Raw genomic sequence first — 144,163 nt, forward strand, 5'->3', positions numbered from 1 at the left:
TAATGAGCTGTTTTACGCGATTCTGGCTAACTTACACTCCACTCCTAATTTTCTCTCAAGGTATCATTAAAAATCAAATGATTCTCTTATTTTGAGTATCCATTTACACTGTAATTATGTTGGTCTTTTGTAGTGACTTTTGTGGTTAAATTGGGCAATTCTCCTCCTGCCTGTGTAGATAATGTAATGACTTTTTAATCATTTGTTTTCTACCGGCCAAATTGTTTCCATGATCCCATTAGAAATTCTTCTGTAGTGATTCCAGTGGATTTATTGAACTACTGGTGACAGCCACACTGATGAACTGCAGGCTGCCTGCTGCTAAACTCAGCCAATGAATATCAAATACCTTCCATTTTCCCCAGAACCCAGAAAGAAGCTAATGATTCTGATGGATGGACACGTTTCCTGACGCTTGCCATAGAAGTTATAAAGAATACCATGTGGTCACGGTAGAAGCAATACATTATGGTTATTATGGAAAATTCATACATACACCACATATTAACACAAATCACCTATAGTTTAACAATTTACTACTTAAAAATCCTTGTTTTAGTCAACTTTTTCGATGCTGTGACCAAAAGACCTGACAAGAACAATTTACAGGAGGAAATTTTTATTTTGGCTCATGGTTTCAGAGGTCTCAGTCCATATTCAGTTGAGTCCATAATTCTTGACCCAAGATGAGGCAGAACATCATGGCGGAGGGATGTGGCTGAGGAAAGAGGCTCAGGCCTTGGCATCAGGAGGAGGAGAGAGCTCTGCTCAACAGGCCCAAAATATAAACCCTAAAGTCTTGTCCCCAATAACCTACTCCCTCCTGCCACACCACACCTGCCAACAGTTACTGCCCAGTTAATCCATATCAGTGATTAGATTAAGACTCTCCTAATCCAACCATTTTGCCTCTGAACATTCTTGCACTGTCTCACATATGAGCTTTTGGGGATACATCACTATCTAAACCATAAAACCATTTTGTACTCGATGGTATTTCCTTATAGTTTCTATCTATTTCTCTTTCTATTGTCTATCTTTTTTCTACCTCAACCTAGGTAGCTATCCAATATTGAGGCTACTAATTACACTTAATTTTTTAGCCAGAATTTTTTTCCACTTAATTTGTATGATGAACACTAAATATTTTTTGAAGGTATAACTTTTAATGATTATATACTAATCCATTATATTTATTTGTTCTCTAAATATTTCTGGAGCTCCTACTGTTGAGCCATTTCCTTGCTATTTGAACATTTAGATTCCTTAAAAATATGTCACGTTGTGTCTTGCTCCTGCAAATGCTTTCCATTTTGCTAGGAGTAAACCCCAAGTCCTGACAATGGCCTTGGAGGCTGGTTCTCAGCCTTCTCAGGCATCATCTCCCATTCCTTACCTTCTCAGGCATCATGTCCCACCCCTGCACCTCCTCTTTGATCGTCTCAGGCCATTCAGGCCACAATGATCTCTCTACTCTTTCTCTAATCGTCAGTTGGACTTGTTCTCCAGGCCTTTGTACCGGCTGTTCTGCCTGCCTGGATTTCCCAAGCATCCACTTTCCAGATATTCTATCTCCTTCAAACCTTGGTTCCAGCGGAACCTCCATAGTGAGGCAGGCTGCTCCTCCCCATCTAGCCTCCTGCCACTCCTGATGTCTTTCATCTCCCATAAGTATCATTTGTTTGTGGTGGAAACACTTAAAATTTATTCTTTTAGCAATTTTCAAGTATAAAATATATTATTATTAGCTGCAGTCACCATGTTGTACAATAGACACCTTGAACTTATTTTTCCTAACAAAAGTTATCTTGCTCTGCTTTTACTTTTTTCTCACATCATCTATTACTTTCTCCTTTTTCATGTCCTATTTACTTTATTGTTGTTTGTTGTTTTGGTACCAGGGATTGAACCCAGGGGCACTTAACCTCTGAGCCACATCCCCAGCCCTTTCTATATTTAATTTAGGGATAGGATCTCCCTCAGTTGCTTAGGGCCTTGCTAAGTTGTTGAGATCAGGGTCGAATTTGCAATCCTCCTGCCTCAGCCTCCTGAGTCGCTGGGATTACAGGTGCACATGACTGCACCTGTAAATGGCCTCCTATTTACTTTTAACCAAGTTTACGGTATATTTTCTGTCCTTCTTCCCCCACAATAATGTGAATTTCATGAAGGAATAGACTTTGGCCAGTTTTGTTCATCAATGTATTATAGTGCCCAAAACACTACCTGGAAAGATAATAGGTACTATACTTGATGAATGAATGGATAAATGTTTTGCATTTTTGATTTTTACAAATAATGCTGCATTGAATCTTTGACTAAAGTGCTTATGATTTTTTTTAGTATACATTCTTCTTTTTTTATTTGTTCTTTTTAGATATACATGACAGTAGAGTGTTTCTTGACATACATATATGGAGTATGACTTATTCTAATAAGATTGAATGCTCTTTTAAATGATTGCTGACTATCTTTCCTCTTCTTTTTCTCATATTTAAATCTAATAATCACATTACCACAATCATTTGTTGGGTACCACTTTCTGTGTGCCAGCACAGAATCAATACACTATTTAGAGACACATTAAACCACTCCATTCTTGTGGTAGTACATGATGTGGATTCACTGTTAGGATACACTCTTTTTTTTTTTTTTTTTAACGTCCTGAATTTTTTTTCATATATTTTATTTTATTATTTTTTTTAATTTTTATTGTTGGTTGTTCAAAACATTACATAGTTCTTGATATATCATATTTCACACTTTGATTCAAGTGGGTTATGAACTCCCATTTTTACCCCGTATACAGATTGCAGAATCACATTGGTTACACATCCATTTATTTACCTATTGCCATACTAGTGTCTACTATCCTCCCTCCCCTCCCCTCGCCTCCCCTCTTCTCTCTCTACCCCATCTACTGTAATTCATTTCACCCCCTTGTTTTTTTTCCTTTCCCCTCACTTCCTCTTGTATGTAATTTTGTAAAACCCTGAGGGTCTCCTTCCATTTCCATGCAATTTCCCTTCTCTCTCCCTTTCCCTCCCACCTCTCATCCCTGTTTAATGTTAATCTTCTTCTCATGCTCTTCGTCCCTACTCTGTTCTTAGTTACTCTCCTTATATCAAAGAAGACATTTGGCATTTGTTTTTTAGGGATTGGCTAGCTTCACTTAGCATAATATGCTCTAATGCCATCCATTTCCCTGCAAATTCTATAATTTTGTCATTTTTTAATGAGGAGTAATACTCCATTGTGTATAAATGCCACATTTTTTTTTATCCATTTGTCTATTGAAGGGCATCTAGGTTGGTTCCACAGTCTTGCTATTGTGAATTGTGCTGCTATGAACATGGATGTAGCAGTGTCCCTGTAGTATGCTCTTTTTAGATCTTTAGGGAATAGACCGAGAAGGGGAATAGCTGGGTCAAATGGTGGTTCCATTCCCAGCTTTCCAAGAAATCTCCATACTGCTTTGCAAATTGGCCGCACCAATTTGCATTCCCACCAGCAATGTACAAGTGAACCCTTTTCCCCACATCCTCGCCAGCACTTGTTGTTGTTTGACTTCCTAATGGCTGCCAATCTTACTGGAGTGAGATGGTATCTTAGGGTGGTTTTGATTTGCATTTCTCTGACTGCTAGAGATGGTGAGCATTTTTTCATGTACTTGTTGATTGATTGTATGTCCTCTGAGAAGTGTCTGTTCAGGTCCTTGGCCCATTTGTTGATTGGGTTATTTGTTATCCTATTGTCTAATTTTTTGAGTTCTTTGTATATTCTGGATATTAGGGCTCTGTCTGAAGTGTGAGGAATAAAGATTTGTTCCCAGGATGTAGGCTCCCTATTTACCTCTCTTATTGTTTCTTTTGCTGAGAAAAAACTTTTTAGTTTGAGTAAGTCCCATTTGTTAATTCTAGTTATTAACTCTTGTGCTATGGGTGTCCTATTGAGGAATTTGGAGCCCGACCCCACAGTATGTAGATCGTAGCCAACTTTTTCTTCTATCAGACGCCGTGTCTCTGATTTGATATCAAGTTCCTTGATCCACTTTGAGTTACCTTTTGTGCATGGCAAGAGAAAGGGATTCAGTTTCATTTTGTTCATATGGATTTCCAGTTTTCCCAGCACCATTTGTTGAAGATGCTATCCTTCCTCCATTGCATGCTTTTATCCCCTTTATCAAATATAAGATAGTTGTAATATTGTGGATTGGTTTCTGTGTCCTCTATTCTGTACCATTGGTCCACCCGCCTGTTTTGGTACCAGTACCATGCTGTTTTTGTTACTCTTGCTCTGTAGTATAGTTTGAAGTCTGGTATCGCTATACCGCCTGATTCACACTTCCTGCTTAGCATTGTTTTTGCTATTCTGGGTCTTTTATTTTATCATATGAATTTCATGATTGCTTTCTCTATTTCTACAAGAAATGCCATTGGGATTTTGATTGGCATTGCATTAAACCTATAGAGAACTTTTGGTAATATCGCCATTTTGATGATGTTAGTTCTGCCTATCCATGAACAGGGTATATTTTTCCATCTTCTAAGATCTTCTTCTATTTCTCTCTTTAGGGTTCTGTAGTTTTCATTGTATAAATCTTTCACCTCTTTTGTTAGGTTGATTCCCAAGTATTTTATTTTTGGGGGGGATATTGTGAATGGAGTGGTTGTCCTCATTTCCATTTCAGAGGATTTGTTGCTGATGTACAGGAATGCCTTTGATTTATGCGTGTTGATTTTATATCCTGCCACTTTGCTGAATTCGTTTATTAGCTCTAATAGTTTCTTTGTAGACCCTTTTGGGTCTGCTAGGTATAGAATCATGTCATCTGCAAATAGTGATAATTTAAGTTCTTCTTTTCCTATTTTTATGCCTTTAATTTCTTTCATCTGTCTAATTGCTCTGGCCAGTGATTCGAGAACTATGTTGAACAGAAGCGGTGAGAGAGGGCATCCCTGTCTTGTTCCAGATTTTAGAGGGAATGCCTTCAGTTTTTCTCCATTCAGAATGATGCTAGCCTGAGGCTTAGCATAGATTGCTTTTACAATATTGAGTTATGTTCCTGTTATCCCTAGTTTTTCTAGAGTTTTGAACATAAAGGGATGCTGTACTTTGTCGAATGCTTTTTCTGCATCTATCGAGATGATCATATGGTTCTTATTTTAAGCCTATTGATGTGGTGAATAACATTTATTGATTTCCGTATATTGAACCAGCCTTGCATCCCAGAGATAAATCCTACCTGATCATGGTGCACAATTTTTTTGATATGTTTTTGTATCCGATTCGCCAGAATTTTATTGAGGATTTTTGCATCTAGGTTTATTAGAGATATTGGTCTGTAGTTTTCTTTCTTTGAAGTGTCTTTGGTTTAGGAATCATGGTGATGTTGGCCTCGTAGAATGAATTTGGAAGTTCTCCCTCTTTTTCTATTTCCTGAAATAGCTTGAAAAGTATTGGTATTAGTTCCTCTTTAAAGGTTTTGTAAAATTCTGCTGTATACCCATCCGGTCCTGGGCTTTTCTTAGTTGGTAGTCTTTTGATGGTTTCTTCTATTTCCTCAATTGATATTGGTCTGTTTAGATTGTCAATATCCTCCTGACTCAATCTGGGCAGATCATATGACTTAAGAAATTTATTGATGCCTTCACTATCTTCTATTTTATTGGAGTATAAGGATTCAATATAATTTCTGATAATCTTCTGTATTTCTGAAGTGTCTGTTGTGATATTGCCTTTTTCATCCCGTATGCTAGTAATTTGAGTTCTCTCTCTTCTCCTCTTCATTAGCATGGCTACGGGTCTGTTGATTTTATTTATTTTTTCAAAGAACCAACTTTTAGTTTTGTCAATTTTTTCAATTGTTTCTTTTGTTTCAATTTTATTAATTTCAGCTCTGATTTTAATTATTTCTTGCCTTCTACTTCTTTTGCTGTTGTTTTGCTCTTCTTTTTCTAGGATTTTGAGATGAAGTATTAGATCATTTATTTGTTGGTTTTTTATTTTTTAAGGAATGAACTCCAAGCAATGAATTTTCCTCTTAGCACTGCTTTCAATGTGTCCCATAGATTCCGATATGTTGTGTCTGTGTTTTCATTTATCTCTAAGAATTTTTAAATTTCCTCCTTGATGTCTTCTATAACCGATTGATCATTCAGTAACCTATTTTTCATTCTCTAAGTGATGCATAATTTTTCCTTCCTTCTTTTATTGTTGATTTTCAGTTTCATTCCATTATGATCAGATAAGATGCATGGTATTATCTCTACTCCTTTATATTGTGTAAGAGTTGCCCTGTGACATAATGTATGATCTATTTTTGAGAAGGATCCATGTGCTGCTGAGAAAAAAGTGTAACTGCTTGATGTTGGGTGGTATATTTTATATATGTCAATTAAGTCTAGGTTATTAATTATGTTATTGAGTTCTATAGTTTCCTTATTCAACTTTTGTTTGGAAGATCTGTCCAGTGGTGAGAGAGGTGTGTTGAAGTCTCCCATGATTATTGTATGGTGGTCTATTAGACTCTTGAACTTGAGAAGAGTTTGTTTGATGAACATAGCTGCACCATTGTTTGGGGCATATATATTTATGATTGTTATGTCTTGTTGGTGTATGGTTCCCTTGAGCAGTATGTAGTGTCCCTCTTTATCCCTTTTGATTAACTTTGGCTTGAAGTCTATTTTATTTGATATGAGTATGGACACTCCTGCTTGTTTCTGAAGTCCATATGAGTGATATGATTTTTCCCAACCTTTCACCTTCAGTCTATGTATGTCTTTTCCTATCAAATGCGTCTCCTGAAGGCAGCATATTGTTGGGTCTTGTTTTGTGATCCATTCTACTAGCCTGTGTCTCTTAATTGGTGAGTTTAAGCCATTAACATTTAGGGTTATTATTGAGATATGGGTTGTTCTTCCAGTCATATTTGTTTATTTATGTTACTAAACATGGTTTGTTTTCCTCTTTGATTATTGCCCCCCCCTTACTGTACTACCTCCCACTGTTGGTTTTCATTGATATTTTCCATTTCCTCTTCCTGTAATATTTTGCCGAGGATGTTTTGAAGAGATGGTTTTCTAGCTGCAAATTCTTTTAACTTTTGTTTATCGTGGAAGGTTTTAATTTCATCTTCCATCCTGAAGCTTAATTTTGCTGGATACACAATTCTTGGTTGGAACCCATTTTCTTTCAGTGTTTGAAATATGTTATTCCAGGATCTTCTAGCTTTCAGAGTCTGTGTTAAAAGATCAGCTGTTATCCTGATTGGTTAATCCCTAAATGTAATCTGCTTCCTTTCTCTTGTAGCTTTTAAAATTCTCTCCTTATTCTGTATGTTGGGCATCTTCATTATAATGTGTCTAGGTGTGGATCTCTTATGATTTTGCACATTCAGAGTCCTGTAGGCTTCTAGGATTTGGGATTCTGTATCATTCTTCAAGTCTGGGAAGTTTTCTTGTATTATTTCATTGAATAGATTGTTCATTCCTTTGGTTTGGACCTCTATACCTTCCTGTATCCCAATGACTCTTAAGTTTGGTCTCTTTATGTTATCCCATATTTCTTGGATGTTCTGCTCATGGTTTCTTAACAGTCTTGCTGAGCTGTCTATGTTCTTTTCAAGTTGAAATACTTTGTCTTCATTGTCTGATGTTCTATCTTCTAAGTGTTCTACTCTGCTGATAGTATTCTCAATTGAGTTTTTAAGTTGGTTTATTGCTTCCTGCATTTCTAGGATTTCTGTTTGTTTGTTTTTTATAACCTCTATCTCCCTGTATAATTGATCTTTTGCTTCTTGGATTTGTTTGTGTAATTCATTGTCAAAGTGGTCGAAGTGGTCTTTCATTGTCTGATTTTGCTGTCTAATGTCTTCCTTGAGACTCCAGATCATCTGAAGCATGTAAATCCTGAATTCTTTATCTGACATTCCATCTGCTGCAGCTATTACCTCTTCTAACGTTGAGTTGACCTGCATTGCTTGTGGTTCTTTCTTTCCTTGTCTTTTCATACTGCTCGCGTTTCTTTCTGCTTGGTGAAACTGTTGTGTTATTGAATTTTCCCCCTATATATTTATATTGCTCTTGTATAGTTGCAAAGTCTCCCTTGCGAGGGGGGGGGTGGGCGGCGGCTGTGCTCCTCCTCCAATTGGGGTGATCTGTCTATCACGTCAGCGGGCCGCTGGGCCCCTTCTCCAGGTTGTGTGATCTGCCTACCTTGCGGGCAACGGCTGAGCCCCTCCTCCGATAGGGGTGATCTGTCTACCACGCTGGCGGGCCGCTGGGCCTGTTCTCCAGGTTGCAGGTTTGCCTACCTTGCAGGCGCAGGCGACAGCTGTGCCCCTCCTCCAATTGGGGTGATCTTTCAACTAGGCCGTCGGGCCGCTGGTCCCCTTCTCTGGGACTTGCAGTCTGCCTACCTTGCGGGTGGCAGCTGGGCCCTTCCTCCAATTGGGGTGATGTGTCTACCACACTGGTGGGCCACTGGGTCTGTTCTCCCTTTCGGTTGCAAGTCTGCCTACCTTGCAGGCGCGGGCGGCGGCTCTGCTCTGCTCCTACTCCAATTGGGGTGACGTGTCTACCCTGCTGGCTGGCCGCTGGGTCTTAGGATACATTCTTAAAAGTGGAGTTACTGAGTCAAAGGAACACATTTTAAGGCTTCATTTTGTATACATTCTTAAACCGTTTTTTAAAATAACTATTTCAATTTATGCTTTTAGTAGCAGAGTATAGCTGTTCAGAGTATAGCTGAATAGTGTATTAATACATACATTTAAAAGTATCTCTGCCAATTTGATTAATGAAAATTTTATTTAAAGATTTACACTACAGGGCAACACCACATACAAATAAAGATGTTGTGTCTGCCAAAAACTAAAGAAAAATAAATATATTAAAAAAAAGATTTACACTACAAATTTTTATAATTATTTGATTACTAGTAAATTTGAAGATTTTTAAATTGACTTGTTAGTCATTGGTATCTTTCTTTTTGGGTATTACATTTTGTAAATGTTAGGATTTATATAATATATATATAAAATATGAAGCACCAACTGGAGAAGGTATGAGTCTCCTCTCATCTACAACATATATATATGTTGTAGATGGACACAATATCTTTATTTTGTTTATTTAGTTCTACATGGTTCTGAGGATTAACCAGGGCCCCTCACGTGCTAGGCAAGCGCTCTACTACTAAGCTACAACCCCAGTCCCTATTTTTATTTTTTATTAGGAATAATTTATACATACAAGAGAATATATTTACAGAAGTAAACTCTCATGAACCCACCACCCAGTTTAAGAAATGAGACATCACTGATTGTTTTAAAACCCTGATATATACCTTCCAATTTCATTCTTCAGCATCTTTGCACTACTTTTTCAAATGTGCCCCTAATAGTGTACTGTTTAGTTTTGCTTGTTTTGAAAATGGAGTCAAACTGCTTGGAGTCTTCTGGAGTTGAACAATGAATTTCTAAAATTCGTCAGTGCTTGTTTCCTACAGCTGTAGTTCATTTGTTTCTACTGCTGTATAGTATTCTTTTATATGCATATGCCACCATTTTTTTAATCCAGTGTCCTATGGGCAGACAGTTGCTGTTATAAAAAACAGTGCTGCAGACATTTTGCTCATGATCCTGGGACATGCAAAATCTCTCTGGGGTGTATACTTAAGGGTGGAATTGCTGGGTCATAAAGGATGTTTGACTTTTTACGTTAATAGGAAGCTCCTCTCCACACTGGTCTTATCAATTGACATCCCACTGGCAGTAGAGGGGTGTTCGTATTGCTTCTCATTTTTCTGAAGTTTGTACTGTGTTGGAATGTCTGAAAAATGGTATCTCATTATGGTTCAAATTTGCATTTACTTATTACTGATTAACTAAAAAGATTGAAAGGTCTTTCAAATGATTGTTGACTATCTTTCCAGTTCTTTTTTTCATATTTAAAGATTAATAACTACCATTACCACAATCATCTGTTGGGTACCACTTTCTGTGTGCCAGTCCCTGTGCACTGCATGTGATTCCCGTTATCAACTTTATGAAGTAGTTGCCATCAGATCTGGGGGCCCTAGGGAGATGATTATTAGAGTACATGTCTCAACCTGTATTTCCCCAAATGATGGGCTACACGCCTTTCTAACACATGACTGGAGACCCAAGACTAACCAGTGAGATTGCAGTTGGACAGTAGGCACTAAGACTGTCCTAATGCCTTTCAGAGATATTTTAACAGACACTAATACTTATGTGAAAGAAAACTTTCTAGAGTTTGCTTCTGGGGCCACTTCTTTGTTCCCTTAGCAGAAAGGACAAGGACAGTGGCATTTTTGTTTGTGTCTAGAATGATATAAAAAATCACTTCCATGTGAAGCACCAACTGGAGAAGGTATCAGTCTCTTCTCAGAAGAGTTGTCTCCCGAAGGAGCCTCATCTTATATTTATTCAATGAAAGATATTTTCTTTTGAATTAAAAAAATATAGTTGATTGGTGATCATAATAGTCTGAGATTTCAGCAAGAGATAATGTAGTTATTGGTTCTTTTGAGTGGATCAATGCAACAAGGCTTTGGTTTGAGTCTGCTTTATGCAGGACCCTAAGAGAGAGATACAAGAGGACAGGAGGACATTGCATCCATCTTCACTGTTCCCTATTTAGATGGATGGTTTCAAACTCTCAAAGAAGGAAGATCTATTCTCTTTTACTTGTTAGAAGTAAATTTTTCGATCATTTGTGTGTATCGTTGGTATTCTGGTGGTTACAATAAGGTTAGGTTAGGGTATTTGGTTGGTTTCTAAATATGTGTAAAGTCATCATTCAAGAAATATTTTCCACAATGTTGATGGTATATGAGAGCCACACAAACATCCCAAGGTTTCCCGTCAACTTTATTGAGAGAATTCCCTAGGAAATATTGTGGGGAAGATCCAAAGGGAAATGGAAAGTTGTTATCATTCTGCTTTGGAAAGCTGTAGTAGGCCGCTGCAGAATAAGAGTCGCCATCTCCCAAACCCTCCTCACCTGATGAAGGGGGCTCACAGCAAGTCTGGCTGAGAACTGTGGGGGGGAGAGTGGTGATGCATTTTGTCAAGGATCCAAGTGAGGCTCAGGAAATCCACAGGGTCACAGCACCCTCAGGACTTGACTATTGGCCAAGGGAAGGCAAGCAGCTAGTCAGTGGAGGGGGTGGACTACAGCGGCTGGGAACTGAAGTTGACTTTTCTGGTATCTCTGGAAAGGTCTTCTCCCGATCTGCACTTGTCCACTAACTTAAGATCATGCTATGTGATAATTTTCTTTTTTAGTAGAAGTTGAAATACAACAAACTCTTAGATCTATCACACCCACGCAGTGTGTACCCCCTCCCCCTGACATCGCTTCACACTTGAATCCTTTCATCAACATTTGTTTGTTTCACTTGACCCTTAGTATATGTGGAGTTAGGCTCTTAGTCACTTAAAAATTTTTTATTGAGGTATAATTTTCACACCATGTAAGTCACCCATTTTAAGCATACATTTCAATGATTTTTTTTAAAAAAAGTTTACTGAATGATAAAATCATTACCAAAATCCAGTTTTGAAACAGTAGATCCCTCTTGCCAATTTTTAGTCCATTCCTGCTCTCCCTATAACATATCACCCTGCCCCAGACCTATGTAACCACCAATCTGCTTTCTATTTCTGTAGTTTTGCCTTTTTTTGTACATTTTATGTAAATGGAACCATACAAAGTATGACCTTTAGTGTCTTAGCATGAAGTTCCTCTATGTTGTAGCATGTATCAGAATTTCAGTCCTTTTTTTTTTTAAAAAAAAAAACAACTTTATTTTATTTATTTATTTTTAGTTGTTTCTGAAGATCTAACCCAGTGTCTCACATGTGCTAGGCAAGTGCTCTACCACTGAGCCCCAGCCCCAGCCCTTCATTCCTTTTTAACACTGAATAGCATTCCATTGTTTGGTTCTAGTATATTGTGCCTATCCATTCGCCAGTTGATGGATATCTACTTTTTGGCTATAATAATGTTGCCATGAACATTCCTGAGCAAGTCTTTATGTGAACATGTGCTTCAATTTATTTGGGGTACATACTGGAGAGTGGAATTGCTGGCTCACATCCTAAGTCTAACTTTTTAAGAAACTGCCATGATGTTGTCCAAAGTGGTTGCATCATTTTATCTTTTCTCTGGTGCGCTTCTTGATGTGATTTCTACTTTGGTATGAGTTCTCTCCCCTTCTGTGAGCTCTAGGCTTCTTGAGGACAGCAATGTTGCTTGAAGCTCTAACTCTCCTCATAGAATAGGTTTGTGGTTATTGATGACGATGGTTACAGTGGGCTGAGTGGTGGTTCCAAAGATTTGTCCACATCATAAATCCATTGTAAATATTACCTCATATGGAAAGGATGTGGATTAAGGAGATTGAGATAAGGGGTGCAGGCCCTAAATGCCATCACTAATATTATTTTATAAGAACAAATGCAGAGGGAGGTTGAACACAAAGGAGCAGGTCATATGAACTCCCTATAGAGAGAGAAGTGTCCATAAGCCATGGAGTGCCATAACTACCAGAAGCTGGGAAGGGCAAAGAGAGATTCTCCTCTAGATCCTCCAGAGGAAATTCAACTCTGACACCACCTTGATTTCAGCTCAGTGAAACCATTTTCAGACTTCTGGCCTTCAAAGCTGTAAAAATAAATGACTGCTGTTTTAACTCTCCAAGTTTGTGGTACTTTGTCATAGCAGCCACAGGAAACAAATACAATTGCTAAAAGTGGTAGCTGGATGGAGCAAGAGTGAAAGCTGAAATGCAGCATATCTGGAGGTGATAAACCCAGTCCTGGATCCAGGAGACAGAGAGGTTTTAAATTGCCCGTTTGATAGTTCATTTTCAACCATTAAAATCTAGTGGCTCTATTTGCCCTTTCTTTAGTGGGAATGTGTTCTTTTCATCTGTAAAGAAATGACATATCTCCTTTGCTTCACAAACCTTATTTTCTGTTGCATACAAACCTGTGTTTCTACCTGTAATTATCAGGATTCCAAGGCTCTGCAAACAGACTGCCTGTACTCAAAGACTGGCTTTACCACTAACAAGCTATGTGGCTCTGGGCATGTTACTGTACCTTATTGTGCATAAGTATAAACTTACGGCATTTGCAGGTAAATGGATGGACTTGGAGAATATCTACACAATAGGAATAATAATAATATGCACTTCATAAGGATTTTGAGGATTGAATTGTAAATATTTAAAAACTAGCCCACTTTGGGAAATTAGCGTGTTAATTTTAGCATTTGCCAATTTCGGTGGTGTGAATACTTTCTCTGTGGTGCCATTTTAAGCTATCAGTGAATGTAGAGTTGGGAAGCAACGCTGAGTAGCACACCATGTTATTTTCCTCTATATAGTTACAATAGATATACATAACCTCAAAAATGTGGATGATAGTAAAATGTCATAAAATAATTAGGAAGAGGTTAGTTTTAAATATTTTTTACTTCTTTCAAAACTAATGTATTAAATTATGTTCATGTAATTTTTAATATTTGCTGAGTTTAACAACTTATCCATTAGTTTCCCCCCCACCCCCAAAATTAACAATTAACTCCCTTTCCTGAGGGCTGGTATAAACGGAATCTGCTCATTTAACTTAATGTATATAAAAGAACTTTAAACAAATCCCTGTAATCAGCAAATGGTGGATATCAGTTTATTATCACTTCTACTATTATTTTGATGAATGAGTTCCATTAATGCAGAAAGTAGATAGATTTCCCTGTTCTAAGGGAAAGGTCTAGCTAAGGCCTAGCATCAATCTAGACCACCTCTCTTGTCCCAGAAGAAGATTAATAACTATTAGAAGATACTCAAATGTAAAGTCAAGAGCATCCAAGAACCATATTGAATTGGTAACAAAATTAAGGAAATGGTTGCTCCTCCATCTCTAGCAAAGTGCTTGATATATTCAGACTATTTGGAGTATAGGAATAAAGACAGGGCTTATAAAGGGCACCATTTGGGGGATCTTGGGTAAGAACCATCAGCCCATTGAGTAGAAGAATTGAAGGTTGGGTCTCTTCAAGCCCACTTTACTGTACCTCCAGTACAATATACCCCCTACTGTCTTTAGATGATGATCTTTTGTTCTCTGCCCACGATTTTTATCCTCAACTTAAAGTTGAGTAATATTTTTTAAATGCTTTTATTATATTATTATTATTATTTTATGTGGTGCTGAAGATCAAACCCAGGGCCTCACACATGGTAGGCAAGCACTCTGCCACTGAGCGACAGTCCCAGCCCGAAAGTTGAGTAATATTGGAAGAGCAATTGGGAGATCAGGAATTGATGAAATGACCATAAACACATTCCAAAGGCCGTTGACTGAAGTGCTCTAGCTGGGCAATTCACATGACTCCTTAAATGCTGGATGTTACATAAATGCCTTGAAAATGAATTCATTATAAGGATTTATTTATCCTTTTGTTGATGAAGCCAATTCATAAATTGTAAACTCATATCTAGGTTTAAAAGTCCTTAAAATAATTACAGAGTTTTCCATACATGTCCATCTCATTATGTCCATCTCATTTCACCATCTTTCCTACCCCATTGCTAGGAAAATACCCCAGAGCTATTTCAACAAATGGTGCTGGGAAAACTGGAAATCCATATGCAATAAAATGAAATTAAACCACTACCTCTCAGCCTGCACAAAACTCAACTCAAAATGTGTCAAGAACTTAGGAATACAACCAGAGACCCTGCATCTAATAGAAGAAAAAGTAGGCCCTAATCTCCATCATGTCAGAATAGGCCCTGACTTCCTTAACCAGACTCCTAAAGCACAAGAAATAAAGTCAAGAATCAATAAATGGGATAGATTCAAACTAAAAAGCTTCTCAGCAAAAGAAACAATCAATGAGGTGAAGAGAAAGCCTATATTTTGGGAGCAAATTTTTACCACACACACGTCAGATAGAGCACTAATTTCCAGGATATATAAAGAACTCAAAAAACTTAACACCAAAAAAATAAACAACCAATCAATAAATTGGCTAAAAAGCTAAACAGACACTTCTCAGAAGATGATATACAATCAATCAATCAACAAATATATGAAAAAATGTTCAACATCTCTAGTAATTAGAGAAATGCAAATCAAAACTACTCTAAGATTTCATCTGACTCCAGTCAGAATGGCAGTTATCAAGAATACAAGCAACGATAAGTGTTGACGAGGATGTGGGGGAAAAGGCACACTCATAAATTGCTAGTAGGACTGCAAAATGGTGCAGCCAATATGGAAAGCAGTATGGAGGTTCCTTAGAAAACTTGAAATGGAACCACCATTTGACCCAGCTATCCCACTTCGTCTATATCCTAAAGACTTAAAAACAGCCTACTAGGGTTGAGGCTGTAGCTCAGTGGTAAAGTGCTTGCCTAATACGTGTGAGCCCCTGGGTTGGATCCTCAACACCCCATAAAAATATATAAATAAAATAAAGACATTGTGTCCATGTACAACTAAAGAAAAATATTTTTTTTTAAAAAACCAGCATACTACAGTAACACAGCAACTTCAATGTTTATTGCAGCACAATTCACAATTGTCACACTTTGGAAGCATCTTAGATGCCCTTCAATAATTGAATGGATGAAGAAACTGTGGTACATATGCACAATGGAATATTACTTAGCATAAAAGAGAAAAACTTATGGCATTTGCAGGTAAATGGATGGAGCTGCAGAATATCATGCTAAGCGAAATAAGCCAGTCTCAAAAAAGCAGGGGCCTAATGTTTTCTCTGATAAGTGTATGCTAATCCATATGGGGGGCATGGGATAAGTGGAGGAACTTTGTATAGGGCAAAGAGGAGTGGGGGAGGGGCAATGGGGTAGGAAAGATGGTGGAATGAGACGGACATAATTACCCTAGGTACATGTATGATGCACAAATGGTGTGGCTCTATTTCATGCACAACTAGAGAAGTGAAAAATTCTGCTCCATTTGTGTACAATGAATCAAAGAGCTTTCTACTGTCATGTATAACTGATTAGAACTAACAAATAGAAATAATTAAAGGTTTTCTTTTGCTACTATACATAAGTAAAGTAGAATAAAACAGATCGATTTATTTTGGAATACATGAAGGGAGAATAAGCAAGTGACCTAAAACCAACTCATTTACAATTCAAACCAGAAGTTTTTGTGTTGTAAGTTAACAAGATTCAGTTATCCTCGAATTAGCTTCAAACATATAGTATAAAATTAAAAATTTTGGAGAAGAAAATATACTAATATACATATACTATGCCTTTGATCAAATAAGTTTGGGGAATGTTGCACACCAGTCCGCTATTGTAGGTAGATGCAGGGAGTAAAATTGTGTAATGAAATCTCTGGGAAGGGCTCTTTCTCAAAAACACCCTGATTTAAGTGTGGCTCCTCATCTTCTAGACCTTTCTGACCCCAGAACCCTGCTTTCACCTAACTGCTGTCCACTAACATTTGGAGCAATTGTTGTTCTCCAGTTCACAATCTCACTCTCCACACTAGGCTCTCCTTGCTTCTGCACTGTTTTGTGACTGCAGCCAACCTAGCTCTCCAATTCTCCTAAGAATTACTTAATCCCCTCACAGAGATGCTGTGAATCAAAATTTCCACAGAAAGTTTCTCTAAAAGAGTTTTGAATGCTGCTTTTGTGCTCGGATAACATTTGTTAGCTGAAAGTCACCTTATTAATTCTGCTCTTACTCCATTCTGCCAGAAATCTCAATCATGCACATCGGTGGAATGGCAGCCTCAGCTTGGCACCCACATAAAAGCATTGGTGGACACTGGGCCAAGCTGAAGAAGCACCAACTCACTGCAACTTCCACCTGATGGTCTGCTTCAAGGGTCACTTTTTTTCTTTGAAAGGCACAATGGCCACAGTCATTTCCTTTGTGTATTAGCTAATTGCTACTATTTTTAGCCACTTACATCCAGACTTATTGTCGTGGAATAACCTGTGCTCCCATCACGACTCCAAGGGTGGCTTACATGTGGAGCCAGGATGCCTGCAGCCTAAGGCTTGCCTCGGCTCGTTACTCCCAAGCTGCCTCCTCAGTCTGGTTTTGGTTTAGAAACAAGGCGGTATGTAATCCAAATAAACAAGCCGAGGCAGAATATCCAAACCACTGAAAGCAAAGCAGCTTTGAAACCCCAGTAGAACACTTGGGGTTCAGTTCATGTGATACAAGCCAGGGACTCACAACTCAGCAAGGTGCCTATGGACAAGGTGCCCAGGGCTAGCTTTGCTTCTGTAGAGGGAGCTCCTTCCCAAAGATGGTTGTATTTTAGCCTCAAATGCAAACTCTCAGCAAATAGGCATCTTTAGAAAGTAGGAAGAAAAAAAAAATCACAGACTTGCTTTTTAGTTTGGGGTGTTTCCTTAAAGTGAGGCAAGACTAATTTGGGCTTTGGGGACATTTGTTTTGGGGTTTCTGGAGAGTGTCATATGGCTTTTCATTGAATTAAGCTTCTATGGGTGGGGTTGAACTTCTTTTCTGTCACAATGCATAAGATCCCAACTCAGCCAGGTTTCTGTGTTTCTGTCTTCTAATAAAGAATAGCAGCCATAAGCTGGACTAACTCAAAATGATCTTTTTAGATTATAACAGATTGTTCACAGGATTTGGAAAAATATCTTTCCCTTGTGAGCTATAAACTTAAAGCTACAAATTCTTTCTTTCTTAAATAGGGACTGAGGTTCAAAGAATTCAACTGGAAAGAGACGTAAAGCAAACACATTTTTGTCCCCTTAATATGCCCTCTGTGTCCTTTCCTAATTTTGTGTTTGCAATATTAATTCACAAGAAATTTGGTAAATGACCACTGACTCTACTGGTTTGATGGCTAATGATTCTTCCCTTCTCAAGGACTGGGTTCCTACAGCCAGCCATGAAGTCATTTGGGCAGGGCTGAGGATTCCTTTTCCAAAATGCTTGGGACCAGTTTTCTGGATTTCAGATTTTGGAATATCCATAATGAGATACTTGGCTAAATGTTAAATTTAATGCTTCATATATACTTTATAAACATAGTCTTAAGATACTTTAGCACAATATTTTTAGTGTGTTTGTGTTTTGTCTGAGACGTGTCACATAAGGTCACTTGTGGCATTCTGTTGGTGCTCAAAAAGTTTCATATTTTGAAGGATTTCAGATTTTGGATTTTTGGATTAGGGATGCTTGACTTGTGCATGGTTCTGGACAGGGCCAGCTTCAAGGGTATGTGAACCATGCAGTCAAACAGGGGACTGTATTAAGAAGGATCCCTCCTCTGCTGCAATGCTCTGTTGTCGCCATCTTGAAATTCTTCATATTTTTTGAGCAAGGGATCCATATTTTCAATTTCCCCTAGGCCCCTAAAATTATTGCCAGTCCTCCTAGATTATAGTTGACTGGGGCTTTCTACTTTCTTCTTTCTTTTTCCTTCCCAGCCATAGCTCCAGGTCTAGCCTCTTGACCATGCTCAATGCTGGACTGCCTATTCTCATGTCCACTGCATCAGGAGCTGACTATTTACCCTACATGGAATCAATTTTCAATGATCCTTCTGTGGATTAAGGGGCTTATTTGTCATCCAAGTAGTTTTTTTTTTTTTTTTTTTTTTTTGATTGCCACCCATGGACTTCCAAGAAATGCCAGGTAATTATAACAGCTGAACATGCTTAGAGAGGCAAATATGTTGCCCAGGAAAAATCTTACAATGATAAGGCTTAATAAAAATTATTTTCATTTGTAACTTCTATATACTTATCAACAATAAACCAGGAACAGGTGCAAAATCAATTTAGATTTGGAGTTTACATTAGGATTTTTAACATCTTATCAAAAACCTGAATACTTTGTTTTATGATGTCATTTTCCTGCGTATGGTTTCTAATTTTTTTTTTATGTTGAGCCATATGGAGGACATTTATATTCAATATGCTTATTAAATTTTTATATTTGTGCCACTTGCATAAGTTTATGGAACTTAAGAATTATTGCAGCAAAACTCCTGTCTTCGGATAGTCATTTGTTTTCTTTTTCCTTTCCTTTTTATGGCCTTAAGAAATCCTTTTGAAATGGTAACATTTCTCCTGTACCCAATTTAGAAACAGTTCACCTTACTATATACTCTTCCCATCTGCTACCTTGGTAGAAATGCTTTTATTAAACTCTACTTTATTGAGATTGTGCCTTCTTAAAGAATATGAAAAGAAACAGGCCTGTTATTTCTGGGTATATTATTCAGAGGATTGTATGTTAGATGACACTCTGACCTCATCATGAGAATCCACAGTTCTCTCAACTACAGCTGGCTGAAGGACTAGCTCATCTGGGGCAATGCCTTGAATATCAAATTAAAATTGTGCCATAAAGATCACTGAATATGGATTGAGATGGGGAACATTTAGTTACTAACGCTTCTTTTAGGAAGATAACTGTATACAGTCGAAGGAAATACCCTGAGAAGCCACTTGGGATGGTGGTAAGAATTTCAAGGAATCTGATCAAATAACAAGATGCCCAATAAACTTCCCTCCCGGTAGCTTGACTGGAATCAACTGGAGAGCTTTTATTTGCTTTCAAGGGCACAGAATTTAAGGGCTAGAAACAAATGACCTGGGATGGTACATGAGAAACCGAAACTTGTCAGCAGCTGTTCTTTTTATTTTGAGGATGGTGGTGGTACTGGGGATTGAACTCAGATGTACTCGACCACTGAGCCACATCCCCAGCCTTATTTTGTATTTTATTTAGAGACAGAGTCTCACTGAGTTGCTTAGCGCCTTGCTTTTGCTGAGGCTGGCTTTGAACTGTAATCCTCCTGTCTCAGCCTCCCCCATCACCTCTTCTTTACTCATTGTTTCTATAAATAATGGAAAAGAGACATTTTAAAGATCATCATCTTGAAGAAATGCCAAAAAAGCAGCTCTTCCACAGATCTACACCTCTTGATCCACCCTTAATGGAAGCACCTTCTACGATTTAACTTCTGATCAGCTAGTTTGTGTTCATGGTCTTCAGTACTCATAACACGCCGAGGTTTCCTTGTTGAGGTGGGAGGCAGAGCCTAGAGCTAATGTGCGGTCCACTTCTCATGAATGTGTTAGAATTCATGTGCTAACCTCAGTGCTTAGCCCATGTTATTCTCTAAATTTTTCTTTTCCCTAGCTACTTCATCTTTCTAAATAGTATGCATCTTTTTAGACTGCCTTGACTCCTTACTATTGTAACTTTTAAATTCTTGTCTAGAGGTACTTTATGCAAATATCTTCTTCCTTCTCCTCTTTCTTCCCTCCCCCTCCAACTATCCTTGTATGGTAATTTCATAAGAGTAACAATAATGACTTCATAGCCCATAAAGTAACAATTATTGGCCTTTGTTTTAAGAGCTGGTTTCCACTGTTGTGGTCCTACATAAATTAACAAAGTAACCAAAGTGTGTATTTTGGATGAAGATTCCTAATACATCTGGTGGCCAGGGGTGCTCAACACTCAATCAATTTACCAAATAATAAAGGCCATACTGTTATATAAATAAACATAAGTATTAAGTAAGTAGTAAAGGATGTTAACTGTATATAGAATCTAAAAACACAAGTGAATTATATTACCCTCACCAAATAAAATTCTTATGTGTATTTTTATTAAAAGTAATTCAACATATAATTAGTATTACTCATTTATGATATGGCTAATGAACAAATTATTGGCCTTAGACTCCTAGATGTATTTCCAAGTGCCAACCGGGCATTTCCATAGGATGTCCCGATGGCGTTTTAAACTTGACATCTTCACCCTCACCTACTCCTGTCCTACATCTATTTTTCTTATTTTCCTATTTTGGTTATCAGTGTCACTGTCCAGACACGTCTCTTTTCTGAACCCTACAACAGCTGTTCATCTTGTCCCCTGCTTAGGTCTGACCTGTCTCTAGAGTCCTTCCCTGACCCTAAAGCCATTTCAGATCCTGTCATCTCTCCCCTTTACCTGAAGTGTCTTACGGGGTATAGATACACCTCAGGCTACCCATAAAACCATCTTTGGGGTAAGCCAAGAAAATATTAAACGTGTATATATTTTATCTTTTCCTTTTAACATTTCTGGCTTTCATAATGCACATATTAGTACAATTACCCATATGAACAAATAGTCATCATATATAGGACTGTATGCTCACAAATTTCTGATGTAGTATGTAATTAAATGGTTTGGATTAATGACCAAAATAGGAAACACAAGAACAAATGTGGAGCAGAGGGGAGGGTGAAAATGGTGAGTTTAAAGACCATTGGGACAACTCGTTGGAAATGCCTGGTAGGCACTTGGAAATACATTTAGGAGCCTAAAGCCAACAATTTGTTATTAGTCATATCATAAATGAGTAATAATATTTATTTATTTATGATACTGGGAATTGAACCCAGAGAGGTTTTACCACTGAACCATATCCAAGCCCTTTTTAAATTTTTTTATTTTGAGACTGAGTCTTGCTAAGTTGCTCAGAGCCTCACTAAGTTGCTGAGGCTGGCTTTGAACTCAGGATCCTCCTGCCTCAGCCTCCCAAGCTGCTGGGATTACAGATGTACACAACTACTCCTGGCTGAATTACTTTTAATAAAAACACACAAGAGCTCTATTTTGTGATTTATAATTTGCTTGTATTTTGTGATTTTAGGGTCTATATGCAATCAATCTAGATTATTGCAGTTGTCATTCTGTTCTCACTCTGACATCCCCATCATTCTATTATTTATCATTAGCTAATATAAGTAAAGTACATAGAATAAATTAAGCACTATGCAAGTATTAGATCTTATTATTTCTATTTAAACAGCTTGAATAAATGCATTGGTTCTCATATTGGGAATCTTCAGGCCAACTCTGCCCATAGGTTGGCACTGTGGGTTCCAACCAGAGGAGGAGGCTCACCGTGGTTCAGCACCACAACAAAAGACACATCCACTCTGCTCCCTGGAACACTTCTCATCATCATGTCATCTCACATCACACAACTGATGGCTACAACCTAGCAGAAGAAAACCTGTAGACCTTATTTCTAAAATAAGGTCCACATTCCCTTGGGAGAATAGAGAAGAGCATATGTTGGGAAGTTGCTGCCTAGAATGGGTGGCATTCTGTGTTCTATTCCATCTGCTGAGGAAAGGAATGAGGGAGAACAGCTTAGTGTTAGTGCTTTGGATACCATTCGATCTCTTTCCCTGTTGTTTGTGTTATCTTCAATAAACTACCTACTCTTTCCAAGCTTGTTTCCCAATGTGTAAAGGGTACAAGAACACTGGCCTCACAGAATTGTAAAATAACACATATAATGTATTTAAGATCAATAGGTTTTTAATAAATGGTGGCATTTTTCATTTGTGACATCCTGACACTTCTAGAAAGGTTTAGAACACTTTTCACTAATGGGATATTGCTGTGATTTGAATGTGTCCCCCAAGGTTCATGTGTTGGAAACTTAATCCCAATGCAACTGTGTTGGGAGGCAGGACCTTAAGAAGTAGTGATTTGTGCCAGGCACAGTGGCACATGCCTGAAATCCCAGCATTTCCAGAGGCTGAGACTGGAGGATAACAAGTTCAAAGTCAGCCTCAGCAAAAGCAAGGCACTAAGCAACTCAGTGAGACCCTTTCTCTAAATAAAATGCAAAATAGGGCTGGGGATGTGGCTTAATGATTAAGTACCCTGGAGTTCAATCCCTGGTAGCCTCCCCCCACCCCCCCAAAATAGTTATTTGTTCTGCTTTAATTAATTAATTAATTAATGTGATTGCAGGTGCAGCTTAGAGAGTGGGCTGTTACAAAGGCAAGTTCTGACTGTCTTGCTCTTAGGCTCTCTTGCCCTTCTGCCTTCTGCCATGGGATGATGCATCATGAAGGTCCTTGCCAGATCCTGGTGTTCTCTTGGTTTTCACAGATTCCTGAACTGTGACTCAAATATATTTGTCTTCTTTATAAATTACCCAGTCTAATGTATTCTTTATAGCACCAGAAAATGAACTAAGATAGTTATTTAACATGTTCTAGTTAGAGTCGACTTTTTGAAAGAAATGACTACTCAGCTGTGATATAAATAGGCAGTGAAAAGAGGGTACAATGCAGCAAGGCTGGAGCAGAGTCAGGGAGCTGGGAGGGAGGGATGAGGATAAGGGCTGTGGTAGGGGCAAAGAACAGAATCATAGGATATCTTTTATGGTACTGAAAAGTATTAACTACCACTAAATTGCGAACAACCAGATCACACATGCAAAGACCACTCCATACCACACTCAGAAAACTAAAGCAGCACCTTTATTTTATACATACAAACAGTATAAAATGTTTATTATGTAAGAGCAGTGTTTTGTTTACAATATATATTATATTGTTTCAAGCCAATGCAAAGACTTCATACATTATATTCCCTATCTCATTGTGTTTACAATATATTATATTGTTTAAATGCCACTACCACAGTGTCAATTTTTGGTTTTTCTTTTTTCAATACTGAACTCTCTGGAGTAATAGTAAGGTCGAAATATATTGTATAAGAGCATACAAATAAGGGCAATTAAAAATGTGACAAATGTCTAAATATATGACAATAAAATTTGAAATGCTGTAACTTCAACATGATTAACTGCTTCATCTAAATCCTTGTGATTTATGTATTTTTGCCCAATTTAACCTCTCTAATGTGACCCAGCCCCTCAACACCATGAATGCATTGTAATTTTGCAAATATCTGCCAACTATACACCGAGAAGACAAAATTTTAACCTGATCAACAGACATAATATAAAATCTGTCCCTAAGGACTGAAAGAAGAAAATCTATACCATCATGCTGCAGACATACTTAGGAAACTTAAAAGGAAGAGTAAATATCAGCTCAGTGATTTATAATGAAGCTAATAAAATTCAGGCCAGTATTCTTAAGTGTAATGAACATTATTTGAACATTCAACACATGAAAGGTTAACAAAGGCTATGAACTTGGTGTAACTTAAAACGTTTCAGATGTCGGAGTTCACCAGATGTAATTGGATTCAGGTGGTTCCTGCTGCTCCCCGGCCTTTTTAAGTGAAGGCGTGTGCTGCCGGAGACCGGCGCCTGCTGGCCTCAGGGCATGCATGAGGCTGGCTCTGTACCCTGCAAAATTATTCACAGCTTAAAAGCAAAGAAACTACAAAAACAGGCTCTTCAGATTCATCATTAACCATTCAAATGAAATCCATTTTCCCTTTTTAACCCAGAGTGGAAGACCACAGTGACCACAAAAAGCTACCTGAATGAAGAGATATTACAGGTTCAAGATCTCTGTTGAAAGAAACTCATTTTACTAACTCTGTCAAATTTGCCCTCCATTGGAGGCTTACTCACTATATATTTTGGCTGTTGTGTTTGAATGGAAGCAGTCTCCACCCAAGGGTTGGTGAGGATCTCACCCTGAAGTCTCAAATGCTGCTACAGAGGATCAATGATTTGGTCATTGATCCTTTCATTGCATTGCAGAACCATCAATCCAGCTGATGGATCCAGTTCAATATGTAACATCTACTCTTCCCGTAGATCCCACGGTGAGAGTATGGCTACAGCACTCATACATACAGGAATTTTGTAAGAATTGAGAGTTTCCATTATATGTATTAGAGAACGGGTTGTTATTTAAACTGACTTCTCATCAATGGGGACTTGTGGGTTTTGGTCAGGTGGCATCTATTCATTTTCCACTTGGTTGTCAGTGGAATGTGATACTGAGTTACACAACTTGAGACCTCCCTCCCCTCTACTTGTGAATTTCTGGAGGTGCTGGGGGCAGAGGGGGGTGGCGACTAACTCATTTTTGGTTTTCTAAAACTGATGTAAAACAGCAATTACATTTCAAAAATCTACCACCATCTTCGTGTGCATCAGAGTCAAATTCAGCACTTCATTTGTTCCTTGTGGTTTTTAAGTGCAAGCATGTTATTAAACAACTAGTGAGAACAGAATATTTGTTCCTGAATGTGTTTCTTTGAATTGTCACTATGTAGGCTGGTAGCTCATGGAATGGTCAAAACATGAGCCAACAATGCGCTGGAGTAAATCCCTACCATGCAGCTTGACTTGCCACCCATGAAGACCAAACCTCCCTGCTGGTGAGGGTGAGCCTGAGCAGGGACATCTGCCTCCAGGATCCTCCTTCCTGCTATGATGCCTGGGTGCCTGGGACCTCCCAACGTGTCACCCCACTGGGAATCTGTTTGTAGCAGAGCTCTGTGACTCAGAGCTTCCTTGTCACCTCCCTCTAGTTAAAATAAACCCTTTTAGCTCCATTCTCTTGAAGTACAGAACTGGCCGGGTGGCCTCTCCTGGAAAACACACTTGCATTTGAATCAAGTGTGTTTTCCAGGGCACCTTCCTGGCTTGCATTGCCTTACTCTGGAACTCTGATGGCAGAAGATTAAGCATGTGGTCTACAGTAGGGGTGCTGTTTGGAAGCTTGCAATTCTCCTTGATAGAATTGCTCATCTACTGCTCTATTCCAAAGGACCCCTAACTTGCCTTCTTTTTGTAAGAGTGACCAGGTATATCAGTGGAAACAGTGCCTTTGTGCTCACCCCACCTCCATCACTCTTGGAGATCACTGGTCCCCATTTATGAGACCAGAGATCTTTGCAATTGAGTCCTAGGGTGTATAGTCAGACGTCAGATCATCCTTAGGCTCAAGGACTTCTGGAAAATCACTTTCATTCTGGACAAGCCATGGTGTTTGTATCCAGTTGAGAGTGGCATAAAATATTTGACTTAGTCTTTGTGAAAATGACTCTAGAAATTGTTAGTTTCCTATAGGGGTGTTAGTCCAAAGGTTTCCCAAAAGCATGTCCTAGTGGGGATACATTCAACCATTACTACTGGGTGAAGAGCTATTTACCAGAGGAACTGCACTTCTTCCCATACTGGTGCCCAACTTCTTTCCATACTGGAACTGCAACTTCTTCCCATACTGGTGCCCACCAGACACCAGCCTACCTTACAATAAACATATATACCCACGTATAAGTTCATCATATATACATCAGAATAACATGTGAATATTGTAAGGTCGGCACAAAAACTGGAAATTAGAAAGTGCAATTAAATAAATATAAGTATTTACATATCAAATGTATATGTAAATATGTATAAAATAATATAAAATATAAAAAATATTTTAGAGGTAATACTTCCCCTCAGCACCTGAACTAATAATTTCCCCACTCACTGGACCGTGAGCAACACTCTTTGGAGACCACTGATCTAGAAAAATATCTGTGGTTTGTTTAACTTGTACTTTGGAGATGTAATATGGTAGCCACATCTGGATGTCTGCTATTGAAGGGTGTTGCGTGGTTGGAAACTTCCTTTCCCCCAAGTGGAGAGGACAGTGTCCCAGGCTTAGGAGACTGAGTTCTGGGTGCCAGATATATAGAGACTGTGTTATTTTGTTCACTTACTAATCAACTCTCCCTCCACTGGATCTGTACTTTCTGTTTCGTTGATGTGTCTCCCATTGTCTGGATTCCTGCTTAGCACAGGGGAGACACTAATCCATTACTAAATAATTGGTTTTATTAAGCTCCATTTCATAGATAAAATAGTTCAGTGTTTGTTCTACATTTCTAGTTCATTTTGAGTAGTTGGTACATTTGGAAAAAACACATCTCCTATAACATCTCTCTCTCATAGAGGGCTTCACAGACTTTTCCTTTCCCTCAAAAGGACTCATTAAAAATATACCCAATACAATTTAAAATTTTTAAAAAGTAAAACTCTTCACATATTAAATGTGAGTTGGTAAATCTTGAATTTTAAAATCAGAGGTAAGTAGATACTGATTCTACATTTGATTTAAAATCTTAATGGAGATGATCACATATTTCAGAGTTGACATACTATATTACCGTATGAACCTGCGTTAGCAATCTAAGCTAGAAAATATTTGTGGTGGTATTTTGCAGAGCTGATGACATTTCACAATGATGCCTTACTTTTTTAAACTCTAAAGCTTAGAATCTAAGGTTTCGAGAGAGGGAGGGGAGCATGGTGGGCAGAGAAGGAGAAGCTGCTGTTCATGAAATGGCAGGTGGGGCTGGGTTGTGGGTTGTTTATTAGCCCTTGGAGCCAAGAAGTGAAAGAGACTGACTTCCCAGATGGTCTCCAACTCACTTTTATTGCAGTGTCTTCCATGCCAACCTTCTTGACATTGGCATTTGTTAGGTTCCTGGCAGGTCCCGTGTGCACCGCAGCCAGGCTCGCAGACAGCTGGAAGCAAAGGAGATAAAATAAATGTTTCCTCGGCTTTCCTTTTTCACCAGAATTACACAGCTCCTTTTCCTGCAGTTCTTTAGAACGAGTTAGTTTTGGCTTCATAGCCTAATTTTTTTTTTTTCTCTTTCTAAACCATTCTCCAGGTAAAAGTCAGTTTGGGACTTTGTGAAAAAGTCATGAGAGTGACCCTTAAATAAGCATCATGTTCCTCATTTACAAAAGACTCTCAGTAGGATTTTGAAACTGTGAGCAATGGAAGTTTATTTTCCTTAAGAAAACCTCTAGTGAATTAAAAAAAATATATTAAAACATTCAGTTGTATCTGTGAGAGTATGTAAATTCTGTTATAGGCATGGATTCCATAGAGTGCCTTTGGTCTACATAAAAGAATCATGTATGTCAGCAAGGAAAGGTTAACTGTGACATTTTGTAGTAGGAGAGTACAGCTAGCTCACTCGTCCCGTAACCCATATTGATGGGGTGTGTGAGTACTTACGCTTAGAACAGAGGTCTCCTTGGTAACCTTTGGAGCACTTACATTTGCTTTTACCAATGCATTTACCTCCATTTCGACAGGGTTGTGGGCATTTGCCTAAAATAGAGAGCAATGCAAGTGAGCAAGGAACCCAGAGCTCCATTCGGGGAATATTACGTAAAGAATCACAAGGTTTCGAAGGGGTAAAAGCAGTATTTTCCACTCATTTCAGATCTAATCTGGCTTTTATATTGCTTGAGTTTTGTTTTTGAAATAGGTTAATACTTCTACTTTGAATACATATCTTCTTTCACCATAAATGTACTGCCCCAATGCCATAGTTCCATTTACATTTTGATAAAAAGAATAATCTTTTAATTGACTCACAAATTGTAATTTAAGACATAACTTACTAAAAGTTGATTTATGCATGACCCACTAAATGGTCTTTTCTCTGAGTTCTGCTTTGGATTGTTTCTTGTTCTGAAAGCAGGTCTACACCAGTACCTGACCTCATAAGTCTTAGTCTAGGATTCCCCAGAAAGCAGGGCTTGCCTGCAGATAGCTTATTTTGGGGAAGTGAGCCTAGGAAATAGGAATGGGGCATGGGAAGAATGAAACAAGGTAGGAGGGAAGGTCAACACCAAAGTGTGGTTCCGTCACCACTATGAGCAACTGGATCCCATTTTGCTGGGTCCTTCTAAGGAGCTGAATCAGCTGCACCTCAGAGTTGTCTGAAGAGAGAGGGGGAAGCATTTGTTCATCAGCATTCGACTCCCACTTGCCCCAAGGGGTAATTTCCTCACACTTCATGCTGCAAACACAGTATGTGATTTCTAAGGACTCAGAGATGTCTCTGGGTCGAGAGCAAAGGTGTGGAACAGATAAGATGAAGTGCAATCAGCTCACACTTGTGCAAAACAGGTTGCTTCAGCAATGACAGGAGTTAAAAGTTGGCTGAGAGAATATGAGGCAGGTCACAAAAGGTACCCAGTAGCACAACCATACATTTTTTGGGAATGTCTTAGATCTTCAAGATATATCATTTTTCTTTTATCTCATACCAAATGAATCTTGGTAATGTTTTCATAGATCTTTGAATCACAGATTTTTAGACCTGCCAGAAGACTTTAACGGTAAAAATTATGCAATCATTTGCTGCCTTCTTACTCTAAAGGCTATTTATTTTCTCTCTGCAATTTAGAATTTGCCATCCTAGGACTGAAGTTGTTGAAGAAAAAGAGTATTGTCCTTCCAGGTGTGAAACCACAGACTGTGACTGGCACAGTGATGTTCCAAGTGGGCAAGCAGCTTAGGTTTTGGTAGGGGACAAGTTTGGAATTTTGTCATTGTTTTTCTTTCTTTTCACTTTTAGCAGAACATTACAAAGGCCTCTGAGTACATAAGGACAGCTAATGAAATCTATCCCTAACCATCTCACCTTTCATTCTCTAAATACTTCTTCTTAAGGTCAAAGAAAATACTATTCTTAAAAAATAAGAAGTGAATTCCACATGAAAATCACTTGACTAAAAACACTTTCTTTTTCTTTTTACTTACCTAAAGGGCTTTATTTACATATAAATCGATGAAAGCAGTATTTAGTCATTGTGGAGATAATACAGACATAACAATACTCGGGTGTTAGGGTCTCTCACAAACCTGGAATACTGTTAGACTTTGAGATTTTTTTTTTTTCTAAAACAAGCATGTCCCAGAAACGGATATTAAAACAACTTTCATAATAAAATACCACCTTTTTGTTGACCACAGAAAGTGCAAAAAAGCCCTTTTTCTAGGTTGCACATAAGAACACATTGTTATGGTTTGGATATGAGGTGTCCTGCAAAAACATCTGTGTTAATACAGGAAGTGAGATGATTAGATTATGAGAGCTGTGACCTGATCAATGGATTGATCCATTTGATAGATTAGTAACTTGAAATGGTCAGACTGAATGGTAACTGTAGGCTGGTGGAGTGTGGAAGTGGGTCACTGGAGTCATGCCCTTGGGGATTATATCTTGTCTCCTGGCTCCTCCTTCTCTCTCTCTATCTCTCTGCTTCCCAGTGAGCCAGCCAGCCAGCCATTAACTGAGTATCTTTCCTTTACCATGTCTTTCCTCCATGACGTGCTATCTCACCTCAGGCCTAGAGCAATGGAGTCCACCGACCATGAACTGAACCCCTGAAACCATGGACCCTAAATAAACTTTTCCTCCTCTAAGTTGTTCTTGTCAGGTATTTTGAATGAAAATCTGACTAATAAAGCAATTTACTCTTTAGTTAATATCTCAACTCTTCCCCAAAAGGAAGGAATATCTAACTCCAAATTTCTACTTGCATCAAAGAAACATCTCACCCCAAGACACACACAAAACTGAATCGTTCATGGTACTCTACAACACACTGGGTTTTCCCCAAGCAAACACAATGTGGGATGATAATTATATGGCAAAGAAGATAGACTACTTATATGTGAAATACTTGGTGAGCCCTAATTTCCCATGGTGTAGGAGGAGTGAACTTGGTAAGCAGGAATACTGCAGAGATTGATCCTTGGCAAGAATCATTTCATTGGCCCAATGGGTCTTTTCTTGTCCATGGAATGATAGAAATGAGGAACCTTAGTTTCACCTCAGCCAGGAGGGAGGATATTCTCTCCTGGTTTTTACACAACAGAAAGGCAACTAACTGCAGGAGAGTTAGAAGCCCACTGCTAGTTCAAAGACTATAGGAACCAAACCTCATGATCTGATTGTTTTAAATTTCAGGATTTTACAATTGTCTTTAATATTTATGTTTCCTTTTCCTGAAAACAATTTGTGGCCAAATTCTCTCCAATAGACAATGGAAAACTTAGTAGGCCTGAGAGATTACACATCTTTATCTAAAGAGACTAAGCATTGCCTATGGACACCAGATTTAATTAATTTAAATAGCATTTTTAGTACAACCAGTGGTTGAGTCCTTGTGAGTACAATGTGATAAGATATTTATAAAACAAAGACATTAAACTTCCCACCAATGGGATGGTTGGATAAATTACCTTAAATTTGTGACACTCACAGACAAAAAAGATCAAAGGGGTTTACAACCTGTGCCAACACTCATCATCTCCTAGAACGTTGTCCTAGAATGGTGAGTTTTTTTTAATCGTTTTCTCCAATATTCTAAAATGTCTTTACAAAGAACATTTTACACTGAAAGCTTTACAATAAGAACCCATTAATTTATTTTTAAACTTTATTTATAATGCAATGGAAGTAAAGCTGTGTGGTCGTTTTAACTGAAGGTTCATTAAAGATTCTTGGGAAATCTAGGAGCACCACAAACATCCATCCAGATACCTCTGACTATTGGTAAGGATGTGGGAAAATTGGAACTCGTGTACATTGCTGCACCTTGATGGGGATGTAAAATCATACAGCTATTTTGGAAAATGGTCTGGCTATTCCTCAAAAAAATTTGAAACCACATGATTCAGCAATTCTACTCCTGGGTACATGTCCAAAAGAATTGAAAACTTATGTCTACACAAAGAACTTATTCACAAATGTTCATTACAGCAGTGTTCAAAAGAGTCTTCATGTGCAAACAACCCAAATGTTTATCAGCTGATAAATGCATAAACAAAATGCAGTTATACATTCCAGTGAGTATTATTCAGCCACAAGGACTGATGTCCTGATATATGCTACACCATGTGTGAGCCTTAAAAACACTAGAAGAAACCTACGTGAAAGAAGCCAGAAACAAAAGATCACATGTTGTATGATCCCATTTATGTGAAATGTTCAGAACAGGCAAGTCTGAAGAGACAGAGAGTAGATTAGAGGTTGCCAGAGCTGGGAGGAGAGGAGAACATGGAGGAACTGCTGATAGGTATGAGTTTTCTTTTTGAGGTGATGAAATGGTCTGGATTGGTCAGAGGTGGTGGCTGCACAACTTTGTGCATGTACTGGATGGTTTAACAACTGGTTAAATGTTGGGTTTTATGGTATGTAAATTATATCTTAATTAAAAAACAAGAATACATAGTTCAACTATGCTGTTTTATCTGTATACTTGTAGAGGCACTTTTCAGCTCAAGACCCATTTCCATTTTTTTCCTGGTAATAAGAGAAACAGGAAATTTCCTAAAAATTTTTGAATAAAATTTGTGATCAGATCTGTCAGGGTCTTTCAAAGACCCACATTTTTGATGCAGTTAGAGAGAAAAAAAATCACATGCACATGTATACACACAAGAATAAAAGCAGTGCTTCTGCCAACAGAAAGTGTGTAAATCCTGAGGGCATGAAGAGGCTTCCTTACACAAAATGAAACCATGAGCAAAGATTCACACACAAACCAACTAAGTGTGCAACCTCTGGGGGTGAGGATGGGGAGAAAATTGAGGGGTGTCCATTCTGATATATCTTTATCAGGGAAGGGTAATTAATAAGAATAGAAACCACATCCTGGCAATTAATTACATGTTTTATGGAAGCTTCAGAAGTATTTCATTTGAACTCTATAAAAAATGGTTACTTCACCTACTACTCATTAAAGTACAAAAACTCACAAATAAATTAGAGGTTGAAAGTTAAAGTCAGAACTTAGTATTATTCAGTTTTGAATACACTACAACTTCACAAACTACAGCTGAACCAATGCAGTGATGCTTTACAGGTAAAACACAGCTGGAAACAAGAAATGATGAACAAGTCTTCCTCAACACACATCAAAAAGGCAGAGACAGGGGCTCGGGTGTGGCTCAGTGGTAGAGCGCTTGCTAAGCATGTGTGAGGCACTGGGTTGGATCCTCAGCACCACATTAAAAAAAAAAAAGAATGAATAAATAAAATAAAGTAAAAAAAAAAAAAGGCAGAGACACAGCAAATAAGCAGACACCGATTCCTTTAGCTCCTTCCTGGGCATGCATCCCACTATCTGAGCAACGTAGGGTGGGTTGACTCATTTCTCAGTTTAACAGAGAGGTGAGTGACTCACTGAGGCCTACATGGCTAGTAGGTGGTAGAGCCAGGATAAGCAATTGGGTATATTAATTCCCCAAACAATGGGGAATTTTTACCCTTAAAGTGTAACAAATATGGAAAAGGCAGAATATTCACCAATCTTATTTACAGTTTGATTTTCTTTTTCATAAACACTCACATGACCCTTCACTAATCAAGATACAGAATATTTTTGGCACCCCAAGATATCCTTTTGTGCCTCCAACTATGATTCTTGTTTCCATCATCATCCATTAGCTTTGCCTGTTCTTGAACTTCAAAACTAAGGAATTATCAGGAAGCACTGGTGTGTGTCTGGCTCCTTTCACTGAACAGGTGGGAGGCTCTCATGTTGCTGCTTGTGCTATTAGCGTGTTTTTTTTTTAAAATTGCTATGCATGTTTGTGCCCCTTTTTAGGGTATTCCCTTTTCTCTTAGGTGGGTAACAAGACTCAGTCTATTCTAGGATATCTGGCAGCAATGGCAGCCAGTGGCAGGGGAAACCCTGCTATATCTGTAGGTGGGTGACAGATCACACCTGTTTCAGAGCTCTGGTCTATGTTTCACGGCTGAAGCTGTGGGTTCTGCATAATGCAAAGTGGAAATGACTAAAAAGAAATAATATGACATGCTGAATAATCCAAACCCAGAGAGAACCGACTCAGAAACCATTTGTTCTGAGTGCTCTGATGCTCATGAGCCATGTCTCTCCTCATGTTTAGCCAAAATAAGTGGCATATGAATCTAGCAAAAAGAAACCAATGACTTAAGACCTTACACAAACTATGTGTTCTTTCTGGGCTTTGGATTCCTCTGGTAAAGGAAGGGATTAGAAAAAAATGGCTAAGATTTCCAGAGAACAAAGAGAAAGTGGAAAGTCAGTACTCACTTCTTTCACACTGCTCCCCTTCTAGACCTGGGGGACAAATGCATTTTCCAGGGTAGAAACAAGTCCCTCCATTAAAGCAGGTGGTTGAGCAGTTTGCTGTCAGAATGAACAAACCAGGGGCTGCATTAGACAATGGGTTAAACCAAACAAAAACTCTATAAAGTGCATGATGTTTCTTAGGCATCTGTACTTGCTCATTTACTTCATAAAGTAAGCCGCTTAAGCCCACTTTACAAATACAAAAACTGCAACCAATTACTTCAGTTATTCACAGTAATTGATTCGAATTACAATTACCATCAAATTACAATTACTAGATTTCAGAACATAATAGGGTATAATAGGATATCACATACATTCTATCCCTCCCACTCTTAAAAGCTTATATCTTAATGAAAAAAGGCATGGAGTATATAAAATAAACCTGCCTTTTAATTTTTTAAATAAAATCAGTGCTCTGAAAAGGAGAAGAATGCTATGCTATAAATCCAAGATTTGTTTTTTAAACATCTGGTTGCAGGAAAAAAGAAGAATAAAAGGTGAAGCTTACTTTGGAATAGACAAAAAAAAGAGAGAGAGAGAGAAGTCATAAATATTTGGATCCAACAAAGAAGAAAGCATTTTTTTTAGGGAAAAAAATGAACAGGATTTATTTTATCTAACAGATATTTTTTAAAAAATGGGCTTTTATGAAATTTAGATAAAAACATAATTGTACTCAGAAAAAGACTGCAGACCCTTGTGAGATCATATAGGTAGTGATATGGTGGCAGCTGAGTTGGAGGGATAAAGCTGGATGTATTCTAGTGGGAGTCCAATTAGCTACATTATCCAGGTTAATAGTCATACTGTGATTCAGCCTAAACCCTCCCTCTTGGTTTAGTTTCTGGAATTTCACTGCTTGCTGGCACCTAAAATAGAGGGAGGACAGAGAAGTGGGAATGGAAGAGTGAGAATGGAATGTCTTAAAGTAGACAAGCTGGCTCATTCAGTAAAGGCTAAAATTAGAGTTTGGATTTTTAGCAATTTCAGTTATATATGCTATTTGTTTTTGTCCCATATAAAATGGGCCAAAATTGGCTCTAGCTGAACAAAAGCTAAAGTAAGCTTCCAATAGGAAAATCAGAAAGGAAATCCAAAAGTTATATGTGTGCTCTCTTTGTGGAAAAGAATTCCAACTAAAATATTTTACAAATATCCTGCTTCTTAAATGATAAATGCTGTGTTTAAAATCACAAGCATCTCCCAGCTCCAGATAGTGCTATACTTGTTTTGGCAAAACCAAGCATCTTGACTTAGAGAGGAACAGTAGCATTTCGTTAGAGAATTCAGGAGATCCATTCACGTGGCCTTCTTTTTTGCTACTTGGTGCTGGTATCTATCACTGGTTGTTTTTGTGAGTGTGTCCTGTTCCCTAACTCATTCCTATTTCTCCTAAGGATATGAGGAAACGAAACATTGGGATCAATATCCATGTGGTCCTTTCCCTGTGGGAACTGCTCCTTACTGTTATCTAAAATGCTCTGAGCCTGGTAGCTTAATTGAATAATAAAACTTGATAAAACTGATTATATAATTGAGCCACACTCTTAGTTTACTGCCCTGACCACACTTCTCCAGATTTCTGCAATGGTTTGGATATGGTTTGTGTTCCTAAAAGACTCATATGAAGGGATCTTTGTCCCCAATGTGACAATATTGTGAAGTGTTGGAATCTTTAAAAAATGGGATCTGATGGAGGATGGTTGAGTCACTGGGGCTACCATCCTCAGAAAGGATTAAGGTAGCTCTATGGGACCTTAGTTCCTGCAAGAGGAAGTTGTTATAAAAAGTGCAAGCCTGGCCTGTGAATCTTCCTCGTTTCCTATCTGGCCATGTGATGTTCTCTCTTCCAGATATTCCCATAATAATTCCATTTACCAAGATGTGATATAGTCAGAAAACCCTCACCAGAGAGCAGATGCTGATGCCATGATCTTAAATCTTCAGAACCATAAGCTTAGTTACTCCTTTCTTTATAAAGTACTCAGCTTTAGGTATATTATTATAAAAAAAGATTAATATAATTTCTATTGTACAATGAGCCAGGGACACTTTCAGTGGAGCTGAGAATATATTGGCTAATACTTAACAACTCATTTCCTAACATTTATGGCACATGTCCCAAGGGCCAATGAAAGTTGTTTTTTTAATGTCTGTTCTAGAATGTAGTGCTAAAGTCTAGCTCTATGCCAGTAACTAAGCTCCATACTGTCTTCTGAATAATGAAAGCCTTTTTGTTGTTGTTGTTGAGAAAGTAAAAAATATTTTAAAAATATTCTCAGATCTTTAGAAGACCAAGTGAAATTTCAATGAACTTTCCAAAAACAAAACAAAAATTACTGGTGTCTAATAAGTAGGAAAACTTTCATCTGAAATATAAAATATAAAGATACTGGAATACAGATAGATATATTCCCTCTTTAGTGACCATGAAGTGTTCGGGATGTGGTAGCTTTAGTAAAACATTGCAATGCATACACCACTGTGCAAACTACACCAATAATGGCCACATCTACATAAGCAGACCACACTAGTGGTTTTTTTAAATATGTGAATATAAGCCTTCTTCATTCAACTATCTGAAAGATTTGATTTATTTTCTAACAGTTTCAATATAACCTGAGCTTAATTCTGCTGTAAGAAATGCCCAGTTTTAGAGGGCATTGCCTAACATGCACAAAGTCCCAGGATCAATCCCCTATATGCATAAAGAAAAATAAAAGGTTAATAACACATACAGGAAGAAATGCTCAATTTAGAAATAGCAGAGATGCCAAATGCTAAATTTAGACGAAAAGAGGATTCACAATCAATAACTTTACTTACTGTCTGTCATTATTATTAGTGTTATTAGAGTTCAATCTTCATGAATACATGTTTTTAAAAATTGTTTTCAGTTTAATGCTATGATTTTTAAAAGACCATTTTTAAAAAAAAATATAGAAATGCTTTTGGATATTATCTCAGTTAATTCAGGGGCAGGACAGGAAGGTCAATGACTTCCTTCCAAATTCAGCAAAAGGAAAAAACATGTTCCAAAATAGAGCAAATTACCTGCTAAAGTCTAGAGTCCCTCACAGGGAACTGGGACCTGAATTAGGTAGCCTGGGTTGCACCATGGTACATAGAAAGGAGTGAATTTGTGTTAAGCTGCTCAAGCACTATAACCTCACTATGCTTATCTGGGAATGAAACGGATAACACTTTCCATATCTCAAAAGGCTGTTGAGAGTAAAATCAGACAATTAGATAATGAATGTCGTAAAATAGCAGACAACCATAAGCTATTATTCTGATTCATGCTGGGGGCTTTTTACATAGCTTTTCTTTCTTTAAAAAGAAAAAAAAAAGAAACTGTGCATTATAATCTTGGTACTAACTGATCACTAAAGTGTCGCTTCTTCAAATAATAGTCATCATTTTATTTCAAAACATTTTTCTTAGCCCCAAACAATGCTCTTTTCATAAAATTAGCATTCTAGATGCAAAGGTAACTCCATTAAAGACACACACTTCGCAGAAATTCTAAATGTTTTCCCACTTGCAAGATGTGAACTGGGCAAAATAGACTGGTATCTTGTACAGAATATGAATTGTTCAGCAATATTGTAAGGCCAAGTCTGAATCCAGTCTCTAAGAACAAAATTTGACCATTGCTGCAATGCTAAGAAGGAGGCATGTAACCTCTAAGGGACATGTAACCTTGTGAGCCAAGTATTGAGTTGGGAGTCAGTACACCTTTAGGTCAGTCAATTTGGAGCACGTTGTTTGATGTGACCTGATAAGCTCACCCACAGAACTTATTCAGGGCATATCAAATTTCCAGCTGTTCACAAAAATCCATGATCCCCTCCCATAACAAGAGTGCTCAGTGGAAGATAGTTGTCCCGCCAGGATGACATTCTGGCTACATTCAGAGAGGACCAGGAGGCTAATTCCTACCCATAATAGGTGTGGAAGTTTTGTGGGTCACTTCTGGGGGCTAGCATTTTTTTTGCGGGGGGGTCCTTAAAGAAATACCTATTGCAATCACCCTTCTCTGCTTTGTTGACTGGACCTAGAGAGCTCCAACACTCCAGGCGGGAGCACAAGATGGAAGGTGCCTGGTCCCCTGAATCACTGCATGGAGAAGGGCTGCACTATCCACTAACCCCCTAATCCTGCACTGGAGAGTCCTGTGAACGAAAATAACATTCTGCTGTGTTAAGCTACACTCAAATGGGGGTTTCAATTATTATACCAGTCATCTTTACCCTGAGGGATACATCCTGCTTATAGAGTGAGGACACATTTAGTGCACTTATTTGAATCAAACATTTAAAATGTAAAACTTGATTCTTAAAAAGAAACTATTACCTTTATCACAATTAACTCCATAGAATCCAGGTGGGCAGATGCAGAAACCAGGAGTAACACAAAGTCCACCATTCATGCATCGTGGTGTGCAAAGGGCTTATGGGGAGAGAGAATTCTGATTAAGGCCAAATGGGGATTTGGGGTAGAATCATTTTTAAATGTCAATAATACAACAACTTCAAGCTTTGTAGTTGATTCTAAAATGTGCACCCTTCTGAGATACAAGTTTGCTTTTTTAAAAAAGAAATGTTTTGTGGTTTTAATTAGGCTATTTTTCAACTTCTCAATTTCTTAGAAAATAATTTTGAATTTTTTTCACTTTGAATGCCTGATTAAATTTCTTTTTCCAGAGTCATCTTGACTAAGGTGTGGTTTTTTAAAACTGCAAATATTTCCTCTCTGCCCTATATCCTTGATCTTCCAATTTCAAAATAAGTGCAAATAAGAAATCTAAGAAAAATATTCTTATTTCTTAGAGATAAAAAAATTTTTTGCTTATTCTGGTCAAATAAGCTCTTGGCATTTATGCATCTTATAATTAATATTCATTCTCTTGCTTACCTCTATTTTCACATAATTATCTTAAAAGTAATTTCCCTGAAATGAACATACTTCCTACACAAGTTATTTTCATCCTTTTTTTTCTTTTAGTTGTAATAACTTCATAGCTATGGTATGGACTTAATTGTGAATCAAGCCACTTTTAATTGGAGTAAATAATTTCAAATCAATGGCAATTTTTAAAGCCAACTTAAGTAGAGAAAATCAACCTCAAGACTTTGATAAGATTATGCTAAAGTACAGTGTATACAATAGTGGGAAGGGGGCCTCCAGAGTGTTGACCCTTCCCAAAGTTCTCTCCCTGCGTCATCACATACAGGGTTTCACAAAAAACCACTCGCAGAAGAAATACTTTCAAATAACTCTTTTATGGTTTTTTAATTTTTATAATGTGACCAAAAAAATAATTTTAGTAGATGTGTTAAAAAGCCACGTGGGACTCCTGAGACATCATGTTCATTAGAAAGCAAACAAGAGATGCCAGCCTCTGTTCTTTACCCTTCTCACAGTGAGGCCCGTAGAATCCATCAGGACACTCGCAGACTCTTCTTTCATTACAAAAGCCTCCATTTCGGCACCCTCCTGGGCACTCAGCTGCACCAAAGAGAAACGAGGTAGTTGGGTATCCTTGGAATCATGCTGGGTGAGTCACAGCCAACGTGGTATATTAGTGATCATCTTTATTTCAGCTCACCAATTACGGCAGATTGAGTGCCCAGATACTTCTACTTTATTCTCCAAACAACACTTCCATTTCTCTACATTGTCAAATTTTGCCTCTTGCAATCTTACTTCCAACAGTAGGGGGCTCATGGACAAAGGTAAAGCAAATTTTTATGCTGCCTTCATCCCTACCTATCAACCTACCATACCTCCTTAAATTCACAATGTAGAAGAATGAAGGATATTGTCCTCATTCACTTTTAGAGAGTAGGATGACATTTTTTGATAAATCTTGAGAGCACTGACAGGCTCCAGAGCTTAAATTTTGTATAGCTCGTATAAAGATGGAAAAGAAGTCAAGCTTCCATGCTTACGGGACACCTGGAGCACTGCAGGGAGATGCTGATGAGCCTTTGCCCACAGGGACACTGAGTGACAGACATCCTCTCCTCTGTGGATGTGACTGGCACCAAGTTTTTGGCAGGGAAACGTCTAGTTCTGTCTTTGACAGGTAGAAAGTGCTGGTAATGACTGGCACTTATAGTAAAGAACTAGAGAAAGAAAAGATACCACTGGAGAGTCTCAATTAGTAAAGCAGGACCCTACGTTACCCATCCTCCCTTCCATTGGTATGGTTATAATTATCCAAAAAAAATCTATAACAAATTTTTTGTCATAATCACACCTGGAATCCTTATGGGCCTCTTGAGTCACTATTAATGCTTACCTTGCTGACATGTTTTAAAGAAGATAGCATTTTGAGGGGTCTGGAGGATGGTATTGCCTTCAGAATTCATTACAATCACATTCACTTCAAATGCTGCCACCCCATCTTGTTTTCCAAGACACGGGAAACCAACTTGAACGACTAAAAGAAAAAGAGAGAAGGTATGGGGAAACAGATGATTCCAGTTTTACAGAAATCGTGGAAAGAGACACAAAGAACAAAGCAACACTGTTCACATTTTCACGACTTTCTTGTATCCCTACTGGAGTAGGGACTGTATTTAGATCATCTGGGCATTCTTCACAGAACTTGTGCGCCATGCCAGGTGGAGAAAGAATGGGTGACACTCATTAATTTGTACTTTCCTAACACAGAATTGGAGGATATTTTGTTGAAAGTCTGAGATTGTATGAACTTTGAAAAAGCGAAAAGATTTTCTCTGGAAATTAAGGGTGCAAAAAGGAAGCATAAATTTATTAGGGAGAAGAAATTTTGTGGGCACCTTCATCATCTAAAAAGAGCTAGAAACTAATATTTCATAATCCATTAAATAAGGTCCATGAGCAACACCCCCCTAGTTTATTTTTATGCTGTGTGCTTGAAAGTGACAAACTATCTACTTTGAACATACTCTACAACTCAGACAAGACTCCAGTCATTGGCTTGAGTTAATGCGTTCATATTTTCTCAGGCTACTTGTTAACATGAAGAAGTATTTGGTGTGATGAAATCATCTTCTGGATGGGCTTATAACTAATGGTTCCTAATAAGGAGCCAATTCTTCCAGGTGGGTCTGTTGATCACTAGGCATGTGTAGGTGTTGACAGGGGCGCTACAAAGCAGGCAGTGGGAACCAACGACACTGCTGTACGGAGAAGGTGAGGAGGCCACCAGTTGTGGAATAATCACAAGTCATTGGGTGAAATGGGGGCAAATCAGGTGTGAGCATTGATAGACAGACTGACTAGGCAAATTTCTGGGGATGACTGCTCCAGCTGAGCCACTAGACTCTAGGTCTTTCGTAGGAATAAGAAGAAATATTGCCAGTAGGTACACATGTGAGATTTTGCTTCTTTTTTTTTTTTTAAGAGAGAGAGAGAGACAGAGAATTTTTTAATATTTATTTTTTAGTTTTCAGTGGGCACAACATCTTTATTTATATGGTGCTGAGGATCGAACCCAGGGCCCCGTGCATGCCAGGCAAGTGCGCTACCACTTGAGCCACATCCCCAGCCCGAGATTTTGCTTCTTTTTGTTTCTGTGTGGCAGGTATGGCTATGACCCTGCTTGGGCAAATCATATTAAACCAAGACAAATTTCTTTATTTTTAGAGGGTTCATAAATCTTCCTCCCAGGTTTTTAAAAGAACTGAGCTGAAAATTGGTCTGCTGGGAGAAGCACACAAGCTGGTCATGCAATCTTTGTAATGTATTCGACAATCAAAACCCCTCTAAAGGCTTTGGCATGGTGAGTGTCCTTTAAGGTCTCATTCCCAAAATAACACATTTCTAGTTCCTGAGTCTTGAGAATTGAACATTGCAAAGAATCGATTATATGATGAAAAGGAATTTTAGCTATTTTAACAGAAGTAAGAAGAGATAGAAAACCAAAGTTGCGTTCAAAGTTTCAAAGTAAAATTGTATCCATTGAGAATCTTAGTTAAATGAAATCCTACATATGACAATGGCCAGTTATCAAAAAAAAAAAAGTCACTAATAGAGATTTCTATTTCAGAAGGAAATAAAGGAGTCAATCAATAATTTTTAAAAACTTCTTTGCTTTTCCAACTCATTTACACTAACCATTTATGAAGCTTTACCCTCTTTTGAATCTTCTGCATAGATCAGTAACCAGTAATTGCCCTAAGCTATAAAAAGATGGAAGAACACAAAAGGATACTAAAGGACTAAGCTTGTAGAATCTTTCTTACCACAAACTTTACTGCCATCGCTCCAACTTTATTGGTTTCCAGGTATATCTTTTTCTTGGTCCTTATTCAGCCTCCAATTTGCAACCCACCTGACTCTTTTAAAAAGGCACTTGAATTTTATTTTGGGCTTCAGAATCTTGGTATGAGAAGATGCTTGTACATAAACTTATTTCATTTCTCCTCATCAGCATAGTCAAACTTCAAAACATGTCTTCGATGTCAAATATAAAAAAAAATTCCTTATTAAGTGTATGGGAAATTCATTTAAGATTAGTAGTTCTTCTAATCTTCAGATATGCTCAGGGCAGACCATTTATGCAAATATGGTTAAGTTATAACTTCATTCAGATGTTTTCAGGGAACATCTAGGGAGTTTGGAGTGCTTACATGAAAGTGTATGGTTTACTAACATGGCCTCTATGTCAATGAAAGTAAAGATTATACTCAGAGAATTCCCTGCCCTTGTAGGGATGCCAAAAAAATATGGCTGTGTGGGTTGTAGTTCAGTGGTAGAGAGCTTGCCTATCATGTGCGAGGCACTGGATTCGATCCTCAGCACCATGTAAACAATAAATAAATAAATAAAGTAAACTTATTTTTTTTAAAAAAAGATGACATCATGACTTAAAAAAAAATATATGGCTGTGCATAATCCCAGGGAAGAAAAACAAGGATGCAAAATAAAATAGGAAGTTCAATGAAGAAAATACATCATAAGTCATTTTCATTAGGGTTTTCAAAGTTAACCAGAGCTGGGCACAGTGGCAAATGCCTGTAATCCTAGCAGCTCAGGAGGCTGAGGGAGAAGGACCACGAGTTCAAAACCAGCCTCACTGACAGTGAGGCTGTTAAACAACTCAGTGAGACCCTGTCTCTAAATAAATTTAACAAAAGAGGATGTGGCTCAATGGTTTAGTGCCCCTGAGTTCAATCCTGGTACCTCCTCCTTCAAAAAAAGTGTTAACCATTCTCTTTTCTGACTAAATACAAATTATAGAGTTTACCCATTCAAGAAATATTTATTGGGGCTGGGATTGTGGCTCAGTGGTAAAGCGCTTACCTAGCACGTATGAGGCCCTGGGTTCAATCTTCAGCACCACATAAAAATAAATAAATCAATTAAAGGTATCATATCTGACCACAACTAAAAAAAGAAATATTTTTTTTAAAAAGGAAATATTTATTGAATGTCTGCTCTGTGCCAGTCATTATTCTATGCACTGAAAATGCTTCAGTGGACAAAACAAAATCGAAGAATTCTGTCCTTGTGAAGTTTAAGTTTCAGTGATTTAATTTGAAGATATATAGCAAGAGCAAAATATTTAAATCACTTAAAAATTTAGAAAAGTAAAGTAAAAATTGATGTGTTTAAAGACAGAGACTTAAATTAGAGTTACAAGTGGTGGCAATGTATGTTTTAGGTCTGCTACTACTGCATTCTTTGATTTTAACCTCTTTTATAATCTCTCTACCTCTAACTTCCTATATTTTAATATTACTAGATTTTCTATATTTTAATTTTACAATAGGTACATAGATGTCATCTGAGAATATTACCTAATGTTTAAAACAAAATCAATAGAAAATTGAATCTGCTATGACCCACTGATTTTGGGTAGTTTAGTTAAACTCTTTGTGACTGAGTTTCCTCATTTAACCATAAGATCAATAATAATGCTATTAAAATAATTTTTAGAAAATTTATGTGAAAAATTATTTGACTTGAATAAAGAAAAGTATAATGTTGGGCTGGGGTTGTGGCTCAGTGATAGAGTGCTTGCCTAGCACGTGTGAGGCACTGGGTTCCATTCTCAGCACTGCATATAACTAAATGAATAAAATACAGGTCCATCAACAACTAAAAATAAAAATTGGAAAAAAAGAGAAAAATGTAATGTTATGTCAACATCAAAAAATGTCTTTCATTTAAAAAGTCTTATCAAAGTACTTTATAGCTGGATGTGGTGGCTCATGCCTGTAATCCCAGTCATTGGAGAGACTGAGGCAGGAGGATCACAAGTTCAAAGATAGCCTTAACAATTTAGCAAGATACTGTCTCAAAATTAAAAAATAAAAAAGGGCTGGGGGTGTAGCTAAATGGTTAAGCATCCCTAGATTCAATCCCAGTATTTAAAAAAAAAACGCACTGTACACACACAACGTAGTTATACTAAATTGTGTCTAAGGCAAAAGAGAAAAATAGCCTTTTATGTTTTTAAATAGAAAAACTGTAAGAAATTTTGGAATTTTGGTAGATAACTAAATATAAGATGTAGTATTTTCCTCTTCTTAGTAAAGCAATTGAAATGATATAAGATGTAGTATTTTCCTCTTCTTAGTAAAGCAATAGAAATGATATAAGATGTAGTATTTTCCTCTTCTTAGTAAAGCAATAGAAATGATATCCCTCAGAATTTTCTTTCTAACCTAAAATTATGTCCAATTACTATTAATATTAACATAAAGTATATAAATTACTTTCCTTCATTATTTATTTATTTATTTATTTAGATACCAGGGATTGAACCCAAGGGCACTTAACCACTGAGCCACATTCCCAGCCCATTTTTTAAATATTTTTTATTTTGAAACAGGATCTTGCTAAGTTGTTCAGGCCCTTGCTAAGCTGCCAAGGCTGGCTTTGAACTTGTGATCATTCTGCCCCAGGTTCCAGAGCTGCTGAGATTATAGGCGTGTGCCAATGAGCCCAGCTCTTTCTCATTTTTCAAAGATTCAACAGTTGCCAAGCTTAAAATCTTTGTTTATCTTATTTATATAGAATAATTCCAAACCACCCAAGTAAAAAATTGAACACATTAAAAATCCAGCAGCCCTAGTGGAAAAGCTTTATTTACACATATCTATCTCTTCTGATATAGGAGGTATATAAACATAGTTGTGATCTGAACCCTCATATGGAATAATTTGAAAAGAACCAGAAAATAAACTTTAGGAGTTAGGAGGTACCTTGTTCATAAGTTTCAAAGAATTCATTTTCAATGAAAAAGCAAAAGTAAAAAAGGTATAAATTGTAGTAATTATAGTTGCCCATCTTTGAGCCGTAAAACATGAAATGAAAATTTTCTTTTCATTTCTAGAAATTCTGCTTGCCTTTCTTTTTGCTTACACAGGTTTTATGCATAAGAAAGTTTAAGTAATAAGAATTACAAGAATGTCTTAAAAGTTCTGAAATAATTTCATTTTAAAAGAAAACAAAACAAAATCCGACTTTAGTTAGCTTCATCTCCGTTAATTGCCTTTTGTGAACCCTGTATGCTGCCCAAACTGTATTTCTCTCAGTTTCTCAAATATGTGGTACATGTCCACAGTGTGCTGCCTGCACACCCAGCTGCCTGGAATGTTCTTTCTCTTCTTTTCTGCCTGGTGCCCGCCTACTCAACTTTCAAGGCCAAAATGAAATAGCATTTGCTCTCTGTAGCCTTTCCAAACACCTCCTGCCTGAATAATTTCACTTACATATTTCATGAATACCTCTATATAAAATTTCATTGTAGTACAATGATTTCATTATGGTCTGCGGCTTTACTAAAGATGAATTTTTCAAAGGCAAGAGCCATATCTAATTTTTATTTATTTTTTTTATAATCTTAGCCCCTAGCCTATTGTTTGTCCCAAACTAGACACTGACAGAACCAATATAGGTTATGGGAGACACACTCCTTACATACTCAGGCACACACTCTGCTCACATGCACAAAGACGGGAATTCACCATAGACAATGGGAGGTACAGAGAATAAAATATTAGCAGCATGTATCTGGAAAGAAACACACACAGAGAAGAAAGGCATCAAAGGCAGAAAAAGCATAGGCACTTTACTTCTAAGGAATAATAAAATGGAAAGTCATGTTGTGTTTTTGCAACAACAAGCAAATGAGTACCGAGCCACTTTTACTAAAAGCTAAATAAAATTAGGCCAGATATGAATTCCCAGGCAGTCTAGGTTGTATAATCTAAACTGAATGAATTAAGAGAATTTAGGAAAACTAAAGCAGATTAAATTTCACTCACATGACATTCAAGTACACAATGATGTACAACTGGTTGCACATAAACTAACTGTTATGTAGAAGTAAGTGCAATCTTTTTCTAATTGAAAACCTCTTCCATCATGAGATGGGGACAGTGCTCATACTGTCTCGACCTCTAGTCGTTTGAGGACTGCCTAGTAAAGGAAGAGGTAAGAAAGGCAGGCAAGCGCTCAGTCTTAACGCTGCAGGATTATAAACTGCTCCATGGTTAGAATTTATCCCACATAAATGTCCACCAGTTCTTCAAGTTGCCCTGACAGCCCTTCACTGTCTCAGCAAATCTGATCACTAACTCTTGGGCTTCACATTCTGCTAAGAAGTGGGGCCACCAAGGAGACAGTCCCTCCAACATCAGTGCACTGAATTCCTGAAAGTCATAGTTGAGAAACACCACTGCTCTGTGGGTTTCATGTTATGACAGAGACAGTGTTCAAAGAGGCAAAGCCCTGGCTTTATGGAAACTGTTTTTTGTTATACAACTCAGTAATTTTACTGAACCACCCTGCAGTTTGTATTTCCTGTTTTTGTTCTCTTCAGATGCCAGAAGGCAGGCACTTCATAATTGTTAAAGATCAAGAGTTTTCTTTCTTTCTTTCTTTCTTTTTTTTTTTCCAACGCAGTGTTCAGGCATATAGGAGTCTGTGGGATAAAAGAACAGCTTAGCAGCTTGGGGGTATAAAATAGCCCAGTGGAATAATGAATGCTACCTGGATGCTTAAGAGCAAAGACACACTGATTTGGTTACTTTTTAATAATTCAATGTACCTTCACCTCTCCTACTGTGGTGACTGAGCTAATGAGGCTAATGAATAACTGCCCTGCGATACTCTAAAATTCCCATAAACTTCTTGCACCCGCATTTTTCTGCAAACAAATAGTACATGTTCTTTTAAAAAAGTGCATGTGCGCGTGCACACACACACACACACACACACACACGTGAGCATACCACCTGGTCCCAGAAGAAAGCTTATTCTTTTAAACTTGCCTTGCTCCAAGTATCATCCACTTTTTCCTCTAAATTTTATTATTTTTAATGTGTACATTATCAGAATTAGTAGAAATTGATATGTTTTTTTGTTTGTTTTGTTTTTGGTACTGGGAACTGAACCCAGGGGTGCTTAACCACTGAGCCACATCCCCAGCCCTTTTTCATATTTTATTTAGGGACAGGGTCTCTCTGAGTTGCTTAGGGCCTAGCTAAGTTACTGAGGCTGGTTCATGATCCTCCTGCCTCAGCCTCCCGAGCTCCTGGAGGAAATTGATGTTTAATCTAAATATGATCTATTAAAACATTCTCACATCACGTTGTCAATGTTGAGAAGTAGAATCTTGGTAAAATTTTTAAATTAGGTTAAAACCACTTAATTAGAAATCCAAAGATGCAAGATTTATTGGTAGCTGATCAGATATAACTGTAATTAATGCACTGATCTTCCTTTTCTTTAATAATCAGAAAAAGACAAAGAAAATTTTCAAAAATACAAGTTGGAAATTGAGAGACATGCTACATATTTATTTTATTCTTGACTCCTTTAAAAAAAAGGTCAAAAAATATGATCAAGAAAAATTTCATATAAAATTATCTTTGACTTAAAAGGTACATTATGTGACATGGCAGGAGCCTAAGTAATGATCATATTCCAAGAACTTGGCGGTTGTAGCGTCTTTCTTGCCTCCATGATGTAATAAAGCCCCATCAATGCCATCTGAGTGGGACTGGGATATCCACATCTAGGGAATAGGAGGTCCATGTCCTTGGGGCTACAAATGTCAGGCGAATAAATCTCCAGAGCACAAGCACTCATTCCTTCACACAGAACTACAAATCCATCTTGATGCGTAGTGAATTCCCTGGGAGGGCTGCCAGTCACTACAGCACTGAGATGATCAGAGAGAACTAAATTCATACCTTTCCTGACTACACTCACGCCAGGAAACCAGAGGAAGTGTTTATTTAGCTCTCAGCTCTTACAACACTGTAATGCAGCAATGCAGACGCACTGGGAGAGGCACATCACTGCAACCTGAAAACATCCTTTGGGAAGATGCCTGATTTCTTGATCATTGTATAGACTTAGCTCCTAAAGGGACTTTTATATGGTATCTGAAAAAACTATTCTAATGTTCTTAGAGTAGAGTAAGATGAAAAATTTTTTTCTTAAAAAAGAGGGGTTTGTAGTCAATTATTTTAAATAAAGTTGTTACTATTACAATACTAAAATAAACAGTAAGCTATAACTAAGTTCTACATGTAGAAAAACTTAAAGTGAATGAAGGCACATATCATGAATCAGTGAAACCTCTCACACTAGTAAAGCTGATGACCCAGAAAACAAATTTGAAAGCCCTGCTTCAGGCTATTGCCAAAATAAATTTTTATAAAATAATAGAAGCAGTGTAAGGTATCACTTTACTGTTCCCTGGACTAGGAATTAATTTCCAAAAGCAAAAGGAAAGGAAAAAAACTTGCAAAAGAAAATATACTTTGAAAACATAGATTTTGATCCCCTTCTCCAAAAAAATAAAATTTAAAAATATATAAATGGTAAATTGAAAAAGTGCATTAAAGACAATCTATTTATGGCAAGATTTGCAAACAATAAGAATATCATTATCCCCATATAAAAATGAGCATGGAACAAAGGTATTTTGTGTTGTCTACTAGATTGAAATAAGTATGTCCTATCTTAAAAGAAATTTTTTAAATAATCAAATTAAAACTATGCTGTGAAAAAAAAAATCTCTTTTCACTTTTTAAGTCAGCAAGGTGGTTAACAGGATTAATGACCTATGTTGATGAGATTATAGCAAGCCAGGCGCTCTCTCACACTGCTAGCCATGGTACCAACAGGTACAACTTTTATGGAAAGTAATAATGGCATTGTGGCAATTTAAGAGCCTTTTAAAAAGTTCATGGTTCATGTCCTTTGACACAATAATTCCACTTCTAAGAATCCATTTGAACAAAATAATGAGATAAACACCAAGATTTTGGTGTTCACATTAATCCTACAATTACTTTCTGTGTGCCTGCTCTTTGCTGGGCCTTGTGCTAAGCATCATGGTGAATAATGCAAATTGGGCTCCTGCCCTTTGGGAAGTTAACATCTATTACTTTTAAAAGTATGTTTACTGTGATATTTCTAGCATGCAAACTCAAAAAAAGTCTCATTAATAAACAATAAAAGAATTGTCAAATTATGGTACATCCATAAAATAGAATATTATAATGGATACTTTAATTATTTATAAAGAGCATTTAAAAAGAATTTTTGAAAAAATTTATAAATGACATGGGGAAATGCTTATGATAAAGTGTTAAAAGGAAAATAATCATGATGTCAAACTATATACAATATTACTGTTACACAAAATATACATTCATTTAAAAAGACTAGAAGGAAATATATGAATGTGTTCACACACATGATCTCCATCTCTTTCTAAAAATCAGAAATCGTGGGCTCATTATTAATATTTATCTTTGGGAAAGTCAGTTAAACCTCATAACTCTTCATTTTCTAATTTACAAAATGAAGCTATAATTCTGGTCTTAAAGTACTCAAATTAGATAATGCAGGAATGGGTTTCACATAAGATGAAAAACTGAAAACAAATATTACAAACTATTATTTTCTTAGTAAAGAAGGATGATGGGATCTGAATCCCTTTTTCCCCACTTTTCCTTGTGTTTCTCTCATTCAAATTCCTACTTAATACCATGCAAACTTCTGGCAGTTGTCTGCAATCACTTACTTAGAATCTTTGCCACATTAGTGCAGCATATGAATCCATACTTATTGACTGAATGTATGTCAGCACATGTGTTTATTTTCTCTGTCCTTCCTTCCTTTTTGTTTTCAATCTGAAGTCTTTTATATACCTGCTATGGGCTGAGACTATTTTGGGTTTTTAGGAAATTATAAAACCATCATTTCTTCACTCTCATCCTAATCCTTTGCCTGAACAATCACAATTGGGTTGCCCTTAACTCAACACATCTCTTCAGGAAAACATCTCTTCCCTTTGATGGATGACATTTGGGTTCTAAATATTATTCTCATCACCATTACATTTTAAGTGTAAACCTTTCTCCAAGGCGAAGACCACCCACCTGATGCCTTGTGAGGCACTGTTCCCAGCAGAGGGACATTAACAGTCGGATCTGCCATGATGCCTTTATCCAGGGAACGCAAAGAGAGGAATTCATAGAAGTATTCTGCCTACAACAAAAGGTAATGACAGTGAGAACCACGGAGACCACAGAGAGTGAGAAGGCACTTCCAACACATCATCCATTTGATGGAAGAGTGATAATATTCCCCATGGAGCTATGGAGCCTCCGACATTTAAGATGCTATACAGGTATAACTCACCCTCTGTGTTTTGTGGGTACAGAATTAGACCCTCTGTTTGAAAAGAAATGATTTTTTAAAACATTGAGAACATTTATCTAAAACATCCATAAAAGATGGTCTTTTAACAGTATCATTTTGTTGCTGTCTGTTGAAAGAATTGAGGGAAAAATGCTTTTAAGGAAAGAAATGGTGTCAAAACAATTATTGATTCACCCTTATAAAATCCATCTCAACTTTTGGGGTCAGTTTTTAATTCTTTTCAAATCTTAAATGCGTCTTTTGATCAGAATCTGTAGGGCTATAATATAGGGCTAAGGAAAACAGCAACCTATTGACAAAAGAAGACATTAAGGGCCAAAATTAATGATCTTGCTGTTAACATTTATTTTCTTCTCTCATTCCCTTGAGAAGTTTATATTTAAGGTCTTAGTTTAATTATGGAGAGAAAAGCCTAAAAATTCCCCAAACAATAATACAATATGACAAGCCATAAAACTTTACTATGTAAACATTTTCATTTTCCCATTAAGTCACTAGTTAAGCCTCACAAGGCCATGAATGCTGAAGGTAGTGACACATAATCTCACTACAGAACTTTGATGCTTAACTGATTCTCAATTCTTTTGTTAAAAGAGTTTGTACTGGAGGCAACATGTTCTTGCTTAGGAACAAGAGAACAATTAATCAAGAAAACAAAAGCCAACACATCAGGCAAGTTGAATGGTTCTGCAGTCATCTGTACAGATATCCAGAATTTGGATGGGTTAATTAAAGTAATTAATTACATAAACACAGGCTAAAAGAAGGTTAAAAAAGAATGGGATCTTTCCTACATGCAGTATAGAATTTATTTTCCAACATGGAAGATATTAAAAGATGAATGGGGGCTGGGATTGTAGCTCAGTGGTAGAGTACTCACTTAGCATGTGTGAGGCACTGGGTTTGATGCTCAGCACCACATAAAAATAAATAAATAAAATAAAGATATTGGGGCTGGGGATGTGGCTCAAGCAGTAGCGCGCTCGCCTGGCGTGCCTGCGACCCGGGTTCGATCCTTAGCACCACATACAAACAAAGATGTTGTGTCCACCGATAGCTAAAAAAATAAATATTAAAAAATAAATAAATAAAATAAAGGTATTGTGTCCATCTACAACTAAATAAAGAATTTATTTTAAAAAAAAGATGCATGGTGGACATCCAAATGACTTTCTGCTTTAAATCATAGTATGAAAAGCATTAGGCATTAAGGACTTCATAGGAAGCTAATAATGCAAAAGGGAAATTACAGTTGTTATGGGGATATTGTCTACAACCGCAGTGAGATGAAACTACTTCCTGTTTCAGTAAGCTGAAAGGAACAACTTCATTGACCAAATCCTCACTATCTCCCCTTCTCTGAATTGTGGCAATGGTTCCAGAACACCACAGTGAACTATTCCCTAGGTAGTAACAGTTTCATGAATTAATTTATTAGTTCATCCACTAGGAGGAACCTGAGGATCAAGGGCCATAAGACAGATGATTCCTATTTTATCTAAGGAAAGGCGGAGATCCAAAAGAAGTTTGATGAAAAGAATGTTGTCAGGAAAGGTAATTCAATTTGGAATACAATCCTTTGAAAAAGAGAATGAATAGTATTTCTGTCCCTGCAGGAAAACTAACGATTATATTAAAAGTGGACTCATTTTCATGAATCCAGGTGTTTTAAAGACTTCTATCAGCAGTTGTTTCCCTCTATGCCAGAAAATACTTTGCTCTAAAACATATTTTAGTTGCCACAATGAGAGAACTTAATGCTGAATGCTGTTATAATTAATTACATTTGCATTTATTTATATTACCTAGTACAGTAATAATAATAATAATAATAACAACAACAACAACAACAACAAGCAGCAATAACATAACACAGGTGTAATAAACACTAAGTGCCCAAACTTCTTCTGAACATTTTATTAATGATACACATAATGATGTGAAAAACTGAGTGGGTAGAACACAGAAACTCTGAAACAAAAACTTCAAATACCAGAATAAATATTTAAAAAAAACCAAACTTCAAATACCATATAATAAGTCATCATTTGCTACTTCATAATCATCTTTTAGCTTTATCTCATTATAAATCAAATCTACTTTCTCTGAGTGATACTTTTAAATTGCATTTGTAAAACTTAAGATAATTTCAATAAGAAATCTGATTTTAGTTAAAAATATTTATTAATAAGAAAAAGGATGAAACACCAAAATTAGAACAATTACATAGAATTGATGGTAATTGGGTTTTATTCTTTCTCTCTTTTTCAAAGTTTCTGTACATCGTTCTATTTATGGTGAAATTAATGCATTTATTTTTTTAGAAAAGCATTAATTATGTCTCCTGCTGCTAGGTGTGTGGCTGATGATAATCATTGACTCTGAAATTCTCACCCCTTCTACTTAGGGTAGTTATGCTCATTCAACAATTTTATTAAATCTTTTTGAAAGCATGCTTCAAGACAAAGTAGTTTCCAAATGTTTTCTTTCAAAAGTTTCCTATATATATATATATATATACATACATATATATCTCCACAAGACATTAATTAAAAATAAAAGTAAATGGCGAAAGATCAGTAGAGTTGGTGGAAGGAAATAGGGGGAGGGAGGAGAGGAGAAAAAGGAGAAGTACTGAGGACTGAATTAGAACAAATTCTATTCTAAGCTTTTATAACTTCGTTAAAATGAATCTTAATGTAATGCTAACTAAAAAGAATAAAATAAAAAAAAAAAAGTTTTGGTGTTCAAAGTATTTGGAACTGAAAGAATTTCACTCAAAGCCCAGAAAGGAAAGCTCAGGTCTCCATATGGTCACATAAAGTAGGCTAGGAAGCACTGAATCCATCATATTGAGGTCTGAAAGTTTATCATTAGCAGTGACATGACACTAAACATTATGCAGCTAAGTTTAATGGATGTTTCTGGATGGCCAATACTCTGATCTTATCAATAACAAGTTTCACAGGTTTTAGTATGTCTCTTTGGTTTCTTTGAGAATCAGTGCACAACATGATCTTTCTGCTACAATTCTAAGACTACCAAAGACTGTTGTAGGCAAAAACTGCTCAGTTTCTTCTGTAGATCATTTTTTGTAGCAGGAAAGGTGGACATTTGTTAGCTGAATTTCAGTTAGCAATAACAAAATGATAGTTCAAAAACTGAAAACCCCTGAACCTTTGCATTTTCAGAGGATAGAGTTAAGAACTGAGGGTATCAGGACGATGATGACCTTTTCTCATTTAATGGGTATTCTTTTTTTTTTTGGATCTTATCAGCAAAAAGCAGTTGCTGGAATAAACCTTTTTTAGTTATTTATCCTTCTTTTTAAAAATATTTTTGAGTGAATTCATTAATTTATTAAAAGATAAGGTCACTGGGCCGTCAATGAAATGTAAACAGTAGTTGTTATACACACGATTTTTAAAATTTCTTTCCACAGCTTTTATTGGTGCATTATAGGTGTACATAATGATGGAATTTGTTGTTACAGATTCATAAATGCACACAATGATACAATATAATTTGGCCAATATCACTCCCTAACACTCCCCCGCTTCCTTCTTCCTGGTCCCTTTCCTTTACTGATCTCCCTTTGATTTTCATGAGGTCCCCACCCCCACCCTTATTTTCCTTTTTCCTCTCTAGGTTCTATATATGAGAGAAAATATGCAAGCCTTGACCTTCTGAGTGTGGCTTATTTCACTTAACATAATGGTTTCAAGTTCCATCCACTTTCCTGAAAATGACATAATTTCATTTTTATTTTTGGCTGACTAAAACTTCATTGTATATGTATATTACATTTTCATTATCCATTCATCCATTGATGGACACCCAGGCTGGTTCCATAGTTTGGCTATTGTGAACTGTGCTGCTGTAAACATGGGTGTGCATGTATCGCTATAGTACACTGAGTTAATTCTTTAGGATAAATCGAGGAGTTGGGTCATATGGCAGTTCCATGCCTAATCTTTTGAGGATCCTCCATACTGATTTCAATAGTGGTTGTACTAATTTACAATCCCACCAAAAGTGTAAAAGTGTTCCTTTTTGCCCTGTTTAATTCTATTTTAATTAATTCATTTATTAATTGGGTTATTTTTGCTTTTTTTGGTGTTTTTTGAGTTTCTTTATATATTCTAAATATTAATCCTCTGTCAAAAGAGTAGCTAGCAGTATTTATCCTTCTTATTAAAGACGGTAATGGGACTTGAATCTCTGAAATTTGTAATCTTCTTTATACTTGGTATAAAAAAAATGTTCTCCAGCATTTATTGTTGTTTGTATTCTTGATGACTGACATACTTAAGGTGTGAGATGAAATCTCAGTGTGATTTTGATTTGCATTTCCCTACTTGCTAATGATGTTGAACATTTTTCATGTATTTGTTAGCCATTTATATTTTGTCTTTTGAAAAGTGTCTGTTTAATTCATTTTTTAAAATATTTATTTTTTTAGTTGTAGTTGGACACAATATCTTTATTTTATTTATTTATTTTTATGTGGTGCTGAAGATCGAACCCAGGGCCTTGCACTTGCTAAGCGAGCGCTCTACCACTGAGCCACAACTCCAGCCCTGTTTAATTCATTTTAATTAATTCATTTATTAATTGGGTTATTTGCTTTTTTGGTGTTTTTTTGAGTTTATTCATATATTCTAAATATTAATCCTATGTCAAAAGAGTAGCTAGCAGTATTTATCCTTTTTATTAAAGACGGTAATGGGACTTGAATCTCTGAAATTTGTAATCTTCTTGATATATTTTTTCACAAAGTTTTGTCCACATGCTGTTTTTACTGCTTCTTAAAAATTCTAACTTGAAAGGCAAGGTGCAGTGGCACATGCCTTGTAATCCCAGGGGCTCTTGAGGATAAGGCAGGAGGATCACAAGTTCAAAGCCAGTCTGAGCAAAGTCAGATGCTAAGCAATTCAGTGAGACCCTGTCTCTAAACAAAATAGGACAGGGGATGTGGCTCAGTGGTCAAGGACCCCTGAGTTCAATACCCAATAATGCCACCCCTATCAAAAAAAAAAAAAGATTTAGACTGGGGATATAGCTCAGTTGGTAGAATGGCACAAGGCCTTGGGTTCAATCCCCGCACCACCAGAAAAACAAAAAACAACATCTAACTTGAAAGCCACTTAGAAACTGAACAGCCTTTTGCCTTTGATGTTCTCACTGACTTCTTTCAAAGTTTCATTTGCCAATGTACAGAGATCTACTAAAACCATCAACACCATGTAAGTGTTTCTACAAGTATACATTGCCACAACATAGAGAATAAATACATCCTTAATTTAACTTATGTGTTTAAGTAAAAAGTCATAAAATTTGGCCAATGAAATAAATGATCAATTTATGTCATACTCTAACTTCTAGACAGAACTTTCCATTTTTATTTCCTTTTTAATGAAATAAATGTTCCTAGACCCCATGTTTCCATTGGAAACACTTATTTGGAGGCAAATAAAACCTAAATTCTAAGCCAAGGAGAACAGAAAACTAGCTTCAAAGTTTGGGAACAAGTTGCACAAACTGCAGATTTATTACTTAGATAAAAGGAACTCAGAGCATAAACCATAGTAGAGAAGTTATATTGGAGAGTCTGAAATGTCCATTAGGAAAAAGTACATTTTGTTTTATTAAATGACATTTGTGGAAACTCAGGTAGAGGCAAGTAGGGTGATTATTTGGGAAATGCATGAAAAGATTGCTTTGTATTCAAACAAAGAATAGGCCTATTCAGGAGAATAATTCACTCCTAAATTAAGTTGCTGAAAAATTTTGCTGACCTGGTTTGCCATGCAGTAAATTTTCTTTTCATGGAGAAGTATAAAAGACACCCAAATGTTATCAAGAGGGGAGTACTGGGGGCCATTTATCTTCCTTCTAAATTGACTTGGCTGAAATTAGGGTTGTTCCTTCCAGAATAGATGAAGACATCATTTAAACAGCAAAATGAAACAACTCCTCGGGCCTTCGCTCCAGCACTCTTTTGTGGGGTCGACATGGAGAAAGGAAGCAGAGCATCACAGAGCATCAGGAGGAATGAAGAGAATCCAGTATTTTTTTTTTTCCATCTTTGAAGTTCTGGGTTCATAGTGTGTACTTGAACCCTTCAGCAGAATAATTGCAGGAACCTCTGAGTTAAGACTCAATCTTTCATAAAACCATGACTCTCAAACCTCCTTTAACTTCAAGTTTCATGTTGTTGGCCCAAGTGTTCATGGGAAAACACTCAAACATCAAAGGTGCCATCTTTGTTCAAAGGAAATGTCAGGCATGTGTAGATACAAAAAATATATAGAAGCCAGATGATTTAAAAATTTAAACAATTTTTGTTAAGTGTTTACTATACTGTAATCACTGTCATCTAATCTCACAACTGTCTACTAGTCTTATACCATACAAGTGAACTCATATTTGGGTACTGAGTATGAGACGCACTAAAGGAATATAAAATAGCTTCTATACTATATATGGAGAGCAAGAAGAAATCTTCTAAAATAACAAGAAAGGAAAATAAGGCACTGTTAAAACCTCAAACTAAATGAATAAGCATGCCCAATGTTTAAGATAATCTGATGCCTGAATATTTGGCCCCAAATTGCCAATTTCACATTCTTCTTCAGCGTTCTTCTTACCTCTTTGCAAAATTTTATCCTTCAAACTCATCAACTTTTGGATTATGTGATGCTCTGCTGATTCTCCTCGAATTTCTTGGTTTTCCTCCGTTTCCTCAATATTCCCCCTCTCCGCTCACAATCATATAAAATTACTAAGATCTAGTCATCACTAAGGTAGAGCCATACCTATATTCCAGTGATTTCACCTCTACTGACCTTCATTGGGCTTCTCAGTCCTTGGTCCATCTTTCTTCATATTGTCATAAAACTCAAACTCTTATAGATTGTCCTTTTGGGCAAGGATGCTTGCTATCATTGGAAACAGTGCCCCCCTCAAAAGGACCATGTAATTAGGCTTGGTCCCCAAGGTGGTACTGCTGTGAGATGATGGAACCTGTGGGAGGTGGAGCCTTGTGGAAGTCCCTTAGGTCACTGGAAACATGACTTCAAATGAGATTGTGGGACCCTTATGTCTCTTGCTGTGTCTGCCTTTGACTCAAAATTTGAACAATCAAGCAGATGCACTTGCTCCTGCATGATATGTGCCCTTTCCTGAGGTCCAGTCTCATAGGACCACCCAGTCTTGGACTTAAACTTCCAAATTATGAACTAAGTAAGACTTTTTTTCTTATAAATTAGTTGCCTTGGGTATTTTATTGTAGTGATTCAAAGCTGATTAACAAACACAATGCTTAACATGAACTATTCACACTCTTCTTCTAAAGTGTAGACTCTTGTCATCTGCCTTATCATCTTCTTTTTAAAAATATTTATTTTTTAGTTTTAGGTGGGCATAATATCTTTATTTTATTTTTATGCAGTGCTGAGGATTGAACCCAGTGCCTCCTCATGCATGCTGGGCAAGAACTCTACCACTGAGCCACCACCCTAGCCCTGGCTTTGTTACCTTCTACAGTGCAGACTCTTTGTCACCTGTGTGCCCACGCTCACACTCACAGAGCCTAGTTCATTGTCTTCCAAGACCATCGGATTATTTTATATCTATCAACAGTAATGTTACTTTTCTAACAATGAAGTTATTGAATTTTAAGAATTCATTGTTGTTTGTTGCTTCTAGCTCATGTCTTCATAACCAGGCACCAAAATCTGATCCTTTTTCTTTTCATATCATATTTTGATTATGTCCTGTCCTTTCATCCCCACCCCCATCCCCGTTCTAACCCCAGCCCAACCTTTACTTCTTCATATGGCATTTTATAACATTCTGTGAACTATCTCCTTGCCTTTCTTATTAAAAAATCTGTTAAAATATAAAACAATAAATCTAATTAAAACATCACTTTGTCATGTCACAATCTTTTCTTACCTACTCTTATCTCTAGGATAAGGCAATTAGCTTGATAAGTATGTCCATAGTCTGGCTTCAAGTTTCCTTTATCCCTTACTACTCCACAACAGGGATCATCTTGCAGAGCTCAGTTGGCCTGCTTGAAACCACAGCATACCTATACTCCAGTGATTTCACCTCTACAGAATTTCACTGAACATACAGCAGCTTGGTCTTTAAACATATACCACCATATATAATTATTCAAGTTTGTGTGTATATATCATGTATCCTTATCTAAATTTTGGATTCCTTATAGAAAAGAATGGGATTACATTTTTTACCCAACACATTAATAAAGTCTCCCTCACCACTGTGCACAAGCAAGGTAATCTGAAAAATGTTTGCTGAATGAATGAAATAAATGACCCACTGAGAAGTATCCATTAGCCTAAACCCAGTGCATTCCAGAACATATTGTTGTGATGAAATGGCATTAGCTTCTGATCCTACTGACAGGGAGAAGCTTTTCTGATTAGCAATTGTGTACTTATTTTTATGGGGTCAAAAGATTTTTGCTTTGCGGTGTGGCCAATCTCTGCTGTGCACAAAGAAAATACAGAACACTTTTGGAAAAAAAAATCAAATGATCATTGATATTTAATATCCAGGCAATCTGTGTATGATATGTAACTGTTCTATGCTTGTTGTAGGACACAACCTTGGAAATGAGGCTCCCAAAAAGAATGTAAGCAGATAATTAAACAAGGTCTAGTTCTGAAACATACTTTTGTCCAATGCTCTTCTAGTTCATATTCTCCACTTGAGTCTCTAGTCGTTTTGTATTCTATAAATTATAGTATACAGTATATAGTTGCAATATCACTAGGAAACTGTGTGATATCAAAAATAGCTTATCCCTCTGGTCTTCTTTTGCCACTATCTTTAAGAAGAATTTTAAAAAGAAAAGGAACAGCACCTTCTCATAGAGTAGTTATTTAATTATCTCATGGGTCTTGGCTTAAATTGGCATAGAAAGGAACATTGCTTACAGAGAAAATATCAATGAGCCAAGATTCTTCTGTTCTAGTAATCATTTTTATACACACTAAAACAGACCACAGCCAGTGGGCTAGATTAAGGGAATGAAGTTATTGGAATATAATGGTGACATTAAAACTTGAAAGTTCAAGTACACACATCCGGGACCATGAATTTTGTAAACTAAAATTGGCAGGAGATCATACAGTTTGGCTTCACAAAAATTTGAAATTTCTGAGACATTTTCCATTTTTTCCTCCTAGGGTTTGGAATCACCATTGCTCATGCAAACCAGAAACAGACCTGGCTATCTGACAAATAGTTGGCTAGTCACTCTCTTTCAAAATTCCTAAAGACAGGGAAGCAACAGAGGGCTATATTCTCTTTTTTATTAAATAAAACCAAAAGTTAAGGATTTTTTTTTTTTTTTTTTTTTTTTTTTTAGGGAGGGTAACAGTGAAGTAGAAAAGCAAAGCATTGCAAGACAGAGAAGAGTTTTTTTTTTTAATTTTTTTTAGTTTGTCTCTGGATTTTAAAAAAGGGTATAGGTATAAATATAATCTTTAAAACATTTTTAGTCCTATTTTTAAAAGAACTACATATGTGTATTGCCAGCATTTTTAATGAAAAGGGCATTGCAGGCATTCTGCTCCCCTTTTATTCCTTACGCTCCTAGGACACGCACCAGCTTCTTATAGTACTACTGCTAGAACTCAAGCAGTTGCAAAGTCATGGGTGATGCCAACCTAAAACCTAGAGGTAAGCATTTTGGAGGAGATGAGAGGGAGACTTCAGTTTGGAAAAAAGAAAAGAAATCCCTATTGTATTTTTCTCTTTTCATCTCAAGACACATTTGAATATTTATTTTCTTAATGTTTCAGAAACAGTCACTGAGCATTCATTCACTTGGGGGTGGGAACTGTGCTAAAAGCAATTTCTTTTATAATAACTATAAAAACAACTGAGCAACTACCCCTCCACCCCAGGCGGTCCATTTGTTCTTTACCCATATCTCACTGCCTTGTTGGCTCTTTCCTGCTGTTCACCTGGTGGTAACTTTTAGCATGTTGCCTATTTTAGAACAGAAGGCATATAAAATGTACATGCAAACTCAGGTAGCACAGAGAGTAGCTTAAAAGGGGCAAAATGAATGTTCATTTCTTTCACAATTCTTTCAGATATCTAGTTATCTCTAAAGATATATCTTTGTCTCATTCTAGTGATAAAAAATAAGAGCATCTGAAAAGTTTTAATTTAGAAATATCCAGAGATATTCTCTGTGATGACTTTCAAAATATTTAAAGTAAGGCATATTTTCCTTAGTCTTAGTTGCAGGTAGTTTTCTTAAATTCTTCAACATATTTTTATTGAATCCACATGGACAGTATTAACTTCTTTAATAATTTTTTTTAAGAAAAACAGACTTTTCCTCTTAATGTTTTGAAAAAATGTATTCAAGTTACTTTGGTAAAGGTTATGAGATGTGCCTTAATTTGACTATTTCATTCATGTAATTACTATTTCATGTGTCAGAATACTGTGCAACAAGACATCCTCTGGTGATTAGTTTCTTCTGTTCCTGAGTCAAACAGAAAAAGAAAAGATTTGTAACCTCATGGTTACTGCTTTTCAAAGTCCAAAATTTAGAGGACTACTCTTACTAGCACTCAAAGAGTCAAAGAATAGACACTTATTCTAATACATTTTGTTTTACCCTTCAGAAAAAGTCACTGCCTTTCTAGAAAATATAACATAATTGTCCCTTTTAATCTTCTAAGCTTCTCTACTCATTTGCTATTTTAAAAAATGTCGCTCACACACGCATTGTTAATCCTCTCGAGAAAAAAGAAACCAGAGCAATTTACTGAGCATCACTGATGATAAAAATCCACAATCTGAGGTCTGGCTTGATCTTTGTGGACAGCCTGAGGACAAAACAATGAAGAGTGTTTAAAAAGTACAGGTGTAAGCCAGCAACATTTATCACCTACATTGGCTCATATAGCACTAGCCACAGCAAGCGCTTCAGAAGAGGTGTCTGTCTCTGTCTTTGAGTAACTCTGATAATCATGCTGATTGTCAGGGCTGAGGGTGTAGCTCAGTGCTTGAGGGCCTGTGTAGCATGCATGAAGCTCTGGATTCCAATCCCTGCACCACAAACAAACAACAACAACAACAAAAACACACCTATTTGTCTGAACTCATTTAAGTAAATAGAAGAGTATTTGCTTCTGTTTGAAGTGGATTTAATATTTTATTCCCATGCAACCAATTTCCAGTATTGCAATTTCAACAGAAAGAAATCACATGCCAGGTCAAATACTCTAGTACTTAAATGATGCTGAGCTTATTTTTCTAAACACGTTTGTTTTACGTCAGTCTTGCCTTTTATCCTGAACTTGATAGGAAATCCAATTTAATTAATAAAAAAAGTTTCCAAATTGAGATATTAACAGCATATCAGAGTGACAAGATCAATTCTAAACATCCTCCAGGGCCAGAGGAAACCCTGTCATGACAACAGTGCCCTGCCTCTTTCCACTCATCTCTCTCTGCCATGCCCTCCACAGGCACCCTAGTCTTTTAGCCCCAGAGGAGCCAGAGGTGAACTAGTGAGCCGAACCAGCCAAACTGCCTTCCAGGCTGCAGCCCAGGGAGGGGAGAAGTCTTAACTTTGGAGATCTAAACTTGAGCCACTAAACAGAAGTGGATACTTTAATTATTGAAATGAGAATAATCACAGCAGTGAAGTAATCAGAGGACAATTTTATTTGACTAGAGAAATTCCAGGATTCACCCAAAGATCCAGGGAGAAAGTTGCCCACACAGGAGGTTAGCAGGGCTGCTGGGAGAAAGGGGGACAGTTGTTCTGTGTGATGACACAAATGGCATTTTGTTTATTTGGTGTAATAGTTTCAAGCCCTTGGTTCCTTATTTAAGTATTTTTAAAAAATTTTTAGATGTTGATGGATCTTTATTTTATTCATATATTTATATGTGGTGCTGAGAATCAAACCCAGTGCCTCACACATGCTAGGCAAGTGCTTTCCCATTGAGCCACAACCCCAGCCCCTTATTTAAGGGTTTTAAGAGCTAAAGGAGGCAGCAGATTTTCCATTTTCAGTATTAGCTAACCTCATAGTCTTTGCTGTCCCCTTAAAACATGCCAAAATATTAGGACAACCTGCCACCCTTCTTTATTACCTCCGGTTACATTGTTACACATAAACTTTTTCATTTCTAGGAGTTCTTTTCTGTAAATTCCTTAGTCCTTGTAATTCCTTTTCTGAGGTGTGTCCCCTGCAAATGATAATCACCCTGTAGAAGCACAGGGAATGACAGACTTTACAGCCAAAATAAACGGGTCTGAGGCAAATAGGAGCAGACACTACAGTTAGTCAAGCTGATTCATTTAAAAAAAAAAAAAAAGGCACATTAAAGCTGGATCAACTGTCATCTTTTAGTGATGACTGTTGATCTGATGTGATGAGAGAAAGTTCATGCACGTGGATGGGTTGATGCAGCTCCTGGATGGTCCGGAACGTCGTTAACTCATACAGACTGATTCTGGCCTCGGTTCAAACTTCTCAGCCTTTGTTCTCAGGGCTCTGAGGATGGCTTTGAAGTTCAGGATAAAGCTCTTCTAACACACCATTACCAAAGAATAACCTTTTGATTATGATCTCATGAAAGTATAATCCATAACTTACATAAGTTAAGACTGCGGCAAACAGTGACGGTCCTGTAATTGGACCTTTATGAATTCCATATGTTACAATCTCTGCATTACTAGCAGTCCTGCATAATACATACATCTCTTCCCCAAACACAGCCACAGAACTTTCTTAAAAGGCTATGAAACTTTTCACAGCTACTGTCAGCCTTGAACTCTTCAGACCCCTAGGCTTGGGTATAGGTACCAAAAGGGTGGGATTTGGGGGAAGCTTAAAAGGATAATAAATATTTCCCCCTTGTCCCATAGACACTCATTTGTGAAATGTAGTATAATCAAAGCCAGTTAACGTTCTACTTAATTGTGTGGCTTGTGTGCCTTAAAAAAAAATGTCAGGAGAAAAATAGACTTTTCCAAAAAATCATTGTTAAAAATACAAATGAAGACATATTTATTTAGCAACGGTATCTCTCATCCGAGGTTCTCAAAGGATTTGGTCTTGGCCAGGAAGCCATTATGTCATTATTTACATTATCTATGATTTATGTTTATTCCCCTTCTTGTTAAACTAAATTCCATTATTTTAGCAAATTAGAAATGTGACTGTTGAGCACAGCTTAATTGTCTTCATTGAAGGAGGAAGGGCAGTAAGGATGAAAGAGAAGATTTAGGAGGAAAAGTACCCAACCCAGATCCACAATAGTGAAAAAATAAAACTAACAAGGTTTCTGATCTGTCTAAAGAGACAAAGAAGTCTGAATTAAAGGAAAAATGACAGAATAAACGATATTTAAGGGAAGATTAGTCTGTCATTTGGGACTTAAAAAGAGGTGAGTATACAAGACCAACAGCAAAAAACGGAGGCCAATTAAAGAGTTATCTTTCCATTTGTCCCCTTCCCTTATAATAACCACGACCTGCAGTGTCCTTGTTTTATTATTTAACCTATTATCATGACTTTTCTTTCCTTTGAACATATTATGAAAGTTACCAAAAATAATTCCCAGCAAATTGACATACCTCTAGATTTCTTGGTTCAAAATAGCAGTGCTAACATGCTCTTTGAGTCTCTACTGCCATGGTACAGAACCTCTCCACTTGTAAATATATTAGTAGCTTCCAAGTTAAGAAGCATCGACTCACAAGGCATCCATCAAACTCATCTGAATCAAAATATCTGATGTTTGTCTCCATATGTAACTCTTCAAGAGACCATAATTATTTATCAATCGATTTTCAATGGTCCAGTTTATTTTATAAAAATAAGTCTTACACACATACAGACAAATGATGGTCAGAGAAGACCAGTAACAATAAAGGGGGGAAGGATCTGGCTTTTAAATATCTTTTGTTGGGCTGTTTTTAAATAAAATATAAGTGAGCTTCTTAGGGTCCCCAACTGTGACAGGCCACTTGAGACAACAAGAATCAAAATATCAGAAGATATTTTGATTAAAAAAAATCAAAAGATCCAAAGAAAGAGATCAATAGAATACCTAGATGTACACAAGGCAGTACAGCAAGGCTGGTGTGATCTGAATCAAGATTTGGTGAATGCATGGAAACTAAAAAGACCAAGTCTCTTTTATTTACCTTAAAAAATGACTAGAAACTATGAACCGGAAGCTTCAGTATCTGTTGAAAGAAACTAGACATCAACATAAATTCATAAGAAGCACACAAAGTACCAGACTAAATTGATGCCCTTCCTCAAAAGAGGAATAGAGCAATACCAGGGGTCTACCTTTGCTTCAAAATTGATACTGATTCCTTTCACATGGCATATTTACTGATAAAATGGAAAGTCTAGACTCCACCATCTGATGGGAAGGCTAAACAATCCATTTAAGAGCCACACTCAAAAGCAAAAACCTCTGTCAGGCAGATGACATCTAAAAGACTCACATTTATAAGAAGTTTCCTTGTCAACTTTCCCTCCTGCTCTGGATGTGACATGCTTACTTCTGTTTTCTACTTTTCCTATTCCTTGGCCTTATCATTTATTCATGCTATTCTATATTCCTCTTCCTGAATCCTCCAAAATCACTTTCTTTTTTTTAAAAGAGAGAGTGAGAGAGAGGGAGAGACAGAGAGAATTTTAATATTTATTTTTTAGTATTTGGAGGACACAACATCTTTGTTTGTATGTTGTGCTGAGGATCGAACCCGGGCCGCACGCATGCCAGGCGAGCGCGCTACTGCTTGAGCCACATCCCCAGCCCCCAAAATCACTTTCTTTAAAAAAAAAATTGAAATATTTTCTCCATATTTATTTCTAATTATGTCCTCACCCAAGAGTCTTTGCAGAGGTCTGTAAAGTCTTTGCAAAGTCTGTAAGCCTTTCTTTGGATCATGTTGGTCTTCTCTCACGTTTTCCTGTCTTTAGTTTACTTCCTCAGTTTTTGGTTGTGCCATATCACTTTGGGTAACTTGTAAAGGAAATTTAAGTTATAATAGTTCTAGTATCATGGGAGACAAAATATGTTCACTAAATGGAAGAAGGAAGGAAAAGAAAAGGGAATTCTAGGACTGGAGGATTCTGGGATGAACTCATCACCTAGCAAGAGCCAAAGTTCCAAAACAGATTAAGATAAAGACAAAAAAACATAGGGGTTAGTACACACTGTGCTAACATAATGTCTTTCTTCATAGGCAGTGGATAAAAGACAAAGTCAATCTATGAACACAGGCTTGGAAAAACAGGTTTACATAGAGTCAGGCCAACTTTTCAGTCATGTGAGAACAGTGCTATTTTTAAAGATATAGGTTGTCTATTAAACACCTTTCAACTCTGAAAACTCTGTATCTGTCGTTCCTTTGGATGATGTTGTAATTTCCATGATAAGGTATGGCAGAGAATTTTATAAACAGGGGAGGATTCACAAAGCCCTCGAGGTAAAATGGCAGATCGTGACACTTTAAAGTTGGACAGATTCTGGGAGATGATGTCGGGGAGCTGAGAACCAGGGAGGGTGAGTTACATTTCCAAAGCCCACACAGTCAGGATTTGGCAGCTCACCTTTCATGATACCACAACTGCCTTCCTACCATCCATTTCCATCAGCCTTTGTTAGATACCTACCATATTCTGAACACTACATTAGGTGATAGGTATCATGGTGCCTGTATCTGCCTACCCAGCTAGTGCTTCAAAATTGAACATTAAAGTGTGTGTGTGTGTGTGTGTGTGTGTGTGTGTGTGTTGGACTAGATAACACAAAAAGAGAATAAAGGACTTCCCTCTTCTCCATACCAACAGAGAAACTGCAGGCAACTTTTTTTCCATCCATATGTCACAGGACTGAATTATAATGTGGTAATGTTGTTGGGACTTCTCACAGCCTAAAGTTCAAGACAGAAACAAAGTACAAAGCTCTGCTCTCCCTGTCAGAAAACACAGCTCTTTTCCCAGTTCTCTCTCTCTCTCTCTCTCTCTCTCTCTCTCTCTTTCTTTCTCTCTCTCTCTCAAATTTTCAGAAGTCCACCATCATGCTTGACCTTCACTTTTCTCCTCTGAAAAAAATGAGGTGGTCGAACTAATCTTTATGATTTCTTCTCTTTTGAGAGTTTATAATTCTAAGGCAGCCTTTGTCAATTTCTCCCAAGGTTTAACATAGAGCCAAAGCATTTGGAAAGAATACAGTACCTTCTGCATATGTATATTTATGTAGAGAATCCATAAGCTCAATAGTTAGTTCTCAAAGTCTGTGCTATTAGTGATCTAAGATAATGAGTAATCTTCTCAGAAACATAGGGAAATTCAGTGCACAAGTATCCCCACTTTTGCCTTTACCAGTTCCTGATGTTTTCTAGATAACGCAATTTATGTTTAACCAATTTATGTTTTTTAGATAACCAATTTATAAAATTGCATACAGCAAGTCAATGAGGTGGCTGAGAATGGTTACCCTCCGCCAGACCCCTTTCCCTGTGTACCGTGTGCTCACTGCAGATTTTGCTCAAAGAAGCTGTGTGATGGCTCCTGGCTTGAAGGGGCTGCAGAAGATGTTCTGCAGTAGAGAGGCCAACGGTTTATAAACAATAATTCATATTTATCCACTAGGCTTCCTCTCCTTTTTCTTGGGCTTTTGTTTTTGGGGTTGGGGATACTGGGGATTGAACTCATGGACATTGAGCCACTGAGCCACATCCCCAGCCCTATTTTGTATTTTATTTAGAAACAGGGTCTCACTGAATTGCTTAGTGCCTCGTTGTTGCTGAAGCTGGCTTTGAACCTACAATCCTCCTGCCTCAGTCTCCAGAGACACTGGGATTACAGGCATGCACCATCATGCCCAGCGTGGGCCATTTTAGGCTCTCCTAGATTTATTTATTTTTCTTCTTTCACTCAGATATATATCTCTGGAAGCTCTGACTAGCAAACTAATATTTCTTTTCTTTCTTTTTTTGAGGGGGCTGGGTTTGGGGGAGAGGTTCTTAGGATCCCAGAAAGAGAACTAAGAGGTCTACCACTGAGCTACATCTCCAGCCTCCTTCCTTCCTTCTTTCCCTCCCTTTTTGTAGTACTGGGACTTGAACTCAGGGACTTGTGTATGTTAGGTAAGCACTTTACCACTAAGATACATCCCCAGCCCTTTTTATTTATTTTGAGTCAGGGTCTCACAAAGTTGTTGAGGCTGGACTTGAACTTGTGATCCTCCTGCCACAGCCTTCAGAGTCACTAGGATAACAGACACACACCAACACACCCAGCTCCTGTCTCTTCTTTTACGAACACCCATAATAATTTATTTGCTAAGATTTCCCTTATTTTGACAAAATGTAACATATACCATTCTTCCTCTTTAAAGGGCTGTCTTTTAGCCACTAATGACAATGACTCTGAATTTCAAAGATGATCTACCTGCTGATCCCACATTGCTCTGTCCCTAAGAAAACAGGAAATAACACCCTTGCCTTTGGCCGAGTGAAACTACTTAATATATAAAAGTATTTTAAAGAGTAAATATGCAAAATAAATATTGTAATCACTGTTTTTCAAAATATTATGGATAAATGTATCTACATATGTACATGAAACATACAGAGAAGTTCATAAATGTTTACTCCAATTCATTTAATCTTAGTAGAAAAATGTGCTTTCTTGCTGTGTTCAAAAGAAATGACCCATCTAATTTAAAAAATTATCCACTAATTTTGTATTTGTAGACTAGAAGTATAGTGTCTAATGCGCTATATAGCTGACGAATACTGTGTTCACAATTAATATCCCTATGCAAAGCCTCTTACCTTGAGGGACCTTCACCGTCTCATATGAAAAGGGAGAATTACTTACCATGTACTGGTCCCCCACCGCCCCCTACAGTATGAAATCCACAAAAAATGCAGGCACAAATCAACAGCCACCAGTACCACTTAGAAAACTTCATTTGGAAAATGTTTTTAAGTCACAAAAGAATATTAAAAGGGACATTTTTGCATAATTGTGATGGAAGTATCGAGTAGCCACTACAAGCCATTCAGTCATAATGGATATGCCAAAAGCCTGTATGATGGTCCAAAGTTTTGATTCAGAAATTCCACTTCTGGGATTCAGTCCTAAGGAAGTAATCCTAATATGGAAAAAAATTTATACATCAGGTTGCTCTTCATGGCATTATTTATAGTAGTGAAATGTTAGAAATAATCTAAATAAGAGAATGTTGACCTATACCATAGAATATTATGTAATTATTAAAAATCAAGTTTCAGAAAACATGGGAAACTGTCCTAACCATTCTTAAGTAAATGACAAACAAAAAAAGTATTGTTACTTCAATAGAAAAACTACTAAGTGGAAAAACACCAACATGCTAACATTGCGTTAGGTCTGTTAAATATATACGACTTCTCCTCTTCCATTCTTCTTTCTTCTTTTCTGTATTTTCCAAACGTTTTTAGAAAGTGTACTAGTTTATAATGGAAAAAAGTAATGAACTTGAATAAAATGCTATTAGGATTCATAAAAAGAAATAGTTCTACCCAGGAAATTAAGTATGGCATACTCCAATGAAGTCCAGTTTATATTCTGGAGTAATGGGTTTTGCAAATTATAATTGCTACAAAGACAACTAGCAATGTAAAAATCTCAGCCTGTAACAGAGACAAATCCCAGAACTGTTTTCTCAGTTCTTTATAAAGAGCCAAACCAGTATTAAACATTTTGAATATCTAGAAAGTGGTTACCATTTGGGGATAATTTTAGAGGGCAAATATTAGTAACATAGCAGTCCTGCTGTCTACCTCAACTCCTAAAGTTCCATATTAACCAAATTGAATGGCTTGGAACCAAACTAACAGAAAAACCAGGCAAAAACTGCCTAGAGTTCAGTAGGTTTTAGTAACATTATTCAGGAAAACAGTATTTTGAAAATATTTAATTCTGCTCCCAGTTCATTTTATTTCTGTTACAAGTAATCATATTGGACAAACTGCTTTTCTTACTGTGATTTGAATTAAAACACAAAGCTACTAACAATGCAGAAATGATAATGACAAATAACAGTCACAGACATTATAAAACGGAAAGAAACCTCCTTATTTTACAGATGAGAAATAAAGGGCAATATTTGTCTGAGGTCCCAGCAAGTTGGTGTGAGAGCTGGGCTGGAAGCCAGATCTCCCGAGGCCAGCTCAGTGTGACACTCTTGAGTTCAGAGAGTGGGCGCCATTTGCTGATGATGGAATTTGGGCACTGTGCCAGCATCCTCCCTGCTTGGGGTCTGGAGGACCATCTCTCTCTAGCCTTATGACTCCCACCTAACACTAATGGCTCCTAAATACAAAGGGAAGAAAAGACCCTATTTTTCCAGTTCCAAGTACTTTGTACACATTAAGCAACTGCATTTTGCTGTCACTGTAAAAAGTAAATTAATGGTGTCTTTTTTTAGTACTTGAAGAAACTGAGGCCCCAAGAGGTCAAGTTGATCAAGTTTTAGCATGGGCTGCTGACTTTAGCCTCTGGTGTATGGTCTGGGTTCTCCAGAGACACCAAACTAATAGGAGATACATCTCTAGATAGACAGATAGATAGAATTATAGACATATTGAGAGAGACAGAGAGATGGTGAGGAATTAGCCCACATGATTATGGTGACTGACAAATCCCAAGATCTACAGTTGGTGGGCTGGTGTCCCCAAAGAGCCCATACTATAGTTCCAGACTGAGTGCCAGCTGATTAGAGACTCAGGAAGAAAAGACACCTGAAGGCAATCAGGCAAAAGGAGTTTTCTCCACTCACAGAACAGTCAGTCTTTTTGTTCTCTTAAGGCCATCGCCTGATTGAATAAGGTCCACCCACATTAGGCAGGTAAGTCTGCTTTACCCAGACTATTGATTTAAATGTTAATCTCATCTAGAAAAACCCTCACAGACATACTCACCACGATGTTTGACCAAATTTCTGGGCATCTGATGGCTCAGTCAAGTGGACACAGAACAAGCTGGGCCTCCAGGGTGTAAGTTTACAGAGACACTCATGCCCTAGACCCACACAGGCACCCTGAGTGCCCTCATGTGCCCTGTCCTGGTTCTGGTCCTGTGTCCCAGAAAAGAAGGGGAGATTCAGTCTTCTCTCTAAACTTGTAGCACTTTACATTGCAGAGACAAATTTCTATCAAGTAAATCCCATTCTAGAAAAGTCTTGGGTACAGAGAGTTTCTCAAGAAATTGATGGCAAAGAATATCTGAAACATCAAGTATAAAAACAGATGAAGGATGATTAGTTCTGTGCTTGCTATGGAATGGAATGGAAATCCACTTATATTTTCAGCTGAAAAGGGCTCTTATTTGTTCTTATTGAAAGGCAAAAGCAGTTGTAAAACCACAAACACATATATCTTTTGTGTATGATAGAAAATGCACAATTATTTGAGGTTTGAAGTCTTTTACTTTTGGCTAAAAGTTACTAACTGCCAATTATTCCTCACATTTAGCTATCTAAAGTTTCATTGATGCATGGATAAAGACAGTTATTAGGAAGACTAAGTGAACTTAATGAGATAATATAAATGAAAGTATGTTTTAAATTATCATGCACAACCTAAATGAAAGGTGTCTAATACTATTCACAGAATGATAGAATGACCCTCTTATCTCAATTCTGGAGAGAAACACCAAGTTACTCTCTCTCCCTCAGTTATGAGGAAATGCATCCTGAACCCCTGGACAACACAGAGCACTCAGCAATAATTCTTTAAACTCAAGCCTGCAGGCATCCAAGAAACTGGGAAAGTTGAATGCTCCAACTTTGGGAATTAAAGACCATCAGTCAATCTGGAGTCGAGTGAGTTGTGTTTGTTCTCTTCGGCTTCTCAACTAGAGCTTGACTTAGATGATGTGATATTTGCCTTTTAGAGTACTATAAATAAAGCTGCTTTTTTTTTAAAAAAAAAAATATGGCAGGTTGACCTATCCTGTACAACATAAAGGTGAAATGATATACACACAACCTTGGCAACTGACTGTCAGGTTCAAACTCAAACTCTGCAGGTGCCTAAGGTGTGATCTTGGGCAAGTTACTTAATCTGTCTGAACCTTTGTCTTCTCATATGTTGAATGAGATAAAAAAAAAAAAAAGCAATACTTTGGCTCAAAGAATTGGTCCAAGTATTAAATGAAATAATACATGTAAATTACTTTGCATAGCTGCTGGCTCACAGTAAACACTCAATAAATGTCAATTCTTATTAGGTTGAATTCCATGAAATTTGATCATTTTGAACTACTAAAAATGACAACTTCAAGAAAATCTGAAACCATGATACTGTAGTCAACTCATAAAGTATAACTTTTCTTAGTCAGGGTCTCTATTCAAAATCATGTTCCACGACATAAAGCAGGGTACCCATCATATGCATGCAATTAATAAAGATAACAGCTCAGAAGAATCTTGATTTTGAAGATTTCAAGTTGCAATTTTATCTTGGATTCTTGAGTCAGACTGCCCGAGTATAAATTCTAGTTTCATTCCCTCCTAGTTGTGTGATCTCAGGCAAGTCACTTGACCTTTTTGTGACTCAGCTGCCATTTTTATAAAATAGTATCTCTTAAAATTATTATTTGTACCAGGGATTGAATCCAGGAATGCTTAAATGCTAAATCACATTACCATCCCTTCTTATTTATTTATTTATTTATTTATTTATTTTGAGACAGGACCTCACTAAATTGCTTAGGGCCCACTAAAGTGCTGAGATTGGCCTCAAATTGTGATCCTCCTGTCTCAGCCTCCCAAGTCGCTGGGATTACAGGCATGTACCACCATGCCCGGCACCATTTTTGTAAAATGGGAAAACTGGTAGTGTTTATCTCATCAGATTGTTGTGAGAATTAAAATAGATAATGAAGACAAGTGACCAGCACAATGACTGACAAAGAGAAAACATGTGTTAGTTATTTCCCTCTATTTCCTCCTCTTCTCCTCCTCTTTTTTCTTCTCCTTGTGCTCCATCCCTTCTTGTTTAATTTATCATACAAGGTGTATAGACTAAAAGATGATTTCAAAATTCTCTGACTTAATCTCCAACTCTAGCAATGAACTCTTTTACCATTGGAGTATAAAGTACCAATAACTTCCACCTGTGAGAATTCTATACTTCTGATCAGTATCTAGGAGTCAAGGATGAAGAGCTCCAAGCACCCAGGTGCCGTGGCACACACCTGTAATCCCAGTGGCTCCGGAGGCTGAGGCAAGAAGATGGCTGAGTTCAAAGCCAGCCTCAGCAAAAGCAAGGTGCTAAAAACTCAGTGAGTCCCTGTCTCTAAATAAAATACAAAAAAGGGCTGAGGATGTGGCTCAGTGGTTAAGTGCCCCTGAGTTTAATCCCTGGTACAAAAAAAAAAAAAAAGAAAAAACAAACAAACAAAAATCCTGCAAAGCTGATAAATGTGAAGTAGCTGAAGAAACTGGGGGTGTTTGGTGTACAGAAAAGACAATTTGAAGGGGACAAGAGCCGTCCTCAAATGCCTATGGTCTGGTTTCCACTGACAGGAGGGTTAAAACATGACCACTGGTCCAGACAACAGAGAGCGGGTTGGGGGAGGAATTCCAGATGTGAGCAGGCATCCCAGGGGAGTCTCAGTTGGGACTTGGGGTTCCACTGTCTCTGGTTTTCTGCGGCATCCTCTGACATGCATGGGATAAAGGGGACCTGCTAATTGGGAGTTCCTTATTCAGTAGACTGGGTAAAAATAAGGAAGAGGCACTGGTCCTGGCCCTAAAGATGGGGCCTGACATCTGTATGAACATGGGCTGCAGGAACAGAGTCTTAAGGTACCAAGTGACACAGTTCAATGCCAGACTGAGGAAAGGGGCAGCATCCCCATTTCTTCACAGAATACCAAGCTGCAATAAAACCCTGAGATGACCTGTGGAGAATATAGTCCAGTGTGGCCCTTCTGCATGATTATAGCTCCTGGAGCAAGGACAGATTGCACTTGGACCTGAAAAGCAGCCTTCTTACGTGTGGCAGCGTGGCAGCAGCACAAGTCAAGGTATTTCTGTCCAGGATGGCCTCTGTGGAGCCTTTCTTAGAACTCAAAATGAGCTAATCTTGGGTGGGAAATGAACAGAAGTAAATGAACCAGAGGTCCTCCGTGAGCAAATGAAGGAAACAAGGCAGCTATCTTGATAATGCAGGTGGGACTCTCCAAATGAGAGCCCATAGACTGATAGAGTACACAGATATTCAAGTTACACTGGGAAGACAAGAGTGTGCCTCCTTACAAAGAACAACTTTCTATGGTTAACACAATGAGATATATTTAAAACCCTGCCTTAATAAGTTTCTAGCCACTGGACATGATTATTCAGGGGCGAAGAAACCATAATTTGTGGATACGTTGGAGAAAGGCTGGGTCATTGAGTTGGATGAGCTCTGCAATCTCTTCAAACCCTGCTATTCTGCATCTTTTAAATATACAGCCAGAAAAAGCAAGGAATCTATTGAATGAACAAGGGAAGATAACCCGAAATTTTACTCTTACATGAATTTGAGCAGTTGTTTAAAAGAAAGAAATATATAGTCAGTATGTCATGAAATCATTCACACTTTTATTGACAGTGAGTTCTCAAACATGGCATGAGTTTTAATGTTATTGGTGGCACAGATTTCAGAAAATTTATCTTCCAGTGAATATATTAATGGTCTATTTAAACAAGTAACATAAAGAGCAAAATACCCCATATGGGTCTGGTAGACAGATGGCACCTGAAGTTTCAAAAAACATTAAGGTGGAAAATTCTCTGAAGTAACTTTTACATTGCCATCTGCTGGCTAGTGCTGTAACTGACAGCAATATAAATACAATCTCAAATCTTAATCAAGTACTAACTGAAAATAGGAATATTAATGCAACCTTCAAAGGGTAGAAATCAAATGGCTTCACTAAGTACACAAAAATCAAATACCAGAATAATTCTGCAAGACTATTGGGATCCATCTGGGAATTGCCTTAAGTATGAGGTATCCCACATGGATTCTACTTCAGATGTGAATACCCCCAGTGGTACATCCATGAATGATACTGAAATAATACTACTTGGAAGCCCAAAGCATCCTAACAAGCCCTACAGTATAAGTTTATTCAAAGCTATCTTCAACTCTTACAAACTAGTTTCCTCAAGAGTGGTTTTAGATGTGTCATGTGTGAGAGCTGATTTGCCCTGTGGTGCAGTGACATTTGTCATACCCATCTGCAAAACAATGATGGCAAGTGGAAGGCAGGATTCATTAGGCTCAATTATCTAAGTACACACAAGCCATGAAGTTAAGCAGAGCAAAAGTTACTCCAGTTGTGCATCTCTTACTGTTATGGGCCTTGGGGTACATTCTGATCAAAGCTTTATCAGGTACACACTCCTCTTCCAATACAGCTCCTTCCTCAGTACTTTCACAGTAGTTTGTTCAAATTGCAATTATAAATAATGCATGTATCATGGTTATTTGGGGGTCATATCTGTTTCCACTTTGGACAATAATCTCCTTGAGGGCAAGCTTTATATCCAATTTACATTTGTCTTTTTAGTGTTCTGGATAAGCTTTGGCATTACAGAAGACCTTAATAAATATTTGGGTTGAGGTCAAAAGAAGGAAGGGAAGAAGGGAGGACAAGAATCCATATTTTTCTATTCATGTCTTAGGTCTAGACTCAAATTTTTTTAAACTGCCTATCAGACTCTGCCATCTGGTAGAAAACGTGTCAATTCCCAAATGGACCCCCCGATTGTCAGTGAACCCTAAACAGTTCTGCTCTTGCTCCTATAATTACTTTCTCAGTTAAGATACCACTATGCATCAATCTGCGTCGTTCTCAATTACCTCATTTCCATGAACACCGTGTCCATATCCAATAAGCCTTGTCAATTGCACCGTCCTCCCCCCGCTTCCTCCCTCTCCATTGCCTTCCTTAGTTCAGGCCCATCTTACCTTTTTGTGGTCCCTCAAATAACTTCCTAATTGGCTTCTAGTCCTCAGTCAGACATCTCATCATCCACCTCCATCAGCCACAGAAGTTAGCCCTCATACACACACACAACACTCTTACCTTCTTTTAAACTTTCAATGGTTCCCCACTGTCTATGAGAGAAATTCAACTATGGCTTACTGAAGCTATTGTCATCTTTCCTAAGCTTAGTTTTTAGGTCCTTATTCCTCAGTTCCTGTTCCATGAACTCTAACCATTTTCAATAATTGTCATTCTCCAGCGACACCAATGACTCTTATTCTGTAAACCTCCCTATGGGTTATTCTAGATAGCTAGAATGCCTGCCTCAGCCCCATTCTGCTGAGGTAGAATGTATGTCTATACTGTATCTTTTGAGATATAGCTCAGATGTTACCTCCAATATCTTCTCTAACATCCAAGCAAGTGCAATGTACCTGAACAATGGCAAAATCCTCTGGCTTTATGCTCTCACAGCACTTTCCTTAGGGCATTTGTGAGAGCCACAGCTAGTCCATATGAAGTTTCTTTACAAATTAAGTAAAAGCAGCTCCTCTGTGCCAGGGTATAAAGACCAGAGAAGTGAAATGTGGGCTGGCTTTTGGCTCCCACCTATCCTTTGGTTAGATCCCCATGTGCAATGTAAAACCTGGTCTGTGTTGGCCTTGGGAACTTATCACAGTTATTATGATAGCCTTATTGATGCTTAATAAGCATTCTTCTTCCCCAGCTGATAACCCCCTGGAGGCAGTTAACTTCAATTAAAATTTGTATTTTTCATGAACGATGGCATAGTAGGCATTGATAAATATTTTCAGAATTATTATTTTTTTTCGAGTGAGAAGATATCCCAAAAGTTATAGAGCAGATCTGAGGAAAATCTCTGAAGTACAAAGATGTATGTAAATGTATTCTTAGCTGTGTGGTCTTGTGCAAGTCACTTAACTTTCTTATGACCTGGTTTGCCTGACTATAACTCAAGGTTGTGAGCATTTGATGGGAGATTAGCTAAGAAATGCTCCAAAGACTGGCTGGCCCAGAGTATGCTCTATGTTAATATTGGACATTATTATTTTTAACATAGTATAAATGTTTGTAAGTCGGGCAACAAACAAGACCATTTGGGGGAAATAAATCTTTGTGTCTTGATTTTTTAAATCTAGAGACAGATCTTACATTTCATATGAAGATATTATCATTAATGTTCAATAATTTAACATGTTTTCTTTTGAGCTAGAATTGTAGTATTTTAGAATTTGGAAGAAATTTAGAAGTAACCCAAACCATATTTCATATAAAACATGGGTGCTCAAATGGTTAAGTGACCTTTCCACAAGCTCTAGTGGTTTTTCATCTGGACTTCACCACATGTCCAGCCCCTCAAGTCCTTACCTCCCCCATATCCAGCTTCTAGTGTTTTCCCTTCCACATGCCCAGCCTCTACCCCAGACACCACTGACCTCTCCCACAAAGCACTTCCACAACTGCTCTCTCCGCCTCTGCCAGCCCTTCTTCTCATGCCTTCCTCCCATCTCAGCTGATTAAACAATTCATGAACATCCTTCAAGTCCCAATTCCAATGTCATAGATACTCCCGAGGGAAGCCTCCCTTTAAGGGCCCAGCCAAAATTAGCTGCTTTTCCCTCTGTGTTCCTGGAGCACTTAGAACGAGGGCTCTGGATCCCAACCGCCTAGGTTTGATCCGAGCTTCACCACTTACCAGCAGTGTGGTTTTCACTCCTCTGTGCCTCAGTTGCTTTATCTGTCCAACAGGAATAATAATGGGACCTGCCCCGTTTATTTATGCATTCAGCCAAGAGTTATCAACTGCCTCCTGGGCGCCAGGAGCTGTCCAGCACATTGAGATATGTGTGAACAGGACAGAGTCCTTACTCACGTGAGCTGACATAGAATGGGAGAGTCAGACAAAACCAAAGATAATCAAGTAGTTTCTTATCCTTATGTACAGCAGAGGTAGAGGAGAAAAAAAGGCTAACAGGGCCACGGAGTGAGTGAGGCAAAGCAGAGGAAATGAGTCACTCCCTATTCCTAGCACCAAGACTTTCAGATTCTATCTCCTAAAAATTTCTCCTATTTTCCTCCTCTTCATCTGTGATCCCAGATTTCTCTCCTTTTAGTTGAGCTCTCCTCTACTTGCCAGAGGATGATCTGAGGAGATAATTCTGACTTTGCCATCCTCCACTTTACTGACCTACCATTATCAATGGAACAAGTCCCACAGGCTTTTGCATGGTGAACAGCACCCTCTGGGACCTAGTTGTGCTGCCTACCCCGCCACTTCTGATGCTGCACCATCCTTTTCAGACACACCAAACACCAGTTACCCAGACAATCAGACATCTGGTCTCTGTGCCTTGTCTTGAGCTGTTTCCTTTCCCTAAAGGCCATCCTGTCCTCCCCATTGCTGCTTGGCTAGCTCAACAGTCAGACTCAGCTCAGGAGGTACTTGCCTGTGTTCTCACACTAGCCTGGGAATACCTCAGGGCTTCCATAATATCACACCCCCAAAATTATTAAGATAATATGTTTATATTTCTGTCTTTCCAATTAGCTGCTAATTTTCTTAAGGGCAAAGAATGGTTCTTAATCACGTTTTAATTTCAGGGCAAGATCTAAGTTCTGGCCAAGAGTAGCAACGCAAGACTATTCTCATGTTGCCAGCTGAAACATTTACCGACTAAAGAGTCCCTTTGTCCCAGGCCCTTAACAACCAGCTGCCCTGTGAGATTTTATTCAGGTGAATAGGTTTTTAAGGATGCCTGACAATTTCCAAGGTTTTTTCATCACATTTATCCATAAAATCCCAGAAGAAAATAAATGTATAGCTCAGGGGGATAAACATCCATGTGCCTAGCTGAAAAAAACATAGAAGAACAGTAATTTTCCTGGGACTTCAGGATTTTAAATATTAATAAATTTTAAAAGAAAATCAAATACTTGAAAAAAGCAAGCTTATTTCACACAAATCCAGGGCCAGTGTTCAACTTCTCATTCTTTAAACTGAAGGACAACCTGCCAAGCTGAATTTCTATACTTCTATTATACTTTCCTCAGTACTTCAAAAAGTAGTGTGGGAATTGAAAAGAGAAGTTAAGTAAAAAAAAAAAAAACAAAAAAAAAAACATACTGTTTTTCCTTCTTTAAGCTCCCTTTTATGTTACACTCAAAGTTCTAGACTTCATTAGAAAATTAGATTGATTTTTTTTGTTCTATATTCTCAGAGAAAGCTATTTTTATAGTGTCATGTTCTAATCAGAGAGAGATAGAGAGAGGAAGGAGGAGGAGGAGGAGGAGGGGGAGGAGGGAAGAAAATCATCATAAACCCTTCCAAAAGCTTAGTAAGAAAAAGAGCTAAATGAAGGCTATGGAGAAGCCACTGTCCGCCCAACACATAATCAAGGATCAACTCAACACATCCCTAGGATAAGCCTGCAAGAGGTTGAGTCCAATCTCTTCACCGCAGAGAAGAAATAACCCCTGCTGAGTTGCTTCTACTTCCACTTCTCTGCCTCCAGACCCTTCCTCCATGGTTTGACCCTGACCTCCCCTTCCTTGGGTTCCCATTTTCTGTCAGTTGAGATTCAAGGCCTTTCATCATCACCTAGACCATGTATGTGGGCATCCCGAGCCCTCTCTGTGGAAGGTAGTTTCTTCCCTGGCTGATCTAACTCATCCTTCCAGAATTAATTTGAATGTTACCTGCTCAGAGAGCTCAGTGAAGCACCCCTGGCAATCACCCTCCCTCAGGAGGAAAAAGAGTGGCTTTCTTTGTGCTCTCAGTCAGTCCTGTACTTTCCAACCTCATTTGGGTGAGTGTGATGAGTATTTGTTTCCTAGGCTATGAGCATCGCTGAGTTTATTCCTTTTTGTATGGTCTGTGTGTTGCTCCATGTTTGCTGATGGAGTACTTGAGTCAGAATCGCCGCATGGGAGAACAACTCCCATCTACCAGGGTCCATGGGAATGGAACCAAGTCACTCCCATGTAACTATAGCCAGTTGGCTGGATTATTACAGCAAAAGAAGCCCTGATCTCACAACCTCCTCCAGAGCTCCAGCAACAGAGTGAAGGACATTTTCACTAGACTCTTAATTCCCCCCCAAATTGTTCCCTCAAAATGTCCATTTTATTTACCAAGGACAGTTAAGCTAAATGAGTATAATCCAAAACAAAATGCCTTATTGGATATCATGCCTTTCTGCTTCACCACAACAATTTTAAAGACTTTTATTTGTGTGAGTAATTTAAAGTCAGGAATAAGCAGAGAGGACACTAGTGGGTTTGTTTACACACTTTTACACCACCATGGAAGGAAGACATAACAAAGTTTACATTTATGCCATGTAAATCGCTATAGAACCAGATGTGGCTTACAAGGTGCCTTGTAACTCATCTCCTCTAAGCAATAAAGCCTCTTTTTTTTTTTCTGGCAAAAGTTTGAGAAACTAACCGCTGTTTTCTATCAGCAAATAGAACAGATGGCTGGCACATGCCTGCTTTGCTAAATGAAATGGGCTCTCTGCAGAATTACTCTTTGATCCCTAGTGGCATGTCCACAACACCACAATGCAAAATACCACAGTAGAGCAGAATGAAACATGAAAAGTTTAAAGCTGTCCTTTTGACATGAGTCCCTCCTTTAAAAAATCATGCCCACAGCATGTAAACATATTCACATTCCCACTCAGAAACCATGATCAGGGGTCAGAAACAAGGTATGTCCTTCATTTGGTGGCATGAAACCACATTGAGGTATGATGGCAAACCCCAAGAGGGCAAAGGTATGAAACCACCTGGGCTATAACTATCCAAACAATCATAACTTCATTAGGAAAAAATGTGGACAGTACCTATTCAGGGCTTTAAATAATTGAACTCAGTATTACCACAACTTCAGGTTGGAAAGGGTATTTGGCAGCTCCTTTGAAGATAGAGAGGAAGTACTTGAATTAAAATTCACCTTGAATTGTTACTCTTGATTTATGTCAAAGGAGAAAGGAAGGAAAGAACATTTTAAATACATGTCCCCTGAACTCAACCAGTCCAATGGGAAGCAAAAGAAGACAAACTGTAGCCAAAATTTAATGGGAACATTATATCAAACGCCATATTGAAAAAACAAGCTATCTGGGACTGTAGTGGTATTTTGATGATGAGATTGGATTATCTAGTTGACATTACACAACATGTCAATAAAGCAATTCTGTTTTTTAAAAATTGCAAAAAAAAAAAAAAAAAGTGAGCCAATTGTTAAAAAATGGCCTGTTTTTTAATTTCCTTTTTAGCCAATGGTACTTTTCTCATTTTCCTGCTACACTGGGGAGGTACTGACTATTATCATTCACAAAGGAACCACAATCCAGGCAAAGTTCTCAAATGTTCTTTATACTTGATGTTTTATTTTTATTGTTATCACTTCTGGCAGTTTTCTGTAATTCAAGATTTTTTTCTAATTGAAAGGGAGCTAGTGAGAGTCATGGATTAATTTATAATTAGCTTTACATGTTGGAAAATGTTTCACTTGATATACTACATCTTCAATGTATTTAATATTTTCTACTTTTGATGGTCATCCAGAAAAACAAAGGAGCATATTACTGCAGTTTAATTCAATAAAGTCAATTCTTCTACAATACACTCATTGCCAAGGCAGCTAAATTTTCCTCTTTGTCTCCTATAGCCATAGCAACACATTAAAGTCTTGTTTTTAAACATCTTGAAACTGATAAAAACAAAGCTACACCACTGACTTCTAGTGGTTGTAGGAATTCTATACACTATACATGACAAAAGTTTACTCTAAGATCTCAACCTGGTGGTACAGATGGCTAGAGCCTGTTTAGTAATCCAAGTGGTGGATTTGAAGTTAGTATTCGTTGGTTATCTTTGTCCAGAGAATTCCTATTCCACAGTTACCAATTTCACCCCAACCTTTGCCATCCATCTCAAAAATCCAGGCCTTTGGTCACAAGGAGATTAGAAACCTAGTACAGATGGCTCAGCATAAATCCATCACGACTGTTAAAAAAAAAAAAAAGGGCAACATCAAAAGAGATGCCTTGTTAACTTGGTACCAGATTCATAGTATCTTAGCGTGGTTTTTGCAGGTAATATAACATATTACAGTTATTAAGATCAAGTCTGTATGATCTTTATAAATGAAGATCTATTTATAAGAGCTATATAAATAAAACCTTTTGGCCTTACACCAAACTGGTTCATATGGAAATCAGTAGCGTTGTCCTAATGTTAGAATTCAGATTTTTCTAACAAAACCTCTCATTAAATTTTTACTCAAAAACCATTGGGTTTAGGAAGTGTTATTTTCCAAATAAAATGTTTAATTAGTACCTAATTTAGAGAACCAAAATGGTTGCTCATGGCCCCTGCCTGTCTCAAATTTAGGGGAAAAATATGCCTCATCGAAAAATATTAACTATTAAAAAGTTACATACAATAATAAAGAGAATTTCCCCTTAATAACTGAAAGTCCTTTAAGCTGTGGCCTCTTCAGTGGAAAATCTTCTCTCAACTAAAAGCCTGGAAAAGAGGCATACCAGAAAATGAGTATTTTATATAGGAGATAAAATGGAGGCCAGGAAAACAAGAATTTTAGGGAAAGAGAGAGGGATCAGGTAGGATGATTTCAGGCAGGAAAGCATTATAAAAAAGAGTTTTGGGAGACCCCAAAAAGAAAAAAAGAAGAAACAATTGGTGAGAATCAGATGCATGTGAATGAGTTCTTTGATATCCAGAGATAGATTACACCCAGCAACCAATTGTTTTTATCATTTTGTTGAGTGAGGTGTAGTGGGAAAATGATGCCAGATAATAAACATGGATGAAATATTTATAATTTAGAACATCATACAATTCTAAACACATGATTTTTACATATCTTAATGTAATTTTTTTAATATTATACACCAATGCATGCTCATTGTGGAAGAACAAAAACATAATAGATGCAGATGGAATCCATGTTTACACTTCGGAGGGTCAGATGTTGATCAGAGGTGTTTTTTCCCTGTCTCTACCAACCTATTTCATAATGGAATAAAACAGAAGATGCTATGTTGCAGACTTCTTAATTAGTCATGAATATCTTTCCATGGCCTCAAACAGAGGCTTAGAATATACTTATTATTGCTTCATTGTGTTCTGCTACTATTGCTGGACCTCTAGGTTATGTCCATGCTTTTACTTGTATAAGAAGAAAGATAAGGGGCCTGGGGTTGTGGCTCAGTGGTAGAGTGCTTGCTTCACACAAGTGAGGCACTGGGTTCAATCCTCAGCACCACATAAAAATAAATAAATAAAGGTATTGTGTCCATCTAGAACTTAAAAAATATTTTAAAAAGTAAAAAGAAAGAGGGCTGGGGTTGTGGCTCAGCGGTAGAGCATTCATCTAGCACTAGCGAGGCACTGAGTTTGATCCTCAGCACCACATAAAAATAAATAAAATAAAGGTATTGTGTCCAACTACAACTAAAAAAAAAATTTAAAAAAAGAAATAAAGATAAGAAACATTTCTGGACCATGTTTATGACTATTTACTGAGACTGAATTATGGAAGTAAAATTTCCCATTCAAAGGATTCATGTCAAGCCTTTTTCCATTCAGTTTGATTTGCCCTGCAAAAAAGCTAACACAAACATCAAAACATCAGAAACATATGAGTATGGACAAACTCTCCAAATACCAAAAACAAAACAAAATACCCCACAAGCTTTTAAAAGAATGGACCAACTTGATGTAGGGAAAGGAACCTCACTATAATTTTTATTTGCATCTGTCTAAAGTAGACCATGCAATGTATTTTATATAGCTCCAAGAACACTTTTGTTTACCAGACTAATAATTTATAGGAAGTAGGTAACACTTTATTGCCTCTACTAGGTCTTCCATCCTAAAGTTGCTTTAACTTTGTTCATGTTGCTAAAACACTTAACTATAAAGTTTAAAATTTCATTAATCAGGTATGTGTTTTGTTTATGTATTACTGAAACACCTAAGTGTTTGATAATATTTGGATGAAGTAACTATGTAATGGAAAAAACTTTTCATTTTCCATGTAAATGTTTTGATGTGGTTTGGCTTTAGCCATAGATGCCTTTCAAACTACTTAATTGGTATTGAAGTCATTATTTTTCCCATCTTCAAAATGTCCTTGCATTTGAAAGCTTAAAGTTATGGAATCACACAACTTTAGTGAGTAAAATTAATCATATTTAAATAATATTTTAAACATATTGTTGTTTGACATTGTGTAGATCATTCCCCCCACACACTTATAAAGAAAAGAGACACCAGATTTCAGGTAGTTACCTGAGGTAAACTATCCCAGAGCATAATGAATGTAGAGAGCACGGTAACTTTACTGAGGTACTAACATTGTCCTGCCAAATTAGATAATGCATCTGGATGATCAAGACCTAAGCAGGAGGGAGAAATGATAGGAGCTTCATCTTTATGTCAGTTTCACTATTTCCCTAATCCTCCACAAGACATATTCCTGAGGCTGTTTAACAAGCCAATCCATTTTATATTCAATAATATGCCCATATTTGCCAGCATGTACTGCTATAAAGCAATAGGAGAATTGAACATAGAATTGAAGCCTTTGCCTCCAATTCCATTCTTCAGAAGACAAACTCATATGCAAAAAGAAGAAGAAGAAAGGATGGAAGGAAGGATGGAAGGAAGGAAGGAAGGAAGGAAGGAAGGAAGGAAGGAAGGAAGGAGAGAGCTCCTGGCATTTGTTCGCCTCTCCTGTAGTTACCAAACATCTTCAGCTAATGGGGTGCAGTTCAAGCTACCTTCTAATGGTTCAGAAAGATCCATAAAGATACAGGTCAAAATGTCTTTCTTTAAAACATAGAATTAATACTAAGGCCATCTGTCAAGTGGTCAACCATAAATAAACAGATTCAGATAAAAAGAAAAGAAGATAATGAAAGATCATTTCTTGATTTATTATTAATTTCACAATATTACAAAATTAATTGCCCAAAGAGTATCTCTAAAGAGGGAATTTCAGGGAGAAAAGGAACATTATCCCTGTAGAACAATAGAATTCTCAGTGAACTTATCTGCACAATGGAGTATCCAGAATACACGATTTTCCTGTTATGAATGTCAGTGGATCCAAAGTGTCATTATTATTTTTTTAACCACATAGCAATGAAAGCATTGAACAATCTAGATTTGATCTATTTTAGAAGAATTTATTTAAAAGAGAGGACAAACTTGAAGGAAAAAAGACAGCTAAAATGATCATGCCCATACTATAACAGGCAATTAGAGGAAACCAAAGTGGTTTTTCAATTTAAAATAGTTACTTTTTATAAAATGTTCTTTTAATCCTATTCTTCTTGAAAATAGCCACTCCAGTAATTCTAGAATAAAAAGACCTAAAATGTGATTTTAATTATAACTACAATGATTTTCATAGTAGGCACATTTTACCAACTAATGAGCAAAAGAATTTATTACTTGCCATTTGTCCTCTAAAGTATTTTCTCCAATTGTACTACAGAAATTAAACTCCCATTAGCATTTTTATTCTCCCTTTCTTTCCAAAATAAAAGGCCATTTGTATTATACTGAAAAATGTATAAAAGGTAACATACAAAAGACACTCAGGTGCTAAGGAATAAAAGGAATGCTTCATAAAAATAGACTGCAGTTTTTTTTCCACAGGCAAGTATTTTAATAGTAACTTTAAAAATCAATAGGCTGAAGTGTTTTATAACATTCTTATGTAACTGACAACTTTTCAGTCTATGAACTCCTACCAGAAATATACAGCATTCACATTCCAGTGAAAAACATTTAGCACATCAGCTTTTTAACATGCACTGTGTCAAAAATACTTATGTAGACCTTCAATTTTTCTGTAAGGTATAAACAATGTCCAAATGATCAGCACATGCTAAGGAAAATGAGTGTTTTATATATTATGTTAAATTTTAATGACAATGATCAGAGAGACATAGTGATGTTAGTATTTGAGGTCTTTATATTTCTACCAGTCTAAAGACAACGTGTGGTATCAAAATAGTAAGCTCGGGGGCATTGCTTGTCCCTTTATTTTGAGCATATCCAATTTATGTGACAACTTAAAATATTTAAATAAATGGGAATCATCTATTTTGGCGATCAAATGAGAAAATACTCTTTAAAGTGAAATGTACCATACTACACACTTTATAATATTATTCCTATTTACCATCAGGTAGTAGAAATATTAAAAGGCATTTTTTTCTCCCACACTTCCTGGTTATCAAAACTTACCTGCCCTGCAGCTTGCCAGGTAAAATTCATGGAATGGATATTGACAGGAATAGCTGGCATTCTCTGTTGTGCTTTTCTGAAGTCATGTGTAAAGGGGGCCATTTTCCCCTCGGAAACAATCAGGATATCTTCTTCAAATCCTGTTTTTTAAATAATAAGCAAAACTATCAAACTAGGTGGACTTGAAAAACCACAAATCAGAAGTTTCATACAAAAAGAAAACCAAAGAATTACTACGGGTCACTTCTTGCCACAAAGCACCTGACTTTGGTACCCATAACCCTACTGAGATTACTTTTCCTCTATACGTGCTTAAGGATGATGGGAACAGACACATGCTTTCAGGGGGGAAATGGACATGGAATTAATTGATACAAACTCTGGACGCACCTAAAAACGTAGTGCTGTAACTACCAGCTGCATGATCAGATCACTTGCTCAACCCTCGTTTCTTGAGAGAAAAGTATTAGCATTCAGATGGAAAAAAAAAATGGAACGGGGGTGGGGGCGGTGGGCAGCGATAGCCCTTGGACATTAAGTTTTAAGCATATTAAATGCAGGTATTCCTCCTTTAATGGAGAGAGTGAGGACACGGGGCAGGGAAGGGGCCCTTACCTATGAGCACTCTTGCCTGGTGCGCATCGATCCACAGGTACAGGCTCTCCTCCCGCGGCTGCCCGGCCTCCGCCCTCAGCACCAGCAGGCACGGGAGGATGCTCCAGAGCCGCAGCGCAGCGGCAGGGAAGGCGCTTCTCCGGGTCATGCTGCTTCGGACCTCCTCGCGGGTGGCGAACTCCTGCAGCACCTACCCGACCTGCGGTCCTTAAGTTCTTAGCTCGGCTTCAGCCCTCACCCTGAGCTGCTCCCACTTGGACCGCTGGACGTGGAGCCTCCCGGCTCCGGTGAGAGTAAGCCTGGGAAGGAGGCGACGAGAAGGGAGGGGAAAAGGAGGGGATGAGCGGGTGCAAGCCGCACAGGAGGAGGGGGCGCGAGCCGAGAGGAGAAGGCGGAGACGCAAGCCTGGCAAAGCCGGAGATGCCAGCACGCCCGGCCACGCCAACAGTCTGAGGGTCAAATACCGTGGAAGAGGAAGAGCAGAAAGGGCTGGCCAGAGCGAGGTGCAAGCCAGAAGTGGGGTCTGCGAGGTCGGGCCTGTCGCCGCCGGGGGGCGCTGCGGGCCGCGGGGGGCGGGGCGGCGGGGGACCCTGGAGTCCGCGTTAACGCTGCGGAGCGCCCGGTGGCGAGCTCACCAAGGCGCGGGTGGTCCAGACGCCCAAGGAGAAGCACACTCAAAGGGACCCCTGGGAGGTCACGCGTCCCCTCTTCTGGTCAGAGAGGAATGGGGGTGGGGGGAGTGGGATGAACCGAGAAATGGGCTTTTTACCCTTTGCTAACTGAAGGTACAGATTCTACCCTCTCTCCCTCTCCGACAGTATATTCCCTCTCTATTCTCTCTTCACTCTCTCTCTCCTCCCTCGTTTTCCACAGTCTTCTCTGAATCCCTTCCAGTTAACACTTGAGTCTTGACTGTCCAGTGGTGTTGATCGCAGGCACTCGGCTTGGTTTAGGACTTTCTTTCTGCACTTGAGCGACACCCAACAGGTGTGGAGATTTGTCTTCCTGATAACCCAGCAGTACCTAGAAGAGTTCCCTGGATGATAGCTATACCTGATCCCTGGGAGTCGTGATTATTTTCACATTTTGGCGATGGCTTTAAAAACGGGAGGCGGGTGTTCAGTTACTGAAAAATCAGGCAATTGGGGATAAGACCAAGGCTCTGCTGTGCCTGCGGGAAGTGTACTTGGCAGGCAGTGGCCAACAGCATCACCTATCCAGTGGAATCACAGCACGAAGGATTTATGCCTCTTGCCTAATTCCCTGAATGTGCAAAGAACACAGAAGCAAAAGGTTTTTCAGAAACTTAGAAAGTTTTCAAGACTCTGGAATTCTTTGTTTACTTCTCTTTGTTCTTTAGTACCCAGATGCTGAGACAAATGCCTCAAGGATCCTGTGTCTGGGGTTGGGCGTGGCATTTCACTCAGTCCTTTGTAGAGAATGGGTACCTCAAAAGGGAAAAGCAAACAGAAACCATAGAGAAGAGGCTGGACATGTGCATAAATTAAGTTAAATAAACATTAGGCTATGGGACATTAGGAAAAAGAACAGAATGTACCTTTTCAATTGTGAAATATGTCCCTTATCCAATTGATAGGACAAAATGGGGAGGGGGCAAAAGAATCAGACAAGAACTCTTGAGTGATATGAACTTAATTTTAAAGCACTTTTCAATGCTTACTTAATTCTCACACCTCTTCAAAGTATGTTCTGTTATTATTCTCAAGGTTCTTAAAGTCTAGTAAGTTGACTGTGGATATCCAGTTCGACAGTCAGGATGCAAATCCCAAGCATCTGATTCCAAAGCCCATTCTTAGCCACTACCTTATTCTGATAGGTAAATCATAATTAGGTCTCTTTGCATCCAAAGCTTCATAGCCATTCTTCCTTTAAAATATTTAGCTCTTGTCCAACAATTCATTACTCTTTGTTGCAGTGAATATTCATTTATATAATATATATAATATATATATATATAATATTCATTTATATAATATAGTAATACATTAGGCAATCTTTGAAGCACTTTAACACAGTAATGCCAGTGTCACTCAGTTAAAGATAATTTCACAACACAACAGACATTTTCTTTGACTAGGAAGTATTGTTTTGATTGAAGATTTTCCCCCTTAGTAATTCTCAACTCTTTATGGCTCCTGGTGCAAGAACGCCCTCTACAGGTTGTTCTAATCAAATATTGAGAACTATCCATGTGATTTACTTTTTGTTGAGAGAAAAAGAGGGACTAAATTCGCTCTTAATTCAATTTCCTCTGAGCGAGGCTCTTCTGCAGCTGTTGGATTTGGTATTGATGATAATAGTTATCTATTTTATTGTAAGGATATTTTCCCCTTCCAGAATGCTTTTTTTCTCTGTTTACTTCTTCCCAGCAAAGGACACTTAGAAACATTCTATTTTTTTTGTAGGTATATAAAGAAAAATGCTATTTAAGAAATCTTGGATTTAAGACATTTTGGCTTTTGAAAGGAGGGAAGGAATATATTATGTGTTATAAACAGTCAGCTGTTTTTTATGAAACATAGGGTGTATCTTTTTGTGGGAAGATCCACCCAGGAGCTGAATCTGGCTTTGTTTCCATCCTTTTTATTGTTAAGGAAAAATAACTTTCATTTAGAGTAATGTTTATAATTTATCTACTCAAATAAAAATGTAACAACAGTTATTAGCACATAATAAAAAATTAGAAATACTGTACTGGAGGCATTACAGATCAACTTTGTTTAGTTTGAAAATTCTACCCTTTATTTTCCAGTCCATTATGCTTCCTTTCCTTGTGTGATTCATGCTCATCCATTATGTTTGCAGCTTCATTTATTTGTTCATTAACTCATTCACTCATTGAACAAAGATTTATTAAGTATTCATTATATCCAGGATACTGACCTAGAAACTACAAGAAACACAAAATACAACCTCATCCCTCACAGAGCATTTGGAACTAGTCAAATGACAAGCATCTAAACAGTCATAATATAAGGCAGAACATGATGATTTGATAAGAAACAGGAAATCCAAAGAAGAAATCTCATATTTGAAACTGTGTTTTCATTTATTCATTCAAAATACATTTACTAAGTGTCTGATGTATGCACTTCACAGACACAGAGGATAGAAAAGCCAGTGAAAAGACAGCCCTGTTCTTGAAAAACTCTCAAACTAACAGGGGAGTGTTGAGAATGAGTGTTGAGAATTAGAGAGGGATGAATGTCCTGGTAGGGACATGCACATTATATTTTGGGACCCACAGAAAAGCCACTTAATGCAGGCTGGGTTCTAAGAAGACCTCCTAGAGAAGAGGGTACTTGCACAGTCTTGAAGGTAAAAAGGAAATTAAACATGCAAGGAGACAGATGGGAGTCTGTACACAGAAAGCACCAGTAATGAGAGCAAAAAGACAGGACCAAGAATGGCACTCTGCAAGATGTGAGGGTGCTAATCTGTACATGATGAGCCTGTAGTGTGAGGGAGGAGGTAGCAGCTGGAGGTGAAGCCACAAATGTAGGTAGGAGCTGTTTACAGAAGATTATGCTGAGAATTCCAAAGACAATTTTCCTCCTTTGGACACCTAGAACTGCAGATGGTACCAAACCCTATATTTTTTTCTATGTCTACATATCTATGATAAAATTTAACTCATAAATTAGGCACAGTAAGAGTTTAAAAATTAAAAATAATAACCAATAGTAAAATAGAACAATTATTTTAAGGTGCCATAAAGAAAGTTATGTGAAAGTAGAGTCCATTCCCCTTCAAAATGTCTGACTGTACCATCTTCATCCTTCTGTGTGAAGATGTGAGATGATGCAGTACCCACATGATGACATGAAGTGCAGTGGATGAGGCAGGCCTTGTGACAGACATCATGTTAGGCTACTTTGTAATGGTTACTTGAACACAAACACTGTAATACTGTGGCAGTCAACTAATAACTGAGCCAACTGCTAAGTAACTAATGGGTAAGTAGCATATACAGTTGAGTTTATGCTGACCCAAGTCCTGGGCTGGATGAAAGGGAACCATGTGAGATTTCACTTTGCTACTCATTATGCAATTTAAAACCTATATGTTGTTTATTTCTGGAATTTTCCACCCAATATTTTTGGGCTTCAGTTAACCACAGGTATCTGAAACTGCAGGAAGCAAAGCCACAGAGAACAGCAGAGAGGCTTACTGGAATTTATGTAGAGATACTGTCTTACATAACCCCCCTCCTTAATTGTGGATGTGCAGTGATGTCCTTTCATATAGAGCACTATAGAAAAAAGGGCAAAAGTAACTTAATAATGGAAAAAGCTGACAGGCAGTACCTCCTCTAAGTGACCAGGGTCAAGGGCAACAACAGTAGGTCAAGTTGATAATATGTATCCTTCATATGATGTGATGAAAAGGGGACGTCATTTCTTTGGTTTTCCTCCTGAAAACAACCACAGTTCAATCATGAGAAAAATGTCAGAAACATCTGTAAAATACCTAATCAGTACTTCTCAAAATGGTCAAGGTCATCAAACACAAAGAAAGTTTGAGAAACTGTCACAGCCAAGAGGAACCTAAGGATACATCACAATTAAATGTAACAAGATATCCTGGAGTGAATCCAGGAACAGAAAATGGACATTAGGCTAAAAACTAAGGGAATCTAAATAAACAATTAATAGTAATTTATTAATATTGGCTTATTGATTGTGATAAATATGTTAATGTAAGATATTAATAACAGAGACTATGAGGCATGAGGTGTAGTGGAACTTTCTGTGCTATCTTTGACATTTTTGTTGTACACCTAAAAACTATTCTAAAATTTTAAAAGTGATGAAGACCACGATACTTAAAAAAAAAAAAAAAAAAAAGAACTTAGCTGCAAACATTTGACATTCAGATTTCTCATTTCAAAAAATGGGATTTCTGGCTTCTCTTACAAATTGAGAGGTCTGGCAATATTTCCTTCTTTTAAAGGGATAATCAGATGGTGTGAACAGTGTCTGTCCTTCAAACAGGACAAGCACTGTCTTAGTTCTCATAGTTGTACCACTCCTCAACCAAGTTCACCTTTTAGCCAGACCTGCTGGGCTTTTGTATGGTCCTGAAATTTCTACCCATGGCAAGGAGGGGCGACAGTGAACAGAGAAGAAGAAAGTGTCTGAGGGGGCTGTAACCTGTCTTCATTATGGAAGTGCAGCTGTGAGGGACAAGGGGCTTCTTGTCAGTGCCCAGATATTCACTCAGCCAAGCAAGCAGGACACTCCACCTTGTGGTCTCAGCCAGAACTCTCCTGGTGAGTACAGGTGTTGGGACTGAGAATGGAGCATATCAGCTACACCCTGAGCAGTGTTTGGAAAAGGAGAGGAGCAAACACCTCATAGACACTGCTGTGGAAGAGGAGTCATAAGAAGGAAATGAAAAGTGCAAGTTGCCAAGCATTATGCTTAATGTAATCCTGTTTTAAGAAAATATAGATAGGAACTTGGGGGAAGGAAAGAGGAAATAATGGGGAATGATGTTTGTCAAATTACATTGTTATCCTCTGTGTATGCAGGCATATGCAACAATAAATCCCACCATTAGGTATGATTATAATGAACCAATAAAAAATGGAAAAAAGGAACTATACATATGTGTGTATATATATATATAATAACTCTAGGTACATAAAGATGTAGAGATTATGATTATCTATATAATGCACATATTTATATATAATGCTTGATGGATTATATACCAAATTATTTCCAACAACTGTCTAGGGGGAATGAGAATCAGACGAGGGAATGATTTCCACTTTGTGCACAAATATTTCCTGACTTTTAATAAAATGAGCAGATGCTCCTGTAATTAAAAACTATTTTTAAAAGTAGAAAAAGATTGTTTCTTTTGTTGCTTCAGTCAGTTTCTCCCAAAGTAGGCAGCTGTCACCTCCCCAGGCCAGCTCTTCTTGCTGTGCTGCTTGCATACTGCATCACTTAAGAACTGTACATCACAACACTGACAGCTCATTACTGAAGCTCAGCACAGCTCAAATAGTCATCACCATCCCAGGCAGCTGTCCTGCTCTTCTTTCCTCACATGATGGCACTGCCAAGCAACCCAGCGTATCTAGTCTTGCACAAATCATATCCATTGTTTTCTGTTTGTCCTTCTATTTCATCCCTATGACATTTAAATAAACTATTTTTTGTGATAGAGGAAAAAAGGAAAATAATTTCATTGCCCAATATTAAAGGAATGGGAAAAAAATTAGAATATCTTCATAGGATGAAACATTTTTTAATTCAAGGACTATTTGATCAGCCACTTCAGCTCAGATTACAACTAAGGAAGGTTTCCAGCTTCAAAGTAACTGAACTATAGTAGGTACTTCAGGAGTGTCTGTTAAATATATATTGGAAGAGTTAATGCACTGTTTGGATCCAGATGGCTATAGTTCCTCTTATAAGTTACTAGTTTCTTCCAATTTTATGAAGTCTGCAAAAATTTAGTCTCAAATCATCTGTTCTAGTATGAATACTATGAACATTTATCATTATTTTACAAGGAGCCACATAACTTATTCCAAAGGAACTTTGCTCTGTCTTTTGAATATCGAAATAAAATTTTGTCATTAACAAACAATGGGAGCATAGGTCTAACTTCATCAATTGGGAAATCTTAACAGTACCAACTAGGATCTCAAAGAAAGCAATGTGATTCTAAAAATTCTTTCAGTATGCTAAAAAGTTAACTTTATAATTTTAAAAACTTTAACCTTAAGACCTATATTATGAATTGCCTTATTATTTATTGATAATCCCACTTGATCATGAAATATGATTCTTCTAATGTGCTGCTGAATTTGGTTTCCTTGCATTTTGTTGTTACATCTATATTCTTCAAGAATATTGGACTGTGGACTGGGATTGTGGCTCAGCAGTAGATGACTCACCTAGCAGGCGGGGCACTGGGTTCAATCCTCAGCACCACATAAAAATAAAAAAATAAAGGTATTGTAGAAAAACTAACTACAACTAAAAGAAATTTAAAAAATAAAAAATAAAAAGATATTGGCCTGTGATTTTATTAGTATTATTTTTTAATGCAAGAGATCAAGTAATCTACCAATGAGCTATATCCCCAACCTGCAATTTTATTTTTAATTAAGAATTGAAGTCTTGTATCTTACACTCATTTTTGAGGATGCTCAAGCTTCCTAAGACACCTTTCCCTTACCACCTGAACATGATACATTTTCTTTCCATTCGTAGAATTAATTGAAATTAAACAATACCAGATTATGTTATCAGTTTCGTCCAGATAAACACTGAAAAGCACTTGTATCAGTGGTAAATATCCTCTTTAAAAATATGCAGTCAGTGCAAATTGGTGCAACCACTTTAGAAAGCAATATGGAGACTCCTCATAAACTTGGAATAGAATCACCATTTGACCCTTGTATCCCACTCCTTGTTATATACCCAAACGACTTAAAATCAACATACTGTAGTGACACAGCCACATCAATGTTTACAGCAGCACAATTCACAATAGCTACATTGTGGAACCAATCTAGATGCCCTTCAGTAGATGAATGGATAAAGAAAATGTGGTATATATACACAATGGAATATTACTCAGCATTAAAAGAGAATAAAATTAAATGGATAAAGTTGGAGAATATTATGTTAAGTGAAGTAAGCCAATCCCAAAAAAACTAAAGGCCACATGTTTTCTCTGATTAGTGGATGCAGATCTATCATGGGAATGGGGCATGAGAAAAAGGGAGGAACTTTGGACTGGGCAAAGGAGAGGATGAGGAGGAATTATGGGGGTAGGAAAGATGGTGGAATGAAATGGACATCATTACCCTAGGTACATGTATGATTGCACAAGCAGTGTGTCTCTACATCATTTACAACCAGAGAATTGAAATGTTGCACTCCATTTGTGTACGATGAATTGAAATGCATTCTGCTGTCATGTACAACCAAGTAGAACAAATTTTAAAAATAATACACTAAATAAATAAATAAATAAAAAGTTTTTAAAAAAATGCAGTCAGGAATTCTTAAAAGGGTGCCTTCAAAAATTCAAGATCAGCTAGTTGTGAAAGCAAGGCCTATTAAAGGAACAATACCTTGGTAGAGTTAACACAAAATAAGAAGTCATTTTTGTAGACAAATTTCAATTTTGTTACTTTCAAGTTGATCTGGACTTCAGAGACTGTTTCAGGCTAAATCAGAACTCAGATAAATAAAAATGATACTTTATTAATCTCTGTTCTGTGTCTTTTTTGTGACAGGTATGTTGACAAAATGAGACATAGCCAAGGCTCAAGAAAACCTGTTATTATATTCACAAGTCATAGAAACAGGAGGCAGAGCACACCACACAGGCCACTTGGGAAAGCACCAACATTGGTCAGTAGACAGAAGGGGAAAGAACGAAGAGACTTTGACCATGTCAGTGCAAACAGTTTACAATTGTCTAGTTTGGATAATTTCAGCAGGCTCTGAATTTTAGGACTGGTCCTTCTTACCTGGTACCTGGCCCTGAGATAATCAAGGCAGAATAGTGCCTCCTGGAGTATATGGGCTAAGTAGTGGGGTATGACTCTGGACTGGTTAGTCTGCAAATCAAAGGCATGCTCCCTTTGCTCCTGGTATTTTTTAGCCTCAGGAGGAGAAGTCTCTCTCCAAACAGAAAAAATTATAAGAGTCAAAACATCATAATTTACAGAAAATAATAATATAAACAACACAATCTCCTATATGGAAAACAGTATATTTCTGGAGACTAGTACATAAAAGTAGCAATTTAAGACATTCTTTTCTCAGTGGCAAGGTTATCTGGAAAATTCAACTGGTAACCAGAAGATTAGTGAACACTGACCTATGATGAGATTAGAGAGTAGCATGATAGATGTTTCATCTTGACCAATGGGTCTCAGATGCTGACCTAGGAATCATTTTTAAAATTCTTGTTATTATTTGATTTTTACAAGGACTGAAGGGTGCTTTGGGCTCCTATAGGCTATAAGACAGGGATGGTAGTTACTCTGCTGTCCACTAGACAGGACTAAATAAGGATTGTTCCAAGTCTTTTGATTACTCCACAGTCGACTCATGTAGATGAAAAAGACTGTTTATAATTATCTGAACCTAGAAACCTAGCTGCATTTTATATTATAAACACACAGTTTTTAACACCTACTAAAATTTCTAGAAACACTACTTCTTTGAATAGTAAGATTCTGTGAAAAGTCAGAAAGCAACATTTTACTTGGTTATGTTTCTATCTCTACCAAGAATTGCTAAAACTTAAAAAAAATCATATCATCACACTCCTAATTCCCCTGCCATTTTCTCTATTACAGTTCCAATCTTCTAACTTCCCTCAAAACTAAACCTTTTTTTTTTACTAAACTAGATGCAAGCATCTGATTACTTCATTTTCAAAATAATTGTGCTCGACTCTTTTCATTTTGAATCATATTTTTATTGTATTTTTTATTTTTATGTATATTAGGGTATTATATTGGTTATTTTGAAATTGTATCTGTTGGAGTAGATAGTATTATCTATGCATTTTATTTAAGAATTATAAAGGGGAATATCAAAATATCAATTATAAAAAGGCAGCTTTGGGGGCTAGGGTTGTGGCTCAGTGAGCTTGCCTAGCATGTGTGAGGCACTGGGTTCAATTCTCAACACTGAATATAAATAAATGAATAAAATAAAGGTCCATCAATGTCTAAAAATTTTTTTTTAAAGGCAGCTTTGAGTCTGTACATAAAGGCTGAATAATTTATGATTCCATTTATGTGACATTCTGAAAAGTCACTACAGAACAGGAACATACTAAGGGTTCTAAGAGACCAAAGGCTTTGGGAAAGCTTTTATTATAAAGGGGAGCACCATGAGGGAAGTCGGGGGCAGAGGGAAGAGCAATGTTAACTATTCTGAATTGCTCAGAGCCATTGCCAGATGCTGAGAGCCATTGCCAAGTAGGAATGACGCATGGCAATTTCTTTGTCAGCCTACCCCATGTTGCTTAGAGGAAGAGCTCTCCATGGTGGACCCAGGTCATTTGCAGTGACTTTGCATGAAAGGTGACCTTGCTCAAGGACCAGGGCAGATTGGGGTTTAGGGTGGATCAGGATTTAGGGCGGATCGGGATTTAGGGCGTTCTGGGTTTAGGGCGGTTCCAGGTTTAAGGTGATTCCTGCTGGGAATAGGGCGTATCCTGCTGCCTCAGGCGCCTTGAGTTCTCGCAGGATTCAGAGAATATTTGGGATTCAGAGCCTGGTGGAGAGTGTGGATTTTGCCCAGAACGTGCATGTAGAGTGCCAGTGTGAGTTCGGGAATAAAGAATTGTTGTTTGAATCTACAAGGCTGTGAGTGGCTCGTGATTTTGTGCCCAGCCAGACTGCAGCATTTGGTGGCCCGTACGGGGAATGTCTGAAGCTTGGAGGTAAGTGAAATTGCTCGCCCCTGAGGGAAGGTGAGAGAATAGGGGACCATTTCAAAAAACAATGTGTTCTTGTTTTGATTTATTTTGTTTTTGTTTCAAGCTGCCTATCCCTAGAAATTTCTCAGGCAAACTGGGAAAAATGATTGGCTAAAGGTTTGAAGTTTGTCGGCCCTGAGGAAGAGAAAATTGATACAACGATTTTTTTATTCTGTTTTTGTTTCATTCAGTTTCAGTTTTGTTTTGTGTTATCTTATTGGGTTGCGTTATCTTTATAGTAGATTAGAAATTAGTAAAAAACAAACCAAAAGGGTGTTAAGTAAATTGTTAGAGGTTCAGACCATGGAGAAAGACATTTTAGATCAAGCAAAAGAGAAGGTCTCTCGAGCTAGTCAGACAGAGGAAGAAAATTTAAAGGAAAAGGGGTTATTAGGAAAAAGGCCACAACAGGAGGCTGTTACTAACTCCGTTTTATCACAAGAGGGCGTAATTCAACCAACAGCCCCACCTATGGAGACAGCTGAGTGGCCCTCAAACCCTGTAGTTGATGAATGGGATCCTGAGACAGGACCTCAAAGATAGCATGCCCTGTACTTGAACAGGTAGGAGGGCAGCGAATTCACCGTGCTTTAGATTTTAAAACAGTGAAGCAATTAAAGGAGGCTGTAACAACCTATGGTCCCCAAGCACCCTTCACGGTAAGCATGGTCACCATTACTAACTTGGACATGACGCCAGCAGATTGGGCTAGCATGTGTAAATCTGTGCTAAATGGAGGACAATATTTGTTATGGAAGGTTGCCAATGAGGAATTTTGCACGGAGACAGCTAGGCGAAATGCAGCAGCCGGTTACCCTCAAAGAAATCTAGATATGTTGTTAGGAAAAGGACCTTATGAGGGTCAATGGCAACAAATTGTATATGATCCTGCTATATATGCACAAATTGCTGCAGACGCAGTTAGGGCATGGAAGACTTTACAAGGACATGGAGATTTACAAGGTCAGCTACCAAAGGTAATACAGAGAACTAATGAAACTTACGCTGAATTTGTAGATAGGCTTATTCAAACAGCTTCCAGAATTTTGGGGGATACAGAACAGGCAATGCCATTAATAAAACAACTGGCTTATGACCAAGCAAATCGTTGCTGCAGAGAGGTCAGTAGACCATGGAGACATGAAGATTTAAAGACATATATTAAATTATGTAGAGACATTAATAAACAAGGGCAAGTCTTGGCAGCTGCAGTACAACAGGCTTTAGATGTTTAGCCAAAAACATGCTACAATTGTGAACAAACAGGACATTTTAAAAGGAGTTGCCCCATAGGAGGACGGTTTAACAAAACTAGGTATCAAAGGAATAGAATACCGGGTATTTGCCCACGATGCCATAGAGGGAGACATTGGGCTAATGAATGCCATTCTCAAACCACCATAGAGGGTACTCCCTTATCAAAAAACGGACAAGGACCAGGTATTTACCCACGATATCGTGGAGAAAGGCATCAGGCTCCATTGCCAAAAAACAGACTGGGGGGCCCAATGCTCCGGGGCCCACAACCACAAATATACGGGGCAGTGGAGGAACCCAGCAACACCATCAGGGTAGTGCCCAGGACACATTGTCTATTAAATCCCTCATCAGACAAACCAGAGGGAGCGCAGGGTTGGACATCTGCGCCTCTGCCAGAGCAGTACTAAGTCCAGAGATGGGAGTTCAAATCATTCCCACAGGAGTAAAAGGACCTCTTCCCCAAGGAACAGTAGGCTTATTATTGGGACGTAGTTCATCTACACTAAAAGGACTTATGATAAGTCCTTGGGTAATTGATCCCGATTATGTAGGTGAAATAAAAATTATAGCTAGTTCTCCAAGAGGTATATCAGTAATTTCACCAGGAGAGAGAATAGCACAGTTGTTAATAATACCCAGCCTACATAATAAATTCTCTAGTCGTAGTGTAGAAAGAGGTTCCAGGGGATTAGGCTCCACAGGTGTAGATTGGGATATGCTGTCTTTAAATTTAGATTCTCGCCCAATGTTAAAACTAAATATTCAAGGACACGAGTTTAATGGGCTACTGGACACAGGTGCTGACCTTAGCATCATATCTCGTCAAGAATGGCCAAAACATTGGCCATTACAACAAGCCACTCAAACGCTTCGAGGCCTAGGAGTGGTGACTAATCCCCATAGAAGTGCAATGATATTAGATTGGAAGGATCCTGAAGGATGTGAAGGAACTATACAGCCAAATGTATTGGATCATCTTTCTATAAATTTATGGGGACGAGATGTCCTAGATCAATTAGGTTTGACGTTAACAAATAACATCAATCCTAATGCACCCACTACTAGGGCTAGACAAGGTTTTAGGAAAGAAAAAAGATTAGGCGAACAAGAACAAGGTATAGCAGCACCAATACAAATAGATCAAGGAACAGACAGACATGGGTTGGATTTTCAGAAAGGGCCACTGAGACAATCAAAATTACTTGGAAATCAGAAAGACCAGTGTGGGTTCCTCAGTGGCCCCTGACTAAAGAAAAGATACAAGTAGCCCATGATCTGGTCAAACAACAATTAGTGGAAGAACATATACAACCTTCCGTATCTCCCCATAATACTCCCATTTTTGTCATCAAAAAGAAATCTGGTAAATGGAGATTATTGCAAGATTTAAGAGCCATTAATAATGAGATGGTTATTATGGGACCTGCTCAAATCAGGGATTCCTCAATTGTCTGCTTTGCCAAAAACCTGGCATGTTTTAGCTATAGATATTAAAGATTGGTTTTTTCAATCCCAATTCATCCCGAGGATAGTCCACGCTTTGCATTTACTATCCCTGCATTAAATCATGAAGGTCCTGATCAGAGATATGAATGGAAAGTACTCCCTCAAGGGATGGCTAACAGTCCAACTATGTGTCAAATCTATGTTAACAAGGCAATCCAGCCACTTAGAAATCAAAATCCTGAACTACAAATATTTTACTATATGGATGATGTATTATTATCACATAAAGATAAAAACATATTGCTGGAATGTTATGCCACATTTACAAACTTATTAAAAAATTATAATCTAGAGATAGCAATAGATAAAGTACAATTAAATTTTCCAATTAATTATTTAGGAGTTCTATTATCCTCAAACATGGTCCATCCACCAAAAATTCAAATACAAGTAGATCAACTCAAATCACTTAATGACTTTCAAAAGTTATTGGGAGACATAAATTGGATAAGGCCTTATCTAGGCATACCAACAGGAGAGTTGGGACCTTTATTTGATATTCTAAAAGGTCCATCAGATCCAAATTCAACCCGCATGTTAACTCCTAAAGCAAGAAAGGCATTAAAAATTATTGAAACATATATGGAAAATATGCATTTGGATAGAATTGATATAAGTTTGCCTTAATTATTTATTTTACTACCAACAAAAAATATTCCTACAGGAGTATTTTGGCAAGAAGGTCCATTATTATGGATACATTTATCTTATTCTCCTAATACTATTCTTAGTAGGTATCCTGAGGCTGTAGGACAATTAATACTCAAAGGAATAAAAGCAGCGAAGGGAGTGTTTGGAATTTCTCCCAATAAAATTATTACTCCATATACTATGGATCAAATTGATGAGTTAGCTAATGAGTTAAATATTTGGGCAATAATCATGTGTAAATCTAATGTTACATTTGATAATCAATTACCATCTAATCCATTGTTGTCTTTTTGGTCTAAGCATCCTGTAGTTTTTCCAAAAATGACAAGAAAAACCCCTATCATGAATGCTCCAAATATATTCACTGATGGATCAAATAATGGTACAGCAGCAGTAGTTACCCCTGATCAAACTTTTACATTTTTAGTACCCAAACAATCAGCTCAAAAGGTAGAGCTTAATGCAGTATTACAAGCTTTTATGATGTTTAAAGATTCTGTATTTAATTTATTTTCTGATAGTCAGTATGTAGTTAATGCTATAGTATCCCTTGAAGATGCTGGTTGGATTTCTCCTTCCTCTACTGTTTTCTCTTTGTTTCCACTATACAAAGTCTAACCTGGGACAGAAAAGATCCATTCTTTATAGGACATATCAGGGCACATACAGGATTGCCTGGAGCCCTTAGTGTTAATCTTGGAGTCAATCCTAGAGGACTGATACCTAACCATATTTGGCAGATGGACGTCACACACTTGCCAGAATTTGGAAAATTAAAATATTTACATGTTACAGTTGATACTTCTTCTGGATTTTTGATGGGCTCCCTTCATGCTGGAGAAAAAACTAAAGATGTTATAGCTCATTGCTTACAAAATTTTGCCACTGTGGGCGTTCCTAAACAGTTAAAAACAGATAATGGTCCTGGCTATACCTCTACCTCTTTTAAACAATTTTGCTCATCATTTGGCGTTACTCATATAACAGGAATCTCATACAATCCACAGGGACAAGGCATAGTTGAAAGAGCTCATCAAACTATTAAAATGTACTTATTAAAGCAAAAAGAGGGAATTGGAAAGGGGTATATATCCCCCAAAGATAAACTTAAAATAACGCTTTTTACTCTAAACTTTTTAAATTTGGATTCATCAGGACTTAGTGCTGCGGAAAGGCATATGTATCCAAAAAATGTACATAAGCCTATAAGGTACTTTGGAAAGATATTCTAACAGGATAATGGAAAGGTCCTGACCCAGTGATTGTCTGGAGTCAGGGCTCTGTTTGTGTGTTTCCACAGGAAGAACAGCAGCCGATTTGGATTCCAGAGAGACTAACCAAAGCAATTTCTACAGACCAAAAAGAAGATGATTTTACTCAAATCCATAACAGCTGATATCCAGAGCTCCAGCTTGGCTATTCTTACATCTGCGACAGTGATTAACCAGGAAGCTTTTTTCAATATCTATTTTATTATTGCCTTTTCCCACATCATAAAGTTCTACTTTATTTTTTGAGCTCATACAAACCTAGGTTAATGTTTCTCTGATCAGTTTTATTTTTTGACTGTGGAGTTTTTAAACATTGCAATGGAGATTTCACCTAGGTAAAACTACAAGTCCTTTACTATTGTCTTATGTGTTGTACATTTGTGTGCACTCTTGTGTTTTGTGTTGTATGTCTGTGTGTGCGTATGTCCATATTTCATATATGAGGAGCGCTCATGAAATAATGGATCCGAATTTTTTTTATTCACGTGATTTAAATGGTTTAATCTAAATTAGGTAAACAGCTGTTAAGGATTGTTTTTAAAGGAGGTTAACAGATTTGTTTGTTTACTTTCACCTTTCCTTTTCATTATATTTAATAATTCTTTTCAGGATAATGTCTCTTTAGCATCATTGCCAGAATTCCTATCTTCATCCCAGTGCCGGTGAAGACAAAGATAAAAACAAACTACAGCTTCTATGATAGCTATCACAGTAAACTGTATAAACTGATGCATCAATGAATATAACTCAACAAGTAATGCTCAATAAAGGAGTCGATTTACTTTGGGAGGAAATGGACATATTGATAAACTCCTCCACTTTGAACTGCTTGCAGAACTTGCCTGGACTATGTATCACTTGTACATTGTGAACTATCGTTTGGTGCAGCGAATTGTGGTAGTGCTGGCATATCTTTGCTGATGGTGACACTAGTGATGCAATTTTTCCTAAGCCGTCAATTGGCTTGGTGTTGTGGCATTTCTGTAAACTCCTCCCTTCTACTAGTGATGGTCTAAAATTTGGGGGCCAACAGAGGTGAGGCATAGAACCTCACCCCCGCACTGGCACCAAGGCCAAATTTGGGGGCCAACAGAGGTGAAGCAAAGAACCTCACCCCCCCACACTGGTGCATAGGCCTATCCACAAGTATGGCTATATGCTGGACTGGTAGTCAGTGACGGGTATGATCCAATTGCAGTGGTATCAACCTAAGACAGGAGGCTGATGCCTAGAGGTCAGTTTATTGCTTGTTGTTTAATTAATCAGAAGGGGGGAGATGCTGAGAGCCATTGCAAAGTAGGAATGACGCATGGCAATTTCTTTGTCCGCCTACCCCATATTACTTAGAGGAAGAGCTCTCCATGGTGGACCCAGGTCATTTGCAGTGACTTTGCATGAAAGGTGACCTTGCTCAAGGACCAGGGCGGATCGGGGTTTAGGGTGGATCAGGGTTTAGGGCGGATCGGGATTTAGGGCGTTCTGGGTTTAGGGAGGTTCCAGGTTTAAGGTGATTCCTGCTGGGAATAGGGCATATCCTGCTGCCTCAGACGCCTTGAGTTCTCGCGGGATTCAGAAAATATTTGGGATTCAGAGCCCGGTGGAGAGTGTGGATTTTGCCCAGAACGTGCATGTAGAGTGCCGGTGTGAGTTCGGGAATAAAGAATTGCTGTTTGAATCTACAAGGCTGTGAGTGGCTTGTGATTTTGTGCCCAGCCAGACTGCAGCACTGAATCTCAATTTTGTAAGGGAATTACATGACCAAACCTTAGAGACTTGTACACCAGTTAAAAAAGTGAATTTTATTGCACATAATTTAAAAATAAACATAAATATCTCAAAAAAAACCTGGACAACACAATAAAACTTAGAAAATAAAACAACCAAATGGTAGTATTGGGTCCCAGAGTTAAGGACCCCTGAACTATGCATTAGAAGCCCCCAATGACATTCCTGCCCCCAGAACACAGTTCAGATCCCTAGTGACTAAACTACTCATTCCCATCAGGTATGATTTCATTCTCTTTGTGTCAGATGTGTGAGAAGAAATTTCTTTTTATTGAATTCACACCAATGAATGGACTACATTTCAACTAAAGCCAGCAAGTTATTGGCAGTTAAAACCTAGTTCTCTTAATTCTAGTGATCTTTTAGTATACCATATTGCCTCCCAAGTTTTGTGCTAAAGTGGGAGAATACTGTGAATTATTAAGTTTTCCATTCATTGCCAGCATTACACCTCTAAAGTAAAACAAAATAAAATGCCAGTTCTAGAATTATAGTACCACCTGAGTTTACTAAGAAAGCAAAAGAAAGAAAAAACTGGTTTTCTTAATAACATCACTATTCACATTCCTAGAAGAAAAGTGTTCTATAATGTCACTTATATTGACAGGGAATACAAGCCTCTTATGTTTTTATAAGGTGTTTATAACAGGTCAGTGTTTTGGCTAGGGCGTTAAAGGGTTTTTGCCATTTACAATATATTCTGTAGCCTTCTGAAACTGCTTTGGGAAATTTTAACATGTAGAAATGTTTGGTTCATTTATTGCAGGTAATTAAAATAGTTGAGAGGGACATTAACTAATAAAATGCCTCAATTTGTATAATATTCAAATAATAGGTGTCAAGATGATGAATTAAGAGCTCTTTAAATTTTCTTGCCAAACAACTATTGAATCAATTAAGCTACATGAATAAGTAGCAAGAATCAAACATGTAAATAATCATTAATTGATACTTGTGCTAAGAACCTGTTATTTAAATCCCATATGCCTAGCTTTCTAAAAGAACCAAATAAAAATCAGTTTAATAAATTTTCTCATGGTAATTGACATTGGAATTTGGTATGCATTCAAATAACTTAGAGACAAAAAAACCCAAAATCTACCTTTATTGATTGTAAACTGAACTGTGGATTTCCAGGAGAGATGAAGGTGGCTTGTGCCCACATGGTACATTCTAGCATCTATGGCACACAATCAGCCTTCACAGGTTCTCCTATGTTAGCCATTTAAAATAGAGTTTGCCATTATTTTGTACCCCATCAATTTAAAATTGTTAGCTTCTGTGGTATATCCAGAAAAAAAATAGGCGTGGGGTTGCAGGTATAGAGGTAATAAGACTGGCTATGAATAAATTAATAAGGTAATTGTTGAAGCTGAATCTTCCTCTGCTTGCTATGATGGAGTAACTGGTACTAGACTTGCCTTCAATTTGACTTTTCTTTCTATTTGCCCAAACAGAAAATTGAACAAAATATAAGAATACTTATTTTAAGACATTGGGCAAGCTGGGCATGGTGGCACACACCATTAATCCCAGAAGCTCAGGAAGCTGAGACAGGAGGATTGTGAGTTCAAAGCCAGCCTTAGCAATTTATCGAGGCCCTAAGAAACTCAGAGAGATCCTGTCTCTAAATAAAACACAAAATTGGGCTGGTGGGTGCTGGGGTGTGCTGGGGTTATGGCTCAGAGGTAGAGTGCTCACCTAGATGAATGAGGCACTGGGTTCAATCCTCAGCATCACATAAAATAAAATATATTGTGTCCACCTGTAACTAGAAAACAAATATTTTTAAAAAAATAAGGCTGGGGATGTGGCTCAGTGGTCAAGTGCCCCTGAGTTCAATCCCTCATACCAAAAAAAAAAAAAAAAAATTTGGCAATAGGCAGCATAAGATTATAATCTCCAGGGACCGGGGATGTGGCTCAAGCGATAGCGCGCTCGCCTGGCATGCGTGTGGCTTGGGTTCGATCCTCAGCACCACATACAGACAAAGATGTTGTGTCCACTGAAAACTAAAAAATAAATACTAAAAAAAGTCTCTCGAAAAAAAAAGATTATAATCTCTAAAACAAAAGGCAACAAATGATGTAAGTTCAATTATCATCTTGATTTTTCTTCTGAAAGAATTTTCACTATAGAATAGGAAAGGGGAATCTAAGAGCAAGGCATTCTCTGAGAATGGGATAGAGGAGGTTGAGGTAGCTGGAATTTGTGGAGCAAAAATCTTTGAGCATAGAACTATGTTTAAAAAAGACAGAGAGAGAAAAGGAAGGAAGGGTAATGGTTTGGATATGAGATGTCCTCCCAAAGCTCCCATGTTAATGCAGGAATATTCAGAGACGAAATAATTGGATTATGAACGATGTGACCTAATCCATCCATCCTAGTTTAAATGGACCAACTGGGTAACTGTAGGCAGGAGGGGTGTGGCTGGAGGAGGTGGATCAATGGTGATGCCCTGGAAGGGTGCATCCTCCCTGCAGCACCCCCTTTTTCTCTTCACTTCCCAGCCACTATGAGGTGAGTAGTTCTCCACAATGCCTTTCCATCATGATGCTCTGCCTCACCTTGAGCCCAGAGCAATGGAACCAGCCGATCTAGTTCTGAAACCATGAGCCAAAATAAATGTTTCCTCTTCAAAGTTGTTATTGAATATTTTGGTCCCAGCAACAAAAAACTGACTAACATGGGAAGGAAGAAAGGGAGAGAAGAACCCAAGAAGTCTGTATAAAAGCCCTCTTGTGACTGTTTATCATTGATCAAAATTGATAGGGGAAATTATACAAGACTGGTTAAGAAACAACTGAGAAGTTATAAGCTGAAAACTTCCCTCATCTCACTCAGAGATAGGGTACATTTGAGTTCTAAATGACCAAAGTGAATAAAAATTGCTGACGACCTGAGATGCTTGGTAGAGATTCCAGAACACAAGCCTTTAATGGTAGGTTAAGCTAGCTCAAGCATGAAAGCTACTCACAACCCACCCTAACAAAACTTGTTTTGAAGGGAGTTATCAAGATTCAAGCACTTTTAAAAAAATGAAAGGTCCAGATATTTAAAGCCTAAAATTAAGAAGTTTCATCAGAGAACAAAAAAGTATATTAAGCATGTGAAGATACAGGAAATACTAATACATAGGTAATAAACGAATCAATAGAAAAGACCAAGAAATGACGAAAATAATGGAATTCACAGATGAGGACTTTCAAACACTTATTTTAAGTATATTTTAAGTATATTCAGGAATTTAAAGGAAAACATAAATATAATGAAAAGAGAGGGGACAGATATAAGGAAGATACAAATAGAACTTCTACACAGAAAAATGCAGTATCTGAAGTGAAAAATTCATTGATTCCTTAGAAAACTTGGAATGGAACCACCATTTGACCCAGCTATCCCACTCCTTGGTCTATACCCAAAGGACTTAAAATCAGCATAACAGTGACACAGCCACACCAATATTTGTAGCAGCTCAATTCGCAATAGCTAAATTATGGAAAACAACCTAGATGCCCTTCAATAGATGAATGGATAAAGAAAATGTGGTATATATACACAATGGAAAATTACTCAGCATTAAAAGAGAATAAATTTGTGGCATTTACAGGTAAATGGATGGAGTTGGAGAATATCCTGCTAAGTAAATTAAGCTAATCCCCCCAAACAAAAGCCAAATGTTCCCTCTGGTAAGTGGATGCTGATCCATGATGGACAGGGCGGGGTGGGAGGGGAAGAATGGGAAAAATGGAAGAACTTTGGACTGGGCAAAGGGGAGGGAGAGGAGGGGAGGGTTATGGGGGCAGGAAAGATGGTAGAATGAGATAGACATCATTACCTAGGTACTTGTATGACTGCACATTTGGTGTGACACTGAAGCCAGATTTAAAGTTAGGTAGTCAGTGTAGTTAGGTAAATCAGGTCTAATATCGAGTAAGATCCAAAATGGAGGCCATGTTTAGAATGAATTCTGGGAAAAGTTGAACAACTCTTGGAATGTTAATGAAGTCTGGGAAAAGCCCAAGGCCAGAGCCCATCCCAGATAAGTGTTAATGAACAGCCTCCAGCAAACTTGAAGATGCTGACTCAGAAGTCCTTATGGCCCAGATTTCTTCTTTGGCCCACCTGTGTCCCACCCCTCGGGCCTTCCCACCTACATTCCATCACTGAAAGAACTCTAAAAAGGGGAGACCACTGCACTTCCGCGGACTTCATCTCTTGGGTCCCCTTCTTCCTCTGGGAGAAGTCTTTTCTGCTGTCCTTTAATAAATTTCTAATGTCTACTCTGTCCTTGCCTCGGCGTGCTTCTCTGGTGTTATTCTTCAACATTGGGGAAGCAAGGACTTGTCACTGGTCAACAGCAGTAACAACATAACAACGCTACATTGTGTACAACCAGAGAAATGAAAAGTTGTGCTCCATTTGTGTACAATGAATCAAAATGCATTCTGCTGTCACATATACATAAATAGAATAAATAATTAATTAAAAAATAAAAAATTTTAAATTTTTTTAAGAAGATGAATATTATAAATATTAGGGGGAAAATAAAAAATCAAAGCTAATACTAGGGATTAAGTGGAATATTAAAAAAATCTAAAAGAAGAAAAAAGAAACATAGAATAGACATGACAAAACAAATAGCAAGATAATAGGCTTAAAGGTAATCACCTTACTAATTACACAAATTATAAATGTCTACACATTCCATTTAAAAAGCAGAGATTGTCAGATTGGAATTTTAAAAGGAAGACATCAATATGTTTACAAAAAGTAAAACATTTTAATGAGAAGACTCAAGAAGGTTAAAGGTAAAAAGATGAATAAATGCATACCAAGCAAATGCTGTTCATGAGAAATCTGGAGGGACTTTACTGATATCAGGCACAATCAACTTCAGGACAAGAAATAACCACAGAGAAAATTGTTGCAATTAGGTGATGAATATGGGGCAGTTCATTGTGCTATTCTCTGTACCTTTATATATGCTTGGCATTTCTCTTAACAAAATGTTAAAAATTGAAAAGGAAAAATATGTGTTCAAACAAATGAAATTCTGTGTGTGGGATGGTGGTGTGTGGGTAGACACCTTTCAGACACCAAAAAAAAAAAAAAATCACATTTCAGTTACCCATTTTGAAACAAACAAACAAAAAATAGCTTTTACTGTTTTTTCATTAACATCCTTATACTATAAAGAAATACTCTTTCTTTCTTTTGTTACTGTAATTTCTCTTATAATGATTATTGTACACACATTTTTAAAATAATTATACTTAGGGAAGGCTCATAATTCTCCTAGCAAATATGACATTGTGTTCTGGAAAGCTGTGGAGGATTTCAGCTTTACAGAGTTCCCAGAGTTACAACATATGGAAGGGCTAATAGTCCAAACTCATATTTTAATGTATTTTGTATTTTATGTATTTTTCTCAAATACATCAGAAGTGAAATCTATGCTTTCTATTATTAACAGAATGCTTTTCCTTTTTGCAAAATAGAGAAGCAATTATAAAAAAAGGACATAATTTACATGACAATGAACACTTCACAAGAGAATTGTTATAAATGGCATTTGGCCCAGTATAGAAAATATTTTTATCATTAAACTTCCTTTCTCTTCATTGGTATTTATCAGCCTCACAAGGGTTTCATACATTTTATCATGGTTAGATGTTATTTCCAATCTCAGACCAGTTTTTATAGGTAAACACTAAGCTATTACTCTCATATTTAGAAGCCAGAAACAAAATATATCTATGCATGTTCTTTCCTAATTCACCAGGTATCACTCAATAAATTTCTATCAGAAACTGAAGGATAGCATTCAATAGAACTTTACCAAGCATATACCTTAAACACAGCAACTTTGCTTCAGTTTTAATATCATATTTGTATGAAATAATGCAAATCATTCCCCCATGATGTTACACTAACATTTATTTAGGATATACCAGGCACTTTCATGAAAACTAACAGTCCTATTTATTTTAAGACTTGTTTTAACAGGAATAGTAACATGTTTTGAAAGACATAACTGGATTTGCATCCATTTTCAAGCCAGGGATCCTCTTAGAGTCTATGTCAGAAGATATTCTCTCCTTTGCTCAAAACAAGAGCTTCCTTTCCCTCTCAGGAAAAAGCTTTCTAGATGCTTTACATCGCTCCTATTTGTGGTTCTCAGCCCTGCTACATGTAAGGATTCCTGGCTGCTCTTTTAAAACCTACCTATGCTAAGATCCTATTCCAGCCTCATTAAATCAGGGTTGGCTGCATCAAATGTCAGATCCCCCCAGGGGATTCACATGTGCAGTCAGTGTTAGAACTGCACCCTGTACCATCAGGCTTTCCACATCATATATGCTCCTCTCCCAACATCCATCCCTACAGCCCCCCAAACATTCTCACGACTTTCCCCACAGCTCATTTCACTCAAGCCACAATGGATTTTCCAACACTCTGGGAATAACCCAACTGAAGGCCTCTGCATTGACTATTCCCTCTACCTGGACTATTCTTCTGCTATGCATTCACAGGTCTTGCTCCCTCACATCTTGACTCAAATTTGTCTTTTGAGTGAGGTGTTTCCTGTCCCTACTATTTTAAGCCATGACCTCCTACCACCCTACTCTGATTCTCCCTTCCCTGCTTTATTTTGATCAGTAGCATTTATCACCATCTGATGTGATATGTCTTTTACTTATGCATTTATTTCTTTCTAAAGTCTCGACTTCATCCCTCTACAAAACCAAATTCCGTGAGAAAGTGCTGCAGTCTGGCTGGGCACATAATAACTGAGCCGCCACAAAACCTTGCAGGTTCAAACAGCAACTCTTTATTCCCGAACTCTCACCAGCACTCTACACACACTTCCCGGGAACACACTCCCTCCACCGGGCTCCGCTAGCCAATTCTCCCAGAACCCCCTCCCGCCCCCCAGAACTCAATGGGAACTCCAAAGTAGCGGGTGCCTGAGGCAGCAGGATCTGCCCTAATCCCATCAGGAGCCACCCTAATCCCGGAGCAGGGTCACCTTTCAACCATTCCCTCTAGCAAAATGCCATTCCAACTAAACTGTGGCTCTCAACAAGAAAGAATTATTTTTGTTTGTTCACTAAGGACCTAAGATGTACTTATTTGGTACTGGATGCTTATTTGATGAATCAATTAAGAGCAAAACAAAGAGAAATAGCATGAGATGTTTCACATCATCTTTACTCCAATCCTGGGAAATATATTTTGGAATTTTTTCTTATCTTCCTCCTTCTAAAATCACTCCCTCTAATATAGAAGAGATATTTCTGTAGGCTACCACCATGCATTTTACTTCTTTTTGCCACCTGCAATTCCAAATTGTTATATGATGCTCTTAGCACTACACAAATATCAGGAAGAGGGGAATGTGGGGTAGACCACCCTGTCCCATTGCTGGATTGTGCCCTTATACAAAAGTACAGACATATTGTAAGGGTCCGGCGAAACGTCGGAGGAAGAGACCACCAAGAGACAGCTCATGCAATTGCAGAAGGGGATTTATTGGGGATCCATTCCATTCCAGCGCGCTGGGGCTCCCGGCTCTCTCAAGAAGGGAGAGCAGCCAAGAGCCCCGAGCAGAGGTCAAGCGGTGCTTAAGTACACTTTTTGGGGAGGGTGGAGGCTTTGCATACATCAGGACAAATCATCATGAGGCGCGGGGAAAATCAAACAACAACTCTTAAACTTGATTAGTACATTCATTGGTGGAAACAAATCGGGCGGGGGTGATTGGTCACTCCTAAGCGGGGTACACATTCAAACTGATTAGTTCGGGCCCTGTATGCCTATGTGACAAGCTGCACAGGGCCCTAGGCTATTAATCAGCTAAATAGCCAGTAGGGCGTTGTCTTAACTGCCTCAGGAATTTCAGGTTCTGGGTGTAGCAGAGGAACTTAACAATACCTGGTCTTTTACACTTTAACTTCAATTTCTTTTACTCTTACAATATCATATTTCGGTGAACTCTGGAGTTTACGTCCAAGAAATGGAAACATAGATTTGAACTTTAGACTTTGTTTTTTCTAAAATATTTTTATGGGGTTACCCTAAACTTCCCACTGGCTGTCCTTCCCCACAGGTTCCATGTCCCTGCCATATTCACTCACCTCTTGTAGTCTCCCTTCCTTCTTGTGTGTTCTCCCTCATCCTTAATTTCTGCTTATTTTCCCACTAGACACATTTTAGCCATCTCTCTAGTTGAAGTACCTCCTTTCTACACATGCTGTTAGGTCCTATTGCACTTCCAACTCTTTGTTTAGATATTTTTCTAAATAAAAATGACGTTTTTATCTTAAATAAGAGTTAAGAACTACAGTGATAGTGACAGAAATAATTTTTCTTCATTAAAAAAGATCTAGGGGATGGGGATGTGGCTCAAGTGGTAGTGCGCTCACCTGGCATGAGTGCGGCCCGGATTCAATCCTCAGCACCACATACAAACAAAGATGTTGTGTCCACCGAAAACTAAAAAAATAAATATTAGGGATGGGGATGTGGCTCAAGTGGTAGCGCGCTCGCCTGGCATGTGGGCAGCCTGGGTTCGATTCTCAGCACCACATACAAACAAAGATGTTGTGTCCTCCAATAACTAAAAAAATAAATATCAAAAATTCTCTCTTTTAAAAAAAAAGATCTATATGTGAAGTTCAAGGCCTGTCTCAGCAACTTAGCAAGACCCTGTCTCAAAAAAATTGATCAATTAAATAAATGAAATAAAACAAAAAGGGCTGGGAATGTACCTCATCAGAATAACTCTGAGTTCAATCTCCAGTACCTAAATAAATAAATAGTCTACATTTATTTTGTAGGAAGGGAAAGATAGAGGCTAGGTCTATCTTTCCCTTCCTACAAAATATATCCAAGGTAAATATATAGTAATAAGAATTCAAACCTAGATAATCTGTGATATCTGTTTAATATGTTGATTATCAAGAAGTCCTGGCTAGGCAGAGATTAATGTTGCCTTTTTACAGAGGAAGATACCAGCCCACCTTGTTCAGTCTTGCTTATGAACGTGAGTTAACCAAGGACTCAGGTCCTTTCATTGCATCACACTGTAACAGAGACTGAAATACCTTATACTGGAAACTATAAGCTTAGTTAATATAATTGTATTATGTTAATATAACTAATAAAGTATAATGCCCCTTTTTGAGGAACTACAATTTTAAGGAGACACATAATTACTGCCAAAAATTATGTAGCATTAACAGGTGACAGGCACGTTCTAAGCATTCTAACTATATTGTAGTATATAATTCATATAATCTTTGTCACAATCTTAAGAAGTGGGAGTTACTATTTTCCTACTTTACAATCAAGGTAATATAGCTAATAAATGGTAGAGATGGAATTTTAAACCAAGTAGACTGGCTTCATAGTGTATACTCTTAATCCCCCTGTAATATAAAGACACTGTCTTTGTTTTAAATTCTGAGCACACATTTGAGGCTTCACTACATACCGGACTATTCTTGGTGATTTCCACATGGTATTAGTCCGTGTTGCTGCTATAACAGAATACCTAAGACTGGGCACCTTTGTAAAGAACAGAACCCTTTTTCTCACAGTTCTGAAGGCTGGGAAGTCCAAGGTCCAGCAGCTAACAGATTGTTTCTAGTAAGGTCTACTTTTGGCTTTCAAAATGGCACTTTAAATGCTGTGTACTCATTTGGTAGAAGGGAAAAAGGGCAAAGGAAATGAGGCTAGTTCCTTAAAAGCATTTTATAATGGCACTAATCCACTTATAAGGGAAGAGCTCTCATGTCCTAGTTATTCCTAAAACCTCCCTCCTTTTAATGTCACATTGGTGACTAAATTTCCTTACATGTATTTTAAGGGACATTAAGAGCACGTATGTTGTCTCATTTAATCCTTTCAAAGTCCTGGTAATGTGAGTAATATTACCCACATTTTACAAATATGAAAACTAAGCCTTTTAGTTGTTGAATTTTTCACATAAAGTCATGCATTAATTGATGGTAGAGTCAAAATTTGAAACTATGTTTTGCTTATTGTATCAAATGCTTTTTTCAGAATATGTAGTGCACATATAAACATACACAAATACATATATAATACATGGAATTCAAGTTCTTAGTGACCTTACATGTTAAGAAAGAAGACCAGCAAGCAAACTTCCGATTGTATTTTTTTATTTTTGAAAACATGACAATGATTACAGGAACTGGTTTTTCTTGTTGACCTTGAGAGAAAAGATGATACCCTATTTTTCTTTGTATATCCACCATTAAGCAGAGTCGTTATAGGTGAAAGAGCAAACAAACATTCATTCATTACCATAAAGGAGAATTTCCTCTTCTTCCACCTCCTCCTCCTCCTTTTTTTCAGTACTGGTTTTCCACAACTGAGCCACATCTCCAACCATTTTTATTTTTCATTTTGAGGCAGAGTCTCATTAAGTTGTTGAGGCTGGCCTAGATCTTTTTTTTTTTTTTTTTTGCACATTTATCAAATTTTTTCATTTTTTATTGTTGGTTGTTCAAAACATTACATAGTTCTTGATATATCATATTTCACACTTTGATTCAAGTGGGTTATGAACTCCTATTTTTACCTCATATACAGATTGCAGAATCACATCAGTTATACTTCCATTGATTTATATATTGCCATACTAGTGTCTGTTGTATTCTGCTGCCTTTCCTATCCTTTACTATCCCCCCTCCCCTCCCCTCCCCTCCCCTCTTCTCTCTCTACCCCTCTACTGTAATTCATTTCTCCCCCTTGTATTATTTTTCCCTTTCCCCTCGCTTCCTCTTGTATGTAATTTTGTATAACCCTGAGGGTCTCCTTCCATTTCCATGCAATTTCCCTTCTCTCTCCCTTTCCCTCCCACCTCTCATCCCTGTTTAATGTTAATCTTCTTCTCATGCTCTTCGTCCCTACTCTGTTCTTAGTTACTCTCCTTATATCAAAGAAGACATTTGGCATTTGTTTTTTAGGGATTGGCTGGCTTCACTTAGCATAATCTGCTCTAATGCCCCTCCTGCCTCAGCCTTCCAAATTCCTAAGATTATAGGCATGCACCATTGCACCCAGCTCATTTTTATACATTTTAAAAGCTGTAACATGAGGATAAGTTCCTGAGGCTGGTCTTCAACATTTTTAATGGAGAAAAATTAAATGGAGAGTAAGTGCAGGGCACCTATGTGGACTTTTATACCCATGCTGACAAGGTGGCTAGGATGGGTGTAATTGCTCGTGTTAGCAGAATAATGGCCCCCCAGTTATGCATGTCCACATCCTACTTTCCTGTGGATATGTTATTTTATATGCAAATGGGATTACAGTAAGGATATTGAGATGGTGATATTACCCTTGTGGGTCCAACTAATTTCAAGGGAACTTGTCAGTGAAAGGGTAGCAGGAGGGTGAGTTAGAGGAGATGTAACAACAGAAACAGAGACTGGGTTGAAGTGCTTTGAAAGTAGATGAAAGATCCACAAGCTGCCGAGTATAGGCATCCTTCAGAAGCTAAAAAGGCAAGTACAGGGTTTCTCCCCTCAACCTCCAACCTTATAGCACATCATGAACCCCCCACCAGCACTTTTGATTTTATTCCAGAGAGAACCATTTTAGACTTGTCAGCTCCCTTGTAAGATACTTTAAGAATTATAAGATAATAAATTTGTGTTATTTTTAAGACATTAATTGTGTGACAAGTTGCTACAGCAGCAGTAGGAATGATATACAAACCTATCAATCATGATTATGGTCCAAAGAAATAGTTTTTAAAGCCTATTCCTACAGGCTGAACAAGCAAAAGAATACATTCCAAAGAGTAAGGTTAAATACTAGACTATGTAAAGTTTTTATATATCTAACATGAAAAACAAGAGGCAAACTGAGAAGAATACCTGTAATAAGTATGACAGAGAGAAGAAATATAAGAGCTCTTCCAAAGTAGAAAAATAAAACAACACTCTAATGGCAAAATAAGCAAGGAACATAAATAAATAATATGTCGGAAGAATGCAAAGGCAATAAGCATACGTTTGAAATATAATCTCAGTTTAAGTGGAGAAATGTAAATTAAAATAAGACCAAGATGCTATTTTTATTTTACAAAACTTAAACAAACATTTTAAAATAATCATACCCAAAAGTTATTAAGAAATTGAGCCACTGCTAGCAAAAGTGTTGATTCATGCGTCTTCTTTTTTTTTTTTTTTTTGGTACTGGGAATTGAATCCAGAGGCTTTTAACTGCTGAGCAACATCTCCAGCCCTTTTTATATTTTATTTTATTTATTTTTTAAATATAACAAGATCAAAAATTTTTTATATATGACAGTGGAATGCATTACAATTCTTATTACATATATAGAGCACAGTTTTTCATATCTCTGGTTGTATACAAAGTATATTCACACCAATTCATGTATTCATACATGTACTTTGGATAATAATGATCATCACATTCCACCATAATGTCTAACCCCCTACCCACCCCCTTCTCCTCCAACCCCTCTGTCATATCTAGAGTTCCTCTATTCCTCCCATGCTCCCTCTCCCTACCCCACTATGGATCAGCCTCCTTATATCAGAGAAAACATTTGGCATTTGGCTTTTGGAGATTGTCTAACTTCACTTAGCATTCTTTTCTCTAACTCCATCCATTTACCTGCAAATGCCATGATTTTATTCTTTTTATTGCTGAGTAATATTCCATTGCCACTTTTTTAATCCATTCATCTACTGAAGGGCATGTAGGTTGGTTCCTCAGTTTAGCTATTGTGAATTGTGCTGTGATGAAAAGGTCGGGCGAACGTCGGAGGAAAAGACCACCAAAAGACCGTCTTATGCAATAGCAAAGGGTTTATTGAGGGTCCAGCATGCTGGGGCTCAGAGCTCACTTCAGAAGAGCAGAGAACAAAGAGCCCCGAGAACAACTTGAGCAGAGTTTATATACATTCTTTGGAGAGGGCAGGGACTCTATATACATCATAGCCTCCTTTAGCAAATCATCATATACCGAGGGAAAATCAAACAACAACTCTAAAACATGATTAGCACATTCATCGGCGGGAACAGGTCGGGCAGGGTGTGATTGGTTAGCCCTGAGGAGGGGTATACATTTAAACTGATTGGTTGAAGCCCTGAGATGTATACGTGCTGAGCTGCACGGTTTCTGGGAAGGGGTTGTTAAGTGGTCAGGGAAGATTTCGACACACATCTAATGGGCAGTTCCGGGAATTTGTCTTAACTGCCACAGGAATTTCAGGTTCTGAGTGCAGCTTAGAAACTTTACAAAACCTGGTCCTTTACATTTTAATTTCAATTTCTTTTATCCTTTCACTATAAACATTGATGTGGCTGTGTCCTTGTAGTATGCTGTTTTTAAGTCCTTTGGGTATAGACTGAGGAGAGGAATAGCTGGATCAAATGGTGGTTCTATTCCCAATTTCCACAATCAAGTGGAATTCATCCCAGGGATGCAAGGTTGGTTCAACATATGGAATCAATATGTGTCATTCATCACATCAACAGACTTAAAGATAAGAATCATATGATCATCTCAATAGATGCAGAAAAAGCATTTGACAAAATACTGCACCCCTTTATGCTCAAAACACTAGAAAAATTAGGGATAATAGGAACATATTTCAACATCATAAAGGCTATCTATGCTAAGCCCCAGGCCAACATCATTCTAAATGGAGAAAAATTGAAGGCATTCTGTCTAAAAACTGGAACAAGACAGGGATGCCTTCTTTCACCACTTCTATTTAACATAATTCTTGAAATATTGGCCCAAGCAATTAGATTAAAGAAATTAAAGGGATACACATAGGAAAAGAAGAACTCAAAATGGCACTATTTGTTGATGATATGGTTCTATACCTAGAAGACCCTAAAAGTTCCACCAGAAAACTCCTAGAACTAGTAAATGAATTCAGCAAAGTGGCAGGATATAAAATCAACACACATAAATCAAAGGCATTTCTATATATCAGTCACAAATCCTCAGAAAGGGAAATGAGGTAAATTATCCCATTTATAATAGCCTCAAAAAATAAAATACTTGGCAATCAGCAAAAGAGGTGAAAGATCTACATAATGAAAATGACAGAACCCTAAAGAAAGAAGTCAAAGAAGACTTTTATATTTTATTTTGAGACAGGATCTCACTAAGTTGCTTAAGGCCTTGCTAAATTGCCAAGGCTAGCTTTGAACTCACTATCCTCCTGCCTCAGCCTCCTGAGTTGCTGGGATTACGGGTGTGCACTACCACACCCAGCTACTCATGAGTTCTTTATGAAAAACATGCATTAAGATATTTAAAATGTGTACAATATTTAACTCAGAAATTTTCCACTTACTGACTGGACTGGTTATTCTTCTCTTGTCCCTCCACATCATTACTCCACCCTCTGTCCTCCTTGGTGTCTTTTATGGGTTAGAATCATGGGATCCTTTGCCCTGAAGCTTCTAGTTGGATTTAGCCAAGAAAGACACTGAAAGGAGCTATGGGGAGAAAGAGGAAGATTTGGGCTGTATTTTTCTGATTGAATATACTTACCCCCATGGGCTCCCTCTTGGCAGCCATGGTTTTGTGGTGGCTTTGTTCCTGTAAGTCATGACTCTCGGGAGCTTCTTTTCTGATTCAGTAGAAAGGAGTAGGCCGAGTAGGCCGACAAATTTCCATTTCTAACAGTGTTTCTGATACTGGTGGTCCAAGACTACACCTGAAAAAGCATGGCTCTGAGGTCACAGATCCCTTTAGAGCCTCCTGGTTCTGTAGCAGAGGCTCTCTCTATGTGCTGGTGGTGCTGTAACCTTCCCTTTCTCCTTCAGGTATAGCTGTGGGAAGAGCTTTTCCCTAAGTGTCTCACTATTCCTTATTAATTCCCTTTACCCTGTTCTCACTTGTTTTTAATTATTATTATTCTTAAAGTTAAATGTTCTTTTATTTGCCACTGAAGGCATCCCAACAGATAGTTACATAATAAAATATTTGGAATTTTTAACTGTTTAAAATATAGATGATACAATCCTAAAAGCTGGATCAACATGAAAGAGGTAAGTTTTGACATAGTATACACACATGGCATATAACTTATTCTATTTAGAATCCCATTTCTGTGGTTGAAAATGATGTGGAGTTTTATAACTGATCCCTTCATTAACGTATCTTGATTAAACTCTTTGACTAGGCCATCAGTTTTCTGCTAAAAACCTGGGTGGTGTAAGGATTTGTCCTAACAAAACAATCAAAGATTCAAACAAAGACTTATGAGCAAGGATGTTCTTTGCAGCATATTAACAAGATCAAAACCATTAGAAACGAGATAAATGTTCAACAGTAGGGGGCAGATAAAATATTATGCAACTATGGATTATTAACTGTATAACTAAATTGACTAGCCTGGGGAATGTTCAAGGTGCAATGTTTAATGAGAATAAGATACAAATCCATAGAGAATGTCCCCAATTTTGCAATTATATGTAGATGGGCGTGTATAAGTTCAGATTGGTGTAAAATTGAAGAGAGGAGTTTAATTCAAAATGACTACATACACAGTTTAGTGAAGAAGGATGTTTTTATTTTTCTGATTGAATGTCTTTGAACACACATGTAATTCCTATTTTGATTTTTCATCCTTTATTTCCAGTTGGTTTCAGTATTAATGGTACCTTTAATAATAAATAAGAATATACTTAAATACTGAAAACTCAGAATTATATCCTAACAGTGGAATTAATTCTTTATGCCATAACCCCATTTTATACAACTCCTTTTAAATATATGGATCCCACAAATATTTACTCAGTGTCTGCCTTCAAGGAATTTACTGTCTAGCAGAGCATGTAAGATGCAATGCAGAATCGTACAAAGTACACAACTTGGAATTACAACACCAGAATTTGAGTCTGGACTATGTCATAACCACAATTAAGCAGCCCATGAAATCTTTTGCAGGGGATGTAGTAGGATATAAATTATAAAGCTCAATTATGTAATCAGGGAATCATGAAAAGCTTTTTCATCAGAGTCTGTATGCTCCGTGGCATACATAAAGCAAGTGTTTACGAAGTCAGAGTTAACATTAGTCTATCCGTTTAATTCTCCAATTCAGAACAGACTTGCACACTGTTCTCAATGCATTTGCATAATTACAAAAGCATTATAGTATTGCTTACATGGAAAATGAATATTCAAAAACCAGGTTGCTTAGGAGTCTAGTTAGTAGAAAGTGCAGTGTAACATGGGTAAAAGTCAGAGATAAATAATAAAAAAAATTATATGGTAGAAACATGACACAATATTAGATTAAAATGATGTTGACTACAGGATTCCAATAAAATTTGAATATAGGTTACTAAGATACAATGTGATTTCCAATTCTGATATTTCTCCTTTTCTTCACAGAATCCTGATATTCTAATTATCACATCATTTAACTCCTACTGAACTTATCTTTGTTCAAATATTAACTTTCAATTTCTTACTTCTCTCTGTTCTTTTGAAATGTCTACCTGTTGCAATTTTATTTGCCTTCCTATCTAGTCTGTCTTTGTGCTTGTTTGACCACTACATTGGACTCTGATCAGTACAATCCTTTATGTCAGGGCCTTGTTGGCCAGACCTAAGCACAGGAAGCCTTAGTGTATATTTTCTTGTCTTATACTCTGAAGGCACCGCACTCAGCTATAGAATCACAGAGCTAATTTCAACTTCTGCTAAAAATAGTGATAAGAGATGCAATGATAGTTCTTTTCTAAATTCCCTCAAAAATAGCCAGGAAAACATATTAAATGAGGAAAATCCTATCTAAATATATGGAAAAATAAAAGATACAATCAGTTTCTGTTAAAAACAAAATAATCCTGACCTCCTATGAATTAAGATAGAATATAGCAATCCTGCTACTTGATCATTACTCATTGACAGTGCCTGTGACTCAGTAACTGAAGTCATTGAGGTTTCACTCACCCTTAGTTACCAGTCATATATAATCAGGTAGAATGAATGACATTTTCAGGTCCTCAAGGATTCAGAAACAAGAATGTCTTCTCAAATAAAAGTACTAAAGTCCTGCTTGAGAAATCCAATCAAAACTTAGACTCGAGAAAAGTGTTGGCTAAAAGGGGGTTGGGGTGATCAATAAGTTAAACATAGATAATTAAATTTGTTCAAATGGTCTATAAATTTAAAATGAAGTTCCTCGAAGCAGAGACTTTATATAAAGTCTTTTAACAAAAGATAATAATGCAGTTTATGACTACAATATAAATAAAAAATAAATAAAATAACCGAGGAGAGAAAAGAGAAACTTCCCCAAAGAAAATCAAAGCCCTGGGTGTCACATCCTTAAGGGTGTTCTCTTGATTTTAGAAATTAGCTGGTAAAGGCCTAGGGATGACTTAATTGAAACAGGATGTTTCCCTTCTCAACTAGTGCAGAGAAAAAGAGCAAACTAATGGTCCATACCTAAGAAGAGGAAAGGGATTAAAACTCGGGAAGTATAAAATAGACTTTTTTATTTCTGTAACAATTAAAATGGTCATTTGCTGCTTTTTCTACCCAGCACTCCTTCATTTCTCTGGGAAAAGCAACCATCCCCTTATTCTACTCTAAATATAGACTCCAAATAGAGATATCACTGTTGACAGATGATCTTACCTGGAAGAAACGACTGTCTGACCTAAGCTGGCCCAATTGTAGGACCTCATCCTGACCCATGAACCACCCAGCTCTGTAAGCTGGTCCATCTCACAGGCACATGGATATTCAGTCAACGCTGTGAACATTTTACGTCTTCTCCTGTGTTTATTTAACAGGACCCACAGATAAGTGGTTTTTCTCTTTGGACATAAAACCGGGAGACATATGGGACATGTGGGGGTAGAGAAAACTATTAAGAGGAAAGGATGGGAAGCAGAGCAAAAGAATCTGTTTGGTGGTGGGAAATCTCCGGCTGAGTGGGTCTCTTGCAGCACTCTTACAGAAGCCGATGGCATTTCCAGTTTGGATAAACTAATTCAAGATAAATGCCTACATCTTGGAACTAAATATGTAAGTGCAAAATTTTGTACTGTACTGGTGAATGTAATTAAGCTTAATTCTCTTAGCGAAAAGTCTAAGACTCAGATTGGTATGGAAAATAAAATCCAGTTATTTAAATGAAACACATCTAAAATCAAAGATTATGGAAAGATTCAAACAAGATCATTTGCAAATAAACCAGATAAATATATAAGAAAATATAATTCAAAGCTAAAAACACTAAATAGGCAAATTTTGTCTTTTTGTCTGAATGAATAGCATGAGCCATAGAAAAGATAGAGCAGGACTGATGTTGCTGCTTAAGAATGACTTCAAGAAACCTATATGTTTCTGTCTCACCATCTTTGGCATGTGGTTCTCATTCTTCAGGTCGCAAGATGGATGCTTCCACATCAAACATCACTTCTGTATTCCAGACAGGAAAAAGAAGGGGGAGGGAAAGCAGAAGGGATGACATATAAGTTAAGAAAGAAAAACTGTCTAGACACCACTGGCAAACTTCTGTTTCAAATCTCCTTGATAAAAAGTGTTCCATGTCGTCATCCCTAATTATAAGAGAATTTATAAACAGGGTACACCCCCTCCATCATAATTCTGTTATGAAAAAGAGATGAGTGGAAACTACACAGGCACCTTGAAGTGGCTGGCATACCTGTTGAAGGTTCAATAAGCCGGCCATTCTCACACTTCTTTAGTAAAAATCCTGTTGGAAAGAAATTTGGTAGTATATATCTAGATCCTGCAAAATCTTTATGTCCTTTCATCAGTTATTAATGAGGAAATGCAACTTCCATGCTCTTTGGTTTTCATGGGAAAGATCTTTCCTAAACATCCCTTGGCCTCTTTGCTCAACTTCTGGTCTTAATGTTCCCAAGGAATATACAGAATGACATCTCTGCTTAGTGAGGTTAGGGTAATAAACAGGCATACACAGTTCAGTTGCTTCTTTCTCCCCTCCCCCCTCTTTACCAGAAACACACATTTTGGTCAGCCATACTATGCCAGAGGCATTTTACTGCATCAGATTCATTGTTACCCAGACACGCCTGTGATGGGTGGGTAACCCTAATCCTGGGTCTTGGGCTGCCATACACATGAGCCACTTCCTCCAACCCAGACTTTTTCAATAATTAAACTTGTCAAGCTGTTTGAAGAAATGTTAGGATTTCCACTGATTGCTCTGGTATCCTGTGTTTAGCCTTCTGAAGAAATGCCAAACTTCCTCCAAAGTGCCTCTATCATTTTACATACCCACGAGCAATGTGAGTGTTGTATATAAAATGTTTGTGTGTGTGTTTCCTTATCAGATATACAACTTACAAATATCTCTCCCATTCTGTGGGTTGTATTTTTACTTTGTTGATTGTTTCCTTTGAAGCACAAAGGTTTTAATTTTAAACGCAGTCTTTTTTTCCCTTATGTTTGTGCTTTCCATGTCATAGCTAAGACTCATTGCCTAAACTAAAGTCACAAAGATCTAGGCCTTTGATTTCTTTTAAGAGTTTTATAGTTTTACCTCTTACATGAGGCTTTTGGTTCATTTTGAGTTAATGTTTTTGTATATATTTGTATGTCATTCTCTTGCATATGGATATCCAGTTGTCCCAGCTCCACTTGTTAAAAAGATTGTTCTTTTCCCATTGAACATACTGGCACCCTGATGAAAATCAATTGGCCGTAGTCCATTGGCCTATATGTCTGTGTTTAATGTCAGGACCACACTGTTTTGCTGACTGTGGCTTTATAGTGAGTTTTGAAATTGGGAAGTGTGAATGCTGTGCTTAGTTCTCCTTTTTCACTATTGTTTAGGCTATTCTTGGTCCTTTGCATTTTTAAAAGAACTTCAAGATTGGCTTGACGGGCTTTTTTGTTTTGGAGGATTTTTTTTTTTTTTTTTTGTAATAAAAGTTACTGAGATTTTGACAGGGATTATGTTGAGTCTGTAGACCAGTTTTATGGATCTTTGTAACTTTAGTTTAAATTTCCTCTTTAAGAGTTATTAAAATTTTTAAAAATTTTTTTGTTTTTTTTACAATGTGTTTATAGACTATGACTTTGTGAATGTTGTTGTTTTAATTTTGTTGAAATCATCTTTGTTCTCTGATCCAAAATCCATTTATTTGATGATGTTCCAGAGACATTTGAAAACAATACTCATCTACAATTATGTATGTGTCTGTGTATATATATGTTCACACTTTTACATCATGTCATGTCATACTCTGAGACAGGAGAATTACAAGTTCAAAGCTAGCAACTGTGAGGCACTAAGCAACTCAGTGAGACCCTGTCTCTAAATAAAATACAAAATAGGGCTGGGAATGTGACTCAGTGGTTGAGTGCCCCTAAGTTCAATCCCCAGTACTAAATCATATCATTTAAATCCTTGTATATTTGTTTATTTGATATGGAAGTTTATATAAGGGTTTGTTTATATTTCACTATGCATATGGATTTGCAAGCATCAATGTATTGCTAACAGTTTAAAATATGTATTTTAGAGTTGTGTTTTTAGATTATAAACATACGTAACTGTTATATCTGTATTATTACTTTTTTTTTTTCATTCCACTTTTTCTTTCCAGGAATTAAAAGATATACCATATCCCTTCAAAAATTTTTAATACACACTGACTTTCTATTTTAATGATTAATAGTTGGAGCAACTCAGTTTTCTCTGAAGAAGATGTTAACATGTGGATAGGTTGGTTAGCTGACTCCTTTCTGCCTGTGGACACCGCCGAGAAAGCACCTTCCTGCTGCTGTCATGTCTAAATCAGAGTCCCCTAAAGAGCCTGAATAGCTGTGGAAGCTATTCATCGGAGAGCTGAGTTTTGAAACAACTGATGAGAGTCTGAGAAGCCATTCTGAGCAATGGGGAACACTCACGGACTGTGTGGTAATGAGAGACCCAAACACCAAGTGCTTTGTGTGTGTCACTTATGCCACTGTGGAGGAAGTGGGTGCAGCCATGAGTGCAAGACCACACAAGGTGGATGGAAGAGTTGTGGAACCAAAGAGAGCTGTCTCAAAAGAAGACTCTCAAAGACCAGGAGCCTACTTAACTGTGAAAAAGATCTTTGTTGGTGGCATTAAAGAAGACACCGAAGAACATCACCTATGAGATTATTTGAACAGTATGGGAAAATTGAAGTTATTTAAATCATGACTGATGGAGTCAGTGGAAAGAAAAGGGGCTTTGCTTTTGTAACTTTTGATGACCATGACTCTTTGGATAAGATTGTCATTCAGAAATACTGTGAATGGCCACAACTGTGAAGTGAGGAAAGCCCTGCCAAAGCAAGAGATGGCTAGTGCCTCATCTAGCCAAAGAGGTCGAAGCGGTTCTGGAAACTTTGGTGGTGGTCGTGGAGGTGGTTTTGGTGGAAATGACAATTTTGGTCATGGAGGGAACTTCAGTGGTCATGCTGGCTTTGGTGGCAGCCGTGGTGATGGTGGTGGATATGGTGGCAGCAGGGATGGCTAGAATGGATTTGGTAATGATGACTGTTATGGTGGTTACTCTGGAGGAAGCAGAGGCTATGGAAGTGGTGGACAGGGTTATGGAAACCAAAGCAGTGGCTATGGCAGGAGTGGCAGCTATGACAGCTATAACAATGGAGGAGGCAGAGGAGGCTTTGGGGGTGGTAGTGGAAGCAATTTTGGAGGTGGTGGAAGCTACAATGATTTTGGCAGTTACAATAATCAGTCATCAAATTTTGGACCCATGAACTTTGGAGGCAGAAGCTCTGGACCTTACGGCGGTGGAGGCCAATATTTTGCCAAACCAAGAAACCAAGGTGGCTATGGTGGTTCCAGCAGCAGCAGTAGCTATGGCAGTGGCAGAAGGTTTTAATACTGCCAGGTAAGAAACCAAGCTTAGCAGGAGAGGAGAGCCAGAGAAGTAACAGGGAAGCTACAGGTTATAACTCAGTCAAGCACAGTGGTGGCAGGGCCTAGCTGCTACAAAGAAGACATGGTTTAGGCAATACTCATGTGTATGGGCAAAAAAACTCAAGGACTGTATTTGTGACTAATTGTATAACAGGTTTTAATGTAGACTTTTTTTTTTGCACCCATGCTGTTGATTGCTAAATGTAATAGTCTGATCATGACGCTGAATAAATGTGTCTTTTTTTTAAAATAAAATAAAATGAAAGATGTTAGCATGTATTACTCTTCCTAGATACTCTCTCCGTCCCTCTCTTCATACCATAAAATTTTTATACATAAGATTTCCACTCATAAGATTTCATACATAAAATTTTAAGTAAAAATGATTTTACTTCATACCATGAAATCATGTGGGATTTTATTTCTGGAAAATTAATTTTTATTAATTGTATATTAATAATTAATTAGTCATACTTATAACTTTCACATAGTCCTTTATTGTGACAATTAATGCATGAAAATGGTTTGGTGTGAAGCCTGGTACATGCTTATCACTCAAAAGTGTCTGCAATGAGGGTGATAAGGGTTATCTACAGTCTCATTCTGCCCAGAATCCTTCTCTCTTTACAAGCTATCTTTTGGTGATATGATCCTCAGTTTTCCTCTCTCTACTACCTAGATGCTTTCAGGCATGGCTCCTGGGCTTGCTTCTTTTATTTTCAATTTCTAGCATCACCTACATAAATTTTGTAGCACCACCAAAATATCAAGTTCAACACATCCAAATAAAAGTATCTCCCAACTTCTCCATTTCTGTTCCCAAAACAAGCACTTTCCCCATCATCTGATCTGAGAGCCTTGGAGATATCTTTGTTTCACCTCTCAACTTGCCTGCATTCCTTAGCAGGATAGCGGAGCCCAGTGCCTGTGTCATATAGGTGTTCAGTTAATGTCTGCCTTCATTCCTCTCCTCCTTGAACTGTAACACATTTCTAAGCCCCAAGAAAACTTTTAAAGTACTACTTCTATTAATCTTCCTCCTTAGTATTGCCTCCTCCCAGTGCATTATTTTTTTCAACATAGTATTTAGTAAAACTCACAGATATCAGGCTGGGGTTGTGGCTCAGTGGTAGAGCGCTCACCTAGCATGCATGAGGCACTGGGTTTGATCCTCAGCACCACATAAATATAAAATAAAGATATTGTGTCCATCTAAAACTAAAAAACAAAAATTTAAAAAAAAAACTCACAGATTTCTGCCTTATTTTTGGATCCCTCTCCCTTCTACTATCTTTGCAGATGAATCACCCTCAAACATAATGCAAATCATGCATTCAAAATATCCTATCTAATAGGCTACTTGCTAGATAGACTTGAACACAAGTCTCAACTCCTCAGTCTGCTACCCCAGGCTTTCTAATCTATATCACCAACTCTATCCCCTTTATGGACACTATAATTAATTAAATAGGCATACTGATTCCTTCCTGAAAGCCCCACTTTCTGAATTCTTTGGTTTGATCTTTGATATTTCTCGGAGCAGAAATCTTTCTTCAACCATCTCTTCCTATCAAAATCTTACCTATCTTTCCAGGACCTCCTTAAAAATCACCCTTGTCATAAAACTTTCATTCACATACCACTCGTGACTAGTACCTTTACGCCACTATAACATTTTGTATGTCTCTTACAGTGAAAATTTTATACTTACAATGAAAATTTTTTTTAGGGGCTGGGGATGTGGCTCAAGCGGTAGCGCGCTCGCCTGGCGTGCGTGCAGCCCGGGTTGGATCCTCAGCACCACATACAAACAAAGATGTTGTGCCCGCCGATAACTAAAAAATAAATATTAAAAATTCTTTCTCTCCCTCTCTCACTCTCTCTTTAAAAAAAAAGAAATTTTTTTTAAATTTACGTTTTCAAGATTTATATCTTAATCTTTTACCAGACTGTAAAAAAGTTTTTGTCCTACTCTTCATTTAATTAGTAGGTTTTTATTAGTAGAGCATATTTCACAAAGTTGGCACTCAATAAATATTTGTAGAATTTAACAAACATATGTATACTTTGAGACAAAGAACAATTATTCTTTTATCAAGACATGATGTTGGAAAAACTGATATCTCCATGCATAAGAATCAAATTAGACCCTTATCTCATATCATACATAGAAATCTATTTAAGGAGGATTTAAAACTTAACCATAAGCCTGAGGATGTAGCTCAGTGGTAAAGTGCTTGCTTGGTATGCATGGGCCCCTGTGTTCAAATCCCAGCTCTATACAAAGAAAACAAAAATATCAACCAAAAAATAATTTAACCATAAAACCTGACATCATACTACCAGAAAAAAAATAGGAAAAAATTTTCTTGCTATTGGTCTGGCTGATTATTTTTTTTATATGACCCCCCAAAGCACAGGCAACAAAAGCAAAATTAGACAATGGGATTACATCCAGCCAAAAAGCTTCTGCATAGCAAAAGAGACAATCAACAGAACACAAAAGATAACCTGTGAAATGGAAGAAAATATTTTATAGTTATACATCTGTTAAGGAGCTAATATATAAGGAAACCAAACAACTCAATGGCCCCAAACCAAATAACCCAATTAAAAAATGGACAAATGACTTGTATAGGTATCTTTTACAAGAAGACTCAAATAGCTCACAAATATATGAAAAGGTGCTTAACATCACTAATCATTAAGGAAATGCAAGTCAAAACCACACTGAGATATCATCTCATACTTGTTAGAATGGCTATTTTAAAAACTACAAAAGCTAACAGTGTTCCTGAAGATGTAGAGAAATGGGAATCCTGTATATTCTGGGAATGTAAAATGGTGGAATTACTATGGAAAACACAATATGGAAGTTCCCAGAAAAATTAAAAATGGAACCACTGTATGATCCAATAATTCTATTTCTGGGCATATATCCCAAAGGAAATGAAATTAGTGATACAAAGAGCTATCTGCACTCCCATATTTGTGGCAGTATTATTCACAATAGCCATGATATGAAAATAATCTAGGGCTGGGGATGTGGCTCAAGTGGTAGCGCGCTCGCCTGGCATGCGTGCGGCCCAGGTTCGATTCTCAGCACCACGTACAAACAAAGATGTTGTGTCTGCCGAGAACTAAAAAATAAATATTAAAATTCTATCTCTCTCTCTCTCCTCTCTCACTCTCTCTTTGAAAAAAAAAGAAAATAATCTAAATACCCATTGAAGAATGAATGGGTAAAGAAAATGTGGTGTATATATTCAAAGGGATATTATTCAGCCTTAAAGAAGACATCAATCCTGCCATTTTAGACATCATAGGTGAACCTATAGGACATTATGGTAAGTGAAATAAAACAGACATGGAAAGATAAATAATGCATGATCTCATTCATATATGTAATTTAAACACGTCAGATTCATGGAAACAGCAAATAGAATGATGCTCATAAGGGATTGTGGATAGGGGAAATGGGGAGATGTTGGTCAAAGGGCACAAAGTTTCAGTTATGCAAAACGAATAAGTTCTGGAGATCTAACATAGAGCAATGCAATCACAGTTAACAATACTACATTGTGTAACTGGAATTTGCTAAGAGAGTAGACTTCAAGTGTTCTTGTCCCATATTAAAAAAAAGGATAAAAGATAATTGTGAGATGATGGATATGTTGATTTATTTTATGCTAGTGATCATTTCATGATGTGTATATGTCAAAATATCAAGTTGTACATCTTGTATATATACAATTTTTACTTGTCAATGATAGCTCAAGAAAGCTGAAAAAAGATGATTCTGAAAACATAACTAAGGTGTCTGAAACAGACTATGTAAAGGAAAGAATTGCTTAAGTATAAAAAGCCTATTTTTTTTAAATACATGAACCTTTGCTTGGAGAATGGACTAGTTAAATTTGTCTCTGAATAAACAAGAGAAGGCATAGACCTTTTTATAAATTTAAGCACAGACCAATTTTTATGGTGACAGAATTGAAGGAAACATGTGCTTTGAAGGAAACCAGACCACAAAAGCAGCTGTGACATATGAATACAAGTCTTTCTGAATATTTGATGAAGTGCCAGAAGTTGCCCATTGCATACAGTTACATAGAAAGTACTTGACTCTCTGTGTTGCCTTTGTTAATACAAAGATAAATAATAGTTTTCAAGCACTATACTGTACAGTTTGAGTAGAGGAAAAAGAAAAAAGAAAAGAATGGACTACATGTCTAGAAATGCAAATTTCAAGCCCAATCTTGAAGTACTTTGAATACTGCTGTTGGAATTTTATTTAACAAACAGTCTGTTGAAATTTTCACTGTTATTTCTTGTTTTTGATCTTGTATAAACACCAACATAGAAATTTACTTCAAGGAAATTAAGCTAGCAGCCGAAAGAAGGGTGGATTCAAAAGGGAGCCCAGAGGTAAGGACCTAGCTGAACTACTTACAACAGAGTAGAAAGAGGTCATAAGGACTGAAGTGGCGGCTGAAGCTTACAGGAGGGAACTGATGCAGAACTGTCACAAAGAACAACTGTGGACCTATTCGTGATTATGACGACTGGGTAGAAGAGGAACCAATAGCTCATAAAGTTTTGATGCAGGAGAGAGGAGAGAGGAGAGAAAGAGAGGGAGAGAGGGAAAGTGGGGGGGGGGAGGAAACTCTAAACTGGAAAGGTCACTTCTATATATATATATATATATAAAAAAAGGTTATCTTCTTACCTCTCATTGTTTCTGCTCATCCTTATGCATTCGTTTCTCCACTTTTTTTTTTTTTTTTTTTTTTGTCTCTTTGTAAGTTAGTTCTTAAGACAATTCACTAATATCTTGGCAATAAAAGTCAATTAGATACCTCTTTGGTATAGCAAATAGGAAAACAATTTTAAACGATTTATCATCATGGTTTTATTGGTGTAGAGTAAAAGTTTATATGGTTATATACTCCTGTAAAAGTATAAATTGGGAATTAGTTTCATGATCAGAAGCATAGGTAGAGGTGTTTTTTTTTTTTACAGTTTTTTTTATAACTTTTATCAGGATATAAACTACAAAAAATAGAGTCATGGAAGTGTGTTATTAGGTGAATTTTGATAAATCTTCATATGTGCCCCAGGTTCCCACTACCATAATCAAGGTAAAGAAAATTTTCATCACCTCAAAAACATATGCCTTTTTCTATCACTCACTTTTTGTACCCAGCCCCCCAATCCAGGCAAACATAATTCTTCCTCCTGTATCTATGGATTATTTTTTTCTGTTTACATTTTCATATGGTATATATTTATTTGTGTCTAGTTTCTTTAACTTAAAAAATGCTTTAGAAATATATCCATATTGGTGTGCAACAGTAGGTCAAGCCTTATTATTACTGAGTAGTTCAAATATAGTTTCAATTTTACTAGCTGCACTAAAATCTATTTATTTATTAACCTGTTTGAAGACTCTGTTTCCAGTTTTTTTCTTATTATGTATAAAGTTATTGCTGATATCGTGGTTAAATCTTTTGTGTGAATATGTATAGCATTTCTCTTGGGCAAATAGTCAGGAGCAGAATTGCCAGGTTATGTGGTAACTGTATGTTTAACTTTATAAGAAACTTCAAAAATTGTATCCAAAGTAGATACAGCATTTTACAGTCCCACCAACAATATATGAGATTATTGATTGTTCCAAATCTTTCATACAGTCATTTTTAAAAATTTAGCCATTCCAGCAAATGCGTGGTATATTTCACTGTTTTAATTTGCATTATTCTTATAACTACTAATGTTGAGCGTGCTTTTTTTGGCTTATTGACAATTTGCATGTCATTTTTTGAGGAGTGTTGGTTCAAATATTTTGCTTATTTTTAAATTAAATAGTTTGCCCTCTTACTAGCGAATTATAAGAGTTTGAGATACTGGTTCTTTATCAGATATAGTTATTCCCAGTGGTTTCCCTTTTCATCTTATGAAAGGTAGTTTTCAAAGAGTAGAAGTTTTTAGTTTTAATGACATCCAATTTCTCACTTTTTTTTTAATGACCAGAGCTTTAGAACTCCAGCTTTAAGAAAATACAAACCTCAGCTTTCGTTTGCAACCTGTCTGTTACACCCTTTGGATGCTTTAAAATTATTGAATTGGGCTAGAGTCCAGGCAAATCTTATAAAAGTTCAAGAATGTGACAACTACTTTTGTTTATATTAACTGCTATCCTTTAGATGGTATCTGCCCTGTAATAAACAGATTGCTAAATTCTTTACATATAATATTTTATTTAAAATCCTTACAAAAAGCCTTGCTAAAGAGAAAACTTAGAGTAATAGAGTAAAAAAGGCATCTATACATTATCAATGGCAAAGCTAGAGTCTACTGGACTCCAAATCCCATTGAATGTTAAGATATTCAGTGTTCTAAGCAATTTTTGTATATCTGAAAGTGACAAAGATATTTTCTTCTAGCAGCATTATTTTTTATTTGTTTTTAGGTCTGCTATCCATTTGAGTGCATATTTTTGTGTATGGTGTGAGAAAGAATTGAAGTACATCCCCACCCTGATCATAGGTTCCTACATGATTTGTCAAAAAAGATTATCTTTCCTCATTGAATTACTTTGACTCTTCTCTAGAAAATCAACCTTCCTTTTCGCCCACCTTCTCATCATCCTCCCGGTTCCTCTTCCTCTTCTTCTCCTTTTTTGTTGTACTGGGGATCAATTCCAAGGCCACATGCATGCTAAGCAAGTACCCTATCACTGAGATACATCCCAGACCTTTTTATTTATTAATTTACTTTATTTTATTTTGAGACTGGTCTCACTAAATTTGACCCTAAACTGTGATCCTCTTGTCTAAGCTTCCTGAGTTGCTGAAATTACAGGCATTGCAACCTCACCTGGCTACTCTACAGAATCAATTTAACACACATTTGTGCTCTTTTTCCAGAATCACTATTCTGCTCCATTTACCTTTATTTCTCTGTTAATACATCAATACCAGACTATAATGATTCTTTTAACTGTAGACTATGTCTTTAATTCAGGTAGTGTAATCCATCCAGCTTTATGGGTTTTTTCCAACATGATTTTGACTACTCTAAATTATTTGAATTTTCATATAAATTTAGAATCAGATTATAAATACTCATTTTAGAAAACCTGCTGAGATTTTGATTGGGCTTTCATGGAATTTAAAGATCAATTTGGGAAGGATGGATAGTAGTATAAGTCTTCCAATTTGTGAGCATGATAAAACTCTTTTTTTAAAAAAATTTATTCTAATTGTACATAATAGCAGAATGCATTTCAATTCAAAGTGCACACATAGAGTGCAATTTTTCATGTCTCTGGTTGTATACAAAGTAGAGTCACACCATTGGTGTCTTCATACATATACTTAGGGTAATGATAATGATAAAACTCTTGATATATAACCAGGTCTTCTTTCAATTCTCTCAGCAATGTTTAATAATTTTCAATGTTCAGGTCTTATATCTATTTTATGAAATCTATCCTTGAGCACTTCATGTTTTCTAATTGCTATTATAAATGGCATTTTTAAAAATTTAAATTCCAATTGAAATTTAATTTCTAGTTGTTCATTACTTGTATGGAGAAAAGCAATTTTTTATATTGACCTTATATCATGGTTTAATTAATATTTTCAATAGTTTCTTTTCCTTTGTAGATTATTGATGATTTGCCACATACAAAATCATGTTATTTCTTTCTCTTTACTCTATATGCTTTCTATTCATTTTTCTTGCTTTAATATGCTGGCTAGTATTTCTAGTATATGACCATGATGTTTTGGATATAACACTTAACCTCTATTTCTACTTGTTTCCAGTGTAACTTTTTGTACTAAAGTAGATGGAAAACTACCAAATTTCCCACACTTCTTTGCCACCAGGATTCTACAGTTGATTGGATTCCATCAATTAGTTGCACCTATACATATTTGGGAAAGTGGTGCTAAACCAAAGGTCGTCTTATGTGCTCCTTTTGGTTGTTTACTGATGCCAAACACAGTCACAGAGAAGTGTGGGGTGGGGTGGAGGATGGGGCTCTTCAGTATCTGGTCTCCAGTTTTATGGCTGCCAAGACACAGTTGCAATGGCAGTAGCAGCTTCCATTTTTGGCTAGAATGATGGCAGCTTTAGCATTTTCTTTGTTTTGTTTTTAACACAGATGGCAGCTTTAGCATTTTCTTTGTTTTGTTTTTACAATAGTTCTAGTGGAAGATTCCTGATTGCCTATCTTCCTGATTATGGTGAAGGAGGCAACTCCCTTGGAGAAAAGTTTCATGAAGTTCTGGAAGTCATTCTTGGATCTCAACTTAGAACCGAATTTTCTCACCCTTCTCGTGACTTCGTAATGACCCCAAAATCTCTGTAATAAGTCTATTTAAAATAGTTCAGATATTTCTGTTCAAATATTTTACACAACTTCTCTTTCCGGCATTGAACCCTAAGTACCCTAAGTAGCCAATAATCAGAAAGATTTAGGCACAAGATATTGTGTTCTTTGGGGAGACAGGTGTGCCAGTGTGCTATAACAAGTAAATAAGGCATTGTCCTAGTGATCAGGACACCATAAAACCAATTTTAGAGCAGGGTTGTTTGTAACATAGCCTGTGTTGAGGTGGAAACCTCTCTTCTGGGACTCTTAGGGTAATTTACAGTTTAAAATAATTATTTGAAGACAAATACCAGGCAAAACTGCTGTTCAGTAGTTCACCAACCTGGCTATTCCATCTCTCTAATCAACAGAAAACAATTTTTTTTTTTATGTTGAATACCAATCATCTCTTTGAGGGCAAACACCTGCTCTCTTGCTACTTATCTCTGTTTCAAATTATCTCTGGTATCTGTCATCTATTCCCACTCAAAAAAATACCCAAACTTCAGCTGGTCACAGTGGTGCATGCCAGTAATCCAAGGGACTTGGGAGGCTGAGGCAGGAAGATTGTAAGTTCAAGCCAGCCTCAGCAAATTAGCAAGGCCCTAAGCAACTTAGTTAGCCCTATCTCAAAATAAAATAGGGCTGGGAATGTGGCCCAGTGAGTTCAACCCCTGGTACAATACATACATATACATACATACATACATACATACATACATACACCAAAACCAATTTCCTGTTAGGAGATGACATCTCTTCCATCATGTATTGTTTTTAAAGGAGAAGATCTATGAATCTGTGTGGGGGCCTCCCACTAGGAAGTAAGGGGCAAAATTTTTCCTTTCCATGCCCTCATAAAACCAGGTGCCTGGTTTAGTTTGGACGATTGTCCACTTTTTTGAGATTTTTAGTCTTGAGAAAACATGGTTTGAATGAAAGAGATAGTTGGAGGTTATTCAGCATAGAAGCCATTGCACATTCTAGTGCACATTCTAGTCAGAAGACAGTGGCTGTGCTACCTCAGTATGTTTATTTCAGAACATAGTTTGCCAATCTCAATTTTGAGTACCCCAAATAGCCTTCCAAGGGTGTAATGAGCTTAGAGTTTGTTACTCTGACTTGGAATTCAAATCTCTAGTAAAAAATCCTGTATTCAAATGGGTTGAGTAGATGCTTTTCCTGAAGGGTCTAGTCTCTGCTCATCTTACTGGTTGTAATGGACAGAACTCACTAGCTGACCCAGAAAATGAGAGTTCCATTGAAAGAAAACAAAGAAGCCTGAAGACACTAAGGACAGGGATTGAAGCTGAATCTGAGGAAATCAAACCTGGGAAATGGGAAGTTGGGCAGTAAGCTTATTCTTTTGACTTCTCAGAGGTCCTGTGTTCTCCTTCACATTTGTCTCTCTTGTGGCTTTTCTGCTGTTTTCTACACACCTATCTGTGCTCTGTTCTTGCCTGATCCCTGTTTAACCACCTCATATTAACTGTTCATGACCTTTTATCCCAATCTCCTATCAAGTGACTTATAACTCTTTTGTCCTTTAGTTCTAATTATCAAGAGACAAATTTGTTTTCTGACTAAGTAGTAGAGTGGCTGCTATTCACCCTTGGTCAAATCAGCTAAGGAAAAGGAGGGGCAGGCTAATTGTATATTCCTTTTGAGTCAGTGGGTGGGGGAGATCAAGGTGGAAGGTAAAGTTGTCCATAACCCAAAGTGACTGGTTCAGTATGCTCTTGAATAATCCCTGAAAGATCAGCTGTTTGGAAAACTTGAAACTATCCTTTTCTAAGAACCACACAGGATTTCCTACTCACTAAGAATAATCTTTCTCACCAAAGAAAAGCTGCTTACTTGTAGGTAGTTATCCTGATTTCACTTAACAGTTGTTGCCCCCACTGAGAGGTTGGGAGACATCTATAGTCTTTCCTCAGTGGCTCTCAGTCATTCCAGGGTTTCTCAAAGTGACATCTGTAGGCCACTTGCTGTAGAAACTCCTGAGAAATTGTTTAGAATGAAGATAGATTGCTGGGATTAACTCTAAATCTACAGAATTGGCATGTCTACAGGGCTCGAAGGAGTGAAGGGGCTGGACATCTATATTTTTAACATTTTCTCTAGTTGACTTTGAAGTTCATTGACATTTGAGAACCATTAAGCCTTCCACATGGCCTCCAGCCCACTCAGGTATTGGCCCAATGTCTTTAGAATCACCACAAGGACTTACCTCCTGTGTGTTCTTTTAGTTTTTATTGAATGAGTGAATAAATTTAAGGAATCGTTTTCAACTTAATAACCCCTATTTTCAAATTAATAACCCTAGCTTCACATAAATTTCTTTGAGGATATGACTTCTAGAACTTTTATTCTGTTCAGCCCAGGACAGCATTAGCTTCTTTCTTTCTTTCTTTTTTTTTTTTTTTGGCAGCTGTGTCATAATATTGGATCACGTTCTGTTTCCAGTTAACAAAAATTCCCACATCTTCACCCAGAAACTGATGTAAATTCAAATTATTCCCTGCACTTAGGCAGTTGGTGTTTTGAAACTATGTAAGAACTGACCCAAAATTATTTTCTTTCATAGAATTTGATTATTTTTGTTCAAGGAAACTTACATCAATGCCTCTAATTGCCAGTTTTGTTACTATGGCAACACTTTTACTTGCTACTATTTTTTCAGCTGTTAGATTTCCTATCAACGTGCCTCTTTTATTTTTTAACTGGTATGTAACACAAAAGTTTTTGTTTTGTTTTTAACTTGAGGCTATTTTGATGTGTCATTTTAATATTTTTTTTTCATAATACAGATAATTGTAGAAAGAAAAATTAAATAGGATTTGGAAGGTCTCGGTACTTTCTCATCTAATAGTTTTGTGATCTTGGAGAAACAAATTAAATTCTGTTTCTCAACTTTATCACCTATATAAAATGAGAACAATGAGATCTTGCATTTGTTATCAATAGGATTGTTTTAAAGTTGAATGAGATCGGGCTGGGGATGTGACTCAGGCGGTAGCGCGCTCTCCTGGCATGCGTGCCGGCCCGGATTCCATCTTCAGCACCACATACAAACAAAGATGTTATGTCCGCCGAAAACTAAAAAATAAATATTAAAATTCTCTCTCTCTCTCAAAAAAAAAAAAAGTTGAATGTAGATCATGATAGGACTGAAGGAGTATTGATATAAAACAAACATATGGACAGAGACCTAAGTTGAATTACAATCAAACTGATGTCTCTTATTCTGTACTTTCTTTCTTTATAAGTACAGCATCATCATGTAGAGAACTGATCTGGAAGCTAGGATACCTGGGTTCTAACCCTAATTTTCTCACTAACTAACTGATTGACCCTTAACAAATAATATAAATTGATAGAATTTATTTCCTTAGCCTAAAAATAGAAAATAGGATTTACCTATATATTTTCTAAGATGGCTCTCTGCTCTTTGGATTTTTAAAAATCTGCCATACTCAAGAATAATACAAGTCTTATTTACACATTTGTCTTCATCAAGGTACATATGTGGTGGTTTTAATAATGGCTAAGGTGTTTATGTTGCATTTCAAATAAAAGCAGAGGTATAAGAGCTAAAGGCTTTTAAACAAGTTCTGAAACACCAAGTTGAAACCAACAAGGTTTAGTTCAAGTAATTAAAATAACCACTTGAGCTAAACTGCAAATATATTCTACTTACTATAGAAGGCTTTGCAGCTCAGATCTCTACCCCAAACATATGGGTTTTTAAGACTTTAATAACAACAATGCATCTATCTCAAAAAAACATAGTTTAACTTTTTATATGAAATTTAGAGGATGTAGATAGTTGCAATCAGTTATTTCTTATTTTGAAAAAATGCACCATTTTGACTTTTATGCAAAATATCAAAATACTAAGAAGATAACCTAAATTATGAGCAGTAGAAAAGAATGACAAGCTGGGACATTAATTCTTTTTTATGAAGTTTCTTTGTATTGAAAACATGGATAATATTTAAGACATTTAAATTATATTAATTATAATTAAATTAGGTAATTAAAATCAATACATTATTCATAACCCCACTACTGTAATGCAACTATTTAATTTTTTTGTTTATTACTTGTTAATTTACAGGCATCTATTTGAGGTCTTTAACTTTTTGGGAATCATTACCCTTAGGCCTTCATGGGGACAGTCCATTATGCACAGGAACAGTATGCGATCGAGAAAAGTCTCCAGAATTTGACTTGGCTTCTTCTAAAACATCAACCTCTTGGTTTTCCTCTGTCTCACTGCCAGCTAGTTTTCAGTCTCTTTTTGCAAGTTTCTTCTTTTCTTCTTCTCTAGATGTTGTAGTACACCAGAGATTGGTTCTCAGGTGTTTTTTTTTTTTTTCTTCTTCTTCTTTCCTAGTCTAATTTTCATGAGTTTAAATTCCACCTATGTGTTGCTGATTTTCACATTTATAACTTTAGTCCAGAGCTTCTCCCTTGAACTCCACACTCATGTGAACATCTGCTTACCAGACTCCTTTACTTGGAAGCTGCAAATATCACATATCAAAATGAACCTCTTGAGTCTTCAAAAGACTTACTGTGTCCCAGGCTGCTATATCCCAGTAAATTGTAACTCCTTTTTTTTTAAGATACTTATCCTAAAAACTTGCCATCATTCTGGATTCCTTTCTCTCATCTCCATGATCCAGTTTGTAAGCAAATTCTTCGAAGCTCTATCTTTAAAATGGGGGTGGGGGATGGGGAAAGGTAGATCTAGGTAGATCTTAATACAGCTACCATTAGAAGCAAGAAGTTGTGGTGTGCTATAGGATAACTATAGATAATGCTGATGTACTGGAAATTTCACAAAGAGGAAAGGATTTTGAAAGATTTCATCATAGAGAAATGATAAATATTGAGGAAATGCATGTTTAATCTGATTTAAACATTATAAAATGTATAAATAATATGTATAATCTTTATATTTTTATATATCAGTCGAAAATAAATTTTAAAAATAAAATTTGAATGTATTCAGAATCCCAGTGCTTCTCCCATTACCATCCTGTTTTGTGAGTGTGTGCGTGTGTGTGTGTGTGCGCACACGCGTTTGTTGCTGGGAACTGAACCAAGGGCCTTGTGCACGTGAGGCAAGTACTCTACCAACTGAGCTCTCTCTCCAGCCCCACTACCCTGTTCTTAATCATAATCTTTTTCACCTGGATTATTTTAATAATTTCCTAACTTGTTTCTTTGTTTTCCTCTTTCCCCTCCTAAAGTCTGTACTCAGTATAACAGGTCTTGAAACATACATTAGATCACATTGCTCCATTCCTATCTCACTCAGAGTGAAATTCAAAGTCCTGTTGAGGCCTAAAAGACACTACAAGATCTGCACTCCTGCTCTACCAATTGGCTGATCTGGTTTCCCAGGTTGTGCCCCACTCTCTTCTGTATGCTAATTATTCTGGTTCCTTTCTGTTCCGAGTATGATCCTACCGCCATCCCCAGTCTTGCTCTGGGCTTTTGCCCTTGCCATTCCCTTCTTTCCTTAGATATCCACCTGGCTTTCTCCCTCACTCTTTTCAGATGCCTATTTAAGTATCACCTTATCAGAAAGGTCTCAGTCATGAGTGAGGGAAGAGGAAAATTTCTATCCCATCAGCAAAAACTAACAATGACTCTTTCCCTGCCATCCCCTTTATCTATACTTAAGCTTCTGTGAGGAACAGATAAGAAACATCAAACGCTACATAAGCTGAAGTCTAAAAAGTATTATAAAACCTAAACCTGATGATTCTCTGTGACTGTTTCATATAAAGATCTTTTAACCACAAAGGAAATGACATTTAAAGAAAGGATTTCATTGAAAAGAATGTGTAATTATAAACTGAATGTTCAGTTCTGTTTCTTTACACCACTGCTCAGGTGTGGGACAGGAAAATCTTGGTATTAAAACACCTTTCAAGCCAGGTGCAATGGCAAACGTCTGTAACCTGTAATAGTGACTCAGGAGGCTAAAATAGAAAGATTGCAAGTTTGATGCCAGCCTCAGTAACTTAGCAAGGCCCTCAGCAAATTAGGGAGACGCTGTCTCAAAATAAATAATAATAGTAATAATAATAATAATAATAATAATAATAATAATAATAATAATAAAGGGCTGGGGATGTGGTTCAATGGTAAAGTGGCCCTGGGTTAAATCCCCAGCACTAAAAACCAAACACCAAAAATAAACTACCTTTCACTTTTTAATGAAATTAAATTTCTAGAATAGCCTGAACTATTATCCACTTTGTAGGTATATTCCTTAATCTTTTTTTTAATTAGGCACCCAAATAAAAAGAAACATTTCTTAGTTTTCATGCTTAATTTGTAGAGTCATATTTCTCCCCTATTTCTAGATAGTCTTACAGGAGGGCCCATCCCAAATATATTTCTTCTTTGTGTGTCACCTGAAAGTCTTTCTACTGTATTTTCTTACATGTAATATCTATTTATAAATAGTATAAACACATAGTATTCAACACATTTGTAATGATTATCTACTGTGTCTAAGACAATAGGTAGGAAATGGGAAGGATAAAAATTTCAAAAAGAGACAAACCCTTTTCTCAAGAACATAAGAAATAAAGCAAGTATACAGATAATTATAATAATCAGTACAATAATAAGTATTATAAGAAAGTGTTTTCACAAAGTTCAGATTTAGAAGGGAACATAATGGTCAATGAAATAGCTCTACCTCCACATTTTAGATATGAAGAAATTAAAGATGAAAGGTTGAATGATTCATTTTGTACAGTACAATCTACTCAGGTGAGGCAGTGTCATGGGCTAGAAAGAACAGTGAACTAAGGGTCAGAAGACCTAGGAGTGGTGTTGGATTTCTATCCTTATTAGTTCTCACAAAGGACCGATTACAGAAACTTCTTGAGTTTTAGTTTTCTTATCCATAGAACTCAGAACCTCCATAGAACATAGAACCTTCCTGTTAGAATAGATTTAAAGATCAAATGAAATAATGAAAAGTCCTTTTAGACTATGTGGCAATATAAAAATATTAAATATCACCATAGTGAATAAGTTACAGAGCTGAGAGTGGAACTCAAATCTCCTAATTTTGAGACCCTTGTCCATCATATACTCATGTGAAATGTTCTCCATGGATTTTAGTATATGATTTAGGCAATTCACTAGCTTGCATATTTAGAGTAGAATATAATTAACAATCACGACATATGTACGTTGTTTACTTGAATTCTATGATTGCTCCTCACCTGTTTGAATTATATATAGAAAAATTAAACAGATGCTCTCGCTACAAAACTTTCTTGGCTAATTTTCACAGTATCATGGGATACAAATTTTGTCCAACATTTCTCACTACTATGTTGTATTTTCAGAATGTTTATTCTGGCTGAAGAAGTGTTAGTGTTGAATAGAAGTTGAGCAATTTAAAAGAAAAGTAAACACCAGGAACTTTGTAGAAAAAAAACTAGGGAACATGTCCTTGAGGCACTTTAAGAGAAGTGAAGTGATAGCATCAATATGTCTACTTGTTTGATCTGCTAGAAATTGAAGTGATAAAATCAGTTTTTTTATTTTTGAATTTTCTTTCCAGTTGCTTCGTGTGTAGCAGCAGGCCAAGAAATAGGTTAACTGCAAAAGCGTTTGTCCTCTTCCTCACCCCATAATAGATTCCTTCCTCTTTAGAGTGGCTGGGAAAAGAGGGAGCTCAGTTTATTTTTACTACCTATTACTGTATGATTTAAGAAGTATACTGAAGAGTTGGTACAGTATAATGAAAGGAACATGAAATTTGTACTTGAGTCAAGAAACTTCTAGCCTTCAACTTTTCCAGTGATGGAAGATGAAAACTAATAAAACTTACCTATTGGGGTGTCAAATATATATAATTTAAAGAATCTAAAAATGCATATCATATATATGTAATATATAAAATATTTTTATTTTCTTTTTAAACAAGGCATGTGTTAGTCAGCCTTTTGTTGCTGTGACCAAAATAATCTGAACAACTTAGAGGAGAAAAACTGTGAACCATGGGCTCATGGTTTTAGAAGTTCAGTCCATGGTTGGCTGACTCCATTTCTCTGAGCCTGAGTAGAAGCAGACTATAACTAACGGCAGAAGGGCATGATGGGAGAATGCTGCTCAGCTCATAGGAACCAGAAAGCAGAGAGAGAGAGCATGGGGAGTCAGCGACAAAATAGAATCCCCAAGGGCACACCCCCAAAGACCTACTTCCTCCTACCACACCCCACCTACCTAGAGTTACCACTGAATAATCCATTCAAATTATCAATCCACCAAATGGATTAATCTACTGTTGAGGTTAGAGCTCTCACAATCTAATCATTTTACCTCTGGACATTCTTGAATTGACTATCCTTTTTTTTCAACACATGAGCCTTTGGAGGGACATTTCATATCCAAACCATAATAAGGCACATGAAAATAAAGTTAGAAAATTTAGATTGATATAGAAATAGGATTAATTTATGAAATACATGCTGGAGAGCCCTATACACATGCTATATTGGGGAATTTGAATCTGAACTTTTAAGTTATAATCTCAAAGCAGGAAATATTGCAAGTAACCAAACCAATAAATGTGTTAAAATTTTTTAGACATATTTAATTAACAAATAATTGCTTATTTGAGCAAAATGATTTATTAATTAAGAAGCACCAAACCAAAAAGAGGTTATGGATTCTGCTTTAGCGGCATAATCAGGGGTATTTTATAGAATGAACATGGAAGCAAACTAAAAAAAAAAAAAAAAAAATTACCTGATTGGCTACAGCTAAGCATTTTCTTTATTTGCATATGGTCTGATTGGAGATTTAGTTACATAGCCAGGTGGCTGGTTGACTGTGATTGGAGCTGTTATTTTTTTCCTCCTTAACTTAGTGTCTTTGATCATTTTCAGTTGCTATAACAAAAAACATGAGTCTGGGAAATTTATAAAGAAAAGAGATTTATTTCACGCAGAGTTCTAGAGGCTGGAAGTTTAAGTTTAAGATCAGGCTGTAAATCTAAGATCAGGTGGTTACATCTGTTCAGCATCTGGTGACTGGAGAAAAAAACAGAAGGACAAACAAGCCCATATGAAAGAGAATCAAAAGGGATAACCTTACTTTATAATAAGTTTATAATTTTTTTTCTTGGTACCAGGGATTGAACTCAGGGGCACTTGACCACTGAGCCACATCCCCAGTCCTACATTTTGTATTTTATTTAGAGACATGGTATTACTGAGTTGTTTAGCACCTTGTTTTTTGCTGAGGCTGACTTTGAACTCACCATCCTCCAGTTTCAGCCTCTGGAGCCACGGGGATTATAGGCATGAGCCACTGCGCCCAGCTTAAAGTTTATAATTTATAATAATTTGCTCTGGAGGTAATTAATCCAGTCCCTCTAGAGCAAGAACTCATTCATTCCCAAGACAGAGAATTAGTAACATATTTACAATGGCTTAACCCCCTTGACTTGAACATCTCTCACTAGCACCTCTTCTGCAGTATTGCCACATTGAAGAAATGAAACTGAACGTGAATTTTGGTAGGAATAAACCATATTCAAATTATAGTGGTCAGTTATAAGAAATACCTCCAAGTTAAGCTTTAGTTTGATAACATAAGAGCTTTGGGTATAGAGATAACCTCAGGCTGAGGGCTTCCTTTTTTTTTTTTTTTTTTTTTTTTTAACACATCCATAATGTTTTGTGACTCTACAAAAAAGTCATCATAAAGTAAAAGATATTTGTTGTTCCACTTCAAAGTACGTACTCAAAAGGATTAAAAACAGGTATTCAAACAGATATTCGTACATCACCATAATCAAAGGTGGAAACATCTAAAATGTTCAACAGTAAATGAGTGTAAATAAAATGTGGCATACTCTTACAATGTATTTTACATTCATAAAAGAAACAAAGTACTTATATATGTTACAATGTGGATAAATCTTGAAAGCATAGTGTTTGATTCTATTTACATAAAATATTCAGATTAGTTAAATTCGTAGAGATAAGAAGTAGATTAGTGATTGCCAGGAATTGGGGAGAGAGGGATAGTTTAGTGGATATGGGGCCTCCTTTGGAAGTGATGAAAATATTTTGGGACTAGAGAGGTGATGGTTGCACAACATTGTAAATGTACTAACTACCATTTGTTGTATCCTTTCAGCTAGCTAATATTTTGATACATAAATTTCATATCAGTAAAAAAATAAAGCAAAGCAAAACCAAAACAAACAAATTGCTCTGGAAAAATAGAGCTACTTCTAATAATGAGACCAGAAAAATTATTCTTTAAGGAAATGAACCATCAAGGCTGGGTGCTTTTTTTGGTACACGCCTGTTATCCCAGAGGCTTGGGAGGCTGAGGCAGG

General features: G+C 37.2%; 1 protein-coding gene and 1 pseudogene across 1 annotated transcript; one reads left to right on the plus strand and one right to left on the minus strand.

Annotated features, from left to right (window-relative positions):
- Positions 1 to 24,070: 24,070 nt before the first annotated feature.
- Positions 24,071 to 86,596, minus strand: Wif1 (Wnt inhibitory factor 1). The gene is made up of 10 exons (XM_076853075.1): positions 86,449 to 86,596; positions 85,834 to 85,973; positions 50,155 to 50,263; positions 40,056 to 40,196; positions 39,164 to 39,259; positions 38,105 to 38,200; positions 33,707 to 33,802; positions 27,840 to 27,935; positions 27,242 to 27,337; positions 24,071 to 24,202 (listed from the first exon to the last, which is right to left on the minus strand). The coding sequence occupies exons 1-10, from the start codon at positions 86,594 to 86,596 to the stop codon at positions 24,081 to 24,083; spliced, it is 1,140 nt and encodes a 379-aa protein (XP_076709190.1). The 3' UTR covers positions 24,071 to 24,080.
- Positions 86,597 to 124,254: 37,658 nt separating this feature from the next.
- Positions 124,255 to 125,402, plus strand: LOC143397068 (heterogeneous nuclear ribonucleoprotein A1 pseudogene; annotated as a pseudogene).
- The last annotated feature ends 18,761 nt before the right edge of the window (positions 125,403 to 144,163 follow it).

Source organism: Callospermophilus lateralis, chromosome 4 (assembly GCF_048772815.1).
Source record: "Callospermophilus lateralis isolate mCalLat2 chromosome 4, mCalLat2.hap1, whole genome shotgun sequence".
In the NCBI taxonomy this organism is placed as follows: Eukaryota; Metazoa; Chordata; class Mammalia; order Rodentia; family Sciuridae; genus Callospermophilus; species Callospermophilus lateralis.

What these genes read in the sequence shown, in the direction of transcription:
- Wif1 (XM_076853075.1), bottom strand. Translation starts at nt 86,596, where the DNA reads ATGACCCGGAGAAGCGCCTTCCCTGCCGCTGCGCTGCGGCTCTGGAGC. An exon ending in CGGGCCTCACTGTGAGAAGG is followed by an intron (nt 38,201 to 39,163) that starts GTAAAGAACAGA and finishes TCTCCCCATAAG; the next exon opens with CCCTTTGCACACCACGATGC. An exon ending in TGGAGTTAATTGTGATAAAG is followed by an intron (nt 33,803 to 38,104) that starts GTAATAGTTTCT and finishes TCATTCTGACAG; the next exon opens with CAAACTGCTCAACCACCTGC.